The 141281-nt window shown below is 39.0% G+C and overlaps 11 protein-coding genes and 1 non-coding gene across 18 annotated transcripts in view; 5 read left to right on the top strand and 7 right to left on the bottom strand.

The window, feature by feature from the left end:
* LOC146473349 (papilin-like) overlaps positions 1-24651 on the bottom strand; it is a 27634-nt gene extending 2983 nt beyond the window's left edge. Inside the window, exons 1-18 of one of the 2 annotated variants that reach the window (XM_085118581.1) lie at positions 24375-24651; positions 23684-23764; positions 14723-14829; positions 13976-14033; positions 13187-13289; positions 12411-12541; positions 11479-11596; positions 10520-10600; positions 10265-10428; positions 9554-9692; positions 9023-9149; positions 8209-8413; positions 6115-6288; positions 4654-4833; positions 3195-3377; positions 2049-2190; positions 723-1102; positions 1-161 (exon numbers count right to left, since the gene is read on the bottom strand). The exon at positions 1-161 is cut by the window's left edge and continues 452 nt beyond it. In XM_085118581.1, coding sequence (XP_084974707.1) covers positions 1-161; positions 723-1102; positions 2049-2190; positions 3195-3377; positions 4654-4833; positions 6115-6288; positions 8209-8413; positions 9023-9149; positions 9554-9692; positions 10265-10428; positions 10520-10600; positions 11479-11596; positions 12411-12541; positions 13187-13289; positions 13976-14033; positions 14723-14829; positions 23684-23764; positions 24375-24401 — 2561 coding nt within the window. In that variant the 5' untranslated portion in view covers positions 24402-24651. Of the gene's footprint in view, positions 1103-2048; positions 2191-3194; positions 3378-4653; positions 4834-6114; positions 6289-8208; positions 8414-9022; positions 9150-9553; positions 9693-10264; positions 10429-10519; positions 10601-11478; positions 11597-12410; positions 12542-13186; positions 13290-13975; positions 14034-14722; positions 14830-23683; positions 23765-24374 lie in introns of both variants that reach the window. The other variant, XM_085118580.1, reaches the window with a different exon arrangement.
* A 2680-nt stretch (positions 24652-27331) lies between these two features.
* On the top strand, positions 27332-30237 carry LOC146473348 (carbohydrate sulfotransferase 6-like). Its single transcript, XM_085118672.1, has one exon. It carries the CDS (start codon positions 28186-28188, stop codon positions 29437-29439), a length of 1254 nt encoding a protein of 417 aa, XP_084974798.1. The 5' UTR covers positions 27332-28185; the 3' UTR covers positions 29440-30237.
* A 2609-nt stretch (positions 30238-32846) lies between these two features.
* LOC146473346 (carbohydrate sulfotransferase 6-like) lies at positions 32847-37043 on the top strand. Its single transcript, XM_085118576.1, has one exon. It carries the CDS (start codon positions 34274-34276, stop codon positions 35501-35503), a length of 1230 nt encoding a protein of 409 aa, XP_084974702.1. The 5' UTR covers positions 32847-34273; the 3' UTR covers positions 35504-37043.
* On the top strand, positions 36168-36240 carry Trnag-gcc (transfer RNA glycine (anticodon GCC)). The gene has a single exon. It is a non-coding gene; the product is annotated as a tRNA-Gly (tRNA).
* Positions 36768-45313, bottom strand: LOC146473345 (DNA-directed RNA polymerase II subunit RPB9-like). The gene is made up of 6 exons (XM_085118579.1): positions 45174-45313; positions 44990-45044; positions 43762-43835; positions 41987-42061; positions 40143-40194; positions 36768-38053 (listed from the first exon to the last, which is right to left on the bottom strand). The coding sequence occupies exons 1-6, from the start codon at positions 45236-45238 to the stop codon at positions 37994-37996; spliced, it is 381 nt and encodes a 126-aa protein (XP_084974705.1). The 5' UTR covers positions 45239-45313; the 3' UTR covers positions 36768-37993.
* A 1210-nt stretch (positions 45314-46523) lies between these two features.
* On the bottom strand, positions 46524-48959 carry LOC146473344 (uncharacterized). The gene has a single exon (XM_085118671.1). It carries the CDS (start codon positions 48768-48770, stop codon positions 47790-47792), a length of 981 nt encoding a protein of 326 aa, XP_084974797.1. The 5' UTR covers positions 48771-48959; the 3' UTR covers positions 46524-47789.
* Positions 48960-50468: 1509 nt separating this feature from the next.
* LOC146473343 (uncharacterized) lies at positions 50469-56020 on the bottom strand. Its single transcript, XM_085118670.1, has 4 exons — positions 55688-56020; positions 53910-54002; positions 52971-53087; positions 50469-52045 (listed from the first exon to the last, which is right to left on the bottom strand). The coding sequence occupies exons 1-4, from the start codon at positions 55754-55756 to the stop codon at positions 51935-51937; spliced, it is 390 nt and encodes a 129-aa protein (XP_084974796.1). The 5' UTR covers positions 55757-56020; the 3' UTR covers positions 50469-51934.
* A 2540-nt stretch (positions 56021-58560) lies between these two features.
* LOC146473342 (uncharacterized) lies at positions 58561-100061 on the top strand. 3 transcript variants are annotated; one of them, XM_085118528.1, is made up of 68 exons: positions 58561-58695; positions 60025-60123; positions 60551-60677; positions 65220-65300; positions 65506-65624; positions 66641-66701; positions 66822-66875; positions 67034-67126; positions 67845-67880; positions 68214-68379; positions 68581-68678; positions 69152-69262; positions 69333-69389; positions 69487-69520; positions 69895-69974; positions 70317-70385; positions 70510-70611; positions 70745-70820; positions 71342-71448; positions 72089-72212; positions 72304-72332; positions 72973-73135; positions 73717-73817; positions 74323-74436; positions 74561-74617; positions 74734-74767; positions 74884-74963; positions 75610-75678; positions 75874-75975; positions 76152-76227; positions 76925-77031; positions 77290-77410; positions 77871-77905; positions 78171-78345; positions 78898-78998; positions 79240-79356; positions 79621-79677; positions 79852-79885; positions 80943-81022; positions 81314-81382; positions 81703-81798; positions 82348-82423; positions 82500-82606; positions 82994-83114; positions 83413-83441; positions 83835-84009; positions 84158-84258; positions 84848-84961; positions 85546-85602; positions 85732-85765; positions 86038-86117; positions 86887-86955; positions 87460-87561; positions 87862-88038; positions 88920-89037; positions 91473-91501; positions 92773-92934; positions 93066-93153; positions 93427-93521; positions 94250-94363; positions 94839-94895; positions 95178-95211; positions 95544-95623; positions 95730-95798; positions 96515-96619; positions 97224-97299; positions 97955-98067; positions 98607-100061. In XM_085118528.1, exons 3-68 carry the CDS (start codon positions 60576-60578, stop codon positions 98727-98729), a joined length of 5892 nt encoding a protein of 1963 aa, XP_084974654.1. In that variant the 5' UTR covers positions 58561-58695; positions 60025-60123; positions 60551-60575; the 3' UTR covers positions 98730-100061. The 3 variants fall into 3 exon arrangements, with proteins under 3 accessions (XP_084974654.1, XP_084974655.1, XP_084974656.1); XM_085118529.1 differs by lacking the exons at positions 58561-58695; positions 60025-60123; positions 60551-60677 and adding an exon at positions 62015-62370; XM_085118530.1 differs by lacking the exons at positions 58561-58695; positions 60025-60123; positions 60551-60677 and adding an exon at positions 64159-64527.
* Positions 100062-101679: 1618 nt separating this feature from the next.
* On the bottom strand, positions 101680-117148 carry LOC146473341 (cytosolic phospholipase A2-like). The gene is made up of 16 exons (XM_085118542.1): positions 116672-117148; positions 115052-115152; positions 114443-114524; positions 113336-113482; positions 112609-112727; positions 112495-112532; positions 111710-111845; positions 109578-109714; positions 108023-108248; positions 107169-107286; positions 106099-106236; positions 105835-105948; positions 104730-105029; positions 103881-104068; positions 102989-103178; positions 101680-102446 (listed from the first exon to the last, which is right to left on the bottom strand). Exons 1-16 carry the CDS (start codon positions 116883-116885, stop codon positions 102145-102147), a joined length of 2550 nt encoding a protein of 849 aa, XP_084974668.1. The 5' UTR covers positions 116886-117148; the 3' UTR covers positions 101680-102144.
* Positions 117149-119789: 2641 nt separating this feature from the next.
* Positions 119790-121489, bottom strand: LOC146473340 (XK-related protein 6-like). The gene has a single exon (XM_085118524.1). The coding sequence runs from the start codon at positions 121194-121196 to the stop codon at positions 120000-120002; it is 1197 nt and encodes a 398-aa protein (XP_084974650.1). The 5' UTR covers positions 121197-121489; the 3' UTR covers positions 119790-119999.
* A 627-nt stretch (positions 121490-122116) lies between these two features.
* LOC146473339 (DDB1- and CUL4-associated factor 4-like) lies at positions 122117-138100 on the top strand. Its single transcript, XM_085118545.1, has 13 exons — positions 122117-122408; positions 123221-123380; positions 124053-124126; positions 125477-125594; positions 126624-126685; positions 126961-127039; positions 127133-127185; positions 128983-129053; positions 129591-129680; positions 130652-130752; positions 132830-133003; positions 133492-133609; positions 135284-138100. The coding sequence occupies exons 1-13, from the start codon at positions 122119-122121 to the stop codon at positions 135478-135480; spliced, it is 1587 nt and encodes a 528-aa protein (XP_084974671.1). The 5' UTR covers positions 122117-122118; the 3' UTR covers positions 135481-138100.
* The window catches only part of LOC146473337 (uncharacterized), a 16669-nt gene continuing 10966 nt past the window's right edge, over positions 135579-141281 (bottom strand). For 2 of the 4 annotated variants that reach the window (XM_085118557.1, XM_085118558.1), the window contains 4 exons: positions 141121-141234; positions 140265-140351; positions 139672-139730; positions 135579-138506 (listed from right to left, as the gene is read on the bottom strand). In XM_085118557.1, coding sequence (XP_084974683.1) covers positions 138475-138506; positions 139672-139730; positions 140265-140351; positions 141121-141234 — 292 coding nt within the window. In that variant the 3' untranslated portion in view covers positions 135579-138474. The remainder of the gene's footprint in view (positions 138507-139671; positions 139731-140264; positions 140352-141120; positions 141235-141281) is intronic. The other 2 variants (XM_085118559.1, XM_085118560.1) reach the window with 1 other exon arrangement.

Below are 141281 nucleotides of genomic sequence, written 5' to 3'. Positions count from 1 at the left end.
TCTTCTGTTGTCGTCTCTTGCTCTGCTCTTGTTGTCGTTTCTTGGGTAACACTTGTTGCTGTGGACGTTTCTTTTTCTTCTGGTTCTGTTGTTACTTCTGTGTCCATTTCTGTTGTTGCTGATTCTGTTGTTGTTTGTTGGACTGTTTCTGTTGTTGTCGCCTCTTGGTCTGCTGTTGTTACTTTTGTTTCTTGGGTTGTAGTTGTTGCTGTCGATGTCTCTTCTCCTTCTGGTGCCGTTGTTACCAGTTCCGTTGTTGATTCTGTTGTTGTTTGTTGGACTGTTTCTGATGTCGCCTCTTGGTCTGTTGTTGTTGCTGTTGTTTCTTGGGTTATCGTTGTTGCTGTCGATGTTTCTTCTCCTTCTGGTGCCGTTGTTACTAGTTCCGTCTTTGATTCTGTTGTTGTTAGTTCAACTGCTTCTGTTGTCACCTCTTGGTCTGCTGTTGTTACTTTTTTTTCTTGGGTTACACTTGTTGCTGTCGACGTTTCTTCTTCTTCTGGTGCCGTTGTTAACAGTTCCGCTGCTGATTCTGTTGTTGTTTGTTGGACTGTTTCTGTTGTCACCTCTTGGTCTGCTGTTGTTGCTTTTGTTTCTTGGGTTATACTTGTTGCTGTCGACGTTTCTTGTCCTTCTGGTGCTGTTGTTACCAGTTCCGTCGTTGATTCTGTTGTTGTTTGTTCGACTGCTTCTGTTGTTGTCTCTTGGTCTGCTGTTGTTACTTTTTCTGCGACTTTTGTTGTTGTTTCTTGTGTTATACTTGTTGCAGTAGACGTTTCTTCTTCTTCTGTGACTTTTGTTGTTATTTTTTGTGTTATAGTTGTCATTGTAGACGTTTCTGTTTCTTCTGGTACCGTTGTTATTTCTGCTGATTCTGTTGTTGTTGATTCTTTCGTTATGGCTGGTACTGCTGTTGTCATTGTCGTTATACTTTCTTCTTCCGTTGCTGTAGTTGTTGTTGGTTTTGTTGTCCTTTCCTGTGCAGCCGCCGTTGTTACTTGTGCAGCTGTTGTTGTTGAGGGTTTGGCAGTAGACGGCGTAGTCTGCTTTGTTGTCACTGCGGCTGTGGTTTGTGTTGGTGTGGTCGCCGCAGTTGTTGGAACTGAAGAGGGAATATGAAAATTATGGACCTGACACCATGAAAAACCTTTTCCAAAAAAACCCAATTAGGCTTCAAACCAACCTTTGGTGATAAAGAAAGACGGTTAATTTAAGTTTTAAGTTCAGTCAAGAAATAAAAAAGATGAACAGCCTTAAACGTTTCGACCTTTGAGGCAATTTTTGACATTGTTTATCTGATCAGTATGCACGACACGTGTCATATATTTAAATCTGGAATAGTGTGTGCTTAGTGACCTGGCCTTCGATTGGAAGTGAGGCTGTGGTTGACTTTGTTTTGTACAAACCTCATTGCTTTTCATTTGTAGATCATACTGTTCTTATGCTAACTAGTTTGCATTTACATCTGAAAAGCAGTTAGGTTTGTATCAAAACAAGGTCACCCCAGCCTCATTTCCAATCAAAGGCCAGGTCACTAAGCACCCAACTGTAAAATGAGCTGTTTGATCAAGCTCGTGACCAGTTTCTCTGCGGTGCAGTGGTTAATTTAGGCCCAGTCCACACAAATGCGTTTCCATTTGAAAACGCATACATTTCAATGCGTTCTGACCTTGCGCCTACATTATAACAATGGACAAAGATGCTCTTCAAAGTGGAAACATTTGAAAACGGAGCTAGACAGCGAAAATGGAGGTTTCCGAAAACGCTGACGTCATTCAAATGACAAACATCGCGGGCGCGTTTATTTTTGGCATGCGCAGATGACTGCTTTAAACTTAACGTTTCCTCGTGGTTTATTAGCGTTTAATCCAAGCGCTTTTGAGTTTATGGCGAGAACGCTGCGAATGTGATGTTTTGGAGGAACTTAGGTTCCTCCAGAGTAGTTCCTCTAGAGCATCCAGGTGATACGCGGAATGTCATGGGTTTGACTCTGGGTGTATTACAATTTTCTTTGTCTCACGTTGAAAACTAATTTCTTTTTTACAAACCTTTGCATTCTTCCTTAATGCATTCCTCTTCCGTGACAGGTTTGTGTTCAGCTTTGCACCATTTTTCCTCTGGGTCTTCTTTAGAGTCAGCAAAGCATTTGACGCCTCTTCTCCTCACACCTTGACCGCAGGTCTTGGAACACTAGTTATCAAAAAAATGTCATTAATTAGATAATATCATAGGTGACAAATTACTCCTTAATTTTGGCGCGAAATTTCAGCGTTAATTTATAATTTCACATGTGAAATTACAAAATTGCTATGGCAACATTTCCTATATCTCAGTGCCAAGATGGCGTCCAAGTTTAAATATGTTACGGGTGAAAGAAGATACGCCATTAAAAAAAGCTGCAGAAAACCTAAATACGCGAAAGAGCACAGTTAACTGGGTGAGGGTTTTTGAGAACTGGTGTGATGAAAATGGCCTTGAAAAAAAAAAACCCTGAGACGATTCGTCTTGAGCAGTTGGATAAAGTACTCGAACGGTTTTTTCCCTGCGCAATTTGTCACCCATGATATTAAAAGGAAATCAAATGGTATACTTGTGAAATTAGGAAATAATTTCACTTGCGTTTTATCAAAATTCTAATAATTATTAGAATTTTGACAAAACGCGTGTGAAATTATTTCCTATTTTCACTCGTCACCATTTGAATACATATACGAGCTCAACGCTACTCTTGGTAATTGGATTATTAGTCACAGCACCAATAAATTTACTGCGGAGACTAAAGGAATGTTACGACAAAGAAGAAAAACACTGTTTAAAATGAAGGCACTTTTTAAAATGTGGAGATATAGAGGAGATATGGGACAGAGCTTGTAAATTAAAGATTAGATGTTGCCCCTTACGAAAAGCGTTGCTAAGACGTTAACATTAGAGATGGCTGTAACAAAACTGGATTCTGTGAAACGTGAGAAATACCTGACTTTGTCCATTCAAGTCGTTATTTCTGTTTTGAAACAGAACGAACGATCCGGCGGGTTACCCTTCAACCCAAAGTTTGATTATCACTATGACTACAGGCAACTCCTGCCATGAGGAAGGACAAATAAGTTTATTTTGGTTAGGTAGCTTTCGGAGATATTCGCATATCTATGCTACTCTGTAAATCTGAAGTCTATGTCGGTATGTATGAATCTCACCTGTTCCCAGGGATAAATGTACCAGCCCGCCTGACAAGGTTTGACAGAACATTTCTGCATTCCGTTCATCTTCTTTTGTTTGCTACATTGATCGCTGGACAGAATCCTGAGCATTTTCGGTCCCACTCTTTGGCCGCACATTACATTTCGCATTTGCATACCCACACCGCATGTCGCAGTACACTGAAGAATAAAGAACAGACGCGTCGAAATTCTTAGTAAAAACAGGACACAAAGGAATAACTGGATATTCCTTTGTGATATCGACTTAAACTTTGCAAATATAGCAGGGTTTTCATTTGAGGCCGGAGGCCGGACGTTTCGTCCGGTCGTTTGCCATTCCACGTCCGGTACTTTGAGATCAATATTGGAGATTTTTTTTACTACTGTATTATATATATTTCTTACTAAGGCATCTCGTGAACATCACTAGAGGATAACAGAATAATCAATTACATTCTTCAAAACGGCACAGACAGTGATTATTCAGCTTTTGGCTCGGACCTTGATGAATAGACTACACTCTTGATGAATGGACTACAACCCAAGTTACCAAACATTTTTGAAAATCAAATAAATTCGCAATGATAAGCTAATGAAAATTCTGTTGTTGCCATTCTCCCTCCCCCTCCCCCTACCAACTGACCATTTTCATTCAGTAATTTACTTTTTAAAGAGAATTTTAGTGAGCGCCAGCATTGCCTAGGAGACTGTTTCCTTGGTTCCAGAAACGCTGAAAATGGCGTTTCTGAGTATTCTATTTTAAAAATTTCCTGGGGGAGCATGCCCCCAGACCCCCCTAGGTGCTTGCGACTTCGGCGCTCGCGAAGCGCCTTACGGCGCCAAGAAAACATTCTCGTCCGGTGCTTTCAGAAGTGTGTCCGCTACTTTACAAAACAGTTGAAAACCCTGATAGAGCCGTTTGATGCAAGGTCTAGGGTCCCAAAGAGGGGGTAGAGGGTAGGGGGTAGGGAGGTTTTGGAGTTCTGGAGCCTGCATTTTCTGGCCCTAAACCCCTCTGGGATCCTGAAGGATTGTGAGAAATATAGTCTCTAACACGAACGTAAAAGTTGGCAATTCCACCTGGCAAGTCTCTTATGTTTTGATTGGAAACTTGAAAGGGAAGCCATTGGAAGGTTATCATTGAGAGCAAAAAATTTTCCAGGAGTTAAATGGTCCTTGCTCAGCGGCTGAATAAATTAACGTTTGCTCGGGGTTGGATCAAGAAAATTCCAAAGCAGGAGGTCGTAGGTCCCCCAACCAAGACAGAAAATTAAAAGATCTAGTTCCTCTAAGATCCTGTTTCGTGCATTAAAAATCCCCCCCCCCCCCCCCCCTCAACGCACAAACAGCCATGTTATTTAGGAGTTCAGTTACTTCTTTCCCAAATGAAGTTCAGTATTTACACCTATCTCTTCAATTGTCGGGGCGTCTTCCCGTCAATCAATCATCCTCTCACCTTACTCCACTGTGATGCATGCCACATCGGCGGACACAGCTCGTCACTTAAACAATTCTTCTCGTTGATTGGTCGAGAGGCTTCATCACACAGATCATCCGGGTACTTCTGGGTCTTGTCCGAGATGCTGACGCAATATACCATTCTAGTACTCATTCCTTTTCCACATTTAGGATAACACTGCAAAGTTGAAAGACAGTCGTTAAGGTGGCCGAACACAGTTTGCGCGCGCTTTACAGATTCTGTTAGTGATGCTATTAAGCGCGCGCTAGGGTTGTGGTACGCAAATACGGCGGTCGATAAAGTGATCCCTCAATTTCACATGAAATGAACAATAAAGTTAAGTTTTGATCCTAAATAACTAAGTTTTTCGTTTCTGGACTCTTTTTCTTTTCTTTCCGAGCAAAAAAATCATTCACCAAGACCTTTTGTTTGCTTTACATCTTTGCCGTGAAACCCAATTAAAGCCACGCATGCGAATTTGACCAAAAAATTGTGACTGGTTGTCTTCGTGGAAATTAACTGTTTTCTAAGGAACCGCTCAATAGAATTTCGTGACATTTGGCACGAAAATAGTTCCCTAAAAGCGTAACTCGCCTACAAAGAGAAATCCAAATCTAACAGAGGGTATCTTCACAAAACATTAAAATGCAAAATCAATATTTACAGGAGATCTCTCTGTTAAAATTACATGAAAGCAGTGCAACCGTGTCAGTGTTTTGTGAGTTTTTCTGGATACAAAAAATGGGAAAAATCTAATGAGTACATTTTCTAAAAATAAAGGAAACCTACTATTTATGGACGTTTAATAGTTTGCTGTGTTGCCATGGAAACGGTACTTAGCTCAACAAGACGTACGAAAATACATTCCTTCTTAGTTAGTCTTACACCATACCAATTTTGGGCGTCCAGAAGTACATAGTTTCCAAACTAACACTTCTAACACTTGTACACTAAAAAACTGTATTCGGCCACCTTAACTGTTTGGCTCATTTGACTTATTATTTTTTTCTGCGTGTCCTTCTTTATTTCTTTCGTATTTTTTTTTCTTTGGTTCTTTTCATTTTTCTTAATTTTGAAAACAGACTACACAAACAATTACAATACACAGCAATAGAGAAAGGAATGAAGGAAGAAAGAAATAATGAATGAATGAATGAATGAACGAACGAACGAAAGAACGAACGAACGAATGGATGGATGGGTGGCTGGATGGATGGATGGATGGATGGATGGATGGATGGATGGATGGATGGATGGATGAATGAATGAATGAATGAATGAATGAATGAATGAATGAATGAATGAATGAATGAATGAATGAATAAATGGATGGATGGATGGATGGATGGATGGATGGATGGATGGATGGATGAATGAATGAATGAATGAATGAATGAATGAATGAATGAATGAATGAATGAATGAATGAATGAATGAATCCAAGAACCCAAGTCGTACCTCGCTCCAGTTCGACGCCATCCATGTGACAGTGCAGGGGCCTGAGTTGCATTGCTCTTTGTCGTTTGGCCTGAAAGCGAGGTTACAGCGCTCTGGTTGTAACGTTTCCTTTGTATCGAGTGTTTGACACGTGACATTACGATGTTTGAATCCATGCCCACAGGAGACATTGCACTACAAGGAAAAATGAGAAACAGTTTCAACTGCTGGTGATAAGAGAAACTCTGCAAATGTGACTAAAGTGATGGTTGGTATGCTGTTACAATTAACCCATTCAGCTAGATCAATTCTCTACGAGTACAGTAAATAACTACGAATATAACTAGTCTGAAATGTCAGCCGTCTCCTCCCCCTAACCCACAGGGGGCGCGGGAGAGAGAGACGTCTGAATTCCGAGCGTTATAATGTCGTCCGTTGACGTCACGTACTTTTGCGAATATGGTAGGTAGTTTTTGATTGGTTCTTACCTAATTGAAATAGATAACCATTTCTTATTGGTCGAACTTGCGAAAACAGATATTTCATTTCGGCGGCGAATATAAAGTGTTGACAGGCCAGACACAACTCGTAAGTTCCTGGTGTAGCTTGGTGTGAAAAGTGACTTCTCGTTTAACGTAGTTTTGCTCTCACGAGTATATCTCTTAAAGATTTTCCTTTTTGGTAAGAGATAAGTGGGAGGCTCTTTCAATATTTCTCGAGCTGGGTGGTAAGTTGTAAAGAAGGGAAGAATTTTATTTCGCACTTTCTCGTTTTGTTGTAAAGCCGACTTCCGTTCAGTGAATTTAATCTCAGAGGTTATTTTTTCAATGAGATTGTGTTGATAGCCTCTTGCCTGAAGGCGCGTTTTGAAGTTGGTGGTATTGCAATAGAATGATTTCACTGAGTAGTTGGTTCTCAGAAGTCTCAGCGATTCTACAATCATGCGGGAATCCTTAAACCCGCAGAGACCTTCCAGTACACATTTTTCTTCCTGCTACCCACCGGGGTCAGAAAAGCCGGGACTAATAAAAGTGAAGCCCTGAGAACTTCTTCGAAACACCTCCTCTGCAAAATCATTCTATTACAACATCATCCACTTCAAAACGCACTTTTGGGCTAGAGGCTACCCTCACAATCTCATTGAAGAAATAAGCTCCGATTCTCACTGAACGGAAGTCGGCTTTACAGCAAAACGATAAAGTGCGAAACAAAATTCTTTCTTTTGTCACAACTTACCACCCGGCGTTGCACGGCGAGCCTAACCTCAAAAACATCTTGAGGAGCAAATGACTTTTAATTCAAAACCAACCATTGCTTCGAGGAATATTCTGAAGGACCTACTCTTATTTCATACAAAAAAAAAAAAACCGTCAAAAAAAGCAAAACCATAACGAGAAGTCACATTTCATACCACCATACCACGGCCACGTTAATATGAGTCGTGTCTGGCCTGTCAACACTTTATTTACTAATAGCATTTATCGGAAAATTTTTCGATTCATCTTCAGTGGAAAATGAAGTGCGATCCCGTACATACATTGTGATGCTTTGTCTTCAAATTTTACGGCTAACAAAACAGACACAACCTCCTACATTATGCATGCTGCAATGCACGCCGCGCGCTTCCATGACTCGTGGCCGCCATTTTGTTTCAAAGGTTTTATTTATGCAAATTGCATAAATTACTGTGTGACGTCAACGGACGACATTATAACGCTCGGAATTCAGACGTCTCTCTCTCCCGCGCCCCCTGTGGGTTAGGGGGAGGAGACGGCTGACATTTCAGACTACGAATATAACTAGAATGAGCTAGAACAAGTTTGAGACAAATTAACTTCAGTAACATCCCTTGCTTTGGAAAGCAAAGTTGGCGGAAAGGGTACTCAGTGAGCAGGATTCACGCCCTAGTCGCGCAGTAACGGCAAAGAAATGTACCAAAAAGTGGAAGGCACGTGCAGAGTTGTTGTTTTGGTTGTTAAGCCTATTGCTTTTTTGACATTCTCATTGCAGTCGCCGTCGTCGTTGCTAAAGCTCTCTAATGTAATTGTAAAACAATCCCGTTTGAGAGAGGGAATGGTATGTAACGGACAGATATCTTCATGTTTATATTTTTACCTTGGACCATTCACTCTCTGACCACTCAGGGCAGCTCTTCTGCATCTGACAGATGCGCATTGTAATAGGTTTGGGATCTGGACACTGTTCGTCCGGGATCATTTCAGCGTCTCCTCCTTCCACGATGTGCTGGCAATGAACACGTCTGACCATTTTGCCTCGACCGCATGTTAGCGAGCAGGTGCTCCATGCACCAATGAACCAGCTGAAAATGAACAAAAGTTGTCAACGTTGAGACGTTGTATTCCACACCTATTCTACCGAAACTTTCTAGTCTATTTAGCTACGCAGGTCAAATGCAGAAGGAGGAAAGAACTAGAGTCTACAATAGTTGATCAAAGCTCAGCACCTCATCAAAAAATACAAAATGAGCTTACATTCTAACAGTATGCAGGACGGGTGTCACATATGAACCTAGTTAATTGTACTGGCTCGTCACCAGTCTCCCAGTAACTTAGTGGTTAGTGGCTCCAAATGGTTATGGGTTCGATGCGTCGATCTTCGTTCGTTTGAATTCCAGTAGGGATTTTGTAAAGTCGGTTTAAATTTGGTGACATTTTTGCAAAAATTTAAACCCTTTGAGTCGCGATATCCGCGAAAATATGGCACTCTCATTTTCGCGAGATCACTGACATGCGCAAGAAAATGATAAGAGTAAATGACCTAACTTGCCCCAAGTCTCCCCGTAGCTCATTCTGGGAAAGAGGCTCGATGCACTGAAATCTTTCTTTCCTTTCCTTTTCTTTGAGTATTTTTCATACAAAGGAACTTGTGTTCCCCTCCCTCCCCACCCATGTATTTGTCGTTGACTGACCTGGCAGGACATGGCTGAGGATTGCATTTTTGTTTATGTGATGGCTTTTCGTTGTAATCACAATTTGACTTGGAAACTTCCTCTCCACTGTCGTCACGAACGCAGTACACTCTCCTCTTCTGCTCCCCTGGAATAAAAGTATATTACTAAATAAGTTAACACTAAGGGTATGATAAAAAAAAAAAAAAACGAACCCGAGATTCTGAGAGCTTCTTAGTGCTGGTTAATTTTCAAGTCGATAGTAACAAAAAGAAGGTTGTCATTCTTCCTGCATGTGTTTGTTGTTCATCACTACTAACAGAAATAAATTTCTTGCTCGACAATTAACGAGACGTCTAGACTCAAATGTTCAAAAATCAGTCGAGACTTCGAGATGGTCCAAATTCAAGGAAGCGCGAGATTCCGAGACCCTCACTTTAAATTGCGAGAATTCAAGAATCGGTTAATATACTTCGAGACTTACTGTTTTCGATAGACGAATTTATGCCCCTTTACTATTAATTACAATCGCAAACTCTGACACACTCTCACCTCCAGCACATGTTGCACTGCATTTGTCAAAGTCGCCGGTCCGCCATGAAAACTGAGCGCGCTCAGGGAGTTTGGTGACTGATTTTGGAACGGAAAACTCATATGAGATGCCGGGGTTTTTCTCACCTAGGAACAGAACCTAAAAGCAATGTTAACGTTAGTGATATTTGGCAAATAAAGAAAGCAATAATATGTATTATATTGACAAAAAACAAGACGAAAATTTGATAACACGAAAGAATTGCATAGACAGGCCGGTACTTTAGACATTTCTGGCGTATTCTTGAGTGTTTTATGACAATATTATACACAACCCTGAAATAAAAGTGAAAAATAGTTCTCAAAGATTTATTTAGTCATCCAATGTTTCTTCCTTTTTTTTAATCGCTTGTCTGTATTTAAACATATTATAAGGCCAAATTCTTGTGAATAATTATACATTAAAACTGTCGTTTCTTCAAAAACTTTTGTTTGGTGACATGCACCTCAAAACACAGGACACGCTTTTGTGAATTTGTACTCTTTAAAGCACGGTTTTTGGCCAATCACAGCACGCACAGTTTCCAATCAATATGATAACACCGATTAAAAGTACTAAGACTTAAAAAATGATGCGGGATGTTATCACAATCAATCAAAATTCGGGGAAAGCTTGCTCGCGTTCAAGCCTTCAGAGACGCGCGTGGAGCTCTGGAATGACTGATGCATTACCTCAACATGTACGGGGATTGAAGTTGGTCCTAAGGAGTAGATCCTCTCCTGGTCAAAGCGGGTCCGTTCGTAATTAAACACAGTTCCAGCAATAAGTAGCTTCTTCGGGTTTTCGATCACGTAGTCGCCGTTGAAAAAGTAACTTCTTGATGAATCGGAAAGAGCTGAAATTATAGATAACGGAAAATTATGACTGAATTTCGAGGCAACGAGAGCTTATGTGATGGTAAAGTTTTCGAATGCGATCTCAGGTACCTAGGAAATTCGAAGAGGGTGCAATCTCCTGTATGTCGATATTTGTGGCACTTGCTGGAATCACAACAATTTCTTTATAACCTGAAGTCACAATAACAAAGCAAGGTTAAGTAAAAGGTATGAGTAGATAATCGAAACAGGACCATTTTGATTCTCTAATTTTAGTTACGCAAGTTATAGAGCGGTTATCAAATGAGTGCCATAAAACTAAAAACCAAAGTAATTATTCTGGCCAATCCCAACAGACGCAAACTGCGCCAATCACAATTCGAAGCAAATACTTGTAAGCAGCGCCAAGCGCGGGAAAACGCGTGCGGAGAAGTCGCGATTGGTTTTGGTTTCATTCTCATTGGCTGAGAAAGTGGCGCGAGTTTTGCCAACCAATCACAGAGCACAGTAGACAACAACAATCGTTCAAGACAGTCAATCGAAAAACGCTCTAACTCTCCCTGCCGATACTATACACTTAATGTATGGTCCCTCGGGAACTATACATTAAGTGCTTTGTTATATATTTAGACTTTCCCTTCAACAATCACAGCAAAACCAACAAACAAACAAACAAACAAACAAACAACTGAGAGGGCAACAACCGCGGAATTGTATCCCGATCGGGATACATTTGTATTTGATCAGGGGAACGTGACCAAGAATTAACCAATCACAGTGCTCGTTTTGTTGAGTGAAAATCTAGGTATATACCAAGATAAATTATGCCGTCCTCTCATTTCCCCTCGTTCCGCAAGTCACCTTTACCTAGCTACTCGTAGAATGTGACTGGTTTGAAATTCGAACGTTGTCTCAGTTTTGTACTAGTTTATCGATCTAAAGAAAATTGGTAGCACGCCAAGAAAACATCATTGTTTTACGTAATGCTCTAATTCTAATTCTCTAATTCTTCTCATCGACATGCTGCGGTTGAGAAAAACAGTAAATTAATCAATTTAAGTAGAACTCACCATCGCCATCTTCTGTATTGACTCCTTTATGCGTTTTACAGGTTTCTCCGTTTCCGTTACACACGCGGCATTTATCCTCTTTTGCGTTGGAATTCAAAATAAGATCACAGCCAAGTTTCTGCAAAACAATGAAGGTATTCCTTATTGCTGCCTGTCACCTTTAATTTGTTGCTTGATTTTCCTTGGTATTTTGAGTTGGTCAGAAGGTGGCACACTCAAGCTTGATAAAACTGAGGGGGGGGGGGGGGGGACTGCTCAGAATTTGGTCGTTTGTTTCTTAGAGGGAGGATGGGAAAAGTAGCTCGGGTTGAAACCCTAACACGGCTGATTTCAATAGAAACAATTTTAGTATCAAGTCTGAAAAACGTTCTCGTTTTTCCAAGCTAAAACGACAGAAATCTATTCTCTAGTTTTAGACTGGCAAGCAAACATCTTTACGGCGTTCCGCCTGAAAAATATGACGGCGCCCACCAGGGTGGAGAGTAAATCGAATAGGAACGAAGGTAGTCTGCGCATGACAAGAATGCAGTACCGCTGATCAGGGCTGGCCCTGGAAAAACTTGCTTCCTTCTAGCGACGCTCTCTAAAACAAGAAAAAATCACGCCCACAAAGAAATGCTGGTACCTTTTTGACGTTCCTTTTAAAGCTTTTGATGAGTGCTATAAGAATCCTTCACCAGGGTCCAGACATACCCGACATACACTGACTTGTATTTTAGAAGAATGGTCCAAACAGAATAGCCAATTTCTAAATTTTTGCTTGTAAGAATTCCTCCTGATGTAATCTCAGCTCCTCGCACCCAAATGATCTTCCCCTGGTTCTTGTGCAGATAAAAAGCATTTGCATTTTGCTTGAAAAAGGCGTGAAAGCTTACGTGCGCACGCAGCAGAAAAACTTATATAGTTTTGTTGCTAGGGATACATTTTTATACCTCGCATTTGCCATCCACGCAAATGTCGTAGGAGTCCACACTGCATCTTGTTCCATCCACGACTTTATCCGCCCATTGAAAATAGAAGAATTTTCCTTTAGGCATGCAATTTAAAGCGCATCTTTCGTGACCTGTAAGGAAAACAGAATTCAATTCAATTCAATTCAATTTTTATTCACACTTATCCAAATGAAATACAATATATTTTTATGGTAAGAAAAAAAAAACATGCAGAGCAATTTATTTTAGTGATTTTACATTCTAGGGAAGAAGTGCGTAGTGGCCAAAAGAGCAAGGCTTTCGTGTTGGCCACTACCTTTGTGTAAATACAAATAAAATGGGGGGAAGTAGAATTTATAACACTGGTTGTAGAGCTCTGCTAGTTAAATTAGGCTTGGGAGAGGAAAATACACCAGTAAGGGAAAAAGTGCTTACAGAAAATACATAAGTATATAGTATACGTTAAATTTATATATATATTATTCATGTTTGGCTATCAAGTAGCAAAAGTTTGTATTTCTTCTTAAAAACATTGTAAGGCAGACACTTAACTACCATTGGAATTGTTTCCCAGGTGGAATTGTTCCCATCGGAATTGTTCCCAGAAATGTAATGACGGTTGAGGTACAAGCTCAACGTCTCTCTTGGATGATAGCTGGGTAGGGACGAAGCAGGGATGGACAGACTGTGAGTGAAATCAGTATTTGGTTTCATAATCTGAGTTGATAAGGTAATTTGTCACCATCAAGAGATTCAAGAAATAACCTTAGTCTTACTTGGTATATAGGGCATCCACTTGTATTTTTGTCCGTCGACTGTTTGGTTGTTGTACGCCTCGCACTGCTCAAGACGGAAATCTCTCGAACCTTCTGGACAATCCTAAAATCAGAAATTACATTTTTTTTTTGTCTGGGTTCAGTCCACGGCAAAAAGATTGGAGCTCCAAGGTTCCAAAGAATGCCCCTAAGGACCCCAGAGATATGTCCAGAAATGCACGCTAATGAGATTCATGAAATGTATGATAGACATCACTAGGTGTCTCCTAACCTTAATTCTCACGAAAACACACATAATTCTGTGAAATACGAAGTCGTATGAAAACGACAAAAAGGCCTGTTTAATATGAAGTACCCAAATTCAGGGTTAGGTATATTTCTGGACATAAGTGCCTGATTTAGGACAAAAAGAGTCCAAAAAGGACAAAACGTGGTTTGCTCCATTTCCTGTTTCCCGTTCATTAATTAGCTTAATGTTAAATAGTTCTGTTTTGTTTTGTTAGAGATGTTATGTTTTGGAGCGGGAAAACTACATGAACACGGGCAAGATGGCGGCACGAGAAAGACTGTTCATTGAGCATGCGTACGCGGATAACCGCTGTACATAATGACTATATATCAAGTTCAGAGACCGAAAACTTTCAAAACAACTGCGCTGGCCGTGGGAAGGGATCCTAAGGTTGAGTTTGCATTTGAAAGTGAAAGGTGTTAAGCGTGTTTTGGTTGTTGGATCAAAAAATATTCTACTGGCACACACGTTATCAGCAAAATAACGTAAAGAAAACTAACCTGGATATTGCATGTTCTACGACGGATGCGATCATTTCCTTTGCAGTAATCTTCTGGTCTGAGTAACGAAAATAAGAAAGAAAGGAGCACGGCAATCAAACCATAAATTAAACCACAAATTAAATACAATTCTTTGGAAACAAAAAAATGGGGTGAGTACGTTGTAGGTTTGTGTCATTCGAGTGACAAGCATTAGCAAAAAAATAAAAATAAAAATTCTTAAATAAATTAAGTTTGGTTTACATTACACACATGTTAGAGCTATGTTGGTACAGTTCCAAAACTGCATGCAGAATGTAAAGATGCATGGACAGATTGGTAAAAGCCAGGTCTCCGCGCTTGCCAGCTTAATTTTCTCCGGGTTTTAGCTCGATGTTTGCCAAATCATTTTGACTAGTAATGAAGAATCTGAGAGAAAATTGCGCACTGACGTATAGGAAAGCAGTTAAAGTAGTAAGAGTGTAAAAGTCACGTTCATTAAAACTAAGAGACTATGAGGTAAGAGAGCGAATCCCTGTGCCCCATGATAATTATTTTCAATCTTTTTTTAGTTCGCGCCATGCTATTTTGGGAAATTATAATCTGCCATAAAGTTTAAAATTAAATGACGTCACTCTAACTGACAAATAAGAAGTCGACATTAAAATAGCAACGCAAACAAAAATAGGTTGAAAAAAAATTTCATAGAAAGAGGGGCATGTATGGGGCATTCGCTCTCTTACCTCATAGTCTCTTGTTAAAACTTACTTTTCCTTCTCCAAACATTCTCGCTCTTGATAAGACACTCCTACACCACACGTTCGAGAGCATGGAGTCCACTCGCCCCAGGGCGCCCATTTATCGTTTTCTTGAGCCTGCAAGAAAAAAGGTCAGTTTTAAAAAGGCAATGAGTGGTAGGACTTCATATATGGTAATTATTATGTCCCCGATTTTTATTTTTGGTTATAATTATATGAGGTACCTTCCCAGCTCATGCCTCATACTATATTAGTACCACTAGACAAATGCTAGACAGAGCTGAATAACCTCTACGCATGTGTGATGAAACATGCATTTTAGCTGTCCGATCAGCCTTGCATTTAATTTTTAATGCATGTAAACATCGTTTCCAGAGAGAACAGTCACGAGAGACAACTTCACGTACGGGCGAGATCGAGGTAGTTTTTATTCAAGGAAACAAGTTTTGAAAACTTTCTACTGACCCTATATCTTTTAGAAAATAGAAACTAGGCTTGTGTTTCAAGAACCGCGATTTTCACCGCGAGGGTGCAGCGTGCGTATGAGCCCACGTTCCTGGTCACATGTCAGTGGCGTTATTCAGCCCTATCGCATCACGAGTATTTTCCACCTGAGAGTAAATTATCCATAAGTCTTAACGCTTTAGCGTCTGAGACACTTAATGAATTAAGACCCCACCGAAACACTGGATTTGTACTGAAAGAAGAGCCGAGCGAGACAATCTGTTTATAAATAAATTATATTATCTTTCACCAATCTATGGCTGCTGAACATAGCGCTTATTCTTATACGTTTATAAAATCACTTTATTGAAGTGTCAATGTATTTAGCGCAGAGCACTAATTAAGGACACTTTCCAGATCGAATTGGAATTTGGAAATGTTGATTTTTCAGGAGAGGGGAAAACCGAAGTACCCAGGGAAAAACCTCTCGAAGTAAGGACAAGAACCAGCAACAAACTCAACGAACATATGACGCCCAGTCCGGGAATCGAACCCGGGCCACATTGGTGGGAGGCGAGTGCTCTCACCTCTGCGCCATCCCTTCACATCCCACCCGTCAACTCTAATTCATCAAAATGAAAACGCGACCACGGAACGCAGTCAACTCAAGTAGGTTGTCAAGTTACGCAAAATGGCGGCAAAAAAAGAAACGAAGAATCACGTTTAACGCACCCTTCATTATGTATCATAATGACTACTTATTAGGGGGCAGGGGATGGGGTTCATTTCATTGAGGACGGTGCTTCCTAATTCAGAAGTATTTTTGCGCCGTTTTTACCCTTAATTTCTTTTTGGATTGCAGTAACACTTGCCAAGAGCTGCTTTTCCCGCATACAGCTGTAGCCACAAACCGCGCAAAAAAACCTTTGTACCACAAGGCACTGCCCTTAAGAAACTCGTATTTCTCGGGCCATCACGAGTTGGACAGAACGTGTGCGCATTAACAAAAGAAGGCACTACCCTTAAGATTCCACGAAAACACAGGTGGGGGGCTCCCAGGGGAGGGAATTATCAAAGGATTGGTTTACGAAAGAGCGGTGCCATGGAGAAATACTATGATAATGACTTACTTACAGAGCCACAAGGCGATATAAAACGTCCGCATCCAGACGAGATCTGCGCTATTACGTAGCAAATTCTCGGTAAATCTTCAATCAGACAGATTAAAATTCAAACCTTTGATATAGAGCACAATCTCTTTAACGTCAGCTACTGAGCCATTTTATTTTTCAACCTAATTGCTTTTAAGAGAAAATCGTAAGCTTACAAATGACCCGCGACTTAAGAACTTCACACGTGAAATGTCTTTGATCAATTATAATTTTCCAAGTACCCGCGAACTGAATTTGCCAACATCACAACAATAAAACTGGACATCGCGAACGCAAAACATGGAGACAACTCTTGACATCGTGTTCACGTCCATGTTCGTGTCTTGAGCATACGCTTGAACAATCTTAACCTTTCAAGTTGTGAAAGAATTAACCGGAAGATCTATTGTTGACCGTCTCGCTCCGAACGCGTGCCCATATAATGGTTTGGCAACAAACAAACAAAAATGCATGCAATAAAAACTGAATGCCTTTCTAAAAGTGCTTCCTTTCAATTATTTATACTGTTTACAAGAAACGAATTACACCACTCAAGGTAAAAGGATAGAAATTCATGCATACTTCACCATTAATCTTATGAGGACCGTTCTATTGGATTAGCCATAACCACGTGCGAAATAAGGAAAACGAGATTGTCTTGAAGTTAATGGCCTGTGAATTTGAAGATTTTCGAGTGATCTTAACATTCTGCAGTTTCATTTTCTGGAAACAGGGTGTAAAAGGACCACATTCTTTAGGAAACACGTTTTGCGTCCCTTTTTTAGGCGAGGAGGGGGGAGGAGGTTGTCGATTAGTGGATTTGTTCCCGGAACTCGCTCGGATAACGGATTCAATCAATGCACTTTTCCACGGACTCGCTAGCCCGATACTTAGGTTACGGGCTCGCCGATCCTGCGAATGCAGTGGATTACGGATTTAACAGTTTTTTGGAACGGATTTCGGATTTTGCTTATCATTGGACTTCATCCTTCCTTGTTCTTGCGGATCGACGGATTTGACCCAATGTTTTTGTGGATTGGCACACACCCTGTTTACCCTCCCCTACGGGTTTGACCTGATCTGGTACGACAGCTGATGAATAGATTTTTTGAAGTTTTGCACCCACTAATTTTTTCAATTTGTTATAAATATAGCTACCAAAGGGTGCAGACGACGCAATCAGCATACGCCAGGTCAAACAATGCGCTGAGCTAGCTTACAATCAGCTTGGAGAACTCTTTGGTTATGGACCCTGGAGCAAGTTTCATCAACGTCACCATGCAATAAATAAACAAACAGACAAACAAACTCCATGCCAGTTTACGTACTTCTTCTAAATTTCCGGAAAAAAAATATCAGGCGCGTTTCGAATAATTCATTGACAGGCTTTCCCGAAATCTCAGACAGATCAATGCTAATTCCCTTATTTTAAACCACAATCCCCAAACAGGGTAAGTGTTCTGACCTAATCGGTAACCTTGTACAAACAAGGTAATTTACAGCCAGAGTTAAGGAGCATTGGAATGAGAACACCAGAATGTCTTAAAAAGATCCGAACGCACGCCATCATTGTCACGCGCGGGGAGACACGACGCACAGGGGAAGAGTTTCATTTCCTCGCGCGTCACGTCTGCTCGCGAGAGGCTTCGGGATCTGAAAGATTAGAGGCTGAAGATTTTATCAGCACTCTAGGTCGTTTAGAGGGCAACTTGAAAACATTCTTCGGTATACCGGTGACAAATCAAAAACAAACTGTCCGAAATGATATTTTGTCTAATCAATATGCGTGCCATGATAATCTGAGAAAACATGATCAAGACTTGTAAGGATTACCTTATCAAAACATAAATAGGGAATCATAACAGGAAACTGACAACACGCGAGAGTGCATCAGAAAATAAAAGTTATAGGAGTCTCATATTCTTTGTGCTAAGCCTTTTGAACAGCTACTAGCAATGAATTTAATTGTGCAATTAGTTCAGTGGTAAATCAATTTGCTTTCGCCGGAGTCTTGGCACACGACAGTTTCGCAGTAAATTTGAATGGGTCATTTACAATTATGCCCCTCTCCTATAACCCGGAATGTCGGAAAGGTTGCAACTGATCGAAATCGGTTTTGTCAAGACACCATAACCTATTTTGATTGAAACCCATACAATATGAGGAGAAATGAAGAGTTAGTGACTCTAAACAAGCTTAGCGCCTAGACAAGCTCCCCCCTCCCCCCCCCCCCCTTTTTTTTTTTTTCAAAATCACGCGGACCCATCATAGAGAGCTTTCCTTCTTTTAACACCAACTTTTGCTCACACTAACACTTAATGTAAATCTCAGCTGGCTCCTAAAACAAATTGAGTTTATCGTGTTTGATTAGTTTTAAATCTAAAATACCCGATGGGCCCTAGATAAGGTTTTCTTGTTATAGGTCCTCAGTGTCATGCCTTATCTTTTTATGAGCAATCAGTGTCGATCAATCACTAAATATGTAGTACGTGTGAACATCAGAAACGCATGATTTTTCCCGCCGATTGGAAGTGATCCAGGCGAGCATTCATCGAAAGTTGGAGGGTACAGATCTTTTGATAAGAGCATATTTGAGCAAAATGTTGACCATGGGCTGACACCTGTGCCAGCTTTCCCTTCCCGTATTTTTTTTACTTTTTAGTTGTGCGTTGTTTCAACCGCTTAGATTGAACAGACGGATGATTCAAAAATTAAGCGTTTCTGTTCATTTCTGAATACATGTGCAACCAGGTGTAAAATTACGGAGCCGCCGGTTAAACTCCTGTGTAGCTGATCTTAAGCGAAGTGCCGGGTTATCGCTTTGCAGCTAGGTTATCTCCAAATTAAACTTATAAAAACACAGACTAAATACGTTGTTTATTTTAATGATATCCAATGTATGGCCAACACAAAGCGATTAACCTGTCTGCCGTCAGTCGCTTAATTAACGGGTGAACTGCGTTAATCCGTGGTACGAAACTAACAGACGTTTAGCAAATGTGACGGTTTTTAATATACCTTAAAAGCGTGGGTGCGCGCGTGACCGACTCGAATTAGAACTGAAATCGGGCAGCCAAAAATCAAATTGAAGGTTAAAAAACAAAACAAAGGCTTTCGAGTTATCGTTTTGGTAAAAAATGCAAAAAAAAAAAAAAAAAAAAGAAAAGAAAGAAAGAAAAAAGAAGAGAATAAAAATTTTACTTTTAACTCAGTTTTCATGATGTCGATTTTTCCTTTCGTCTTATGAAGATTAACATCGCCCGCAATAGGTCATAAAGAAAACTGATAAGAGAAAAAACATTTGCATCGCGCTTACATATAAAATCATGATATCTCTGATATCAAATGAAAGAAATTTTTGGGCGTTCTTTAGAAAGGGCATCCACCGTTGTAGGTCAAAATACTGGTGACATGTGGAGAGGAGTTGTTTGCAAGTTGAATTCGAAGGAATTTTACAATTTTGTTGATGGATGCCAAAACATCTCCGCTAGAAATGCCATTTGGTAGCCTGTGTAGAAGTCGTTTCCTTTTCAGGCGAGCACGAAAAGCGAACGAAAACGGCTGTACCCTGCTAGCAGAGGTTTTTTTCTGGCAAGTCTTTTAGTATGTACGAAGTCGTTCGCGTCTCCAGTATTTCACATAGTCGGCTTGTTTACACGAAATACTAGAGACGCGCGCGAACGAATTCGTATATGCTTAAAGAGTTACCAGAAAGAAAGTTCTGCTAGCAGGGTAAAACAGCTGGGGAAACGGAACAACACACTGAAGCAGAATTTATTTTGCTCGTTTTACGGTGCTGAGCTCCATGCCTTCGTAAGCCTCCGCGCCCTCGGAAAGAATTGACTGTGCACAGCGCCGTCTAGTGTATGTTATAATTTACTGATTTGGGCCCAAAATCCGGCGACAATGAAGACAAATTTCCATTTTCATTCTGGAAATGAATACACAATTATTTTCTATAAGCACATTTTTTATAAGAACGTTGAGGCTGAAATTGACCCAGATTTTAAGAACACACTAAGAACGCCTGCTAAGAACGTAACCAAGTTGAGAATAAGAAATAAGCATTTGGTGAATGTTTTGTTGCCGCACTACATTCAACTCCTTCTCCATGTTCTCTACAAACTCGGGTTGATGTTTCTTTGCCAAACTGGCCGAGTTTTTGAGGTTTCCTGGTAACGTTCATATCTGTTTTCTGAAATTCTATACGACGTGACTTAAGAACATGCTAAGTACGTTTCAGGCTCAAAACATGAAAAAAAAAAAAACAAAAACAAAACAAAAACAAAAACATTCAACTTAGTGGTTTCATATCGGAGAATTCCTTCTACAGATGTGAAAATTAAAATCACCTTGTACAGCATAATAAACAGTACCACAGGAAAGTACTGCTCAGTAGCTTTCATTTCATCCACAGACTTGAAAGTTAGAACCACAACATACGACTCAGCCCAGAAAGATACCGAGGGCATGTTTTCTAGATTCATCGCTAATCGTTGTCGGTGTTTTGCAATGTGTTACATTGAATCTTTCTTCAACGTATCCGGTGGGATCGTTGAAAAACAAATTGGGTTTAATTGTGAAAAAAAAGATCGCCACTTTGAAAGGAGGAATTAAAAAGGAATACAACACTAATTGGTTTCCTGTTGCCTTACCCTTGGCGAGAATTTTCTGAGCGGCGGACGATCGGGCCGGGGGCGAATATTTTCACTATAAGTGTCTGCCACGGAGGTGGAAAAAAATGCTGTTTGTCTCAAAAAAGGTTTTTGTTACGTCTGGTTTCGTGCGGTTGAGCCGAATGTGAAAAGAAATAATTCCAGAAATAATTTTTGACACCTGTAAATAACTGTGGTATTTCGATGGAACTAAAAAGAACCTCGCTTAAAAAGGTATTTCCGTTTTATATCCAGTGCATTACGTCTCGTAGATCGATTTTTATAGCTTCCACTCTAACTTTTTGGGAAAAAAAAAGAAAAAACAAGAGAGCCTGAAAGCTGACCCTAATTTAAAGTGAGGAATTGCTTCAAATACCACATGTTAATCCATTACTAAAACTTCCGATCCCCGTCAAGAATTTAAGGGGGTGAAATATTTGAAGTCCGCCATTGAGGTGTAGTCAGACTTTATGTAGCCTTAAAAAGTTTAAATGGTCTAGCAGGTACTGGTTCACTGCGTCTATTAAAGCATGTAAGGATTCCTAAAACATTTCAAACGATGTAACCAATAGAAACTCATCAAAGCCGACATATGCCAAAGCTGTTTTCGTAAATTACTTCTCTCGGCGGGAAGGCGGAAGGGTCACCACGATCGAAGAAACACTGTCCCTGAAGCAACAGGAATTCTATTTATAAAAAACATCGGCTAAAAATAACTCTTTGGACGTGGGCTACGCTGGAATGCGAAATTGGGAAACGTGCGATGAAATATATAATACGTTTCGTTAGACATTTACCGAGGCCTCGTCGTAATTATTACAATTACGCGAATTAATTGATCCCATTGCTTTCATTGGCCCCATCGTCCTGCGTCTTTTTAACAACTGGAGATCTTATCAGATAAATCGTCGATGATGGCGCAGCTGGAATAAAACCGTCACGCATAGAGACTGAAAGAGTCAAATCTCATGGATTGCTTTAGTGTAAATCTTCATTAATTTTATTTTCCATTAAAATGAAACTTTTTGCCTCGCTACATTGCTGCTTTGAAGTTTCAACTGCGCGAATCGAACACCCTTTCTGCTATTGAAAATTCCTTTTGTTTCAAAAAATGGATTCCAAGCTATAAGAGAAGCGTAGCGAACAAGATTACAGCATTCGCAACAGAATCTCCTTCATACTCAACTACCTTTTGTCTTTTATCATTATCATTATCATTTTTAATTTTGATAAAAGTTCTCGGGGGAATACTCCCCTATATAAACTAAATAGGGTATAGAATTGAACCATTTTAGTCTGAAAGGACTGCCGAAAATTACGGGTATGGATTGGGAATGGATTCTTGAAACCAGGTCCGAAAATAGGATTGGAAAAGGTACCGGAAAATTACATGTTCGGTCTGGAATAGGGTCAGGGTTTTGGAGGACCAAGTCCCACACCCCCTCCAAAAATTTAATTCCGCGGAATGCTTACCTCCCCCCCCCCCCCCCCCTCCCCCCGATGATATTCTCAGTGGATCTGAAATATACAAGGGCAAATTTTATTTTACGTATTAAGGGAAGTGGTCAAAACTACTATACTCGAGCAGGACCCACCAAACCCCAAAGTAGATGGTGGTCTCTGCCTGTACCCCCCTTCCTCAACCTCAAAAGATGGTGTCTTTATTGTATAGCCACCCCTCTATCCAGCGCGCAGTAAAAAATTGTTTATCTAGCAATGCTGACTCTTGCTAGCTGAATATTTCAGTGTGAACTCAAATTTAAAGTCAATAAAATTTTGTCGGTAATGTTCACGAGATAGGTGGTGTCTTTGTTTAATAACCCCCCTACCCCAGACAAGGTGGGTCCTCTTCGAATAAACGTGTTATGACCAGTTCCCTAATTAGCTTACTTTTGTAAAAGAAATAACCCGAGGCAAACACTCGCGAGAGTAAGCCCAGCTTGCCCGTGGTGCGGATTTACATTCTCCTAAAATCCCTCTTGTTGCATCGTGTTATTAGGTTATGAATCAAGGTCAACACGTGCAGCGGGCCGTATCATCGACCACAACACCGAAATCCCCTTACACTTTTTCACACAAATTCATGTCGAGACACTCGCCACGCCAAATAATTTCATTCCACATTTTTACTGTAACATAGATCAATTAGATAAAGTAACAATTGCTGGAATTGCCGGACGTGGATGGTGTTGAAATCACCCCGGAAACAAATGAAACTTTGTTACTTCCTACGCGGCTAGTTCGCTTTACGTGATGTTACCCTTAGGTTCTAAAAAAAGCTTTTGATTCGAAAAGCTACACACCTGAAATTTCCTTTCTCCTCGCTTATTTCCTTAAAGATTTTTAAGTTTTTGTTCTGTTTCGTCCTTCATTTGTGCCAAAGATCACAAAACTCTCCTCGCCCCCCAAGGCTTAAGCGGCCACGTCGCGTGAAGTAATCGGTTATCGAAATACACCATAGGTCGCACATGAACACCCCCTTAGATCCGGTTTTTAGTTTATGTAAGTTCTGAGAACACCAAAAGACCGGCTCTAACTGTGTAACACTCAGTCTTTTCTGGGATTGAATGAACTGAACGGAATGTTTGTGTTTGCCTTTCTTGACTGCCGAGATGAAAGCCAATTATTGACTCATTAAATACCGGATCAGTCACAGCGCTGACGAAGGGTTTTTAATTAAAATTAATTTACTGAGATAAGAGATTGTGTCTTCGGACTCACCTCTGAACTCAATGGCGCCAGAAGGAAACAGAGGAGGCCAACCAACATGAAACGCACACTAGCTTGCATTGTTTCGTCTTGCTGAAGAAGAAGTCAATAGAATAATGCGTGCGTGAGTTCCGAGAAGTTAAGATTGTCATTATTCACACGTGCTTATAAAAACATACATTAACAAATAATTATCGAAACGCACTTTAAGAGGCCAGTTTTTAAGACGGTAGACTCTGTGAACTCGAAGTTTGGAAATGTTTGACCTCGTGGCGTTATTGCATTATAGTGTACGTTTACAAAAGTGTTGAGCAATTCTAAAATAAGATATAGCACTTAAACTCGCGTTGATTTTTATACTGTTCAACAACTCAACGGCCTTCGGGCGGCATGTTCCACACATTCGGCTTCTGAACTTCAGCGCCTTCAGGCATTTGAGGGAGTATTTAGCCTTGAATAGCAACTATTGCTACACCAGTGTAGCTTTTGAAGATAACACATTTTGAAAATAAACTTGTAACTTCCGATTGCGAAATGTGCGATGGATCATAATGAGGTAGAGAGGTTGAAAGCTTTTGAGGGAATAAACTGATGTAATCAAGAGAGAAAATAAACCGTGTGCGATAAACGAGAATATAATAAGATAGCACACTTTCAATGAGGCAATTCTCTTTAAGTGCGAGACGCTCACAGAGATACGTACCTTTGTAATCCGCGATTTGCTTTTCATAAACAACGGAACAACAATTCCCGGACAAAACAAACCTCGCGCGCGTACAGCACTTTTGAGTATCAAACTGCTGGCCAAGGCCGGTCCTTTAAATAATCCCGTAAGTTTTAACACTCACGAGAATTGTAGACATGTGGGAAAATACAAAACAGGGCGGGTTTGTAACAGAATTCTTTCACACCTTTTCCGGTCTGTTGAACTTCTTCAAGAGCTAAGTATAACAGACTCACCCCCAAACAAATATAAAGGCAGTTGATAAATGTCTTGTATAAAAACGTTTTGAAATCGAAGAAGGGTGTTACGAAGCTAGACATCCAAAGTATGCCAGCAAAAATTTGACTGGGTCATTGAAAAGTTCTTTCATGTCTCAATTACCTTTACTTAATGTGTAATGTCAACATGTTGACACCTTTGAAGATCTGTTTCTTCTCTCTGTGTTTTGATAAAGCCACAGGCTTCTGAGAGTTTCCTTTGCGTGGGATTTCGATTGGAAAGCTCCCGAATGATTAAAAAAAGAAACCTCACGATTGACACTTGGTCATTTGTAGTGGGTTAACACGAAAATTGCGTACGCTTAGATTTTAAACTGATTCCTTTCACCAAAGGAAACATTTTAGATCAGTAGGTAAGAAAAACATGGTAATGTCAATTCTAAGCGCAATCATTCCCCCACATCCCCCTCCCACCCACACACACAAAAAAGACCCCTTCCTCGTCCGGAGCAACATCCAGACCCCGGGCATTTGACTGCTGCCCTGTCATGTTGGGTATTTCAAGATCGGTTAAATTTTGGGCAGCGGTCACGCGCGAAAAGAATTTCTAATCCATGTCATGTAAACATACCACACTCGTGTTGCGTAAGTTTGCGCACAGTTGAGAGTGTTTCACAATTACCTCTTGGTGAGAAACGACCTCGATTCACACAATAGACCTTTATACATCTGCATTTGGTCTACGGTTTTCATTTCCCAGAACCGCGGGGGCAAAAAACAAAGAAAACATAACATGCAAATGGCAGCCATCTTTCGCATGTGAACAGAGACAACAACCGAGTTTCAACCAAAAAATGGAAGGAAAAGTTTTCCATTGCGGCCTTGAACCAAATCAACTGATATATGACCAAAATCCAGAGCCATCTGACAAGTTAGAATAGAAAAGTAATAAAACGAAACAGAAGATGCTTATCATTGTTTTAAGACCAAGTTTTGGTTCATTACAATGAGAAAAAATTTACAATATTTCGCTTTCTATGACAGATCCATAGTCATTAAGTTGAACAAATGGACAGCTTACATATCAAGGCTAGTTGGGCGTATTAACAAGGAAATAAAGTGATATATTTGACCGGCCCTATAAAAAGACATGGAAGATGCAATTGAGCACGCAAGGATCAACCTCATTCACCCAGGGCTTTTATACTGAAGGGAAAAGTCCTGGAAACCTGAGGAGTCTGGGAACGAGGTTGCGCTGGGATGGTTGAGCATCTGTATAAAACCGCGGCCTAGCGTACAAAGATAAGAAAAGTTCCTCAAAGAGAAGGTTTTTTCTTTCAGAGCTCAAAGATGATAACTTTTTTTGTAAGCCTTTGAGGTTACCTAATCATTTAATGATCATGACTTAATAAATTTCAAGCCTTAGTCTTTAAAAAACTTGAAACTTTTTTAGTAAACCATTAATGATTGGGGTAACTCAAAGAAAATCATCAGCTTTAAGCTCTCAAAGTAAATCCTTTTCTTGAACGGACATTTCTAATTTTTTTTTTTTTGTTTGACCGCGATTGAGCCGTGAAGATCAATCCAAGTGATGCGGCTTAAGAGGCAACATTTTTCTGAACTATTGTACGTATACGGAGCAGAGAAACAAAACTGGGCTCGGCAACTGAGTGCAACCCCTGAGTTTTGATTGGCTTAACGTCCATGGTAGATGGACCATTATACTATGCCCCACAAATATGGTGAGTGTACGCGGCAGCGAGACGAATTAGCAAAGATTTAGTGATATATCTCGGTTATTATTTTACTAAAACAAATTATTCCACTAGCGCCTATCGTATATGTTGAAGTTCGATTTTATTCTTGGTTCAATTTTTCTTTGTCTTTGCTTTGCATGGGTGTTTTATGTTCACTAGGGAATTAAAAGCAAGCCGAACAAACAACTTTCGGAACTTACAAGCAAAGAAACATTCTCAACTGATTGCCTCAGTTGTTCAATTATTATTCATATCGGTTTCTCACATGTACAAACATTTCTAAGCAGGTCTAAATATTAGTTGTTTTCGACTGCGTGTGTTTTCGCCTTTTCAAAGACCGCGTTTCTTCCGTCTTTAGTTTTCAAAGTTTGTTGTAACTGTAGTTTTCGCTATTCGCTTTTTCTGGTTAAGTTTCGTAAAATATATATTTAAAGAAGTTTTGATATATTCGCTTTTTTCACTTTCACTGTTTCGTAGCGTCGAAACATTTAATACTTATTGTCATACATTACCATATACAAAATACGGGAAGAAAATAAAAATTGAACCACAACTGTCCATGAGATCAACCTCGCTGATATGTTGATCCCACGCGCGCTCGTGGAATAATTGTCTTAAATACAATAACCACCACTTGAAAAAACTTAAAACTCGATTATTGTCGATCGCCGACAACAATCAATAATAAGCGCCAAGTTTTTTACTCTGTCAGAAAACATAAGATTAATCAAGAAATGAAGCCTTTTGATCAACATCTTTAAGAAAATGTTCGTAGCCAGCGTCACTGTTTACTCATTTTAATTATCATGATATTCCTGTTTTCTATATGCTATTGTAATCAAGAGTTCTTCTGACAGTTAAAACTACATAACAAGAGTGATACAGTGTACCAGCTCAGTAGAGCCGGCCAATAAAAGTCGTGTTTTCTTCGTGAAAATTTTAAACACGAAGTTGAAGATCACATGACACACAGCCGGTCCCTCTTTTAAGTTTATGTTTGCCTCCTAATTCAGTCACATTCGGGTGCTATATGTAACTGTACATGTACCCATGCAGACTTAAGCTTTCATTTATTTGTAATTTTACTCGATCGATCATAAAAAATATATCAGTATGTGCAATTGAATGGTTACTGAAATTTAAAATTCAGTTTTGATCCATCCATATTAAATTCACCTTCACTGACAGTCAGTGAAATGTCTTTAATGTTATTAAAATGCATTTGCATAAGAAAATTATCGTTAAACAATTCTACTGTTTCCACATAATTCATGAATACAATGTAAACCAATTTAAACTCCAATTGCTATCAGGGTTTTAAATAATATCTGCGCCTTAGTCAGCCAATATTTTTTTTTTTATTTTAGTTCGGCCTTGCCGTGCTGAGTATAATGTCTCATGTAGCCTGGCTGTTACTCTAAAAGAAAAAAAAAACGCAAAATACAAATCAAAACCGGAACTGTACCGTGTTGTTCTAGACAACATGAATATGAAGCAGTTTAAAAAGGTGGGCTAAAACTCATTGATTTCTGTTTTTACGAAAATTATAGAACCTTTAAATAAACTTATAATTCAAAGCACAGAAAAAAGCACAAGCAAAAGACAACTTTTAATTTACAAGAAATAAATGAAGATTTTTGCCTTCAATTTAGCTGACAATTTGACCAAATGACAGTAAAAGAAAAAGGCGTCATGCTTGTACTAATAAAACTTTTTCCGTGGAAACCTACAACGCGGCCCGCGCGCGTTAAATCAATTGTACTGTGCTCGACCTTTTTCTATTTCCATTCATTTTAATGCTCACTAAAAGCTGATATGGCCATACGGCGAATCAGGATAACAAGGCTTCTAAAACTGTTGCCTCTTTTTCTGAGCTTTATAGCTTTGTCTTGGGTCGGTATTTATCTTCTGGGACCAAAATATCCAACACACGAAAGTGTAATTTCGCAACCAATACCGGAATTGAATGGCTTCGAGGAACTTCTGGCAGTTACAGCAGAGGATATTGAAAAACATTCAGACACAGCCAAAAAGACCCTAATTGTGGTGTCTCATGGTCGTTCTGGTTCTTCGATCATGGGTGATATTTTCAACCACCATCCGTCTGTGTTTTATATGTACGAGCCATTGCAAACCGTCTGGCGAGTTCACGAACGATTCACACGCAAAGGTATCAACATCAGCTACACAGGCCTCGCAAAAGAGCTTCTTGGCGGGCTTTTACGCTGCAAATTCGAGAATCAACACTTCTTAGACGACATGGAGATATATTACCGAAAACAAAAGCATCCCCGCGTGAGTAGGGCCATTGCATCGCCTCCCTTGTGTCCATACGAACCGACAGACCCAGAATGGAACCCGAGCCTTTGCCCTCCGATGACCAGCGAGTCTTTAGGAAGTGCTTGTAGAGACAATTACGATTTAACTGTCTTGAAAGTTCTGATTTCTCGTATCCCTGAGAACACCATCAAAATAATCTTAACTGCTTGCAACCCAGTAGACGTCGACTGCAAAATTCTCTTCCTTGTGAGGGACCCTCGAGCAGTGATCCCATCGTCAAAGAGTTTTGGCTTCTTCAAAGAAAGTGCCGACTTGGCGAGGCGAGGCACTCGCCTCTTCAGTTATTGGCGGTGTAAAGAAACGGAGGAGAACTTGGAAATAATCCGAAAACTGCCTGCTTCGCTGCGCCGCAGGATAAAAATTCAACGCTACGAGGATCTGGCGTTTGACCCAATGAAAGCGCTATCGGGCCTATACAAGTTTGCTGGACTATCTGAGCTGGATAGCATAAGGATATGGTTGAACAAAACCACGAAGCAAGACAGAGCGGCCTGTAATGAAATAGACGGAGAACAAGCAACATGCACTAAGGATGACGCATGGGCCGCCGCTAACCGCTGGAGATGGATGGTTCATCCGCAAGAAATTGATGTTATTGAACACTACTGTAGTGGCGTTATGCGCACAATGGGCTACAGACCTGTGGATGGGTCTTACGAACTTCTAGCAAACAAGTCCATTCCACTCTTTAGCGATAACTATGAAGCAAAAAGCTGGTTCTTCCAATAAACACAGAGGATATTTATGAATGCTAAATATTAATTTTTAAAAAATGTATCACGTATAATGCCTTTTCGCACGGCAAAGTACACGTTGTCAAATTTGTGTGGGCAAGTAGTCCTTGTGACACAAGGCAGTTTTCAACCACGATGAGACATCTAGAAACATATAGCATAATTTACAGATGGACTCCAAAACTTAAAAATTTTATATCGGTGTCCCAATTTGATGTATTTAGAGTAATTCGCTCGCGATTTGGTGAAACAAAAGACAGTGAAAAGGAAATTCAGCCGCAGGGCCAATTCCAGTGTCAACACAAAGTAAAATTCAAAAGCAAGCATTGTACTGACTGCAGTGACTGAGAAGTTCGAGAGGAAGATTCACTTTAAGGTGGAATGGTACATTTCCCGAGCTCTGACAGAAAAGTTTGGCCGATTGTAAATATTTAACTTCATGAATACAGTGTTAAATTTAAATATATTCACTCGGAAAACTTCATAGTCTCAGTGCATGTACTCTATGATAATTGCTCGGTGAACGCCGGCTAGAGTAGTTGGAAGGGTTTGGAGGGAACTAGATGGGGAAGCTTTTAATATGAGTAAAGAGAGCCCACAAGTCATTGTAGTAAGATATCATAATTCAGAAGCTTGTTTGTTATGAATTAGATAAACGTCTGGAAATTTAGACCAGAAAGACCTGAATTTTCGATCATCCAATGAAACAACTGAATTTTCGATAACCCAATAGAACTGATCTTCTGAAAGAAAGCGTAAAAGGCAGACAATAAAATAATTTTAATCATTTGAACATAGTGCTGGCGTTTTGCTGTTCTATTTGATTATTTAGCTCCATCGAATTTAAATTGATTTGCATTGGAAACTGACAATTACATGTAAACTTCTACGATTACGGTTTACTATGTCACTGTATCACTAGGAAACTTCGCAACGACGCCAGCAATGTAAACGAAAATAAATTCATGATCACATGCACGATATGACCGAAGGCCACTTACTAAATTCGTTGAAAATGCGTTTGAGTTAAGAAAACAGTCGTGTGCTCTCATTCTCCACAAAACCTTGAAATTTGTCACTTTACAATGTTCAGTTTTGCAGAGGACGAAAACAAAAAATGAACCAAAAATGACGTCTGATTGCTCACGTGCAGAGCGATCTCTTTTGCTAATTATATTACACTTATTGCGTTGTGGCGTTCTCGTTGCCTTCGCTGTTGCTCAGTTCCGTATTGTCATAAAAAAAGTTATAGTTTAGCCAAGGCCCTGTTGAGGTATCACTATTTTTTGAAGTTAGGTGACAAATGCGCCGATCAAATCGAAACTTCAACATCCCCTCCCCCCCCCCCCCCGGGCAAACCCCGGGCATTTGACTATTTTCTGTGCCCGGGAGTGGGGAATTTGACGGGTAAGGCCTTCCCGGGGGTGGGGAATTTGACCTTGCCTGGGTGGGGTGGGAAAAATTGAACCGGAAGTGTCGGGTTTCAAATCGCTTTTTTGGGGGGGCGCCGAAGTCGCTAACAGCTATAAACACGTGTTTGGACGAGATGGAAGAGATTAAAGGAAGAGATACAGCATTACAAAAAAAGCTTACAAAAAAAAGGTCTTCAAAAGTGAGAGTGCTTAAATATTAATTATTTTTATAGATTGTATATAAACGATGTAGATTTTTTATACAATGAGTCAAGCTGCGGCTTTGTCCCACAGTGAATAGTGAAAGAAATGAACACTGTCGAATGAAAAACCGCTAGAATATCCTGCCACTCGAACAACATTCTACGTAGCCGGCTAACTAATTAATATGTATTTCTAGTTCTTTAAACGATTTAGTTTTTTTATGCAATGAGTCAAGCTGCGCCTTTCTCCCGCATTTGTGTCTGCAGAGGTTTTTAGAATAGCCATAAAACAGCAGTGAACCGTTAAAGAAAAAAAAAAAACATTGTCGAATGAAAAACCGCCGCTTTGGCTTAAACTGCAGAATACCCTGCCACTTGAACACTCTACGTAGCCGGCTAACTCATTTTAAATATGTTATTATGTATTTCTCGTTAAACAACCTTTGCCGTGTTTCGGAGTTAGAACAGCTTACACTCGCTGATTGACATTGTCCGACTTAATAAATTCAATTTCCAATCATTAGTTTCAATGTTAAAGTTGTGGTTTTTGTAGTAGCTCATGACAGGAGCCGACAACGATTGTACTTTAGGAGGGGCATTTGACAGACAAATCCGACGATAAGGTAGGGGCATTTGAACCCATTTTGGCCCAAGGGGGCGGGAATTGAACGATCCAATCTTCAAAAGTTCAAATGTCCGGGGTTTGCCCGGGGGGGATGTTGAAGTTTCGAGTTGATCGGCGCAAAAGTTTCTCTACTTTGAGCACTTATCGCGACATACAATTTGGCCCAAGTTCAGAGGAATATATTGCAAAAGTGGCTCGTACTCACACGCTCTTCTACATATCCATCCATCATCTGTGAAAATCTCTAAAAACACTTATTTGGCCGCAATCCAGTTTCTGTTCCGCAATGAGAGGTGAAAGTTTGGAAATTCGACTAAGGGGCTGTTTACATGGAGGGGGGAAGATCCTAGAAGGCGGATCATCCTAGCGCCATATGTTTTCTGCATTCAGTTTACATTCAAGAGGTTGTACTTGGCCTTAGAACTAGGATCTTCCTAGCTGAAAGATAGGAAGGTCCTAGCGCTTGGAAGATCATGTAAACTATCTTTGCTCGGAAGGTCCTATAGTACTAGAGATCGACAAACAACAACAAACATGGCAGTGGCAGGACGTTCAGCTGCATGTAACGATAAAAGTCCATCAAATTGAAACGAATTCACTGTCCACTATGTTTTTTCTCGTTCGATGACATAGCGGACGTTGGCGAAGAAGAAGATTGGTTGCATCAAGTGAATGACTGTCAGTCCAGCATCCAATATTTAAGCCACCGTTACACATTGAAACTTTTAGCTGAAACTTGTGTGCAACGGCGGACGAGACCAGTTTCACGAAGTGGTGTTACACGTTGAAACTCTTGTTTTTTCACCACTGCGACCGTTGCGAGCCGTTGCAGAAGTTGAAAGCGGTTCTACTTTTCGTGAAACTTGTCTCGCAACGGAAGTTCGAAAAAGTTTCACGAAAACGACCATGTTACACGGCCGGCAACGCCTGCTGAAACTTGTTTCGCAGCGCCGTTGCACGCAAGTTTCAGATAAAAGTTTCAACGTGTACATGTAACGGCGGCTTTACTTTGTGATTTGTCAGGAACTGATGCTCAGTTCAATAAATTAATGTTGAAATTTTTAAATCAATTTGTAAGCTAAGGGGCAGAAAGCTCCTACTGGTCAAAAAACAGTCAGCACAAGAGTGTTCCTGTCGGGAAATTTAAAGTGCTTGAGCCAATGAACAAATAGGTCAGCGGCTTATAGAGAAAAAACATGGTGGACAGTGAATTCGTTTCAATGTGATGGAGTTACCTCGATTCAGATTTAATTCACGATCTCGCCACTGGGTTTCGGGCATATCCCGGAACGCGAAAAGTTCAGTCGAACCAAAAAAATTCAAGAAAGCTAAATTTCTCCGTTCGTATTTGATATTTGTTACCTACTTGCCACGAGAAGTTGGTGATGCACGTTAACGTGTTTATAATTATTTGCTCAGTAAAATAATGAGTATGCAGGTATCGCGGTCCAACAGAGAAAGGAGACGATTTTTTGTTTGTTTGTTTTATGTTGAAACCAAGAGAGGATCCAAGTTCGCTCTCAACTTAAAAAAATTACATAACGTTTATCGGGTGTCAGTGCATGAACTGTATTTACTCTTATCTGCTTTTCTACAATAGGCCATTTTACAGATGTGTGTTTAGTGACCTGGCCTTGGATTGGAAGCGAGGCTGGGGTGACCTTGTTTTGATACAAACCTCACTGTTTTTCATGTGTAAATGCAAACCAGTTAGCATAAGAACAGCATGATCTACATATGAATAGCAGTGAGGTTTGTATCAAAACAAGGTCACCTCCAGCCTCGCTTCCAATCCAAGGCCAAGTCACTAAGCACACAACTGTAAAATGGCCTATTATAACCTTTAGGACTATTCTTGTCACATTCAATTGTTATATATTCTTAATTCTTGTACAATTATAGATTTAAACGTTTGGGACTATTCTTCTTACGTTCAATTCTTATCAATTCCCAATGATAGGTAGATGGTTTTTAAAATGCATTTTAGGACTATTTTGGAATTATTTAAATGCAATTGTGGTGTAGATCTAAACTGTTAGTTCTTAGTCGAGCGTGAGCCTCCGGCTCGGGAAACTGGGCGACCACTCCCTATGTTTTCCGGCTTTACAAGCATTATTTAAAAACTCTCTTGGTTGAAACCAAATACCGTCGCAACAAATCCAACAGTCAACGGAGAATTATACTTGACGAAACGAAACCGGTAGCAAAACTCATTTGTTTCAGCCGTGTTTTATAACTAAGAGAATTTCCGTGGACACCGTATCTACGGAAGCCTGATTAGCGGATGGCGTGAACACATCAAACAGTCACTCGAAACAATCTTTCGTCCGATTTCCAATAACCTGTTTCTGGCGTTCCATGCAAAGAAAATTGCGACACGGGCGTACAATAAAAGCGAGGAAATATCTTATGAGCGGGAAAGAAACGGGAAGAGTGCCTTCTCTGTCCAGCCCCCTCGCCTTTGTTATTTTTCATGAATCATCATTTTAATGGGCGCGAGAAACTGAATTCGATCAGTTATTGACATTGAATACGCATTATTTAAAAGACGTGGCCGAACTCATGCAGTGATCTTTGAAGTGAACTAAAATGTCTATCAGGCGTTTAAGACTTAAAAGTTTGGCAAAAAAGGTCATTTTTCTGTTAAGCCTCAGTGCAGGAATATATTGGATTGGTTCGTGCCTTGTTGCAATAGTGGGCCCGTCCGGTCTTGAGCAATACACTCGCAAAATACTGCGGTTTGAATTAGGATACGAGTCACTCTACACGGATTGGAAGTTTGAGCAACGTTCAGATGTCTCAAGGAAGAATCTTATCATTGTATCGCATGGGCGCTCCGGCTCCACACTTATGGGTGATATTTTCAACCACCACCCTTCTGTGTTTTACATGTACGAGCCATTACAAACCGTGGCTCGGGTTCTGAAAAAGTTGAACACCAAGTTTACCTATGAGGACCTCGCAAAAAATTTCCTGACCAGCGTATTTCGCTGCAAGTTTGATCAACCGCAGATCCTAGAGGACATTGAGAAGTTTTACCGTAAACCCGGCCACCCCCGCGTGAGTCAAGCCATTGCATCGCCTCCTTTATGCCCGTACTCAACGACGGATTCACGATGGGATCCTCTGCTTTGCCCTCGCATGACAAGCGAGTCTTTAGGGGGTGCGTGTACAAACAATTACGATTTAACGGTCATCAAGGTACTCCTCCCACGGGTTCCGGAAAACAGCTTAAAGACTATTTTAACTGTCTGCAAACCACTGGACGTCGATTGCAAAGTCATCTTTCTCGTAAGAGACCCTCGCGCCGTTATCGCGTCCTCGCGAAGCGTTGGTTTTTTCAGAGAAGGCGGCGACTTTGCAAGAATGAGCACGAGACAATACAGCTACTGGCGGTGCAAGGAGACCGAAGATAACTTGGAATTTATCAGAAAATTACCGGATCCTATACGTCAAAGAATCAAACTTCAACGATACGAAGACCTGGCGATTAATCCATTAGGTGAACTATCAGGTCTTTACAAATTTGTAGGGTTATCTTTGCTGGAAAGCGTGCGCGCTTGGTTGAACGAAACAACTCAGCAAAATAGAGGGGCGTGTGAAGAAGAACAAGCGACTTGTACCAAGGATGACGCATGGGTCGCCGCTAATCGCTGGAGATGGAAAGTTCATCCACACGAAATTGATGTTATTGAGCACTACTGCCGCGGCGTTATGCGCACATTGGGCTACAGACCTGTAGATGGGTCTTACGATCTTCTTGCTGATGTTAAGATTCCACTCTTCATCAATAACTACGAAGCGAAAACTTGGTTTTAAAAACATTAGAACGATAACGAAAGTGACACAATGATCGTAAAGGGAACTGGTGTTCTTGTTCTTCACAACGGTTTAAAAGCGAAGCTGAACATTCATCGCACGAAAATGATGCTAAAGAAAGTGGCAGCTGGAACTGAGAATAACTAACTCATTGGCGAATAACTTGAAGTTTGAAATTTTTGCAGATAGGCGGCTTCGCAGTTTGTGGGATCTAGAAAGGCTAACATATTTTGGAGGGTTTTAAAATTTGGCGATTTCAGTAAGTCATAACTGAATCCCGGTTTACACAGAAAACGCTGGCATGAGCACAAGCACATTAAATAGAGCGATTTCTACTTCCTCTTGCTGGCGTCATTGCGTCGCACGGCACCTGTAGCTTTCAACGAGGAAAATTAACAAACAAAAAAAATGCCTTTGTGTTTTCGTCGTTTCGTCACACATGTAGCTTGTCAGGTCAGTTTGGCTACTGCTGAACAGTATAAAGTATTATTTTTTTCAAGCTTTGTTTTCGTAACTATTTAAGTCGCGTACTAACTGCGAGGATCTTTCTTCTACATATTTGATCTTTCATCCGCAGTTCCAAATATATGTTTCATATATTTACATTTATTTATTCACCCTTCACGGCTATATCACGAACTCACAATATGACCAGCTCCCAGTTGGCTTGATAGCTCAGTTGGTAGAGCACTGCACCGCCATCGCAGAGGTCATAGGTTCGAATCCCGTTCAAGCCTGAAGTTTTTCAGGCTTTCTTTTCGCAACTACTAAGTTGCGTGCTAACTGCGGGGATCTTTCTTTTATTTGATCTTTTATCCGCAGTTCAAATACATTTACAATCATTTAGTATAAAATATTCGCGTGATATTTGCATTTGACGTTTCTTCACACTTGCTGAATGGAAATCCAGACGACGAACAAGCAAACGTTTTTCGAACTTTTCCTGTCTTACGTGACAAGTTGTGTAAATTTTATTAAACTTACTGAAGGATCCAATGAGAATTAAGAAAATGGTCTTGGGCTGAACAGATCGCAATAACTCGGTTGCTTGAATAAAATGATTTCTATTCGATCCTTGAGTGGCACTGTCATGGAAATTTTTAGAGTCATTGGAAATAACGTTTTCATGAAAGTTTTATTTTTGTCATTTTTCTCTCGTGGGCCATAGGGAAAAAATCCGCAAACTTAAAAAGTAATCACAAGAAAATGAAAGCGAACAAGTTTTCACGTCGAACCGTATGTGAGGTGACCGATGAGGCAGCTCGAATTTTTAAAACATTTATATAACAGTTAAAATTATATCTTAAATAATGTTGAATATTTTACATGTAAACATAATGGACAAAGACTGCATAAGATAATTGATTTCAATGTGATCTATGATTATTGCTACAGCTTGATAAGTCATTATATAGCGCGAAGATATGAATTCTATTTTCGAGTGTTAAAAACAATACTTTACGAACGAGCGCAGCGAGTAAGTAAAGTATTGTTTTTAACACGAGAAAATAAAATTCATATCTTTAAGCCACCGTGTAATTTTCTTTTTATTACATAGACAAATCTATCGCTCGCCATTTTTCACGGACAGTTTGCATAAACAACCGTGAAAAAAGCGGGAAATGACGTCGTCCCGAATGTAGTTTCGTATGAATTTTATGAGTTGTGTATTTTCCAGTAAAACACTCGTGTCTATATAACAAAAAAAAAAAAATACAAAACAAAAACGAGTGAAATAACTCTAACTACCTTCTTCTTGCTCACTATAAATCACTTGATTTAGCGAAACGACGAGTTCGTATTTGACGAGGATTTCAGTGCGCAGTTTTTTCCTGCATGATCCGAGAGAGTAAGTGCCGTGACGATGAGAAATGTGAACCGAAAAGTTGAGTTCACGCCGGCCCGGTTGTTCGAAAGTCGATTAACGCTAATCCATTATTAAAATATGACCGAGGTTTTCTTCTCGCTGGTTGTACATGTAAATGTTTTTAAAAGCTAATTGTAAGCTACAAGCAATCACTTTTTTGTTCTGTAGCGAGCGTGATGGATGTAGCGATCGTCAAAGCCGCGAGAAATGCGGGCGCGAAGGGAAGGAAGAAAAAAGTACATTTTCCTCCCTCTCCCCAATCCCTCCTCGTTCACTTTTCTAACTTGCATAATTGTACCGTAACTTTGTGCGCGCTATTATGAAAAATGTACGACTCCTCGCAGTCCAACTGCAAGCTAATTGTAAAGAAAAATATAGTTCAAAACTGAAGGACAAAAATCTTTTGGAAATATTTTCAGCGATTAGTAATTAAACTGGAAGCAAAGTTGACACACTAAACGTGTTTTGAACAACTGGGGCCGGTGTAAAATGAATTTGAATGGCAGAAATACGGTAACACTTATGACGTTTATATGTCTCTCTCTTTACGGGAACTCGTCGCAGGAAGTTGAATCAGCTCCATGGTGTCCGCTGAGATAACTTTAAGTCGTGTCTTTCAAGATTCACTCAGTCCATCGGTTGCCACAGTTTACTGCCGTACACACATAGTACAGTCTCATTTGCTGCCAAAACACAACAAAACAACATTTGCATTAGATTTGTATGCAGTTCAGGCTGTGTCCTGAAACCAAAACCATAGTAATCACTCTGACCAATCACAACAGATGTAAACAATACAGCGAACCAATCAGAGGAAAATCCTGGGAACGAGGATGGAAGCAAATAGAAGTCAATGAAGTCAAGCGCGGGAAAACGCGTGCGAGCCAATCACAATTGATTTAGGTTTTACTTCTGATTGGGATTGGTTGAGAATGTGATGTGAGTTGCCGTTGTTATTCAGCATTATTAATGCTGTTGTTACCAATGATCACTGATGAAAAACACGCGAAATAACTCATGATTCAAAATTCATAATTCAATTGAAAACCGCTTACAACAATTCTTGGCGTTTAATGATTACATGACTCTTAAGCAGTCTCTTTTGTCAATCAGGGACAGTTGAGTGAGAAGAACATGCAAAGTGTTATTGAAATTCACTCATCTTCTATAAATAAAAGTTAAGGTACAGTACGGTATTGTACATGTTTGGTAAGGTATGGTGTGGTATGAGGGTCCAGGCACTGCCTTAGCACATTTTGGAGTGTCTGTTTATCAGTCAGGAGATCTTGCTTCGAAGTTGACAGAAATCAGGTGTACAACATACTTTTTTACAATAACTGTCCAAATTCCCGCGCGCTGATTGGCTCATAGCTATTGTCTATAAGAGTACAGACAATAAAAATGACGTCAGATGTAATGCGCGCGCTTTCTCAACAAAAAAAAAATTGTCAATTCCACTCGTACTTTTTCCATGTTATTGTAAAAAACAAATCGACGGCAGTTTTCTATGGTCTATACTCTTATAGACCATAAAATGACGCCAAAAAATGTCCAAAACTTGGCAGTGAAACCACTCGCCTGCGGCTCGTGGTTCCACTTGAGTTTTGAACATTTTTTGACGTTATTTTATGGTCTATGAGAGTATAGACCATAGAAAACTGCCGTCGATTTGTTAAATATTACAAACACATCTGGATGCTCGCTCTTCATGAAACATCTGGGCCAGGTGTCTCCTTATTTGGAGGGGTTGGGGGATCCCTGGGGTAATTGCTTATTTGGAGGAGTGGGGGATCCCATGGGTAATTGCTAATTTTGATTATGGGGGGTCAAAAGGGTCTTAATGTAAGAGCTGGATGCATTTATAAATAAACTGTTCACAGTCCCCCTATTTTTCCGTGGGATTCTCGAGACTGGTACGCTTCGATGGAACTGCCGCCATCTTGGTTTATAAAAGCGAGTGTGATCTGGGGAGAGTGTCTAAACTACCGAGGGGAGCGGGAGTGGGTGTTAGTTTCACTTCCCCTCCCCACTATACTAACACCCACTCCCGCTCCCCTCGGTAGTTTAGACACTCTCCCCAGAGCGCGCTCGCTTTTACAAACCAAGATGACAGCGGTTCCATCGAAGCGTACCAGTCTCGAGAATCCCACGGAATAATAGGGGGACTGTGAACAGTCTGATTTATAGATAGTGGAGGTATTTAGTTGTATTAAGAGGGAATAAGGGGATATTGCCTAGATGTAAGGTTTTCACAAGTTAAGTACTTGTTATTACGAGAAATTAGATGCTGGTCGCTACAATTTGGTGGAACATCAAAACAATATAATTTCCCTTGTTGATGATAATCTAAATTCTCATCCCTTGTATGTTTGAAAATGTGTTGATACTGTTACATGTCAGAGAAAGTTGGAGAAGATAGTCTGCATAGCTGGTGGGATTGCTGGCCTGTGCCAAGTCTTTGCTGTCACATTACAATTAAATACCCGTTAAGTTTCACACAGGCTAGGAACGAGATCACTCAGTCATGTGCCACCATTTAATATATTAAACTACATGAAGTAACCATAGTACAATCTTAATTTTGTCGGACTCTGACTTGAAAAACATTAAAACACAACGTAAGTTCTTGATAAACGTTGTGTTTTAACATTAATTTTTTTAATTCAAGTCAGAGTTCAACACGCTTAAGATTGTATTATGTCCATTCCTGACTGCAATAATTATTTTAGTATTCTTCATGAAGTAACAGTAACCAGGTTTGGATAAACTTACATCTGCCTTGCTGGACTGTGACTGAAAAAACACTGCTTCTCTGTGGCCACATCTGAAATAAAATCATGCATACACTGTTTTAAGGAGTGGTGTATAATGAAGAGAACTTTAGGAAAAAGAAATTGCTGGGTGGATGCGAAATTGGGGCTATTTCTCAATAGTAGTAGTTTTAAAAATAGTGGTGCTATTATCTGGAACAATTTTACAGTCAGTCTACATCACAGGTGACCATATATTCTAAGAATGAAATGAACATTGGAATTCCTTTTTTTGTAATGTCCACAATTTGAGTGGAATCTTGAGAAATCTTTCCAAAAAAGATGCATAAACTGAACAAAAGCATTCAAAATACTTGGGGAAATGATTGTTATTTTTGAAATGCTTAATGCTGTAATGTAACTTCAGAAAAATCCATAGCTTAAGGTAGCTTACTACAGTTTTCTGGGGTGAAAGAAGGCTTTGAATCAAACTTTAAAAAAAAACGCTAACAGGAGTTGCCTTGGAGAGTTTTTAGCACAATAAATACAATAGAGATAATGTTGAGTCAGAAATAAAATCTGAAATGCTCAAAAAGTGTGCAATACACTAGAATGAGTCTGAAGTAGGGGCCTGGGAACTACACCTTTTAGAGTTGTCTGACTCTAAATCTAGCCGTACGACCCCACTTCAAAATTTCAGGATTTGGAAAGTGGGCATATTTACGGGGAAGAACGCGAAATTCTGTCAGATAGAAATTTGGCAAATGACAAAATTGGGAAGTTTGGCCTTTTTTGAAAATTCCTAAAAGTCTTTCTGACAGATTTTCTTAAAAAAATGTTCACTTTTCCATTTTAGTGTTTTCTGTCAACAGCAAAAATTTGAATGTAAGTTGTACGGCTAGATTTGGCAAAATTAAGCAAGAAAAAATGGTTTTCGCAACCTAGGGTGAAAGAGCCATAATATTTGTGCATGCTTGTGTCAGGGAAAACCCAGGTTGCAGCGCGCGCACGTGGGCTCCAAATGGTGAGCGCATACTGCCTTCGTGTTCAGGCATTTTCCGCAAAATCACAGCTCTGCAAAGGCATCAAGGCTGTTAAGGACCAAAAACCATTAGAAAACACGTTTTTTCAGTTTTCAAACCCAAACACAATTTAGCTACTTTTAGCACACTTCTGGAACCTACCCAAAATATGGGGAAACTTTTTTTGGAGAGCTGCCATTTTGTTTTAAGTTTGTGCTTGCGTGCTTGTGGGATTTCCTGAGCTGGCTCACATTACTTTCAGTGTACGCGTGTGATGCTTTCATTTTGGGAGAGCGCGCGTATCAAGCTTGCGTCGTACAAAATGTGTAGTAAGCTACCTTAATACATGTACCATCAACAAGCTAGGGTAATTTCTACAGGAACTCTGAAATCTCTACGGCGATGTTCAAAAGTGACATGTAAATTTCAAAACTCCGTTCAAATTTCAAAAATACTGGTCACGCATGACATAGATTGACTGTAAAAAGGAGGCCAAGCTTGCCGAATGGTTCAGTGAATTCCACAGGGAGACAGCCTTAATCTGATGCAGGGTTATGCTCAGTATTCTCAAAACTAGTCCATGAAACTTAATGTGATTTAGTGTATTGCAGCAGTCTCCATTATTTTGTGGTGTAATTTAATGCCATCGTATTCTTTAATTTGCAGTAGCGGTATCTGTTTGTTTTGTGCATTATTTTATAAATCCCCCACATGGAAACCAGCTTGTACAAATTCATGCAGTTGTTTGTGGCCAGCATTAATTTTTAAACTAAAGTTGTATGCTATATGTGTTATGTTATGTTATGTTGATAAATAAGCCATTACAGAAACCTATCAAACTTACTTGGGACATTCATGATCTTCTGTTCTTGGTAATGTTGGGTCGGCTATGACATCTGTGACAATCTGTGTCAGTTCACTGTCAATAGAAGTATTTAGATCTGTCATTCAACTCATCAACAATAGATGAGCTGGGGGCTGGGAGATATGTCCAGAAATGCACGCTAATGAGATTCATGAACTATATGATAGACATCACTAGGTGTCCCCTCACCTTAATTCTCACTGAAACACACATAATTCTGTCAAACGTGAAGTCATATAAAAACGACAAAAAGGCATGCTTTATATGAAGTACCCAAATTCAGGGTTAGGTGCATTTCTGGACATAAGTCTAAAGTGGGGGCTGGTGCCTAAAAGGTTGGTAGAGCAGCAATCAGACAGGGGAAGGAGGTATCCTGATAGCAACCCTGCAAGTGACCGCCACCAAAGATACCGACACATTGAACCCAATCAGTGAAATACTCACTACACCTGATACTTACCAAAGGGAGGGTGGAGAGGGAAAAAGGCTTGAAAATAAAGCAAGCAAAATGACCTTTCTCACAGGCCAGCACGCAAGCAAATGCAAAGCAAACGATGAAGCACCCCCAGCAGAGAGCTCAAAGGTCGCCCCTGAGCCACGGCAATAGGCCATTGCTGCCTGGCATTGTGATGACTTTAACCTTGCCTAAATTACATTTAAAGGCTGTTGGTAAGCCGTAGCATCTGTTCCGTCTGAATGTCCTTGAAATAACCTTGATCTTACAGGTGATCTTGATGTTTGTAGGTTCATAAATACTCACAAAGCAGCAAGAGTGTGAAGATCAATGGAAATGTGGCTAAAGACATAATCCACTGTATGGAAAAAGATAGCGGCTGTACATTTTACCCCAATACCTTTCGATCCTAACACAGCCAATAGGCACATAGAAAGCCAAATGTTTTGTGACATTCATCCCAGCCTGTACTAACCACATTGCATATGCTAGGTGTGAAGTTTTTAGAACTTTTCTGTGCATTTTTATAATTGTTTTTAGGGTTTTTGTACGCTAAGCATTATGGCTTAATGTACGAGTCGCCATCTTTATCGGCACCGTGGACGACAACCCCATGTATTAATAATGATAAAAAAAAAAAACATTAGAATTCATGACTTCTTTTTTCAGGGCTGCAACTTTTTTTCTTCTTGAAAAGGACATAATCCATCAAAAAAATTTGCTCACCTACAACTGATCAATTGGGGTATTTCAGATGATAATATATTGTATTCCTCAAATAAGTGACATTCCCAAGTTTTCAAAACTTGAATCACTCCACTACCATAAAATACATTACTTTGACCAGGCAATCCTTAGAGATGTTTTATCAAATCATTTTAAGTGCATATTGTTTTTGTTTTTGGTTCTCATCCTTGCTCCAAGAGGTTTTTGTCTGTGTACTCCAGTTTTCCCTCTCTTCACAAACCAACATTATCCAAATTCCAATTCAGTCTGGGAAGGGGGGGGGGTGTTCCCAATTACATGTACATCTAGTGCTTTGTGCTAAATACAGTGGAACCTTGATTTAACAAAGCCCCATATAACAAAGCCCATGGTATAACTAACGATACTCTCCAGCCCAGCCTTTTAAAATGAATGGAACGGAACCTCGATATAACAAGCCCTCAATATAACAAACCAATTTCCTTAATCCCTAGACACTTCGTTAAATCAAGGTTCCATTGTACATTGACACTTAAAAGGTGACTTTTTTTCCATTTCTGTTAGACATTAACCTAACAGTTATTAAAGCACTTACTTGACTTCATGAGTGATCTTGTTGACATAGATGCAGCTGTTATCTGCTTCTTGCTGATAGTCACAGTTTCTGCACTAAATAATACAAGGTAGATGTGAGTTTAAATGTAAGAGAATTCATTGATCATGACACAATGAATTATGCTGCAGTCACCATCCCTAATAATATTATTACACCAAGTCCTGTTTGACAGGAGTACCATTTCTGTACAGTTATTAGTTAACACCACATGAAGGTCCAATAATCTATTATCATTATCATTATCCTTGTCACTGTCATCATCATCACCATTCTTTGATGAGTTCAAAGAAATACAGCTTATGTCAAGACTTCTGCAGAATCCCATCTATGAATTATGTATACATTTTCTGACCCAAACTCCAGTCTAAAGAGCAATTGGCAGGTGCACAGCTGAGTTTCAGGAAAGGCTTCTTATTATTTCTATCAAAAAATGCCTCCACACATGCAAGATCTCATTGGTCTCTACCATACTCTGAACACTGGCTAAACTCTTTCCCTGTTCACTCTCACTATTTGTGGAAAAGGGTTAGTTTGACAGTGTTGCATATACAATTCAATTCAATTTAATTCAATTTTATTCACACTTATTACAACGAAATACAATATACCCGTAATATTATGTATGGGGCTGTGCGTATATCTTTATTTTATTCCATAATAAGTAATTTTAACTATCTCAGACCAAATGGGTGTTGTTGGGTTTTTTTTTGGCCCTGTAAGTTATGTATTTTTACTGCACATGGGGTAGGAAATAACCGTTTGCCAGTTTTGCTGAAGTTTTGGAAAACCTCTGGAAACGGCTGGTGTATAATGGGTTAAAGAACCAGTCTCCTTGTCAGCCCACAACTTAAAAAGTTGACCTGTTCTCTGAACTAATTACCAGTAATATATAACCAGGCATAGTAAGGGCAGTATGGAAGGTGTGATTCTGACACTGATTTAAAACTAGAAGTGAACTTCCTCATATACACCATTTATATGACTACTACAGTATTCTAGCTATCTAGTAATACAATGATCTGAACATTCATATTACCACAATAAGTTCTGAAGTTTAGGTGGATATGATTGTTTTTCAGTATAGTTGCCAGATTAATCTGGTCTAATAATGTGTGCACGTGCACGAACTGCAAGCTTATAAATTACTGAATACTGGAACCACTATTATTTTGTTAATAAAATTACAACTTTAACTGATTTAACTTACTGCATATAGTAAAATCTTGTTGTCTTTGTCTTCTTTAGGGTACAACATATTGTTACTGCAGTAGAAAGGGTAAACAGGTTACAATTCAGCGACAAAGTCAACAACGATCGCGATTGACAAAATGTATAGTAATATAACCATGATGTCTTCACACATAAACTTCAGTTTTACAACACGAACTTACCACTCCTGGCAAAATTTGATGCCAACAAAGCCCGGACCATCGTCTGAACGACCTCTGGTGTTCATGTTCCAAAAGATTTAAGAGTGGGTGATTTTTTGCTGATCGTAAACGCTTTTTTTTACCAAATCAAAATGGCGACGACTCAAAGGAGACTGGAAACTAGCCATAATAAGACCGCTGGTAAATGATTTTGCGAGTTCATGGCGAGTCGGGAAAAATATTCGTTTCATTTATATTTATTTATTTATTTATTTATTTATTTATTTATTTATTTATTTATTTATTTATTTATTTAGTTTAGGAGGAAGTTTTAAATGAAAGGACAAATCCAAAGGCTGTATCGGGAAAATCCCAGGTGATCGGCAATTTCGTTGGGCGTTTTCGACCAAACAGATTCCAGAAATTCCGGGTGAGGAATCGATTACAAAAAGAAATTTGGTTATATAAAAACAGAACGTTTGGCCGAATGGAAAGCGTCGATCCCGGCTAGTTTTCGATCGTCCGGCACAAAAAAATTGTTACCCTTATTGAATGACAAAACTTACCCTGCCATTTTGATTTTGAGAGTTCAACAACTGACGTTAGTTCATATAATTAAGCCTGGTTTACACATACGACGCAAGCACAAGCATAAGCACAAATTAAGCAGAAGCACAAGAAACCTACGTTTAAACCTGGACGACGCAAGCATAAGCGCCTTGTGCTTGCGCTTGTGCTTATGCTTGCGTCGTCCCGGTTTACACGTACGACGCCACGACGCAAGCACAAGCACAAGCAGAAGAGAATGGAACGATTTCCATTCTCTTGTGCTCAAGTGCTTGTGCTTGCGTCGTTGCGTCGTACGTGTAAACCGGGACGACACAAGCACAAGAAAAGGAAACTGAAAAACAGTGACAAGGAGTGTCAGCGTACATTCTAGTCCGCCATGTTGGAATCAAATCTCGCGCCAAAAGGCAGTCCAGCGCGATTCTGCCACATCTTGTCCCACATCTTTATATGCTTCTGCGCTTGCGTATGTCACCTTATGCTTATGCTTATCGCATATGCTTATGCTTGCGTCGTACATGTAAACCAGACCGACGTCCCAGACTATCGCTCGTAAATTATGTTTTGATATTTTGGAAATAGTTGCCGACAAGAGTCCGTCTTGTTGCCAACAGTCCTTCTGTAAATAGTGCAAAGATTAGACTTCTTACAAGTTCTCTTTCAATTTTAGGGATAGTAAAAATCCAAATGCAAGGATAGTATGCAGGGATATTTTATTTTATTTCTTTCATTTTTAGTTATAATAATAATAATAGTTCATCTGTATGCAGGGAATTACTTTGCAGAGTTTTTTCAGCTGTTAAAGACTAAAACGTTTCATTATCGTTGAATGAATAAATATGAATAGAACAGTTTATGAGCTTGCCGAATGGGTTAATGTGTAGACAGCGACAGCTGGTTTTCAAACCAACTACTCAGCGATCGGCTCATTAAAGCTGAGCTCCGTTTCTCTAAGTTGTGGCATGGTGGGGTTCCGTTTTTCGTGAACTTCATAGTAATCTTCAGCTATAAGGTATTTTACAGTGGCTTTATTCGAATCCGGGATGCATTTTTTTGGCAGGGTGCAGTTTGCGTGTACTGAGTGTTGAGACGAAAGCGATAGCTTTAATGTACAGAGTTAAAAAAAAGTGTTGATATTTGTAAATATAAATGTTTCTCAGCGACCAAGTCATTTTTATTTTATACTTAACATGGTGATAATTTTACTTCCAATGAGAATTATTTAACTATGTAAAAATATCAATCCCTTTTTCGTTTTTACGGGCTGGCATTATCGAGTGAAGACTAAATAAAATGTTTTTTGTGCACATGACTATTTCAAAAATTAATTCATTGCCTTCCAGCGAATTTATGCGGCGCCTTTTGACGTTCAAGCCGAACTAATTATTTTATATTTTCACGTACGAGTATTTGCTTTAATGAATTAGGCAATTACTAAGAATTACCACGGATAAGATCTATGGGAAGAAGCCACATGCCAAACAAATTAGACAGAATTTTTTACTTAGTTTAGCTGATTTATGAGACAACATTTTTTATCAGCGAATACACAGGAAATTAAAAAAATGCTGTTGAAATTAAATTTTACAAACTTGTTTCATTTCTCTCATCTAAGAGAAGGAACGTTTTTTCCAAGTGACCGAGTTAATAGCCTTTCTCAGGAGCACTAGTTAAATTGTCCCGGCACCTGTCACAATGTAGGATGCTAGTATATTCATATTTGTGAGTAGCGCTTGAAAAGTCCTTTAAAAGTAGCTTAGTTGGGGGCTGCGGCATACGCTATGGTCAGCCGAACACGCCCAAGCTAACAATTATCACATCATCTTAGCGATCACACTGGACTGCACGAAAGCTTTTGCGGGAAATTGTTAAATAGTATAGTTTCCGACTTAAAATTATCTGTCTTAGTTATATTAAAGTTAATGGCTGTAGTTAATTTTCCTTTAATTTAGTCCAACCCTTTCATGAAGTTGATCAGTTTAGGGTGTTATATATACGTGCTGTCTTCTACGCGCAACACTTTATTCGCCTTAGGTAGCTTTCAGTTGTTCCCGCGCTGGAAACGAGTAACTAATTTGATACCATTACAGCTCCAGGAAGAGAAATTCTTGGAGTAGAATCATTGTCAGTTGCATTAACACTCTTCAGATTTTTAAAGGCAATAAGGAAAATAAAAATACAAATAAGTGTTTCTAAAATCCTTAACAACGATTGAACTACAAACCAAGGCCAGCCTTTGACGTAACCGATGTCCGCAAAAACACCATATTCTCCAACAGCAGCATACAGCGACAGAGAAAACTTGGCAATTCCAAAGCAGGATGCTGAGCACATCAGAACAAATAAACGCTTCCGGCGTTTAGAGTCTCTCTTTAATGTTCGGCTAAAGAAGGTTTCGCCAAGTGAAGATTTCAAATTGCGCCACATTCTCATCCCTGCAATAAAGTAACCGATCGAGATAGCTAGTCCCCACGTTGCGAATGTGAACTGACATACAAAGATCATCACTTTGGCTTCAGGGTGAAACCATACGACTAAATCTGACACCAACAAGTAGATGACATTTGTTAAAGTCATTGACAGCAAGAATGGCAGGTTTTTAAGGCGCGCAGGACCCAGGGAGGTTTTTGTCGTCTCTAGGAAAATTAGAAGCATGATGCTGAAGCTTGCAGTGATACAGGCTGTGGCTATTCCCCAGGAAATGATGCAGAAGAGAAGCTGGGAATCAGAGGTGTCTGCACTGGACGCATATGGATCCCAAAACAGGATTAGCGCTCGGATAAATCCTGTTGTGATTAAGGAATTGTTCATAAATGCAATGTGAACTCTTTGTCTGGTGAAGATGGTTTTACGACCAACGAGGAGGCATACCAACCCGAAGAATGCGATTAAGGTGAAGATCGTTCCAAAACCATAAGTATGAACTTGCCACAACCATTTCCATTCTTTGATTGCCTCAAGCCAGTTTGGCGAAGGCTCGACCCAGCTTCTAGGAGGCGAATCACTTGTTTTATTCGAAGGCAAAAGATGTTTTGTAGAGTTCGAATCCATCCGGCTTTGGTTGGTTTTAAGGTTGTTCGAAAAGGATTTTGTTCTGACTCACTGTTTCGAATTGAAGGATTGTGTATGACAGCTTCGTTTTCTGCTCTTAATTCTGAAATGCAGCAAACGATCTCTTTTTCAAAATATAACTGAACGAAAAACCTTATATAAACCTCTAGAAAAGTCGCTGATTGTTTACATATTCACATGTGTGTACTAAGGCTGACACTTGTAAGTCTGTTCATTAGTCCAACATCAACATTAATACATTGTATTAATATTCATGCTTTATGGTGATTGGTTTCTACAAATTTAGGAAATTAAATGTGGCCGGTGAAATTAAAAACCAATCGAAAATATTTCCTAGAATGGAAATTATAGTTTTAATTTACGTAAAGCTTTTTTCTTAAAACTGCTAGATGTTGTATGCATGCTATGATACAGTTAAGGCCAGCACTTCATTTGTCGATGACAGAAGCCCAAGCTAGCGGTGACAGGAAAAATATATAGTTGTTGAGTAGAAAGATAGGATTGGTATGACAGAAGTTTCAAGATAAGTCTGTCATGCAATCTAATTTTCAGTAGATACCTTGGTGAGTCTTTGCGTGGTATAATCCTAAAGTTGAGCCACTTAATTGAAAGCCATTAGACAGTATTTTAAATTGAGGCTTTGTTTCTTACCCTAATCAACGTCCACTGTCGTAGTATTCAGCTTTCTAAAAGCTATTTGTTATCCTTGCACCTGCAGCTCGATAATAACTTTAAAGGATGCAGTGAACTGAAAATTTTTAACCCACGTCTTTATCTGGCCGAAGAACTCAAAAAACGAATGTTCACTATATGAACAGTTACAAACATCAGTCTCTCAATTAAGAACCGAAGTTTAAAAATTTCAAGGTTTAAACATGCCAAGCCACGAAGAAACAGTCACTTTTGCCTTGATAATGATGTCGTTAAAATTAAAAATTCTAAATCTCTAACTTGCGAAATTTATCACATACAGTTTCGTTTCAAGTTTCAGTTTGGCCAATTTCATAATTTGATCATGTTTGATAGAACTGATACTGTCCCTAGAGATAAAGTGAGCGCTGTTTTTTTTTTTAGATCGATTAAGAATTCACCGGAAATATTTCAGCTCAGTGGGTGTACATGAATGCATGTTTATTTCTGTTCAATTGTGAACCGAAATAAAAAAATAAAAACATAAAGATCGTCATGAAAAAGTCAGTGGTCTCCCAGCAGTAACTGGAAAACGACCAACAGAGAGCTCAAAACAGATGACTAAATTGGAGCTCATAGGGACACGCTTGAATCATTAGAACGTAGGCCCACGAATCTACATTTCAGGATATTGTAGAGTATGAATCTCACCCATGGAGCTTTTCATTTAGAAGGCCATTGACCACAAATACCAACGGAGATCAAAAGCAAACTGTAAAACCCTTTCCTATTTCGCAAAGCAAAAGACAAGAGCAGCAACGCTTGCCTCTCGTAAAACTCATTGTATTTTTTAATAGTTAAGATGATTTAAATAAAGTTATTATTATTAGAAAACGTGAGCCGAAAACGGGATGCTTCATGCATTTATTGAGTGTTCCTCAAATTCGCAAAGGACCGAAGTCAAATTTATGAGGATAAGTACATAGGATTGGCTGTTTTCTGCTTTATGATTTAGGTTTAGAGCCAAGGCGAAAACTGAAATGAGGATCAGCTGAAATATGTTACGTTCTTTATTCTACTTTTTTTTTTTTTTTTTTTTTTGGTTTCCAGATCACTTGTCGAAATTCTAAGTTACACTGCAGAAACTTTCTTCACCGAATCATACATCAAACCTGCACTCTTTTTTAATTAATACTGATATAATTTGTGTCAAAAAATTTGTCTTGCGGAGCGTACTCACCCGAAATCTTTAGCGTGCATTGAAGTGCTTCCGCTAGGGTTTTGTGCGCAGTTTTTGCTGTTTGACCGCGCGTGTGTTAACTAAAGACGTTTTTTTCGCTCTTGTCACTTTCAACAGACAGCGAAAAACGCACAAGCCCTACGGAACTGCTTGCCACGCAGGCTAGAACATGTAGAAAACAGTAAAACACTTTTATCAATGTTTTATACTCCGTTAAAACTTGATTTTTAGTCAACAGACTTCCTATCGATATCATCTATATTACAATATCTTTAACATTATATTGACCAGCCTCGTTCCCAGGTTCTTTCCTCTTTTCCTCCCTAGGAGACCCTGGGAATGAGATTATACCTTATTATAGGAAATTAACGCGAATTTTAAAAAATTCGCGATAATGTAAGTCGCGTTGATTTTTGTTAAAGTAAATTTCTGCGTCATTAATTAAGTGGCGACATAATTTTCCATTATTTTCACCGCAAATTTTCAATATACTCCTGAAAGAAAAAAGCCTTGTTTAACAGAGTGGAGATCCGACGCTAGCATGCATGGACACTGTGAAGAACGCTCGAAGTGGCCAGATTCCTTTGCTGAACCCCCACGTTTAGGGAAAATTCCACAAACATTGTTTCTATTTCGGATCTTTACACTTAGGAGTTAAAATAGAGTTGTTCCTGTTGTCTCAGCAAATTCTGTTTCTTTCGGTAAGTCGCGTTAATTTCCGTCATTATATTATGAAATTTTAGGACCTCTTTCGCGTTAATTGCTTTTATTGGGAAGTAATTTTTCCTTGAATTCGCGTTAATTTCCAATAACTTAATTAACACAAGCGTTCTGATTTCCTATAATAAGGTATATTGGCTTTTATAATCGAACTATCATTTATTTTCGTATGTCTGTGATTGGCCAAAATGCATCACGTAACGTAATATGCCCAAACATGAATATGAGACATAGCCGATGCCGATTCCCCAAATAATATTCTCCAGTTTTCAAACTTATATAGTTTCACTTGAAAGACTTGGTTTAAAAACTTGAAGGCCGAAAACATTATCTGTTCCTCCTTCCCTCGGCCAAGCAATGTTGCTAAAAAATTAAGATGCAAACGTTGATTCGTCTCTCGGTTCCCCTACCTAAGCGATATTGTTTTTATTTTTTTATTAAATAAAAAAAATGAAGACGCGCACGTTGATTTGGCCAAGCAACAATGGAGAAGGAGGAAGGATGAGTCGTTGCATTGATCAGTTGTAGCAAGCGCGTTGCTGGGATTGTCGGTTTACTTTGATGATCGTCTATCTTCCGTGGTATTCGAAGCTATTGCTGGTAGCTTCACGGAACTCTTTCTCGAGTTTGTTGTTGATTTGTCTGCTGCTTCTGACTTGCTGACCTAGTGACAAAACATGCAGAATCATGTTCAACACAGAATCAAATATATCATTTTCCAAAATTCGTCCTGTGAATGTTTATCCCATCCCAGTCAGGCGATTCTCAGTTGAATCCACACGTACTGATGAGCTGTAACATTGGCAAAATGGCTTCTAGGAGTAGGAAGTTTCTTTCAAGTGAAGTTTGTTGATTTTTTTAGGAACATTAGCCTGCGAGCAAACTCTTTTAGGGGTGGGGGAAGTGGTGTCGCGGAGGGGAGGGTGAGAAAGAGAGCTCTCTCTCTCTCTCTTCCACCCTCTCCAACTATCCAACTCCAAGAGAGCTTGTACATTATATTCGTTGCTTAATTTTTTGTACAGTTCAGATTGCCTGTTGGACAGGGCTCACCCTTTTCTCACATGTATTCCTGTCTTGAACACACCCGTTTTTCGAAGGCGTAGTTCCTTGCTGGGGATATTTAAACATTAAAGCGCAGGTTCGGTGGATTCCCCGCCAGCGCACGCGGAAAATTGGGAGAACACTTGAAGGGCTAGTCGTGTAGGAGCCACAAGCGTAGGGAGACTACTAGTTCACACAGTAACGATAGAAGCCATAAAGATATCCTTCACCCTCCTTTCCCTTCCTTTCCCCCTCCCTAACCCTACTTAGTTCTAAATCTCACAATGAGACTCGTTTCTAACAAAACAATAGAATCCGTTTTATACAATGCTTTTGGAGACCATGGACAACAAGGGGACAGGAATAGGTGTCCGGATTATAGAGGTGTCCGTTTTAGAGAGGTAGGCTTTATATGGATTTCGGTCTCTCAGGGACTAAATGAACTGTCCATAATAGAGAGGTGTCCGTATTATAGAGGTGTCCGTAAGGAGAGGTTCCACTGTATTTATCAGTTGCATATTAATCAGAACAGATTGTCCAACCATTACCTTTCTCCTTGTCTCTGTCACTGGAAAGCTTTTCTTCCTTGAAGTCATGATGTCCACAATTCTTTGCAGTAACTTGGTATTTTGTTTGTCGATTAGAGCCTGTCGCTTTTCCTCAGCCTGGATATGTGGAGACAAATGCAGTTTCAGGTGGCGTAAATTGGCATCAAGCTGCCCGTCATGCCTTTCAGTCGGAGTCGCAAAAAAGGGTGGCAACATGTGCACACACAATCTCAATGGGCGTGGCCCCTTGGGCGGAGCCGAACGGATCAAACTGTCTCACCTGAGGTAGGCAATCGATAACAATTGATACCAATCGATATCGATCTTCAATTGATATCGATTGCCGATAGCATTCGATGAAGATCATTGAATCAAAAAAATGAGTTCGATTATTCATAGCGATACCAATCGATAGCAATCGGCGATAGAATTCGATTGATATCCGGATTGAATCGATTGATTTCCGGTAACAGTTTCTATCGATTGACTACCCCTGGTGTGTTAGCGTACGCAATTATCCCTTTTAAAGGCCAGAAAACAATCTTGAAGGACAGCAGGAAAACGCAATTCCCCACTCAAGAAACTGTGAAAAGACTGGTACGATTAAGGTATTGTAAGATCGTTGGGCTAGAAAGGCCTACAAATAAGTGCATTGTTCGGCATCTTCTCCGGGTAGCATAGTTCTTGTTAAATAGTTTTCACCTAACAGAGAATTTTCGATACAACTGACGGCCGAAAAACGCACGTATTCATCAGCGTAATTTCCAGTCGACCTACACAAATGATCCCATAATCCCCCACTCGTACCAGTCTCTCAGTGGTTTCTGGAGTGGGGAATCAGTTTGAAGTACTTTTGAGTGTAACCGCTGCACATGTCACTGCCGCTCCGTGTAACTAGTCGGCTTGTACCGACACTGCGCATAACTGCTGCGCCCTTACCATAATTCTCCTGAACCTCATTTGTGTCTGAACCTCTTCGTCATTGTACTGTAATTTGGTATCTCCTTTTAACGTGGATTTGGTTTCCTTGAGCTGAAAATTAATCGCATATATTTAAGTCGGGCGGAGGAAATTAAACACACATTCTGCCAAGAGTTGTGTTGCTATAATTTTCCTGCGCAAGTGACTTAAGATTCCATGCTTTGATCAAGTGCCCTGTTGCTTGTGATCCGATTGCAACTCAAAGGCAGGCCTCTTAAAGCGATGGGGAGAGGGAATGGGAAGGGTGGGAGCTGATTAGAAATATGAGCTTTAAACGGCGGGCTTATTAGAGAGACAGGGGAAGGGAGGGTGTGTCAATAGATAGCGGAGTTTTTACGGTGGTTAGAAATATCTGACTTATTTCTCACACACGACCCGTATCTCCGAAACAAGCGTCACTGAATTTTTTAACTAAAGATATTACGCGAGACAATTTTTTCCGACGCAACGTTTGTTCCAGCTGTTGGCACTTTGCGTGGTTTTGACAATGCATTTTGCATGGTTTAGCAATGCATTTTTGCCACAACACAAATTGCTTACGAAACACGGTAATTAGGGAGCTTAAGCACAAACGTTCGTGAGCCACGGACGGCAACCGGAAGTCGAATGTTCCCTTTTTTGGCGTGGTTTTTCTCCTTACCACGAACAGGAAAAGCTCTTGTTGATGACTGTGGTTTAAATGTTATAAAGGCGATGGCGTAAAAACGCTCCAAAAAGGGAAAAATTCAATTTCAGGTTGCCGTCCGTGGCTCGACCTTTAAGCAACAACGTTAACGTTCCGTTAAAAATCGTTCCGCGTGTAACATCAACTTTACGGTTGCGCGAGATCAAAATCAACGCCGCGGCATTCCACTGCTCGCTTTGTGAGTTGGTTTCAGCCGCTTTCAGCTCTACCTGTCTCTCTTACGTCATCCTGCTCAGTAATCGTGGCCAAAATGCTTTACTTAGTGTTTATCCAACAGGCTGATTTACATCTTTGTCAATGGCATTTTTTACTAATGGGTATACTGTTTATGCACAACTTCTTATCGTGGTTAATTAAATAAGATAAACCAGAATTGCGAAACTTAAAAGTAGATATTATAATTCAAAGAAAGCAAAAGATGAGCGCAAAAGCTAAGATATTTAGGGTGGATTCACGCCTGATACATCTGCAAATTGCAGTCTCGCGCGATATTTTTCCAAGGGCCAGTTTTGACCTTCCTGAGTGAAAGCTAAAGAAACTAACACAAACTGCATTAATAAGGTAAACAGGGAAAAGAAAGAGCAATTTGGTTGAAAGACAAAAGACGGCTTTGTGTTGCGCAGCCGTCCGGACTGTGTTCACAATTAACAAGTCAGTGTAATTAAGCTGTGGTTATTTTCTTAGTTCCGTTTATTCCCATTTTAACGAACTACTTTCTGGCTTCTTGAGCGCTACATAGTAGGTCTTAGGCGATAAAAGGCGAAGATGAAAACGTCTGAATTAAATGTTGGCAAAACCATGTGTGAGTCATCTCAGTAGAACATAACAGATCTCTTAATCCATAATTGTCTAAAATTCGCTCTAAAAGCAGGAACGACAGTGCCACACAAAAGCGTTGGTCAACAGATTTTTTTGTGGGTTTCACTCAGTGGGTCAGGGTATATATGGTCAATACTAGCTATGTTCAAGGTCGCTTTGGCTGGATCTCGTCTGACCAAAGTGTAATCCTAATTATACCTCAAAAGCTCTCAGACAAAGACTTTTCACTTACCCTTTTCAGGTGTTTTTCGTAGGCTATCTGCTGCCATTTCTTCTCCAGTCTGTTATCTGATTGCGACATTGCTCAGCTTCAGCGCCGCGGAATACGAGTCCTTCACAAAGTGCACAATTACAAATGGCTTCAGCTAAGAGCTAGAGGTCTTGTGCCACAACATTAAAGATTCACTTGTACGCGTTGTCTCGCGACGAACCAAATCCAAAGACCAGTGTCAAATTCAACCTTCTCAGACAATGTCTTCAAACCACGTTAAAAATCCTCCGAATACTTGAAAATTGTACGTAAAGTGCGAGTACTCTTTTTAGACAGGACGTGCTAGGCGTTAAGTCGCCCCGCTTAAAGTATTTCTTTAGTAACCAGAGTATTTCATAACATACAGCTGACGGCTTCTTTGTTATGCAAATTGTTCAGCTTAGTTTGTCCAAAAACAACGTACACTTTAGGATTTCTGATACTTTAAGCTTCTTAAATTTAAATAGTTTATAACTGTTTTTGCTTGTTTCCTTCGCTATGTAGATCTATGTAATAAGCTCAACTGTTCAAGTTAATTGTTATCAGTAGAGAATATTTATAAGCTATGAAACGCTGAAATTTTCTCTCCTCGATTTTACGCTCGGCTTCAAGTACCACTTTCCAAATTATAGGATAACTTCTTATAATTTAATGTAATTATCTCTAAGTTATTGTTCTATTATGCACATGTTAGCACTTAAACAATACGTATATACAGAAGAATTAATTAACTTTTCAAAAATGAGAGATCAAGACCCTATTTCTCCTTAGAAAATCAATACGTTTTAACGGAAGAGAAGAAAGATAATCACCTCACTTCATCAGTGATGGTTCAGAAAATTGTAATGATCAATATATAGTTTCTTCATACAAAATCCATATGTTGTCAACAAACAGGTAGGGGTAATAAAAAATGTCCTCAGTTTGAAGATTTTGCCTTGATGTCGTGCGAAACAGTTCCCTTTACAAACTATTATACAACGGCACAAGAAACTGTGATCATGGCAGCGCAACAAGGGCTTCATTATTAGATGTAGCAAGTATAATGGCTGATTTGGCCTTTGTTCTTTCGGTTAGTGACGAAAAGGGGAGCGGATCCAGAAATTTTTTATTGGTGGGGTCCAAGTACTTTGTGAGGATTAAATTATTTTCTCTGTGCAGCACTTACAATAACGTAGCCTGTGAACAGGCTCCCAAGTGGGGTATAGAGCCAACCTCGTTACAGAGTTTTTCCCTTGAAGATTGGGAGGATTCCCACGGTCTCCCACCACCCCTCCCAATCTTCAAGGCAAACGCCCTGGGAACGAGGTTGGTCTGATCTACTTGGGAACCTGTTCACAGGCTTACAATTTTTTCGAACCTCCGAGGGAGACTGAATTTAGTTGCGGGAGTTGCAAAAATCGGACAGAAACAATTCCAAGGAAAATAACTTTTGATTTGAAGAAGCGGGAGTTTCGAAAAATCGAGGGTTCGAATAATGGAGATTCCACTGTAGATTTTTTGGTCGTGATCGAGAGCAATGGCAGACCAAGGAGTAGTCCAAGCACTTTGTGAGAAATCTATACTTTCTGTACACTATTACATTGACTTTACGTGCGAGATCACTGTTGAGATTTGTTTCCAAGAAATCTTTAAAACACTCTTCTCTCGGATCTGCTGCCGGATAAGCCCACTCTGGGACTCACTTTAGTCGTCAGGTGACTTTCATCCCTTGAGATTAGGTAATTTTGGCCCTAATTTAGGAGACCCAAAATAGCACTGTATTTTACTAACCGAATCGGCCCTAATTTGGGGACTAAAACTGATTTATTGTCACATTTTATTCCCAGGGCCCCTCTGAATAACAGCCATATAGCTTAAAGCTTACTTTACTTACTTTATTTACTTTTTTGAATTCAAATGAACACGTTTGAGTTATACGAAGACAAAGAGATTATGTTCACGTTTCAAATAGGAGTTCCGATCACACGGAATTAGAAAATTAATGTAAAAAGTAAAGGTGCGGGAATCCCGCGGGTTTAATTTTCGCGTTCGCTTTCTGATGTAGCGTTTCGACGGTCTTACTATCTGAAGTGCATGCAATTGTAAAAATTCACCACATGATAAGAAACCTGTTAAACAAGTCAGTCCAAGTATCTTTCTTTTTATCTTCTTACACGCCTTCTAAATGGATTTAGGCAAACATTTAACGGCTAAAGCATTCGTGTTGAGTTTTGTTTAAAAAATGCCTGCTTTGAGCAATTTGCACTGGACTTTCAAGGCCGGTGATTCAATGTCAGTGCATGGAAATGAGTTAGAAGCCGAACAACTAAAATATTTTAATTTAGGCGTTGCTTAACTTAAAAAAAAAGACATTGAAACAATATTTTTAATTATAAACTTTGTAATTGATTGGTTTTAGGAGGGAAAAAATTGCCCACGCCGGAAAATCGTTATCTCACTTGTCATGACCAGTTGTTCGCCATTTCATAATGAGTACAATACCCAGGCAATTCACCAGCCAATCAAAATTAAGCGAGTTAATGATGTAAACTTCGGGACACCTGGTGACGATATTAATTATAATCTCCTGTTTTGGTTATATCTGTAAGCAAAATAATCAACAGGAGAAAAAGCCTGGAAATCTGATTAAGAAAATTAAACTGCGGGAATAAAAAGAAGTATTGTGTTGTTGTATAGATGCTTCACCCCACAAAGCGGATGGTTATATATTTTAGATACAAAAAAACAGGAAAGAGATGTAAATCCTTATTTTAAACAGTGAGTTTCTTTATTTTGTTATTCAGATTGTATTTACTTAGGTTTTATCTACGTCAAGTTAATAAAAATGTGTCAGAATCAATAGCATTTCCATGGCGATGACGAGACGTGAAGCCCAACTCAGTGATTATCAATTCGAATTGCTTGAGCTCTAAAAAACGATTCAAAAGTTTTGCTTCCCTGACAGTTAACGTTATGCATGGACTCAATCCCACCGTTTTTCATCGAAGGTAAGAAATTACGGTTTTATGCTTATACCGCCATCAGCCAGGCTTATCGGAAGTGTACACACATCGCAAACGTTTAGATTCTTCTTCGCGGACTAAGCGACGCATCAACTCCTGTTCAATTTCCATAACATGCTGTGATGCAGGCTTTCAAAATGTACACATGTGAACATTTGTACAAAATTTCACGTTTCGAAAAACGTCTTTTCTTCAGCTGTTTCTTGCCACAGTGCCAATGATAAAAGTGATTACACAGTGTAGGGATGAATAACTCATACGTTGTGAGACGAATCCCAGTAGTGAAGGTAGTAACAATTAGCGAACACAGCAAAAGACTGCACTGACGGCCGGTCGAAACAACTGCTAAGCTGTTGTTGGATGCATATTCTGTACTAAACGGATTATCGGCCGAATTGAATATCTTCGGGAAGCGGCGTAACATTCGGTAGATTGCGATCGATCACGACAGCGTTCTTGAGTATACTTCAAGCTGCCAATGTGTGAAAACGTGAATTGGTAAGCTCGGCAGTAGTTCTTAGAGTTTAACCTTACGAAATTCTGTTAATTTGCTTCTGGAACATTCAATTCGACCAATTCGCCTTTAAAGTCTACTACTACTTATTTTACAATCGGGATGAAGGTTGTTAAATTATGAAATGTTCCAATAAATTTGTTATGACAGCTATATCTCTCTGTCATGATCAGTTATGCTCATATGCTGACAAATCCACCCGCATGCATACATTTGGCGATTGAGTCAGGGATTATTCTGTAAGAACGAGGAAACGTGAGCTCATTGATGTTCAGCGTTGCTATACGTTTACATTAATTTTCAGTCTCCTCGTAAACCAGACAGTAAGAAATTATTCTCGATCCCCAACAGCAGACTCGTCTGTCTGATATTCCGTTTACTTACATGAGATGTCTCGAGGACGCCAAACAAGAAAATTTAGCGATCTATTGATTGTCACTTACTAATGGCTAAGTGCCTTTCATTGACTTATTTCACTGGTTAGACCTCACTCACTTGCCCTCGCTCTGTTAGTGTCGAGTACTCGTGAGCGCGATTTCTCAGCTGCTTTCCAGTTCACTCGATGGCGTCCGCCGGGATGAGAATCACAACTTGTTCATGCGTGAATTTTTGAGTTCAAATCCTAAACTTAAACAGCGGCTACACAATCGTATTCCAGCCCTTTACAGTGCCTTACGGCACTTTACAGTGCGCATTCTTAAGCCGGTTTACCTGTTAGTCATGCTTGTACCGCATCTCCGGTTTAATACAGTATCTACTAATATCAGCTTTAATATTAATTTACAGATCGTTTGTTGTAGGTTTTCAAATGGATGCCACTAATACTAAGGCAGCACTTGGGCCAGACCATACCACAGATCAAATGGAAGCTGATTAACAAACTCATGATTTAAAACAAGGTAAGCTTCAATTTCAGAGCAATAGTAGTGAGTTGCCTGTAGGAAGAGAACAGGTGTATAATTTTTGAGCTTATCCCGTCTGGAAACCAACATCCCATTTACTTCAGAAAGAGCGGCTGCTACGCTTTACTAAAACTAGGTGCTTCATGTACACTAGTTAGCATATAAGCCCTGGTCGTGTGGTAAAGTTGATCGGGTAAAAGGCAAAAAGGCGAAGTACTTCCGTTACTTGTAGGCGGGTGTCAACTTCAGCTAGAAAAATTCCCGTTTTTTTACGTTTTTTATACTGAAGAAAATCGGGTTAGACAGTTTGACTTCAAAACCGCGCCATTTCGGTCTAGCATGTCCACCTTTTAATTGACAAGACTACTAACGCTGGCCGAAACTGACAAACTGGTATTCATAGCTGTCTATAATTGCTTTTCAGCTTCTGAGCCTGAAGGCGACAAGCAATGACGTCACTACAGCAATACAAAAATGGCGGATTTCCACCGCCCAGTAAATTATTGAACAAGATGTGGCATTATGAGAATTACAAGAGGCACCGAAAAAAGGTAAACTGCAGATTGATAAAAAATAAAAATAAAAAAATAGCTGGCACTAGTCTGCCGCGCGGGGCCTGGACTGTATTGATGGCTTGACTGGGTTGCATGTGCTGGTAAATTAAGGATACTTTTTTTGGTTAATTAAGGAGATGATGACCGTTAAAATTCGATAAGAATTGTTCGCATCAGGATAAAGAGAAAACATAATTGGCCGCACCAGCTAGAGGTAGAAAAATTCTTCTCACTTCTGTTCCCGCTTATAGCGGCCAAGCGCGGGTCGCAGGATAGTCGAAGGGAAAAAATTGTTTCGGCGCCCTAAAAACAATATTTTCAGTTTTCCTTTGGCTGAAAATTCTTTAAATTCCTTGACATATGAGCGAGGTATGACAGCGCTTCGGCCCATTCGTCATGGTAACCCACTGACCGTCGGTACTTCCGGTCATTTCAGTCCGACCTTTGATCGTGTGCATGGTCTGCTCTCGGCTCCACTTTTCCGTTTCTCGAAAGTCCTGGTAACTTACCGGGCCCGTTAAGTATATTTTCAAATGTTTTTTCGCCGATTACACAACGATTACAGACATGGTACCTCGCCAATCTTTTTACAGAATAATAAGATTTTAAAATTTAGTATTAAAAAATAACAAAAATTGACTTCTGTTAAGAAACATTTGTCACCAAAATTACTTATCGGGCCCGGTAAGTTACCGACACTTTCGAGAAACGGGCCCCTGGTCCCCAGGTCCCCAGGTAGAACTTCCGCAAGGGATATATATATTGTGTTTCAACAAGAGAGAATGAAGTAGTCACAAATCTCTTTACATTATAAGGATAACCACTAAATATGTACGTAGGCATTTCCAATTAATAATCTTACGATAGTAAAATTTAAAACCTCTCCATCAGCCAATCGCGATTGCCAGAAAATTAAAACTGATTATGGAACCTGAAATCCGTTTTCTCCGAGATTTTTTCCCCCCAAAAAAAATGATACTATGAGATGAAGGAAAAGGACTCAAGTTGAAATGGTAGAGCTCATTAAAAATATATAGAATTTAAAGCTGAAAGGACCATAACATCAAATCTTCAGTGATCAAATCTTGTCAGGCCGCCAAATCGAGTAGTTTAGTTTAGAAAATCGCATATTCTTTTTCTTGCATTTGAATTTTTTACGAGAACAACTTTCAATAACCAGGTTCAGACGAAATTTGAGTGGAAAATGCTTTTCCTACTTTATCATCCGAACATGTAGCGTTTTGATTTCCACTTGAACACCCTCAGAGAAAGACTTTACCTTTTTGAGGCATGCACTTTAAATGCAAATGCGTCGCCATGACAAAACAACATCTACTGCTCACGCGATCATTTCAGATTTGACAACAAAACTGTTTCAAGTTGTACAGGTTAAATATTTCAATACGGGGTCGACAGCTAAGGATATTTTAAGTGATCTCGAAGGAGTATAGGCCAGTGGGACCTTGCCAAAAACAGTTTCACGGAGCTCACATCGGCTTTTATCCGTGCGTGTTTCATGCACGTTCGTATGAGTTATTCTGGAAACCATTGTTAACAACTGATTCTGTCGTACACTGGGCTCAGCAAAATCACCATGCATAGCTGTGTGCCTGGGAAAAAGATGCCATCGTGCAACAAAACGGTGGAAAAGAGATTTGAAAAGGAAAAAGAGGAGGATTTCTATGAAAGGGTACGTTTACTTTGCGAAATTTATAACCTTTGTTAAAACCGTGATAAACACATGTGTTCGCGTGATTCCTGATTCTAACTTATTCACCGAACGAAATTTTAAAACTTGGGATTTTATTTATACCAGGTGACAAATTTGTTACCACTTATCGATCTCTAACAACGAGTACAAACAATCAAGATATTTACTTATAAGTTCTTAACGCTGTCTACGCGAAAATATAGTGTAAACATTACGTTTAATCAGCGTAAAATATATAATCCGGGTTCGATTAAACCGTGATGTGTGCAATCAATGTCGCCTACTGGGGGGCTATGTCTTATGGCGGCTAACAGATTGGCTATTTAGAAGATCTAATGCCTATTAATCGACTGTTTCAACAAAAGGTAATTCATTGTGTACTGTTGATCATCTTATGTTGTCCTCAGTAATGGTTAAGTGACCACAGAGAGCTGAGGGGAGATCAGTTTTATCTGGAACATGTCGATGTTTAGAACTGATCAACATGTGCCAGCGTGGATCGGCCCGGCACGCTGTATGGAACAGAAACCTACACCGTACTAGAAGCATTAGGAAGCGAGTATAATCAGCACTCCACTGACATTCTTTCAAACTGATTGCTGGGAAATCTCGAAAACTTTTTATCAAGGCATGTTCTCGGACCGATAAAAACCGGCGTAGTTGCCTGTTTAACTTTTTACGGGAAAACTAGCACGTTTAATTTCCCTAAGTCAAAATACTTTTCCAGACGTGTTATAATTATTCCCTTTACCAGTGAGGCAAACCAAACGTTGTCAGAAGACAAGGAATTGGCTGAGATTAAACAGGAAGCTTTGACTAGGCATGCTAATCTGAGACGGAAATAAGCATTACTCAGTTCAAATAAATGAGTTTCTTGTTTTACTAATTCTATTAATACTAATTCTATTAAAAGCCTTCCGTGATCATCAGATCAGACAGACGACATGGAAAATTAATGTAGCCGCGCAAAGTTCTAAGAAATTTGTTTTATCTTTAGTTTTCAATTGTTGTTTTTCCATGATTTAATTACTCTGTTAGGCGTGTTCTTATTCTCGTCTGAAAAACTGCATCAGTGGGATTCTGGGTCCAGAAAATCGCAACATTACATTATACTTGGTGACATAGTATACAGCTATTTCAAGTGATTAACGTTGTTGGATCAAAGTATAAAGCTATAAGACAAAAATTAAAGATTCTGTGGTTTTTTTTATGAATAAGTTCATCAAAATCAGCTATGCCTCGTCCGTCCAGTGAAGATGGGTGAGCCATTTGAATGAAAGAAATGTTAGGATATCAAATGGATGAGGTGGCAGCCTCTTTAATAAGCTTTGATCCGACAACGTTAATTGAAATTATAATAGCTGTATGCAATGCAGCATCAGATCGACAGGCTGAAGGATGCGCCTGACGGGCATGAGAATTGAATGAAAACTGAATGAGGTAGTTACATTCTTTCATTTACTAATCGTACGTAAACCCAATTTCAAATCAAATCATTTTATTTCACACTAATTGGTTAGAAACACAATACAGTAAATATATAATAGAGATACAGGCCTATATAAACATTGAAATCAGCCGGTATGCAATGCCATCGATCGGTTTAATTTAGAGGGACAGCTGCTGCATTTATAGCTATACCCCCACCCCCGGCCGCCACTCCACTGTCTCCCTACAGTAACACACAGATTTAACACGAAACATAACGTGACTCAGAATAAAACGATTACGTGACTGAACTGAAGTTCCCAGTCCTAACCGAGTTTCGTTTCCCTCGAGACCAAACTGAACATCAGTGTTTGTAATCCTCAAATTTGAATAACAAAGCAAATTTTTACCTCGTCGCCAAAACAATCGTGAAGGCAGACCAAAAGACAGTGTTCTTGTCATTTGCTGTATATGTTTGTGTGGTTGATCATAAGCCGAGTGATTGCTGTAATACTTCTTCGGCACTAAGCCAAGTTCGGGTGCCCAGATCTTCTGTCACAACCGGTGGAACGAAGGTTGCGGTAAATATTTGACAAGCGAGGGAATATAAACACCAATGAGTAAATAGTTGGTATGAGTGCGGGTTTTCGAAGCAATCCTGTCGATCGACGATTGAAAAGGCGACAAACCGAAGATTACCATCAAAGGGTAAGGTCGGCATTCATCGTTATAAAATCTTCCTTCGTGTTCATTTAAATATGTTTCCAGTTAACTATTTATCAGACTTATCAGTAATTTGCCGTGCCACTTCATAATTACGTGCGGAATTGAGATCATCAGCTGTTAGTTTACTTTGAACAACGTGATTTCATATCTCGACAATTTTCTGTGATACAGTCTGTAAAAGTCTTCAATCAATATTAGAATGTAATATTCGAATCGAACGAAAAAAAAAACTAACTGTTTTAGTAAACTTAATTTACATTCGTTACTTCGTTGATCTGGTCGTTCTTACAGCTCAACGTTATGATGTTTGACAATTTGAATAATGTGCCGTCCTTCTCGTACCTTCTTGAATTTTGATTTCATTTCCGTTTCTTCGGTGCTGAGCGTTGGCTGAAGCATTAATTTGGTTCACGTCCGTGTTGAATTAGCTAAAAGTATGTATACTATATTTATATGTAAACAGTTATTAATTCCCAAGGGAAATCAGACACGCAATAACTTCTCTAAAATCGAATAAGTAAAAGATTTAACATATCTCGCTCGCTGGCGTTATTTTTTCGCCTAATCCGTCAAATATTTACATAATTTAAGTTCGTGACATGCAATACATAGCAACACAATCTGTTAATAACATTATCTTTCTAAAATTATGTTTGTTTTTTATTTCTTTCTAGCTGCAAAATGTCAAACCTTTCCTCGATATAACTCCTCCAAAGGAACATCAACACCTTCAGTTATCTGTCAAGAAAATCCAGGTAAGTAGCTTGGCAAGCGCCCGATCGTGAGGAGCGAACGATAGCCGAGGAGCCCCGGAAGCTGTCGTTTGCTCCTCGAGCTCGCGAAAACTTGGTCCGGAATTTTATTTAAAACAGTTCGTTCCTCATCCTAACCGCAGTCAGTATGTATAATGATCATCTCATTTGATCTCATCTGATGTTTGATGCATTATTTCTGGCACAGATGCAGCAAGAGAGACAAGCTGCTATTGATCGACAGAATCAAGTGATTCTTTCAGCACTGATGAAAATTAAGCAGTCACCAGCCAGAGTGGACAACTGGAACAAGGATTGGAAGCCAAGGTTTCAAAAACTAAATTGATTGATTAAACTTGAGATAATTTCCTGATTGTGAGAAGTCTGTGAGTCAGACTAATTATTCGTTTGATTCACAATGACCTACTGACGGACTGACTGACCAACTGACTGACTGACTGACTGACTGACTGACTGTATGATAGAGTAAGTGACTGACTGGATGAATGAATGAATGACATGCTTATTGACTGAATGGATGACTAACTGATTGATTGGTTGACAGACTGACTGACTGGATGACTTACTGCTGGACAGACAGACTGGCTTGCTGACTGAACGAATGAATGACTGAGGGACTCATTTGTTGACTGAATGACTGACTAACTGACTGACTGGTTGACAGACAGACAGACAGACAGACAGACTGACTGGCTGACTGATTGACTGACTGACGGACTGAATGAATGACTTACTGCTGGACAGACTGGCTGGCTCAATGGCTGAGCGACTGACGACTGGATGACTGACTGCTGGACAGACTGGGTGGGTGACAGACTGGCTCACTGACTGACGGGATGATGGACTGCTGGACAGACTGGCCGGGTGCCAGACTGAATGAGTGACTGAGTGACTCACTTGTTGACTGGATGAATGACTAATTGTATGACTAATTGAAAGACAGATAGACTGCCAGGCTGACTGACTATGACTGGTTGACTGTCTGACTGTCTGACTGTCTGTCTGAGCTGGACTGACTGATGGACAGAGGGACTAACTAACTGTCTGGCTGACTAACTAAGTAATTGATGGTGCAGTATTATAGAAGGAGAGTTCCGATAAATTTAGGTCTTACTTGCGGCAAGTGAACTGTCTGAAATATACCGATTAGCTGCATTAAAACTAGAATCATTACATACTAAACATGCTGCTCTGCTGAATGTCTATTGGTAATATTATTCTTTTCCTGTTTCTAGGAATTACTGGTAATAAAAGCCACGTGACTATTTTTTAATTGTATTTTTTGATGTTCTGAATACTTTTCTTTGGTGTTGATTTTTTAGCGATGATAGGTTGAAAAGCTTCAGAGATAGAAAACAGAGAAGAATAAAACAGGAAAATGAGGTATGCTCTCAAAATCTAAAATAATAAACCATTGTTATTACACAGTTCCGCGGTATCCAGTACCCCACGTATGCATTATTAGATTCTTACTCTCTGTTATGGCTGATTTTCTTCCTTCAGAAACAACGTGAAAGACTAAAGAACATTCAACCATATTATGACACAGATGAATGGGTAGGAGTTTTTCAGTTGAATTTGCGAAACTCGGTATCCACATGTGTGTTTCTGGTACATGTATCGTAAAAAAAACCCGAGAGATGTTGGTTTTATTCCATTGTTATACCCCAACTCTTGAAGAAAAATAAAACGTTTCCTTCCTTTTGTTTTATCAGGAAAAAGATTTCAAAAAGCACAAGTACTACCTGTGGATGTTAGACGGAGGAACAAAAGATTATGACGAATTTGAAGACGAGGACGACGAGAAGGTATGACCAAAACAAAAATTGTTGTCGGCCAGAGTTCTCTGTCTGCCGTGAGTTATCCAGCTTTCTTTCCTCCAATGGATGTGGCTACGTGCAGTGTATGGATACCTCATCAGCTCCACGCGGAGTTCATCAAATTTCAACCTCGTTCTCAGGACCGTTGAAACGAGCTTGGGTTTCACTCAGGGGTGCGCTCGAGAGGGAGTGGGTTTAGTTTATTTTGTGGGGACTGGACTAGCTTTTGAACATGTTGTTTGATTGTTTGTCTGTTTGCTTGTTTGTTTGTTTTTTGGTTATTGTATGGATTGCAAATGCTCTCTGTTTTATCGTTACTGAGGGTATACCAAGCTATTTTTAGTAACCTGAAAGATATATTATATTGGAATGGAAGGAATCCCAAAATTAATGGTTCATTTCAAGAGGGCTTAGTTTAGTTTAAAATTACACAACTACTTTTCTGAAACGATAAGTAAGTGTCTTTGAAGATGATTTGTTCTGCCTTTGACGAAAATTCTTAATATCTTGTTCTTGGTGTTCCAGTGGGGTTTCTGTACGAGACAAGGCTTTTATTTTAATTCTGGCAGAGTTTTGACGCATGAACGCCGATTTCTTTGTAGCGCGCAGCCCCTAAAAGATAGTGTGACCGCAAGGGGTCGCTATTTTTAACTAGAAAAACACTTATACTTGACACTTGACATAAAATGCGCTTCTAATTTCATAGGAAGAAGAAAGTGACGAGGAAAAACTTCCTTCTGTGGTATGTGTTATCTTGATGGCTCTTGATTTTATACAACACTCCTGAACCCCATCACTCTAAGCTCGTCGTAATAAACCATCACACAGCTCTACGGCTTATTTTTTTTAAAAAAAGTACTTTAGGATTTTGATCACACGCCTACACAAGATCATAAATTGCACCATAGTATTACATGTCAACGCAGTGCTAAATAACTTTCAGTTGATCGGGCAAACTTTAGAATTTCATCCACAGTCTCAAATAATTCTCTGGGCTTCAATCATTCAAGGATGACTGCTACTCTGTCGCTCACTTTATGCATCCCAAGAACTCGTATTTTCTTCTTGATCCTAGGAAAGCCCGGATCCCGAAAAAAATGGCGCGAAAAAGAAAAAGGAAGAGGCCGTGAAACTGCCGCCAATTGACGGCAAGAAGAAGAAGGATGGGAATAGGAAGAAAGATGACTACCCAGAACGTGTGGTTATTATGGATGCCGAGGATATGAACAAAGCCATTGAAGGTAACAAGAAACTAGACTCATGAATCAGTGTCTTAAGTTCAATTACCTCAAATTCATCTGTTACAATTGGCACCTGCACGCAAATCTCACGGCTTGCTCTGATTTCGGTCGGCCAAGCAACTGATTAAAAACTGGATCGATTTTGTTTTCTTCCCTTCCGTTTTTGGTTATTTGTTATGTTCGGTTTTGCAATCTCCGTAGAAAACGACAAAGGAAAGATCCTTGAAATCCTGGGAAGAGTTTCTGAAAAGAAGAAATTGGATAAATTAAAAGCGAAGTACAAAGAACTTTACGGCAAGGTAAGAATCTGTATTTTTTTTCTCTTGGTTTGTCGGTTTTTTTGTTTGTTTGTCAACACCCTTCGGTCAACAAGTCGGTCATAAGTCGAACTTTTTATCTATCCATTCACCCCCTCCTTCCTCCCTCCCTCCCTCCCTCCCTCCCTCCCTTCGTTCCTTCCTTCCTGCTCCCTCCCCCGTCCCTCCATTCCTTCCTCCTTCTCTCCTTCCTTCCTCCCTCCCTTCCATCCTCCCTCCCTCCCTTCCTCCCCCATCCCCTCCTCTCTCCTTCAATTCCCTCCCTTCCTTCCTTTTTCCTTCCTCCCTTCCCTCCCTCTTCCCTCCCTCCCTTCCTCCCTCCCTCCCTCCCTCCCTTCCTTCCTCCATCCCTCCCTTCCTTCCTTCCTTCCTTCCTTCCTTCCTTCCTTCCTTCCTTCCTTCCTTCCTTCCTTCCTTCCTTCCTTCCTTCATTTTTTTCTTATTCTTTAAATCAGGATTTAATGGAAGAGGTCAAACCCAAACTTGATGAAGAGATGCAAGGAGCTTTAGATTCTATCGGCTCCGGAGCAGAAGAGGACGCAAAAAATCTTTACGAAGCGATGAAGGTAAGGCTGTCTTTCATCTCTGAAAAGTTGCGTTGTCCAATAGCACTGTTAATGTATTTACCTTTGACAGGGACTCGGCACCGATGAAGACATCTTGATAGAAATTTTATGTACAAGAACAAACGCGGTGAGTTTTCTTCTATCTAATCAACCTTCGAACCTGTTGCCAAAAGATCGTCAGGTAATACAGTTCATTGAAAATGTTTACTTTTTTCTCTTTTCAGGAGATCAAAGATATTCGTGCAGCGTACAACAAAAGTAAGAGTTTCTATTATATAATCTTAAAACCGTATTCACGCTATTTTCGAAGTAATAAGCGAGCTTGAGCGGTCGATGGATTCGTTTATGCCTCACACGGGAACGAGGACAATAGCACTTGCGTTACTTACATGCTCGGTTGCCAAATAAGGTAATTTTGCCCCAGAAAAACAGGATACGGAAGTATTAACGGAAAACAGTACCCGCGGAGCCGAGGCTAAAATATGGTGAATCACCAAAGGGATATTAAACTTTGTTTTCATTCATGATCCTCGCTTCGTTGTGCTTGGGCAGTGAGTGCTAGAGAAAAAACGCTTTCTCTATGGGTTAAAAGTTTGTCAATGATGACCTTTCATACTTTCTGTTTGTGGCAGAGTACGACAACACTCTAGAGTCGGACCTCAAAGGAGACACAAGCGGTGACTTGGAGACTTTGCTAGTGGAGCTTAGCAAGGTATGAAATAAATTCAACGAAACTTCAGACCAAAATAGGCCATTTTCATGATGGTGTTTTTTGACTACAATTAACAGAACTCATTTCGTTTTCCTTTTTGAATTCAAATTTTGTAATTCCAGTGCAGAGTAGAAAATAACAGTTCTAATTACCCCGAGAAAACAAACAAACTGAAGGATTCTGGTAGTTTTAGTGGAATGACGCCATAGTGCATGAAAATGTCCTATTAGTCATAAAATCCCGTGGATGCGTGTTTCAATCCATTTAGTGATATGTTGATGTGACGTGGTTATCGACTAGATTTTAACCGTGAACTCCGTCTTTACCGAATGTTATATCAAGGGCCAAAGAGATGGATCTACAGAAGTGGACAAGGAACTTGCCAAGGCGGACGCGAAGGAAATCATGGAGGTGATTTTCTTTTATTTCTTGTTAGGTTACAGTTTACAAATGAACTTACGTTTTTGTAGGTTTTCATCACTGCCAAAGTTAATTTCTAGTAGATTAACTACTTTCTTTTTCTTTAAAATTTTAGGCGGGTGTGGCCAGTTGGGGGACTGATGAAGGCAAATTCATTCGTGTCTTCACTCAGAGAAGCCGACCACAGCTTGGTGCAACGTTCCCAGAATACAAGAAAGTGAGTGACGTACACGTGCGGCCCTAATGTTACAGTATTTAATAACGACGATTATTTTTACCAGAATCTTAAAATGCAGAGGTTGGTTACAGATGATCTAAGGAGTGCTTTCTCGTCTGCTTAAATTTTGCAGTTGACCAAAAAAGATATCGCAGATTCAATTGACAGTGAGATGGATGGAGATCTACAAAAGGCGTTTTTAACTTTAGGTGAGTGCCATACTAGATGTGGAGGCGCTACAACAGAGACCAAAAGTTAGCATGGGTCTCCCAGACTTGAATTTTTATGTTTACACAGACCTAGTAGCAAAGCTGCGACGTTATGCAAAAAGTTCTTGATCGCCACATCGTTTTTTATTCAAATCGTCCTCCGTTTATTAGGGACGTTTAGCAACGCCGACGGCGACGGCGGCGAAGAAGTCACTATTAAAACTAATGAATTCACGTTTTTACAAACGTCGTCGCGATTATTCCAACTCGCTTTAAAGGTCATATGTAGTTCGCACCCAAGTTTAGAAAGAGAAAGAAAAATTCGTCGTTCATGTCCTAGTCGTGCAGTGACGGCAAAGAAATGTACCAAAAAGTGTAACGCCCGTGCAGAGGTGATGTTTTGGTTTTTAAGCCTTTTGCTTTTTTTACGATCTCGTTGTTACGTTGCAACGTCGTCGTTGCTAAAAATCCTTATCGTCGTTGATTAAAGCCGTAACATTATAACATCGTTATCTCAACAGTAAAATGTGTGCGTGATCCAACCGGCTTCCACGCTGACAAACTTCACAAAGCTCTACAAGATGGTGACACGAAAACTGTGGCACGAATTATTCTTAACAAGAATAAGGTGAATGATATGAATTAATACTTACTTATCTAATGATCTTGAATTTTCTGTTTAAAATGTGACGCGTTTCTCGCGCGCGTTGGCTTACGCTCTCGTTGTACTACATTTGACGGTTCAACAACGCGGAGACGTTCAACACCCCATGTTGGTTGATGTTTGCCCAACATTTTTTGTTAAATGAATTGTGTTTTTTTTTTTTCGACCAAGCATTTTGGCTAAGGTCTGACAGTGATGAAGAGTTTAACCGGCTATCCAACGGTAAAATGTCAGCAAGAAATTTTTAAGTACCGAGTCAAATCAGTTTTATTCAGCGGACCGGCGAAACTAAAAGTTCATTGGCTAATAAATTTTTCTAAATTGAATACAATTTTATATTACATATTTTCCTTTCGTGATACAGCTAAATGGATGTTACCTTACTGGTGTTATGAAAAAGATACTCTAAATCTAAATCTAAATATCATCATGTCGGCCAATTCGTATGGGACATCACGCCAACTCTAGAATAATAAGGTTTTTTTTTAACTGTGAGGTTATTTAAAAAGTCCAAAACAGCATTACATTGATGCAATGGCCCGCTATGATATTCTAAAAACAGTCAAGAAGATTGCTCCGCTGACTGCTTGATCTGTTTTTGCAGGCGCAGCTAGATGAGCTGGTTGCAGCGTTTAAAAAAGCTCATAAAGCAGACCTCGCGGATGAAATTGACAAGAAATGCACCGGGGACTTAAAAACAGTCATGCTTTCAAAGTTAGGCAAGAAAGGTAAGAACTACTGACAGCCAGGTTTAATGGACTATATTGTGCAATACTTCAGTTTAACCTCTTAATCGGTTTTCGTTTCAACTTTTTTCAGGCAAAGAAAAGCCAAAGAAACAGCAAAAGGTATTTAAAATTAGCTGCTAACTAATTTTACTTATTTATTTATTTATTATTTATTTGTTTATTTATTTATTTATTTACTTACTTACTTATTAGTTATTATTTAATAGACAATTTTTGAGTTGCTTTGAATCTCGTTATGAAAGCGAGGCTAAGTGCAAAGTTTTTGTTAAGAAAATTAGTTTTTATTCATATGCAAACGAAACTAATTTTCACATGAATAGTTTAGCACTTAGCCTCGCTTTCATAGTGAGGTTCACAGCAACTCGGAAATGGCCTATTATCAAGTCGTTATTAATACTAAAATCAGCGTAACAACATTAGACGCAAAAAAGAATTATCAGAATTATTTATAAGGGATCTGTTATGATAACATTTTTAAAGTTGGCCAGTGGTCAAATATAATTTTTTAAGAAAGCGTGTAAGCGAGGCGAAACGTACAATACAATGCAGAATGACCGAGTTACCTCGTTTGTATGCCAAACCACTGATGACTGTAATGTCAGCTACTGTAGCAACACTCAACGCGTACAATTTCTACATTACATCGTATCTATAAACTCCGGATCTTCTAGCTGAAAAGCTGGCTCGCCCTTGATTGCAAATTAAGTTAACTCCTATGTGCTCTTACTTTTACTCCAAGCCGGCCGAGAAACCCGCTGATAAACCGAAGAAAGAGGCGCCGAAAGATAAACCCAAACCTAAAGCAGCAGCGCCAGCTCAGGATAAAAATGCCGAAAAGAGAAAAAAAGAAGAAGAAGCTGCGCTGGAGAAAGACGCTGATGAAATGCATAAAGCGATAGAAGGTAAGGGATGTTAAACGCTAGGGACAAGCATCTAATAACACGTTATTAATTTCGTCAAACATTCAGGTCAAGGGAAGAAAGGAAATGATCACAAAGTTGAGTTGTCTTGATGTTTGAAAAAAATCTGATTTCTTAACTGGTGCCATAAGAAATAGAGAGAGAACAACGAGAAAATATTAAAAATATTAATGTTTAATAATAATAGAAATAATAATAATAATAATTAAAATTTCCTTGACATAGCGCAAATTACATGAACATGATCAAATGCGCTTTACAAAGATAAAAAAGGATAAAAAAATAAATAAAAATGGTACTTAAATATACATAAAATTTACAAGCATAGTAACATTAACTAAGATAATGAGATTACAAATTAAAAGAGCGTTTAAAAAGGTATGTCTTAGGATTTGCGCTTAAAACTAGATAGAGAATGTGGATAATCGGGTTTGAAGTGTGAAAACGGCTTTGTCCTTGGTTCTGACTTATGAGGTGGATTGTTTTAAAATAGTTTACACTGATCATGGCACGTTACTGTGTACTGTTACCTTTTAGTGAGTAAAAGTTTTTGTTTTTCTAAGCTGAAAACAAGCCGCGAATAGTGGATATACTGGCGAAGAACTGTGCTGATAAATCCAAGCTACAGAAGCTACAAGACAAGTACAAGAAGAAACATGATAAGGTATATCACTCTTAAACTATTTTTCTCCCTTCCCGCGCCCTCCCCCCTGAAGTACGTACACAGGATTTTGTGGGTTAGATAAGTGTCCCCAATTAGCAAACTGCGGTATTACAGCAAGCTTGAATGACTGACACAGCTGTAAAAGTTATTATTATTATTATTGTTTTCAATTCACCAGTGTCTTTCTTGCAAGTTAGTCTCTTGGGGGTCTCAGTCTCTCGCGGGCAATCGTGAAGGGCGCGCAAGAGCCTGGGAAGAGATGGCTGTCGATGACGTCATATATAATTTCATCTATAAGTGAGCAGCGTGTAGGCAACCTAAGGAAGGGTGTTAGGCTGCCGTTCTTCCTTTCTTGCATGAGAGTTCCTTGTGTAGGAAGCTATCAGTAACAATCGATGTAATATCAAGTAGTACCTGACTGATAATAGTATTTTCTGTTAAACATTGTTTTCGCGGTTCAGTGACGGAAGCTTTTATTTTAACAAGTTTAGTTGTCTCTTAACAGCACTTGCTTGAGGCCATGAGACCAATTCTCGATGACGATTTACAGGAGGCAGTGGAATCTTTGTTAATGGAAAGCGCTGCATATGATGCGAGGAGTCTCCATAGTGCTATGAAGGCAAGATAAACCTGAGCTTTAAAGTTGTGATGTGTATGTCATTTTCAATACTAATGAGAAAGAAACTAATGTCTGTGAAGAAAATTGCTTTTCGTCCAACAGCTAGTATTTTTGTCCTCTTCAGGGCCTGGGTACTGATGAAGACGTGTTGATTGAGGTCCTTTGTACGAGAAGCAACTCTGTAAGTTAATTTACCAAGGCAGTGAGGCAGTGAGAAATGTCAATAGCTCCTTAAATCGTTTTATTGTCCAAATATCTTGCTAAACCCTTCCTTTTTATTTTTCTTTCTCTTCGCAGCAACTGAAAGGAATCAGTTCAGCTTATAGCAAAAGTAGGAATAGCGTTCATTACATTTTTTTTTGCCCTCTTAACTCTACAACATTTTGCTCTCATGTGAGTTTTCATGATTGCTGTATGACACTATATACCTGTTTTTCTTTCTCTTAGTGTATGAGAATTCATTGGAGACGGACCTAAAAGGAGACACGAGCGGTGATCTTGAGGTTTTACTTGTGGGGCTTAGTAAGGTATGTCCGTCCTAGGTCGAGCTTACGCAACAGGACCGTTCAAATTGTCCTTTTGTGACAAGCGTGACAGCTAAGCATGCACACGCGATTCCTGGCTCTAACTTGCCAGACTCATGGAAACGATCGGAATGAAAACAGTGAAGTCGAAAATCGTGTCAAAACACGAGAGTACTAAGGAACCGTTTTGGTCACACGGCAATATTTTGCCGTCCTCATTGCTCAGCCATCCTACTGCGTAAACTTATTAATAGGCCATTTCCGAGTTGCTGTGAACCTCATTATGAAAGCGAGGCTAAGTGCAAAACTTTTCATATGAAAATTAGTTTTGTTTGCCTATGAATGAAAACTATTTTTCATAACAAATACTTTGCACTTGGTCTATTAAATAACAGGCAAAACGCGTGCTTGAAAAAGAGGAAGCTTATCGGGAAAATAGCTGAGAAAAGAGGAAAACTGGTTAGTGTTTTACAGGGCACACGTTGATTTTGGCGAAATCTCGCAATCGTCATGCTCATTTCTCTCTTTTCTTCTAAAGAAATGATTAACACGATAATTTGCACCTTTACTTCTGAAATTCTACAGGTCATTCAGTATACACTAATCATAAGTTTCAGTGCTAAAAACAGTCATTATCGTTCCTCTTTAGGGTCAGAGAGACGAGTCCACAAAAGTCGACAAGGAAATGGCCAAAAATGATGCTAAAGAACTACATGAGGTACGTGATTATTAAATTAATGCAATGAAGTTTATGAGAAAAAAAAGGCGAATGGTACTTGAACGAGACAAGTTCCTGTGTGTGATGTCTTCCTCCACGGTTTTTAAATACATGTATACAAAAATCAATTAATAATTTGTTCCGAACCAGAGTCTGAAATGAAGGGAAATCTGATCAACACATTTTTTTCCTCAGGCGGGTGTGGCCAGTTGGGGGACTGATGAAGGCAAATTCATTCGTGTCTTCACTCAGAGAAGCCGACCACAGCTTGGTGCAACATTCCCAGAATACAAAAAGGTAATTAAATTAATTAACCGATGGACGTTTTGCATCTAATCAAGCCCTTGTTATTATTAAATCCCACTGGCAAGCTGATAGAGCTGATCCGCGTAATGAAATTTTAAATCAATAGCCTTTTGTGAAATATTTTTTATTTTTTATCGACTAAATTAACATCTTTTATCGATTTTTAGTTGACCAGCAAAGACATCACAGACTCAATTGATGCTGAGATGGATGGTGATCTGCAGAGAGCGTTTATGACCTTAGGTAAGACAAAACTGCGGCAGTTTTGCTATCGAGTACTTAAAAATTTTTCCACGAGCGCGCGTTAGATATGAGATGATAGATAGCCAACGAGGCGCGTAGCAACGAGTTGGCTATAATCATCCCATATTCAACAAGTGTGAGTGGAGTGATTGTTTTATTGAATACAATCGAGAAATGTTGCTAGATGTTACTGATTTTGCTTTGCAAGAACAACCAGAAGACAATTTAGTGGTCGCTTTTTCTTGGGCATGGTATAATGGCTCATATACCATGGCCGCTAAGCCAATCAAATCCCTGGAATTGCATTATACAGTGATCCGGTTTTCAATAATAGTCATTAACCATATATTTGTGCAGTGAAAATTTTCCTTCCGTCTACTAGAACGTGGTAACGTAGCGGGGAGTACGTAAATGCGCGTACTTTGTGCCTTCAGGCTCGCCGCGAATAACCCCTAAAATCAAAGAACAAATTCTCCTATCTTGTCGCCATACTTTTCTTATAAAAACACTGAGAAGAAGTTATTAAAATATCAAGAAAAATTACCTTGTGTGATGATATCCTTAATTCTCAAGACCTCAGGGGGTTGAATAAGCATTGATATTACAAGGAGAAATTTGATGGTGATCAGGGCTGTTAGGGCTTAAAGGGTTAAAGGCTCCATACGCTGAACTTGGTAACCATGTCACTTTGTTTCAGTTAAATGTAGCCGCGATCCAACAAGCTTCCGCCTGAATAAACTTCAAAAAGCATTGAAAGAAGGAGACACGAAGGCTGTAGCAACAATTATCCTCACCAAGAATAAGGTAACTTATCAATTAAGTTGTGTCTCAGTCACAGAAAATTGAACTATCCACCTATCACCATTCCGGTTTGCGAAAGCCCTTGTTGGTACAAATGTGCGTTAAAAACTGTATTACGCTCGGCACTTTGAGACACTCAATGGTCAATAACAATTTTTTACGCGCCCGCTACGCGCGAATGTTCCAGTCGCTAATTAAAAAAAAAAAAACAATACAGAACAAAAACTAACAACGATTAAAAATATGAAAACTTCTTTCCAGGCGCAAATCGATGAACTTTCAGCAGCTTACAAGAAAGCTAGTAAAGTGGAACTTGCAGATGATGTTGAAAAGAAATGTGAAGGCAATATGAAGACGCTAATATTGGGGAAACTCGGACGAGGTTAGTTCACAATCTGCCAGCCGCTCTGTTTATTCGTGTATTAGATGTCTTCTTATTAGTAGAATGCAGTCAACTCCCTTTATAGCGTACACCCACGGGACCGCGAGTTAGTGTTCTTAATAGCGAGAGTCCGTAATTGCCGGAATTTATTTCAGTCAGATTTCTGTAATTTATTTTTGCCGGGGATTTAGGCGCTGTTCTGTTATCGGGGTGTCCGTAATAGCGAGGTGTCCGCAAGGCGAGAGTTGACTGTAGTGGGTAGATCTCTTGGGTCAGCATCTTTTTCTCGCATTGTAAAAGATAGGGTAAGTATTGAATCGTACGGGCACGGATCGCCCTAAATTATTCTGGATTTGAGGTGGGCGGGGGGGGGGGGGGGGGGGGGGCTGCGGTCGATTTTTCTCTTCCTTAAAAAATGAACGATCTCTAATATTTTTCAAAATGTTTTTATCTTTTTCAGTTAAAAAGGAAAAAGAAACAAAAAAGCAACAGAAGGTAAATATTGTTGTCTTTTTACATAAATAATTTCTGTTAAATTCAAAGAAACATTGGTTCTTGTATTCTTATAACTCAATTATATTGGTAAGTCATTAATAAATTGAGTCGTGTAAGTAGCTCTAAATCCTTAACTGTGATCATTCAATTGAAAACTATGGAGCATTTTCTCTCTCCTGTATCTACTTATTCGAACTTCGCATTTAACTTAGATTCTAAAGATTCAGCGATCAGATTGTTAACTTACATTCTAAACCCTCAACAGCCTGGAGATAAACAAGCTGGAAAGCAAGATGGAGCCAAACAAAAACCCAAAGCTAACGCTGCCGCGGGCCAGGAGAACAAGGCAACAAACAAAAATGCGGCGGAGAAAAATAAAGAAGAGGATCCTCAAGCAGCCTTGGAGAAAGATATGGATGAACTGCGCAAGGCTATTGATGGTGAGTTTAAATTAAATTCATCTTGGATGTGTTTTGGGTTCTCGCTTTTCATACTCTCCCGATTTTCGCTCCCTTCATTGTAGACTTCACCTGTTGTGGTGATAGCCATGCTTTGCTATTTCTTGCGCTTTTCGGTCGTCTCACAAATTGCATGTTGCTCTCCGTTCTCGCTATCTCTACCCTGCCCTCTCTTTCCCAACGCCCATCCCCTCCTCCTGATTGCCTCTTTCCCAAGCGTCACTCTTTCGTAGATCGCAGTGCTGAGCGATTTCGTGGATTCGTTTGCTTTACATTAAACCTCATGCCATTCCCATCAAACCCCGCCCCTCTGTTTTCCTGCTCTTTCAGCTGCATGCAATGGTTGCCTGTGGAACGGTAGCGCCTTCAGCTTGTCTAGATACACGAATGATAAACCATTTACTATAAATCAGTTGATGTTCTCTTTGGCCATCCATGGCTGTTGTCTTGGTCGATTCGTTTCACATGAACGATACGCTTTGGAATATAAAATGATTCGTTAAAACTATGTCTTCGTTTTTTCTTGTTTGGCAGATAGAGATAAAAACAAGGTTGTGGACATTTTAGCGAAACATTGCGATGAGAAACCTAAACTTCAGCAGCTGAAAGACAAATACAAAGAAAAACACGACCAGGTATTGAAAACAGAAGAAATGTTTTTTTAAACAAAAGACGGAAAACTCTTTTTGTTTCTACAAGACATTACGATAGAAACTTGTGCAAGGTTGTTTTACATTGTTTTACGTATGTTATTTTATGTATTTTATGTGCCTGTACGTAGTTTAGTATTTTATGTTAGGATACAGTTTTAAATCCTTTCATTTCTCTCTTTTCTAACTTGAACTACGCTGTTGTTATACATTTTCTTATTTAAAGGTCTTACTTGAAGCTGTGAAGCCGGTTTTGGATGAAGAACAACTACAGGACGCTGTAGAATCTCTTCTAATGGAGGGTTCTGCTTATGACGCGAAACTTCTGTACAATGCAATGAAGGTAAAGAGGTTTTAAAATTTCCTAATTTTTTTCTAATTCAGTGATAATATAATTCGTGTAAAGTAAGGCTGTTTTATGAATGATTTGTTTACATAAGAATGAATTTACTATTTTTTTCTGGGGCAAGCGGAAGAGACAGAAACGATAACAACAGTTGATCATCGGGTATAAAGTATCACGTTGGTGGACGTCGAAGCAATTTTGAAATGAAAGGAAAAATATCTTGCAAGGAACTTACATGATTCATGTTTCACAACTCTGTAGGGCCTTGGCACGGATGAAGACATCTTGATTGAAATTCTCTGTGCAAGAAACAACGCGGTGAGTCACTGTACTAAATGGATGCCTTAGTTTGGTGTTGATGCAAAAATTAAAATAAGAGCATGTATATTGGCACAAACATGTTTTCCTTTTTAGCATTGTACAGAAAGAAAATAAACCCCTTATTCGCTTAAGATCGTCATAGTAAAATGACTTTTTTCTCTCTTTCTTCAGGAATTGGCCGATATTAAAAAGGCTTATACAGATCGTAAGTAAAAAAATAACGAACTAGTGTATTGAGGTCACGTTGAAAATGCATCGATTCTTACTATAACAACTACAACAACAACTTTATTATATTAAGAAGCAAATAAATATAATTGATACAAAAATACTTCCACCCACATGTAGTTAACTAATCGTGGCGGGGGAAGGAAAAAAAAAGAAATTACAAATATCATACTAGATAGAATAGTCTCCTTTCGAAACATTGTCAAGGGCTACAGGACGCAAACAAGAGAAATGAATTAACATTATTATTCAATTTCCTTTGTTCGTGTCCTCCTCGCTGCACCGTCAAGCTGAATTTCAATGTATCGAAAGAAGCCTATAGGCTGGTTCCCATATAATCGCTACGATCGTTACGATCGCTATGATCGCTGCAAAATGCGACCAGCGATCCCATCGATGATAACGATCGTAACGATTGCTTTGATTCTCATATGATCGCTACGATCGCTAACAGGTTCCTGAGCAGTACGCTCGCGCGCTCCTGTAGCAGCGTGTGTTGAATTATGGGATACAAAGTCCAATGTTGTAATGACTAATGGGATATTTCCAGTCGCTACGATTGCTACGATCGCGGGAAACCAATTCTCATATGGTCGTTTTGATCGCTATGATCGCTACGATCGCGCAACACCGATCGCTAAGATCGTTGAGATAGAAATTTTTCTATGTCAGCGATCGTGATCGCTATGATCGTCGAACAGAGCGATTCTCATATGATCGCTGGTCGCATTTTGCAGCGATCAAAGTGATCGTAACGATCGTAGCGATTTTATGAGAACCAGCCTTATAGGTGATTTGCAACCAATCCCTAGAGATCCAAAAGACAATGGTGTGGCAGCCATGTTGGATGACAGAGGCTTTTGTTTTGTAATCCAATATGGCCGCCATACCATTGTCTTTTTGGATCTCCAGGGATTGGTTGCAAACCACCTATTGAAACTTAATTTCAACACTTATTGTAATAAGTAAGGTAACTCTAATCTTAAGGATGATCGTCTGATGTTGTGTGTTGTTATCTTTGATGATATCTTCAGAGTATGGCAGATCCCTGGAAAAAGACATCAAAGGAGACACCAGCGGTGACTTTGAATGTTTCTTGGTTGAATTGACCAAGGTGAATATTTTAATGCTATGTTATTTGATTGTCAAATAATTAACACGATTAGTTTATTTAGTATTTATGTTTATTTTTTGTTCGTTTGTTTGTTTATTTATTACTTATTGGTTTATAATAAATAATTAATAATGACCGTTTATTAAACTCATTTGCGGCTGACAAATAGCTAAATTACAGAGTTCAAATACAATAACAATACTGTACGAAGAATTTATTATTTTTCTTCATCTATTTAGTCATATCATTTAGTTTATTAGTAACACGATTAGCGATGTTTACTCTACCTAGGGCAACCGAGACGAATCAAGCAAAGTGGATAAAAGTCTAGCTAAGAAGGACGCAGAGGCTCTTATGCAGGTACTTATCAGCTTAACAATACTATACAGTAAAACACAACATAGTACAATGTAATGCAATGCAATGCAATGCAATGCAATGCAATACAATACAATGCAATGCAACACAATATAATACAACGCAATTCAATGCAATATTAATAATACTTTTATTGATACTCCCCAAACGGGACTTACCAGTGACAACTTGTACTTTATGTGGCGTGGGTGCAGCTGGGTGCAACTTTTCTGTGATCGTCCTAATATAGATCAGTTTAGAGTAAGGTTTTCAGAGTCCTAATGAATGAATAAATCGATTTGCTCTTTTGTTTGTGATCGCAGGCCGGGTATCTTGGAACAGACGAGAACAAATTTACAGAAGTGTTTACAACGCGGAGCTTTGCTCAACTGAAAGTTATGTTCCAGGAATACAAAAAGGTACTTATTGATAGAGAATCTTCCGTTTTTAGTGATGGCTAAGTTTTTGTTATGTTGGATGGCGGTGTAGCGGACTGACTGACTTGCCAACGGACTTACTGAATAACTGGGTGCTTGACTGACTGACTGACTGACTGACTGACTGACTGACTGACTGACTGACTGACTGACTGACTGACTGACTGACTGACTGACTGGCTGGCTGGCTGGCTGGCTGGCTGGCTGGCTGGCTGGCTGGCTGGCTGGCTGGCTGGCTGGCTGGCTGGCTGGCTGGCTGGCTGGCTGGCTGGCTGGCTGACTGACTGACTGACTGACTGACTGGCTGGCTGGCTGGCTGGCTGGCTGGCTGGCTGACTGGTTGACTGACTGACTGACTGACTGGCTGGCTGGCCGGCTGACTGACTGGCTGACTGGCTGGATGGCTGGCTTGCTTGCTGACTGGCTGACTGACTGACTGACTGACGGTCTGACGAAGGAATCGGGTTGCATTGTTCGATTGATCGATTGGCTGTTAGTTATTGACAATATTTGCGATCTTTAACTCTGCAGATTTCTAATCAAGAAATGGACGAAGCCATCGAGGAAGAAATGAGTCAAGAAATGGAAAAAGGATTTTGCACACTCGGTAAAACTTATGAATTTTAAATCGCCGAGACAGTTATTTAACATTTTCTCATTTCTCAATTGCGTTTCTTTTGTAGTGAAATACGCTCGTGATCCTGGCAACTTTTACGCTGCTAAACTACACAGTTGTTTAGAAAGTGGTGATACCGATACAGCTGGCCGGATTATTCTCACCAGTACAACGGTATGACATTAACTTAATACAACAACAATAATAACTTTATTTGTGTCAAAAGTACTTTAGCATACCTGCTAATTGGAGACACAGTAAATACCATAATCATAAAAATAGCCTTTATTTACCCTGGTAGCGTTAATAACAATGGTGCTGCATTGGCCGCGACCGTGTACAATCCTTTGTTTTAACGTTCACGCTAAAGTTGAATATCTTAACAAAAACGTTTCTATTGGTCAGTTGCTCCAACATATTTCAAAATCTATTGCGGTTTGTGCACGATAAAGGCCAAAATGCTAACAAAAACATATAACAAAGAAGTTTACCAGGCTTCATAACCAACACTTTTTGTTAGCTATGATAAAATGAAGGGGTTTTTTTTTTTGTTTTTGGCAGGATGAGCTAGCGGATATCATAGGTGGATACAAAACGCTGTACAAGAAAGATCTCAGCAAAGATGCTGAAGCGAAGTTCAGTGAAAATATGAAGAAGCTGGTTCTCCCCAGACTAAAGAAAGGTATGTATTTTTTTTCACATGGCAATAGTTTTTGTAGAATTTTTCGCGAAGCAAAAACATTCAACTTTGCAAAGCGTTTGAAGACATGTAATTGCAATTCGGATTGCGAGACAAGCACAACCTCCAGTTCAGTGAATAGTTATTCACAGGAGTGGAAGTTTTTGGTGGTGGATATTGAATATAATAAAAATAAATGTAAAAAATAATAATGATTAGCTTTTTAGACATGATTGCTGGACACTGGATTGTACGAGTAAGCTAGAGATTAATGTACTGTTTGTTTTTTGTTTAATCACAGGGACAGGAGCTCTGCAACAGAAAGAAAAGGTTGGTATCGTTCGCAACGGAAACATTAAATATATTTTAAAACATGAAAGAGTACCTATTATATGCTTAAAATGGGTACAAAACGGAGATCAGCTGTATCATAAGTATACAATTTGTCGCGTATTGCATTTTTCGTTCTTTGCAATTTCTTTAGCTTTCCTTGATCAAATCACCTTGATGAAATCATTTTTTAGCTGTGTTAACAAGGAAAACACACACCAATTCGACGTTTTACCACGTACATAGTTGATAAAGTTGGCTAAATGTTTGAAGCCTGAGGGCAAGCCTGAGGGCTTGTGGAACTGTTCAGATATAACCCATCATTGATGAGCTTACAAAACACTAGTAGAGTGGGTTTTATAAAGCTGACTTTTTAAATCTACTTTCTTTAAGGAGAAAACAAGTAACAGCATTAAGAAGGGCGCGGCCGATGGAAAGCAAGATGGCGCTGGTGCTAAGAAAGCGGACGCTAAACCCACTGCTAACAAGAAGCCATCGAAAACAGCCAAGAAAAGCCAGCCTCAAGACGACAAACAGGAATATTCCGAGCTGAGAGAGGCCATTGATGGTAAGTTTGGTGTCTTTATAAAGTGCTAAGAAGATTTGTTTAGTGCTCAGTTTAAAAACTGTATCTATCGCTAATGAGTCTTTTGAAAATACTTGATAGTTTTGTTTGTTCACTTGTGGTTTGTTCTACTTTCTTTTTAATTTCACAGCTAACAACGAAAAGAAAATAAAGGAGATTGTATGTAGGAACCTCGAGAACAAGGAGACAGCTAAGAAACTAGTGGACGATTATAATTCCAGATATGGCAAGGTGACTAATTTAAATATCAAGACCCTCGCAGTCATATGCGCTCTTTGAGCGGCTGCGTAAAGAAAGCCTGAAAACAGTCAGTCTTGAAAGAAATCAAACCCATTCATGACCTGTGCGATACCGCTTTTCGCATTTGTTCAAGTTCCGTACGTAATTGCGATGGCCTTCAATGTGTACATGATAAATCTTTCATCCGCAGTTCAAATATATCGTATATAATATACTCACTTTAAAGGTGAATATTATTGCGTACTATCATCTTATTCTTTTTACACAGGGCCTCACTGAATAACACCATGGTGACCTGAGCTCCCTGGTTAAATAACATCATTCCCTTACGAAGTGTACGTAACAGTGAACAAATGAAAGTGCTCAAGACTACGAGCACCAAACCCCACGGGCCGTGTCTCCTCGCGCGAAGCAATTTTCGCGTGTGCTCGCGTGCTTTGCGCGCCCTGCTATCCCTAACAAAAATAAGGAACTCCTCGTAATCTAAATGAACTGACAGTTGCCGTAGTTGCGCCAACCTGACTTTAGAAGCAGATTGCATCGTGACCATTAATTTTTCAATCTTCTATTTTCCGTTAAGGAATTATTTGAATCCTTGGACGACAAACTGGACGAAGATCTTATCGAAGCGTTAGCTGCCTTGTCCTTGACCAACGCTCAGTACGAGGCAAGAACGTTGTACTTAGCTATGAAGGTGAGTCGGTCTTTATGTCTGTATGTTATATTGTGGACTATCCTTGCACTGCTGTTAAAAGTATGGATGTTTTATTAACATTCTCTTATGTAAAATGACTTGTTTTCTCACTTGCTTGTTGTAGTCTAAACTGACTGCTTCGTCTCGAGATGTTAGGGAACTTAAGCAACGGCAATGACGACTGAAAAGAAAACGTCACTTTAGAATTAGATATAACTTCATTTTATTTGTGCTACTTCGCGATTATTTCAACTTATTCAACTTGTACAAAAATGGCGAACTATCCAGGAACCAAATTGATAGGCGTGGCGTTCGAGTTAAGAAAGAGAATGAAAAATTCACCGTCTTGTGCTCACATTCTCCACAAAATCTTAAATTTGGTAATTTTACGTTGTTGTTTTGCAGAGGACGACAAAGAAATGTAGCAAAATTTAAAACGCACCTGCAGAGCGATTGTTTTTCCTCAATAAAGCTATTATTTTGCTGCGTTGTCGTTGCCGTCGCCGTCGTCGTTATGTATGTTGATGCGAACGTGGTTGTAGTAGTACGACAAGTAATAACTACAATGTTTTATTTCATTGTAGGGTCTCTTCACCAAAGAGCTGGTATTGATTGAAACATTTTCAACGAGAACCAACGCAGTAAGTGAACAAAACAGCCTACACACTCTCAACCGGGACTTACATTTAACGATTTCTTACGTTTTTTACAGGATTGTTAGCGCATTTGACAATTTATAATCTATTACTGTTTGACTTTCATTTCATCAGGAAATTGCAGCCATCAGACAAGCTTACAAGAAAAGTAAGCCAAATAAGATATTGTTTTCTTTGTTTTTATGGATAAAGGTGTCATGACATTGGAGATAATATGCTAAATATCATTTTTCTCTTCGCGAACATTATTCATCCACCGAGCGCAAGGAAACTCGAGGTGTGTTCCTCCCGCGAGTCTCTCGGTTTCGCGCAAACTGAAGAACATATTTCGCGCGTGTACTAATCATGGGTTAAAGGACGATAAGAAAAGTATGGGGAAGAAGGCAAAAAAATCCTAATATTTGTCGCTTCTTTATTCAGAATACAGAAAAGAGCTGATAGAGATTATCAAAGATGAGACCAGCGGCGATTTTGAGACATTACTGGTTGAACTATGCAAGGTTTGTGTTTGAGATCTAAATCTAGGTCCGTAGAGCGTGCACACAACTTTTCTCGCTGCCCCTTGTTCTCTTTTGAATATTTTTTGTCCTCCTTCTCTTTCTTTGAAAACTATTCAGAGCAGAGAAAGCGTGTATACAAACTTTAGGCAAAATCAACGAGTCAACACTGTGGTTCCAGTTTTGTTACAACTAAAGCTCATTCAAGCTATTACCCAAAATGCTGTTTCTTGAGAACTAAGCTTTCCCAAATCGGTCTCTCTCTCTTTTGGCTCAAATTTCTCCAAGGCTGATCGGACTGCGTATAGAAAACTTAACACGACATTGACATGATAGAGACCAAACCGAGAATCAACAGAATGCGGCAACCGTGGACAGCTGTTTCGAGCTGGTTGGCTCTCGTCAGCACGGTGTAGCACAGCAAAAAGGAAGATCAACCAACGCGAATCGAGTGGTCTACCAAATGCACGTGGTAGTGATTTCGGATGGGCCTAAATTCAGACATCCGTCCACTTCATAGCGCGTGACTACGGACAGGTACATGGCCAACCATGTTAATAAAACTACAGCCTCGCAGCTCAGTCTGGAGAGCAACTGTGATCAATCCGGAGGTCGTGGGTTCGATTTCAAACCTTGTGCGCAAAAATGAAATATTCCCTTACTCATCAGCAACAAATCTAGCAAGGCCCACTTTTTTATTACGGCTTTAAATAAATCAAAGTGTCTCCCCTTTGTTTTGAACAGTACGTAATTGTAGTTCTTGGTTTGTTAGGGCCAGCGTGACGAAAGTGAAGAGGTTAACAGCGACTTAGCTCATAAGGACGCCGAGTCTTTGTTGGAGGTAAGAGAAAAAATCACGCAAGATCAGAAATTTTAGATATTGATCACCATTTGTCTATTTTAGCTTGTTAGCTGGATTGCAGATAGAAGAGTTTACCAATAAAGGAGAAAGAAATTTATCTAAATCTCATAAATTGATAGAGGTACATTGTTGCCGGGGAAGATAGCTGTTTACGTAAGCTGATGTATTGGATAGTTGTATCTTAAATGTAAAAATGCTGCACGCTAAAATTCTGGCCCCAGTTGTTCAAAGTTAATATAACTTCATCCACCGTAAGTCGGTATCCAGCGCTTAAAATGTATTGGTTGGAGTACATTTTATCCGCTAGGATAGAGTTATCTGCCCTTTGAATAACTCGGGCCTGATTATAAAATTTTTAGGTGAAATTCTTGTTATAAAATATTTAACGTGGAAATAATTGGTTAAAGACACCGTATTTAATTTTAGTAATTTCTATATTTCATACAAGTCAATGAAAATCCGTTGGCTGTTTTCTCTTCGCAGGCTGGCATAAAGAAGTGGGGAACAGACGAAGAAACGTTCATTGAGATTTTCACGACGCGCAGCTTTGCTCAATTGAGGGCAATGCTACCTGAGTACAAAAAGGTAAACACTTGTCTTGTTCGCGTGCGCATCCGTTATTTGGGCCGTCAAGCAACGCTCATCCGTTGAGTGATCCAAATAACGAATGCGCATGCGTAGGTGACTAGGTAAACACGAGTCGTGGATGCTTGCAACCGAGGTCCCCGACTTGTACTTGTCTACTGCACTCCTGTCTTGATGTTCCGCGGCAGCACAATCGTTTAATTAAGTTGTATGTCCATCTCCGTTTCACTGCCGGTAGTACACATCACTCTGATTTAATTTAATAACCATTTTCATTATCTTTTTTTTTTTTTATCTTAGTGGGCCAAGTGTGAGATCGAGGACACAATAGATTCCGAGATGTCAGGTGACCTGCGGCAAGGATTGCAGACTCTTGTCAAGTGCATCAGAAACCAGAACCAGTTCTTCGCGGACAAACTGCAAGTAACACTTCATGGAAAAGACACGAAAACTGCCACAAGGATTATTCTTGGAGAGGTGAATTCTAAACTGTCGAAATATAATTATGTATTCATTCTTTTCCTTTTTTTTTTTTTTTTTTCATGAGCGTGGCATCGATTTAAACAAAGGAGTGAAATGGAACGACGCCTGGGCCGGGTTGTTCGAAAGCCGATTAAAGCTAATCCACGATTAAAAGTTAATCGAGGTTTTCATCTCGCTCGTTGAAAATAGTTAAAAAGGCTAATTTCAAGCAAAAGGTTAAGAAAAGTCTAGGGCAAAACTGACGGACAAAATCTTTTGGGAGAATCTTTATTAACTATTAATTAAACTCGCATCAACGTTCACGTTAATCCGGGATTAGCTTAATCGGGCTTTGAACAACTGTGCTCTGTAGTTTTATTTAGTCTGAAACAACTATAGTTCTAAGGTTGCTAATTTTCTTTTCATTAGCGCAATTTTGTCAGTTCCTCAACATGGATAGATGAGGAAAACGTCTGATTTGTCACGTGTGATTTAACCTAATGACGTCAAAACGTTCCAACAGGAATAGTAAGGTTTTGATCCAGTTGTCGCCTGTGATGTTCACGACGTCACAGTTCTCGTTTCTTGAGGTCCCGATTAATTCAAAGGGGATGTGAGAAAACCCATGATGGTGTTAGATAAAATTAGCGCGCACAGAGTTGCCGGTCTCGTGGTCCGATCGTTCTGTGCGTAGTGTTGTGTCAGTTGTGGGTAGATTATTTGGTAGGGATAACCCCAATATCCCCAATAAGGTATCAAATATACTCTTTAAATTTCAAAGATGAGGATGAAGACATGTTTTACTATTATCAATTTGTGCCTAGTGTCATAGAGTTATCTACAAAATTTTCCCTTTTGGGAATTGTTTGAGTGATCTTTTTTCCTTCTTATTTTAGAGTAAAATAGCAGAGATTGAGAAGATCTACAACGCGATGTACAAGCCCAAACTTGCGGCAGAAGTTGACAAGAAATCTAGCCCTGAGTTGAAGAAACTTCTTTTACCAAAATTGAAAGGTATAAAGTAAAACACATTCACTTTTACGTCGAAGCAAACAATGATTGTGAGGGACGAGATTATGTTTCTTTTGTCAAAAACCGAGCATTTTTGCCAGAAATCGCGTACTTTTAGTTTTTTTTTTTTTCAATTTAAAGTAATACGTTTGTTAAATTTAATTTTTTTGTCAAATCTCCATTGCTTCATTTTGAAGTTGTTTTTCAAACTAATGTTTTATTGTATTCCAAAGTGTCTTAAGGTATGGCTCTTTTTTTGTGGAGCCAAAATTTCTAATGACTCAAATACATTTCATATTTTATGTTTGTCAACACAAACTATATATTGGATACACTCAGCCAATGTTTGTACGCGCCTCAAATTTTTAATCATGTCTCATTTATGTACAGCAAACTAGGTTTCTGTGTATATTTGCGTTTGTTCAACTTTTGTTATAAAAAGTGTATATGAATGTACAAGAACATGCAGGGTCACTGTGAGGTATGTAGGGTCCTGCACACGCACTTTGTAAAGTAAATGGTACATCTAAGTTATTCTCTGTAAGTACCTTGTAAAAATGCACCTTGTAACAACCACATTCGGTGGCTTGTGTTGTACTTTATTAATTGTCTCTTATAATTAATGAATAATAATTGTAGATATAAATGCACTTGAATATGCGCCTTGTAAAGTAGATGGCACATCTAAGTTATTCGTTGTAAGCACCTAGTAAAATATAATATCACTTGTCCGTGTTAGTCGTTGCACTTATGATAATTAGCTGTCTGTTTTATTTAACCTACAATTGTAGGTTCACTGCTGCGATAAAAGCGCGTATCAATTTATTAAGGGGTGGTAGCTCGGCGCGTCAGCAATGACCACTTTTAATCGATTGGCCATTTCCGAGTTGCTCATTCTGAAAGCCTCATTCTGAAAGCGAGGCCTAGTACAAAGTTTTTATTATGAAAATTGGTTTTCATTCATATGCTAATTCAGCTAATTTTCATATGGAAACCTTTTGGACGTAACCTCGCTTTCATAATGAGGTTCACAGCAACTTGGCAGTGGCCTATTCGTTTACTTTCCTGGAGATTGATAATCCAAGCAGAGTTCATAGCAGCTAGTGAACCAACTCAAGGTAATACTACTGAGGCTTCAGTTGGTTCACTGGCAGCAATCGTCAATTCTAATTGGATCGATGGGCAAATAATTTTCATTTTAAACAAAATCACTTCAAAGTGGTCTTGGCTATTTGACTGACTATATGCAACCAAGTCCGAAACAAGGATAGGTGGATGATATGGGAATGAAGACAATGCCAGGCAAAAATCACGTCCAGACTGAAAATAGCCTCCTAAGCAGACGTTGTTTGGCTCGTCACGTCACGCACTCCTCTTAAGCAGACGGCGAGTGCGTGACCGGACGCCGGAGCCAGAGAACGTCTGCGTGGAGGCTAGATTGGAAATGGCGAGAACCGGGGTCTAGACCATCTAGCGAATAAGAGAGAGGCGAGAGTGAAAGGAAAAGGAACGAGCAGAAGAAAGGGAAGTCTCCGTACGCAGCCGTTGTTAGAGTGCTTGCTTCTTTGTTTGTTGATACACCATTTTAAAGGAATTTGAAGAAAGGGCGTTAAATTGGCACATTCCCTTTGCGAACGGACCCGCGGTCTAGTCAGCAGATTCTGATAATAAGATAATAATTGCTGACGTAATCCTTTCCTTTTTTGTTCCATTAGCGTATTGTATAAATAAATGAACACCATAAACTAAAAGAGCATATCACTCTTTGTAATCAGTATCAATATTAAAGCGATATGTTGATTATTCCCGGAGAAATTAGCTACCAAAGACTGTGAAATTTCCATAGAATATATTGCTTTACAATTTTATGGTTCATTTATTAAACAAATCATACTCAAGTTTTCAGCAAGCACTAAGTTTGCCGTGATCTTTCAATTAATGGAGTGCATTTATTTGAAACTAGTTTTTCCGTTTATAAATGCTAATGTCTGGCAATAAGGCTAAACGCATGCAAAAAATCCACTTGTTGGAAGCGCTATTCAGAAAGCTCCCATGTCTATAGAACCCGACCGGTTCGGTTCCTTCGGCGTTACGCTAAATCAATATTCCCATTTTTTTTTTCTGTTAGCCGTACCCTTTAGTTCCCTGCCAGGTTCCGTCCCCGGCAGAGGCCCACATATTTGATATTTAATAACGTAAATTTGCGCCTTTATGGTTCTTCATTCTGCTTACCGCCTTTTAACAAATTATGTTTTACTTCCGGTCACCGCTCTCCCCGTTCCCTCCCTTTTTCCCCCTGGTTACCATCCCTTCTAACCCAACCCCCCCCCCCCCCGTCCCCAGCTCCCCCTCATTCCCCTTCCACCCAGCTTCACAAATTATAAAGGAGAAATCTATTTTCTGCAATGACAGGCTAACGTATAAATGTTTATCTACAGACACAGGAGAAGCCAAAGAACCACAGAAGGTAAAAAGCAGTTATCATTCGTTGAACTGTATGTTAGTATGTTACTATTAACGTTTGAGCGCCGGGCTTCGTAAATTTCAACCTATTTTAGTGAAGGACAGTGATGCTTGACTGAAACAGTCCATTTTCCGAGTTGCTTTGAATCTCATTATGAAAGCGAGGCTTAAAAAGCTTTGCACTTAGCCTCGAATTCGTTATGAGGTTCAAAGCAACTCGGAAATGAGCTATTGAATACCCTCGGCGGACTTTTCCAGAATACTTTTCCTTTTTTAAAAATCATTGTATGAGCCGATCTTTTCCTGTAGACCGGGTTGGCGGCGCAAATTTGTCGTTATATATACACCCAGTTACTAGTTTTCTAAAAGAAGTTTAGCTTTTCTATAACACTTTCATTAGAGCTTTGGCCCACTATAGCACTTGGCATTCATACACTTAAATAAAATTTCACAACTTTTTATAGACAGCCACCTAGGGTGCTGCCGCATGGAAAATCGGGGCGAGAGGGGGAGGGAGTGGGGGGCAAAACAAGCCAGAACTTGAGGTCGGTTTCTTTAAGTACCTTTTTTTCTTGACTTTAACCGCTTGTTTCTAGTTCTCCTTCCAACCTTCCAACCGATAGAAACCTCAAACTTGAAGTTTAGTTGCTACATAGTAGCAGTGATTACAAATAAATCAATGTAGCTGAGATGATAAGGAAGGTCCTGAGGGAGGGGGTGTAGGGGATGTACTTCCATATTTGACCGAAATGATGTACGGCCCAATACCTTACGGCTTTCAGGACTTTTTGTTTTGAACAGCCGGTATAAATTTCATTACTTTTTCACCTAAAAGAATTATCAATTTTGGAATTGGTCCAAGTTCTTCATAGACGAATGTTTCGATACTTTATCTGTCGACAACAGAGTGACATGGTATCATCGGCGCAGGGAAAATCACATTAAAAATGTTTTAGTTACAGTGCAATGCAACCCTCCAACGGCTTTCAACAGGGCCACAAAACGAAGCATTTTGAATGAGGGCTCATGAAAAAGACAGATTTTTTACCTTAACAGAGTCAGGGTTGACGGAGCCAATTTAAAGCCTCACCTCCCTTCCCAAGCTGTCACTGAATCCCTCCCCTGGGAGTATTCACTTCCCTGAACCTTATCGGAAACAATTTATATTCTCAACGAGGTTGAAAAGGACATAATTGCAATGTTATTGGCTGAACATAGAAAACTTGTAATTTGCAACTTTTGTATGAATAGTCACAATACTGTTTTTTCTCGCAGGATGAAAAGCCAGTGGCGGCAAAACCTCCTAAAAGCAAACCGGAAGAGAAACCTGCTCAAAGTTCAGGAGACGCTGAAAAGCCAAGAGAAAATGATGAAGGGTCTGGAGACCAGGTGGAAGAAAAAAAGAAGGAAGACAGACCACAATTGAACATTGAAAAGGTTAGTAAAGTTGAAAAATTCTTGACTAGAATGTGAGACACATCTCAATAAATTTTAGTGCATTCGTCTAACCTAAGGCTATCAAAGAAAGGAAGACGTTACTCAAGTTTCTATCTCTCTCTCTTCTTCAGGTTGAATACCACGGTACTTTAAGGCCAGCGGAGAACTTCAATCCGGCTGAAGATGCCGAGACATTAAAGAACGCAATGAAGGGTTTCGGTAAGAAATAGTCTGGTTTCACCAACAGTGCCAATTGGGCGCAATTTTTCTCTCGTCACCGTGCAACACTTGCATCAAAGTTTCTTCAAAATGTGTTGTATGCACGCGTTATGACATTTTTTTTCTTCAAAACAAAACACGCTTCGTTCTTTAAGTAAACAAAATTTGATACCTGTAACAGCCATCCACCTTATAAAAAAAATAAACGACGTTGCAAAAAGTAAGCCAATTCCTCGATTAATTCATTTCCACACCCTTTTCATTCAACCACAGGCAGTGACGAGGATGCTATTATGGCGGTGCTGGGATCACGTACAAATAAACAACGACAAGAGATCGCCGCCAAGTTTGAACAGGAGTATAGCAAGGTGAGCTGACCACCTAACCCGACCACCACCCCTCTAACCTTCTCCCTGTCCTTCTTAACCATTTTAGTCCCCCCCCCCCCCCCCCCTCCTCTCGTAAGCCATCTTGGGTAGAAACTCACTACCCGTCTTCTTGGCTTTTTAGCCATCTCGGCAAAAACGATCGTAAGCAGGAATTAAGAGTGAAGCGAAAATCAACTAGGCTGGCAAATTCTTCAGAATTATCATTATACAGTTTGTAGAACTCATCAATAAGCAAGTATTTAAGGACGGTGCCTACTAATACTGAAGTATTTTTGTGCGGCTTATGACTATGCGGGAAAAACAGATCTTAGCAAGGCCTCTTGGAATCCAAAAAGAAAAATTTGGGGTAACCACGCATTTTTCAGAGATAATTAAGCAATAATATCTCTAAAAAGCGCCAAAATATAAAGCAATGTATGGGATTTTTTCCTAAATTCAAGCTTAATTATCTCTGAAAAATGCATGGTTACCCCTAATTTTCTTTTGAGATACCAAAAGCATTTGCTAAGTTCTGCTTTCTCCGTATAGTTTTAAACCGCGCAAAATTATCCCTGTATTAGTAGGCAGCACCCATAGGAAACCCGAGTATCTCGAGATGCGTAGAACGTATGCGCAGTAACAATAGTAGGCACCGTCCTTAAGATAATCTGCATGTTGCCGGCTGTAACTATAAAACAGCATCTCATTTCCTTGCGTTTCCTTTTCAGAATCTTGTTGAAGAGTTAAAGTCGGAGCTTGGTGGCAAGTTTGAAGACGCCATAGTGGCTATGATGTCCGCACCTGAGTTGTACGACGCTAATTCGCTACATGACGCCATGTCGGTGAGTTCAACATGCATAGAAGTTCCAAAATACAGTAGTCAGATAAAATGTGCAGGCTACCTACTCACCACGATAGATGAGCCCCCAGAAAGCATTCACGCCCTCTGTCGCATGTCTTATGTACCCAGGGGTGTCTCTTTAGTCAGACGCAGCGCTCAAGGTTTTGTGGGACTGTCGCGCCACTGGTTTCCCGCTCTTTTCGCGAAATGCATTGGCGCCTGGCGCCTGGGTACGAGCAGGGATTTCGGATTCATATTCTCCAATCCCATTCATGAGGCTTGCATGACGTCGTATGACGGCGTAACAAACGTCATCCTGTTTCTAAGCAACTCACGTGCTGGAAACCAGCAAGACGGGTTTTCGAGGGAAAACGAAATTTCATTCTGTGACAGATATGCAGGATGGATTATATTTTCACTTTGTGCTTTTTTATTTCTAATATTTCTAACTCGTTTACTGGCCGCCTCATCCATAGGGTCTAGGAACTAATGAAGCAGTGCTGATAGAGATTCTGTGCTCACGAAGCTCAGAGGTAAGAGTTATTCAGCCTTATTCAGCCTGCTTATTACCTTCTCAGATGTATGTGTTCCTTAAGCCATATTACGCCATAGCGTGAAAAAATAAGTAACAACCACCGTTCTCGTGTTTCGTTATCTTTGGCCAAGGCGGAAACAAAGGACATTGGTACACGCTTTGTCTTAATTTCTTGTGACAACTTGTTTCTGTTACCGTTGTTATTGTGTTGTTGTTGTTGTTGTTGTTGTTTTTGTTCCAAATGCCTTTCAGCTCAGTAACAGTACTTTTTTTTCGTCAGGAAATTGAAGCGATTAAATCCGTTTTCAAACAAGGTAAGCGCCTTCCGTGTGCCATTAATTACCCATTTTTAGGACATTGCTCTAAAATAACTTAAAATGCAAAGCATGTGGTCCTGATGGTATAAGTAACAGAATGATTTAAATTTGTGCTGACGGCATAACAAAAGTTTTTACTGACTTAGTTAATCTCTCGCTCCGGTCTGGAGTTTTTCCTGATGATTGGAAACAAGCTAATGTTACTCCAATGTTAAAAAAAAATTAACTTTAAATGCCTTAAGCATGTTCTGAACTTGGTTCTAGTTAAAATAAATTGAGACATTTTGACGCATAATTGTTGATATAGAATTTTGTTTCCCTTTTCATAGTTCATGGAAAGGATCTTGTGGATGAAATAAGGAGTGAGACCAGTGGAGACCTTCAAACTACTCTGATTAAACTGACAGAGGTAAGAAGCGACAAAGACAGACCGAGTTTTAAAGTGCTTTAGCGATATATTTGTCCCTAGTCTTCATCACGACAGACACTCAGATTCTGTGCATTTTATTCCACAGGGAAAACGAAGTACCACGGAAAAAGTCGACGACAATCTTGCCTACGAAGATGCTACCAAACTTTTTGAGGTCAGAAATTTATAACATTGTGAATCTATGTGAATGATGTATTAGGGACCTTAAGCAGAGACGACGACGCCGCCGACGAAAACAAAACTTATAAAATTACCTTCGCGTCTTCTGAATAAATTCGCGATGATTTATAATCTCTCAGTTTGTGCAATGTAGCCGAACTATCGAGGAGCTAACGTCGTAGGGGCGCCTTTAAGGTTCAGAAAGAGAAAGGAGAATTAATCATCATGCGTTCACGTTCTCCATAAAACCTTAAAATTGATCATTTCACGTTGTTGTTTTGCAGAGGACGACAAAGAAATGTACCAAAGTGTATAATGCACGTGCAGAGCCAGTGTTTTCCTAATTAAAACTATTGTTTTCTAACGTTCTCGTTGACGTCGTCGTCGTCGCTGTTTAAGGTCCCTATTATTCAGTGAGTGACACAGGCATACTCGGAAAAAGGAAATCGAGTGCTCCTATCGTGAATGAACCTAGCTAGTTTAATGGCCTTAGCGCCCACGAGTCTCCTGTAGCTCAGTGGTAGAGCATCCAAACTAGCTTGATCGGAAGGTCAAAGATTCTACTCCTGTTGTGAGAACTCGGATTTTCTCAGTTTTGCTGGTATGCCTGAGTCACTGACTGATAAAATTCATCTGACATTTATAAACCAGAGTTCCGAAAGTTGAAACTTGCTTTTGACCATTAACATTTTGTGTACTTTCTTGTTTCAGGCCGGCGAAAAGGAAAAATGGGGAACAGACGAGTCGGTATTTGTCAATATTCTCACAAAAAGAAGCATCACGCAGCTGCAAGCAACATTTGAAGCGTACAAACATGTAAGAACTTAACAATAATGAGCCAGACAAGTTTGTTTTGCTGTTCAATGAGTTCTTGTTTGCTGCAAGCGTAATCTTGGAAATACTCATTGATCCCTTCTACGCCGACGTTGACGCATTTGCAAAGGCTTACTGGGCAATTTTACCCCACCCTTCAATACGGATTCCTACGCTGTGCAGGGTAGGGTAGGGGACTACGGAACAAGACTACAGCCAGATATAGTCTGTGTTACCAATTTTACAATGCAGGGTACTTCATACTCTGCACTTTTTTTTTTTTTGGACACTTGGCTCAGAAAACATGCATCCTCGGAAATCAAGGGACAGATTGCCGGAACGGGGCGAAAATTTCATGGACAAGATCGGGACCTAGCAAAAGCCCGTCTTGTAAACTTTCGGTAGTCCCGATTTCGCCCGTAAAATCTTCGCCCCTTCCTGATGCTCAGGATTCTCAGAAATCTGTTCTATCTCCAGGTCTTGGAAACAGGAAAAAAAAAAAAAAAAAAAAAGTTCTTGGAAACAGTATCAAAGTATAGTTGGATCGGAAGCGTAGCATGTCTGAAAATGAAGAATTTAATCCTAATGTTTGTCATTATCGTGTCAGGTTGCTAAGAAAGACATAATGGATTCAGTGAATGATGAGCTTACTGGAGATTTCCACGATTCCATTGAAGCAATAGGTAACTGAAAAAAAAAATAGGTGCTAACAAATTTTATTTCCCTTAATAGCTGTTTGAGCGAAAGGAAAGGATTCCTGCCCTTCTTCTCTTGTTCGGCACTGCAGTGCCAATTGGAGACACTATAATTACATACGTTATTAACACTTCCCCAGTGAAGGATTTTTAGAGGAAATAAGCTAAAAATTAATCATTAAGCTTAAAAAAATGCTATAATAATCATAATTATTATAATAGTCTAGTTGACTTAAATAGAGCAAATAACATAGCATATTCAAGTGGAATTCAGTTAAATAAATATACCAACTGAAGATAACAATCATTAAAAATCACAAGGCCAAGCTATTTACATACTCGTGGACTTGGTTTTGAAAACGGAGCCACTGCGAAACACATTCAAGTGGTCAGAGCGGGACTGAACCCGGGACCTCTCCTGATTACAACTGGTCCGGCAGGAGATTGTAGGAGAGAGCGAGTCTATTGTGCAATTTTAGTCTGAGAAAGCTACTAAAAGGCAGTCCAGTGAAGTAATGTTTCGTCGATTCATTTAATTTATATATTGTTTATTACTATTATTATTATTATTATCATCATCATCATCATCATCATCATCATTATTATTATTTAATTTTTTTATTATTTCTTTTTTTATTTGTAGTTCGATGCACGCGGAATCCTCCTCTGTACTTTGCAGAAGTGCTCGAGGGTGCGCTAAGTGGAATATCCGCTGATAGCAAAGACATAGCTCGTGTTGTCATTTCAAGATCAGAGGTAAGTTGAAATTTTAGCATAAAATTCATGGGAAATTTTACTCATGAATATCATATAACGTGGCTTGGATATGATGGTCCCGTCTCCAATTTGGGGAAGTAAAATAACCACGGAGGACATAATAAAGCCTGGCTGTGACCATCCTTAGTGCCAGCATGTCGTCGACCTGGTGTGATTCTCTGAGAGGCTTCTGAGTGAATGAGACCACAACTCTGTATAACAGAAAGAAGTAAATGAGATTTACATAGTGCTGGGAAACACGTAGACGTAGAGTTATAACACCTATGGCTGTTCTCCCTACCCCGCGAGACCTGAAACGGGGAATCGTTTTCCGCGCAAAGCCTGGGACGGGAGTGTGCCAAATATGAGGGGTTACAGTGACGTCACCATACAAAGGTAGAATCACGCCAGGAATGCATAGGAACGAGGCTGGGGTTGTAGCTATTGATCCCAAGTCGTGCGTTGTTGGTGTCGGATCAAAGTTTATATCATCTCTTTTTATAATTTTTATTAATTTTTTATTAATTTTTTTCTATTAGGTTGATCTCACCGAGATAAAAAGCGAATACCAAAAGAAGACAGGCGTTTCCCTAAAGCAAGCGATAGAGGACAACATGAAGGGAGACCTTGAAAAGTTACTACTGCAGATTGTTGGGGACTAAAAACTGGAAAACCAATATTAATTAAGCAATCCACACCGTGAAATAATTCAGAGTTCATTTTAGACGATTCTTAGCGGTAACACTTAATTAACTTCATTTTTAACTACTGGATTTTATATATGTAGGACAATGTAGTATTTCCCACTTGGTTTTAAGGAAGTTTAGTTGCATTGTCTTAATTAGCAGATATTTAAATATCTGCTAATTAAGTGCTAACGTAAAAGTCGTCAGTAAGCCATTTTCGTATTTTCGATATTGAACTTGAATCTAGCTTGCAATGGAGGCTCTTGTGGGGGACATATTAAAAAATATATTTGCAATTCCCCTGCAATTCTCGCGTGATGGCTAGGTAATGTTTAAAACACGAGCAGCAGTGTTTTATCGGGATTTTAGACCCGATAAAACACGTGCTGCGAGTTTTTTGAACGGCTTCAAAAACATTCCTGGAAAAGCGTGTGTCAAGAGAGTTCATAACAATGATGCTTTTGTGAACGTTGGAAATTAGCATACGAGAAAAACATTAAACACCGCATACTAATAGGGAGGAGGTTTTATCGGGTTTTAAACCATTGCACGTGATGTTTAATCGACCATTTTATAGGTCAATGGGCTTATGAATTATTAATGAGTTTGTTTAATTCCAGTTCAATACTGAGAATACATAAATGGTCTATTGTAGTCTAGACCCTCTTTATAACAAAGAAAAGGAAAGAATGTGAGTTCTTACTATAATTATGTTACATTCATTCACTTTCACACATGCATGATCGTTTAAGAGTTCAACAAGTTCCAACTTTTATTTGTTAATAAAGAGTATTTATGATATGGATGGATAAAATCCACATCACAGGACTTGAATCGATTTATACAAAAGTTTTAATGTTTGCCGTTCGTACTGGTACAAAGATTTTATTATTTTAAACGAGCGAAAGTGTATCGTCACAAAATTCACTAAAATTCGTTCAATTCCGAAACAGAACAGGTTGTTCTTTAATTTAAATTGTTTCGCTCCCAGAAGTTTCTGAAATAAGGAGAGATTTGCATCTTTTGTAAAATTTGAGGACCGGACACCATTTAGAGAAGTTTTGCTTGACATGACGGCCGTTTTCTTGGGATGTTCACACTTGATAGATCGATATCCACAGACTCGGAAGTTAGAACATCTTTCAGTGGTTTTTCACTCTGGGAGTGAAATAGTTTAGATTGAGTGTGAACACTCCTGTTTTACATGTGTACATTTGTTCAATGTAAATGTATTTTGAAATTAAGGTAGATGTATTCAGTTGTTTAATATTCTTTATAACATAGGCAATAAACTCGACGTAGAGAGCACGTGAAGGTTTAATTTTTTTGTCTGTTTATTATTATTTTTTTTTTTTTTGAATGATTATTGGCCTTCTTTGATTACTTCTATGGTCACGGTGGTAGGAAAAGTGTAAATACTAAACACATGTAAGGAGCCCAAAACGCTTTCTCCAGTGCTCCTTTCTTTGGGGTCGAAAAAGGAAAGACAAATAACTGGAGTTGAATAAAAACCTTATATATCATTTCTCAAGAAGGGGAGTAATCGGGTTTGTCGTCAAGATGTAGTTAAGCATGTTCCTGCATGAGTTTACAGGACATTTTGTTGTCGTTAGCTTATTGCATCTGATATACCGCTTTAGTTTTAACAAACTTCTTTGTTTCCAATTTTTTTATCTTTCGTAAGTTAAAATTCCGGGAATTATGAAAAAAACGTCGGCACAATTACAGACGCTTGTTTTCATAAAATTGAAATTGCAGGGCGGTTTCCCTGAGCGAAGAAAAAGCAAAACAAAAACGCTTTTCAGAGTAAGTTTAGGGCTGGCACTGAGATGAGCTTAAGTATAAGGACGGACCTTTGCAGCTTAAGACTGTGTGAAAAGTAGACCTTAGCAAGGGCTATTGAATCAGGTTAGCTCTGAAATAACTCATAAAATACTTAATTGTCTCTGAAAAATGTGTGGTTACTCCAAATTTTCTTTTTGGATGCTAAGATCTTTCTTTGCACAGTTATAAACCGCACAAAAAATACCTCTGTATAAGGATGCACCGTACTTAAGAAACCCAGACAATTCCGAGATGAGCGAAAAACGCCAACGAAAACGTCACCTGAAAAAAAAACTTTATTTTATTTGTGCTACCTCGCAATTTTTTTCATCTCGTTCAACGTCTACGGAAACGGGGAACTACCCAGGAAGCAAATTGGTAGGAGTGGCGTTCAAGTTAAGAAAGAAAATGAAAAATTCACCGTCGTGTGTTCACGGCTCCACAAAACCTTGAATTTGGTTATTTCAACAACAACAACAACACTTTATTAAAACCCTCAGTTAAAGCTGGTCATATACCAGTGGACGGCAAAGAAGTGTACCAAACTGTAAAACGCACGTGCAGAGCGATTGTTTTTCTCTCATTAAACCTACTGTTTTACGGCGTTGTCGTTGCCGTCGCTGTCATCGTCTTAAGCTCCTTATCGTTTGGGTGACGATGGCGACGACGGGTCAGTATATCTTTGCCCCAGACCTCTCGCGGTTCAAAGTCGTACTAGCAGTCGTACTTGTGCCGGTTCTGAAGGTCTCCAATGTTTGTCATACATGACGGTGTAGCTAACTTCAACTTACATGTGGTGAAAAAAAATCCCACTTCTCTTCTTCGAGGCTTTGTTTTTAATATAATAAACTAGTGTGTTGTTATTATATTATTACACTGATAAACGTAAAATAAATATATTGAATAAATAACCTTTATTTGGGGCGAAAATATGTATCGATAGTTTTCTGCGTATGTTTATTAATACAACGAAAAGTGTTCCAAGAGGTTAAATTATCTAGGTATGATTATCTGTACAAAAAAGACCTCTCCACCCCCTCTCAAGATCAAAAAGCGAAATAGAGAACTTCCCCCAACCCCACCCCCCCCCCCCCCTCACACGCACTCACACCAGATTCAACCGGCCTACCCTATCTTATAAAAAGGAATGGTCCCTTTAATTTGCAATACCGTATGCTTGTACCGTATTAGGGACGTGGTCAAAACTATTATACTCAAACAGGACCCACCAAACTATGGCCACAGATAGATGGTGATCTCTGCCTGCACCCCCATCCTTCCTCGACCTAAAAAGATGGTGTCTTTATTCCAAAGACAACCCTCTATCCAGCAGTAAAAAATGACAGTGAGATTCAAACCTCACTTTTCTTGTTCATCTAGCAATGCTGACTCTTTCTGGCAGAATATATCTGTGTCAACTCAAATTTTAAAGCCAATAAATTTTTGTCAGTAATTAATGTTCATTAGATAATAGGTGGTGTCTTCGATACACCCCCCCCCCCCCCTTCATACCCCAGACTAGGTCGGTCCTCTTCAAAAAAAATTTGTTATGACCAGTTCCTTAAGTCTATATAAAATCAGTGTGTCTTTGTTTCTCCTTCTCTTCTCCGTCTACCACTGAAGTAAACGTATCTAACTCATCATCAATTTCTGAACCCTGAATTCTACTCCGCCGTTTCTTGATGCAGTGGGCAATGACGTCCTTAATCGTCTTTTCACCGAGAAGCGTGTTGAATTCATTTAGATCCGCCAACCGATTAAACTGTTCGTCGTGATAATGAAAGTTGAAAGTGCTGTACCAGTTATGGCGATCCTCGAAGATGGAAAAGTTGGCGAAGTCCTTCTCTTCTTTTGTCTGGCGGTAAACGCCTGATGGATTGAAATATATCACATTAAGATTATATATATATATCACATTAAGATTTTAAAAAGTACCTCTTCAATTGATGCAAAATATTTAACAATGATTCACAGAAAGAGAAGGAAATATTCAGTATAATATTAGAAATGAAAGTCAAAAGAACTACTGCAAGGACTTATCATACAACGTGAAAAGGCTTGAGTGTGCGATAGTTCGACAGGCCAATACCAGTCTTCACCGTTCATTTTGTGTGATTATATGGTTGGTACTGCTTGGTATAAAATGCCAGGACTCTACTAGCTTCAAGCTGCTAAAACTAAACTAGAAATCTGAGCCAGAACTGAATTCTCTCCATCAATTCAACAATAAACAAAAAACAATTTAAACATAGCGAGTAATAGATCGTTTTAAAAATTTGTTGTACGGCTCTAAATGGATGATAAAAATCATTTCTCTGTAGCCAAATTTCTCCTGACTAACCTAGTTGTCGAGTTGATAATTCAAGATGAATTTCGGAGCTGTTAGCAAGCATTCAGCAGATATAAAATACCTGGTTTTATTTGCTGCTTGAATGTTTTGTTTACCAGCACAAAGTGGATTACGATTGGGCAAGTTGGATCCTTCGGATGACGAAACACGTAAAATTCCCTCATTCCGCACTTTTTGTATTGTAATTCTGCTTTAATCGGAGGAAATTTGAAGTTATTCTTCTTGGCCCATTCTTCTGCCAATAAGAGTTCCTGAAAAAAAAAAAGAAACAAACAGAAAATGATTGAAACCAAATGTCTAGATATCTATAGTCAAGGCCTAGTTTGTTTTATACGTCAAATCATTTCAGTAAAGACCGTATTGGTATTTTCAGTATTGAATTGGATCTAGTTTACAATGGAGGCCCTTGCAGGGGAATATCAATAAATATTTACACGTGAAAGGATTTCCCCGCTTAAGCTACATTATATTAATCTTGTTTGTTGCTTATTCGATGACCCCTGGCAAGGGCTTAATCATTCCTCCTTTTAACGATGTCCACATTTTAACAGTAACGGTCAATTAAAAAATAAAAAGGTCACGTGACATGATAAATTTCCAAATATCTTAAAAGGTAAATATGGGGTACCACATTAAAAGGTGGAGCTACGTAGGCAGAGTTGCACTTAACATTTTAATGCCAAACATCAAAATTTTGGAGTATAAATGCCAGTTTCCCGTTGTCAAAAACAAGTTAGTGACGTAATCAACCGAGAATGTCACGAGACACTTACGAAGGCTTCGATCTGTTTGATCAAGGGAGTCAGATAGTTTATTCAATGAATTTCCTTTGATCGTGTAAGCTATTTTATCAACAGAAAACAGAGGATCCTTAAAATCTCTGCTGGGGGTCTGAAGTAACTGGAGCCGACTCAGCTTTACTCGCTAGAGAGTAAAAATGAATTTTTTTTTACCTCAAAAGGACATTCAACATCTCTGTTTCTTGCACTGAAGTCAAAAGACAAAAAGATGTCCACGTCTCGCTCATGCCTCAGCATGGGTGGGTAGGGGGAATTAAACACGAGCCCACTATCCACTAAGTAGATGTGTTTGGCCGTCAAAGCTAGCTGGTCAGCAGTTTCAGTAACATCAGTCATTTCCTCTGCGTAACAAAGAAAAACATCTTAACTTTAGTAAGGTGACTTCAAAGGATTTTTTCTCTTTGGTTTCTTTTCATTGATTCTCGGCAGCCAATTTTCCTTTCCAGGACTTTATGTTTGGAAGAATTTCAAAGGGTCTCTTATCCCTCACAGTACCCATAACATTGTACTTTAGAATAAGAAATAAATCGACCTACATTCAGTCAAATTTGCTGGGACGGATATCATCACCCTGCCCTCTCAATGTTGGTTTGCAAGATATCGATTGGCTAACAGAATAGCCCATTTTACAGTTGTGCTCTACGTGACCTGGCCTTGGATTGGGAGCGAGGCTGGGGGTGACCGTGTTTTGATACAAACCTCACTGCTTTTCATATGTAGATCATGCTGTTCTTATGCTAACTAGTTTACATTTACATATAGAAACAGCGAGGTTTGTGTCAAAACAAGGTCACCCCTAGCCTCGCTTCCAATCCAACGCCAGGTCACTAAGCACACAACATGTTTGGGGGGGGGGAGAGAGCACGGGAAGGACAGTATTAGCATGGCTGTGACGTGTCCAAACAAAATTTAGCGAGGACTGTAGATCATGTTAGTTTACAAAATCACCTATCATTCGACGTTCATTTAAAGAAAGAAAAACAAAAAACGTTGGTTACAAACCTGAGAGAACTGGCCCCGATAGTACCTCAAGGCCTCGAAGGAAGTTGTGTATCAGGCCCGCTCGGCCGACGCGTGTGTTCAGCAATTTTATTTTGTCCAAGAGAGTTTCAAACACACGTCCAAGGAAACCCTTTTCTTCATCATCTTGTTCCTTGGTTTTATCGCCATCGTTGTTGTTGTTGTTGCTGTTGTTGTTGTTGTTCTTGTTGTTGTCGTCTTTTGTATCTTCATCGCTTTCTTCATTATCGCTGTCACTGTCAGCATCGCCATCTTCGTCATCTATCCCGTTAATTATTTCCTCTACAATAAATACAAAAGCAAAACTGTATCTGCATTCAGTTATTTATTCGCACAAAGGACGCGACGCCTGCTTATTAAAGATTAAGTATATAACGACAAAGACATAAGAGCCAAAATATCCAGTTGGTCAGTCCGTCTAAACTCTTAATAAATAAAATCAAATGGTGAAAACCCGCAGAAATTATGTCACTTGTTTGCTTGGACCACTGAATTATAAACCTACTGTATGCAGGAGATTCAGGCTATGTTTAGGCCTACTTGATCAACGTATAAATGTAACTTGGTGAGAAAGCACAGCATGTACTCGAGGTTTCGTCGTTCCAAACATTTTGTCACCCGGGGTGATTGTGAAGGACGAGCAGTGACCAATAACGGAGGATCGGTGGTTCGAAGCACGGTCATGTTGTTTCCTGGCCTTAGGGAGGAAACACTACACCTCATCGTCTCTCCTTTGTGAGCTAAATGGGTAATGGTAAAAAAGAAAATGCAGGGCGTATGCACCATCTGCCTTTGTCTACCATTGCTCTTCTATAGACCTTGATTATTCATTAGATATTGATATATACCTATTTTAAAATATAAAAATTCTGTACTCAGAGCGCAATTAAAATTTCTTCAAAGCGGGATATTTCGTTCGGATCCACCGAACTTCGTCAGATGGCTGACGAAGTTCGGTGGATCCGAACGAAATATCCCACTTTGAAGAAATTTTAATTGCGCTCTGAGTAGAGAATTTTTATAATTTTTTTATATTTTAAAATCATGATTCCAGAGCAGGAAACCAATATTTTTATTCGATATATACCTAGTTCTTCTCGCAGATCTCCAGCGTTACTCATTTCCTCTATCGTATCGTCAGGAAGTTTCCCTTCACGCAGCACACGATAAAGAAGTATTGTAAAGGCGCTGCCCCATATTCCTATTTATTGGAAAAAAAGACATTTAATCTATAGAAACCCTGACGAAAAACATAAACGGTCCAAGGCTCGGACGCTTGAAAAATGTGTTCAACAAAGCTACAGAATGTGTGTGATGATGTATTGATAACCAAGCATCGATTATAGTTTACCTTGCAAGTAGTAAAGTGGAGGTTCTGGATATGGTTTGACAAGTTTGCCACAGAAGAATTTGCTTCCAAAGTATTCTGTCCGCATGAAGGTGCCGTATTTCGGCATGCCTACTTCGTACGGTGTAAATTCCATCCATTCTGCAAAATAAAGATGGCAAAAAGTAACAGGGAAAATGTATTTTATCATGTTAACCTTGTTAATTTAGCTAGCGGTCGAAAGAATGACGACTAATTGATCAAAAACCAACTGGCGCTCACAACCAATGAACCAATCAGAAATCGAATAACAAACAACATGTAATCCGGTTACTTAGACTGGAAAAACAAGCAACATGGTTTTTAAATGAGGAGACTTGTAAATAGTTGCAAGAAAAGGAAACGTGCTATCAGAGTCAAGCACAGGAAAATGAACAACCGATAATAAGAGCGAAAGAAGTAACAAGTAACCAAGTGCACAATTATGGCACCAGAACAGCCAACCACTATTCTTGTCGCACAAATCTTAAGCAATTTACAGTCCTTTACCAACGTCCCAAAATCTGGAACTCTCTCCCAATATCAATTACATCTGCATCTAGTTTTTTCACTTTTAAAGAAAAAAGGTTGCAGTTTTTATCTGTAAAATCATGAATTGACCAAGCCGAACTTACGCAGTACCATATTTTCTATTTATTAATGACAGCCGAGATGGCCTCTCTTATATAAGCCTGGTGGTTCTTGAGGTCTCCTCGCCATTACCTTGAGTTCTACATTGAATGCTTTCTAATTTTTTTTAAGTAAGGCAAATAAATGATGATGATGATGATGATGATGATGATGACGACGACGATGATGATGATGATGATGATGATAACGATGATGATGATGACGATGACGATGACGATGACGATGACGATGATGATGATGATGATGATGATGATGATGATGATGATGATGATGATGACGATGATGATGAAAGATGATAAAGGCTGCTATAGATAAGGCATGGCCAGAAAAGCCGGCGAAACTAAAGCGAAGAAAAAATGTAATTTTTGACCATTTTAATATGTTCTCGCAGAGGTTTAGCTTACCGCAATACTCCTTTGCAGACACGTCCCTTTTCACGTGAACACAAGAGTAGAGAGGGAAGGGAACCAGACCATCTTGAACTTTTTGCTGTTGTTCACTAAGTATGGGATTATCGTCACGCTGACAAATAAAACAAAACCAAAATTAAGAACGTTTTTCGGCTTTGGTCAGTCAAAAATTGTTATCGAAAACATATTCCGTCTAGCGAACCAACAAACCAAGCTTATTTCATTCACAATTAACGGGGAAAATAGAAACTCACAAAATGACCAGCTCCTAGCTAGCTGAGTGAGCTACAGCTGTAGCTTGTGACATAGTAGGAGTAAAAAAACAATTCTTGTGATTAAAAGTAAGTTAAAGATATTAGTAATCAGCTAGAGTCCCAAATCGGGGATTATTTATTCGCTCAGTTGTGATTTAAATTTGTCAAACTCATTAAACTTTAAAGTCATAAAGACAAAACGAAGGAAATCACTACTGTGAAAGAAGTTTGGAAATGTGACATCCTTAATTATAGTAAAATTTGGTTAGAGAAGCTATATCAAACACTCGAAAGCGTTTTTCATTTTATTCAAAACACCTCAAAGTTGATTTAAAAAACGCTCAACTGCGCATGCGCCTTGTCTTTTCACCCTCTTCTCGGTGTTTGGAAATAGGATGAAACACTTTTCCTCGTGGTTGAAATATTACTACCATCTTGCACGGTATCCCTCTGAAAGTGAAACAAACTGGGGCTCTGAAGAAACGTCCTTGTCCTTGTTGTATTCTTTTCGCTTTCTTGTTGACTTTTTATCTCCTTACTGTTCTTTTTTCCTGTTGTTGATTCACATACTTACGTCTTTAAAAAATTACTTACGTCTTTCAAAATCGTTTCTCCGACCAAGTAACCAAAGAAGTCTGTAAAACTAACAGGCTGGCCTCGTCGTTTTTTCTCCATAATAATCTTCAGATGTCTGATCGTCCAGGAAGGTGTTAACATCATCCATACCCAGTTATCGTTGATGTTTTCCCTCAGTTGGTCCCTTACCTCTCGAGGATGAACATTCGGCCAACCGGGATGCGAGTACAATGTGGAGAGATACCTGACAAATTTTACAAAAACGAACTAAGCAAAAGTGAGTTTCTTACTGTCATGGGAATTTTGCTGTATTTTGGTCAAAACAGCGCAAATATTTGACAAAGAACCTTTTTTATAACATGAAATTGTTCTTAGAGCATTGGGAAGAAAATATTCAGGGGATCGTCTGAGAAAGAACAACTTATAATCAGGTTTTAGCAACTTCTCTACAATACACAGGAAGAACTTAAAAAAAATTGGCCAATTTTTTTATGTTGCAATCCATTTCCATCCTAGCCATCCGCAGCCAAAGATAATTTTTAAATACTAGTTTCTGTGCACTAGTAGGGTCATTGCTAACACATCTGAATCATTATTTTGACCATTCCACCAACGCAAATCAGTATGATTTTTGGATATTCAGTGACAAAAAAATTGGCGACACTGACTCGTTAACCAATCATATCCGGCGTAGCGAAGTAATGCAGAACCAAGGCAAACATGACGTCGCTTATTCATAGTCCCTGCACTATAACGTTGGCAAACATTTCAATTTAGGCCCACCCGGAATAATCACCACGAGCATTTAGTACACAACGGAACTCGCGTTGGTTGACCATTTTACTTCCTGTCGCTACACCGTGCTCACGAGAGCCAACCAGCTCGAAACAGCTGTCCACGGTTGCATTTTTGACTTTCGGGTTTGGTCTCCATCATGTCGCTGTCGTGTTCACGTTTTCTACGCAGTCAGGTCAGCCTTGCTTACTTTACTTGTATATTCAAATAAAAACCACTCAAGTTTGATCCAGAGTATCCAGAGTGTGGGCTCTTTCTCGATATATCAATAACTGCCGTTTAGCATTCTACGAATATTCCATAACAGGACTGTACATGTAAAATCAAAAGATTTATCCCACGTCATAGAGAATACAGCCAATCAGAAAACTAGAAACGAAAAGCTCCAGGCGTTCCTTGAGGCCTACAAATTTTTCCCGCCGAAAGATCGATTGAAGAGCCTGCGACAGGTCAACATTTTCATTCAGAAAAAATTCTGTCAACAACTAAAATATGGAAGAAGAATACCCCAGTTTTGACCTTCATTTTGAATTGCTGGAACCAGACGTCGAACAGGAAAGTTAATTTAATGAGTGGCATGGGATAAATTAGTTATGCAGTGCTCTCTCGTGGCATACCGTGAATATCCACTCGAAAGCATTGCATGCATAACTAGTATCATGACGGTATGTGTTTAGCCCATAAAACGCTGGGTAAACCTTTCCTGTGAGTTGATTCGAGCTCATTTCAGGATAACAGTCTTTGGGTTATAAAGCAACCGAATGGATAAAATGCTTACCAAGCTGACCCTGATAGTCCTGCGGCATACATGGCGCAATCCAACACACCCGTGTCCTTCAGAGCACAGTACACCCCACTTAGACTGACCATGGCACGGAATCCACCTCCAGAACCAAGAATAGCTACTGTGGGCACCTGTCAGTAAAACTCGATCTGTTCAACGGCGATTCGGCAAATTTAATTCATGTAGATACATACATTAAAGCTAGCAACTTTTGTTAGAGCAAAGATTGACCAGTTTATGATATGTTATGTAGTGTTTAAAACACGAGCAGCAGTGTTTTATGGGGATTTAAAACCACGAGGCGCAGCCGAGTAGTTTTAGACCCAATAAAACACTTGCTGCGAGTTTTTTGAACGGCTTCAAAAACATTCCTGGAAAAGCGTGTGTCAAGAGAGTTCATAACAATAGGGACCTTAAGCAGCGACGACGACGACGTCAACGAGAACGTCAGAAAACAATAGTTTTAATTAGCAAAACACTGGCTCTGCACGTGCATTATACACTTTGGTACATTTCTTTGCCGTCCTCTGCAAAACAACAACGTGAAATGACCAATTTTAAGGTTTTGTGGAGAACGTGAACGCATGATGGTTAATTTACCTTTCCCTTTCTGAACCTTAAAGGCGCCCCTACGACGTTAGCTCCTCGATAGTTCGGCTACATTGCACAAACTGAGAGATTATAAATCATCGCGAATTTATTCAGAAGACGCGAAGGTAATTTTTTAAGTTTCGTTTTCGTCGGCGGCGTCGTCGTCTCTGCTTAAGGTCCCTAATGATGCCCTTGTGAACGTTGGAAATTAGCATACGAGAAAAACATTAAACAACACCGCATACTAAAAAGGAGGAGGTTTTATCGGGTTTTTAAAACCACTGCACGTGATGTTTTACGCAGTATCGACCATTTGATTGATCTATGGGCTTATGAACTATTAATGAGTTTTTGAATGGCATATATAAAATATTTATTTACCACTACTGTGTAAAAGCGTCATGAAAATCTCAGTTTTTTTCCGCTAACATTTTAGCTGTTACTTTGTATGTTTGTTTTGTTGTTGTTGTTGTTGTTGTTGTTCTTCTTCTTCTTCTTCCTCGGTACGATATAGGATTTGACGGACGTAAGACTGTGTGGGTAACGTACGTAAATTTAACGAGATTTATTCGCTCGTTGCGGATCGGACCCGAAAAGCTATTTCACTTGCACGGTCCTCGCTACCAGAAAGTCGACTTTTAATCTTTTTGAAAGGTAAAACGTTGAAATCTTTACAAGGTTATGAAACGTGCATTGTGAGGGCTAGCTTCCACGAAGAACTATCACTGATTGTCGATAGAAAAATACTTTTCGGGCTCCAAAACCCATTGGGTGTTTTGTGAAACGGATCCCTAGAACCAGAATTGATTTAATTTATAATCAAATGTACACGGCATGGTAACATTCCGATTTACTTCAGCTTCAGCCTACGTGAGAAAATTCTGGATCCTCCAAAGACCGCCTTTCAACTCGGGTGAGTTCGATTCCCGCAGCGGTCAAAGATTTTGTTCTTTGCAACAACAACAACAATTTATTTGAAAAACAACAGGAATGGTTTGTCCCGCAAATAGTTACAAAACTAATCGAGGCGTTACAAGACAAATAAATGAACACTTTAGAAAACTAACGAGAACTTACAAATACAGACATGCCAAAACTTTACGTAGTAACAGATTTAAAGTATTTTACACTAGTTTACAAAACAAAAGTAATTAAATACTAAATGGAACAATTATTTAGTTAGTCCTACATTTTTAATTATCATAGGGATTTCAATATAGTCATCGTCTTTTTCCAGGACATCAAAAAGCAATTGGCGAAGTACCATTTTGAATGTTTTCTTCAGCAGGTCTGTTATATGAGATGGTATCGCATTCAACAGCTTTACACCAAGTCGAGAAAAAGAATGCTTTTGTATTTCTAATCTGGAACTTTTAACGTAAGACTTTCCGGAGTTGGATGCCTCGTACGTTCTCCCATTTCCTTACGTGGGCTAAGGCTCAGTGGGAATTTCATGGGTTCACTCTAACACTCAGTAACATACTCTACAGAGTTAATTCTCTGATCAATCATCAGTGCGAAAAAGTTTCACTCACCTCCTCAACTGTTTGGGGTCCGCGTTCACCAAGGACGGATTTCATGGCCTCAAAAACAAACTCCTTTCTTTTCCCAATAAATCCAGTTTCTTCGCGACAAAGTTCCGTACTGTAACGCATGTCTGTGGGGGCAGTGCTAAAAGAACATGATAACACCTGATTTAAATAATTTCAGGATCCGTGTGTTGAATTCAGTTGGAAATACAGACTTTCGTTGCTAAAAGGGTATGAATTTCTTCAGATATATTTTACGCGATTAAAATGTCTAATTTTTTTAGGGTCATTAGGTGTGAACTAGCTATTTAGTTTCGGTAAGGAAGTTAGCGCAAACACAATCCTGGCATATAAACTGGTGTTAAGGTTTGTCAAACAAATCAGTACTGGAAGCAGTACCCTAGGCAATAAATTCTGAGAACAAATTTCTTGTAGCACAGTAACGAACCATTCATTTGTATGAGGTCGATTGAGCCGGTGGAATTGATGGGGGTAAAGGGGATGGGGCATGTGGTAGCTTCAAAGATAGGCATCTTAACCCTGGTATTACTAAATGATAACACACCGATCATTCGGATTAATTTTCAGCACTTAAAACAACAGCTTGATGTAAAGTGTAACCTTTTCATTCTTTTCCTTTTCTCTTTAGGGCTCATACAAGAAAAAAGAAAATTCCAAGGGTGTCTGTGGAGGAGGGGCGGGGAGGGGTGGGTGTGTTGAGTTAAAATTACTGTTGAAAAACTCCCCTTCCCCTGTAGAAATAAACCATCCCTGATGCGCTGAATCCTTACCAAGTCTCCACCAGCATTTCTACGTCAACTTTCGATTCCTAAAACGTGATTGAATAAGAAGATTACCGAGGAAACGACTGGATCAACGTGAAAAAGACCAAAAAAAGCTCATACCTCGCAGAAAGTAAACGTCTCCGCGTGACTCTTATTTAGTTCCAAATTTCCGAGATCAAATGTTTTATGTTGCACTAGATCATCCGGACCTACTGTATCAAAATCCATCAGCGTTATCTCTAGAAGGAAAATAAAAAATACGAACATAAGTCTCAACAACTGACTTCTCATAGTACTGGAGGTTAGGAGTTATTGTTTGTGTTTGGTAGAGTTAGGGATCAGTTCCGGGGGAGGGGGTATTCAGTCGGAATTTTTGGTGGGATGCGTGGTTCGGTTTTCCAAACCCTGTCCCTTTTCAGACCTGGCCTCTAAAAGTCATACTCGTTTTTCCTATTTTCGAAAGCCGATTAACGCTAATCCATCTCTAAAAGTTAATCGAGGTTTTCATCGTCGCTCGTTAAAATGGGCTTGAAGGCTAATTTCAAGCTAAATGTAAAGAAAAGTCTAAGTCAAAACTAAGGGCCAAAATTTTTTTGGAAGAATCTTTGTTGATTAGCAATAGTTTGCGTTAATCCCGGATTAGCTTTAATCGGGCTATGCAACTGGGCCCTGGTTTCTAGAATCTATACCCGTTTCCAGGCTTAAACGGCTTACTTAGGGAATTACCTCTTCCTCCCCGCCCGGAGGATCAGTGCACGGTGATCTTCCCTAGCCACAAGGCCACAGGTATATCACTAGCTCGGTGATCAATACATGTCACAATTTTCTGTTTTTATTTTAAACTTACGTAACATATTCGACAATCCAGGATCGAGATAAAAGTAAAATACTTCATTCCAAATCGGATTGGCTGTGTTGCGTTGGACTTTTGTTTTGCGAAAGCCATGTGGGGATGAAGGAATGTACAACCTGACATAAGGATCCGGGGTATCCACTGCAAATAAAGTAAGTGTTAATTACAAGACGGGGATAGTTCACTTCATGTAAGCCTGCATATAACAGGCGTTTATTTAGCTAAGAGCGATATTGGCGCTCGATCTCGCGCGCTTCGTGCTTGGCTAAACTAACGCCAGCGCTCACACAGACTAATTTCATGTGAGACATACCTACAGCAACTTAGGCTTGTTCCAAACATCGCGCTACTGCCGTGCCGAACTAAATTCAAGAATTTAATTCGACTTAAACACGGCTGCAGTAGCAAGAGGCTGAATTAAGTTCGGCACGACTATTTAGCACGGCAGGCCCTGTCGTGCTGCACGGCAGTAGCGCAACTTGGTTTCAAACGGCGTGCTATTGCCGTGCCGAACTAAATTCATAAATTATTTTTATGTATCAAACAGAAAGATCGAAAATTTATGTTGAAATACAAGCCTTGTTTCTCTAATATTTTAATTTATTTTGGGTTAATTTGCTCGTTCTACGCATATCTATATTTTAGAATTTGGCGCGACTGAATTAAATCAGTTCGACGTTTAAAACCACTGCCGTGCCACTGCTGGGTCAAATTGATTTAAGTTCGGCACGGCAGTAGCACGACGTTTCGAACAGGCCTTACAAGACCCAGTGTTGTCGGCTTAGAAAACGTCAGTAGAATTATAATCCGGAAAACGAATTCCCAAACTCAAAGAGTGATGTCATATATTTCAGTGCTGTGCCAAAACACTTAGTTGTGTCAATGGAAAAGTTGAAATAATGGTTCAGATTTGTTAAGAATTACACATGTAGTACACAGAAACTAGCATAAGTTATCTTTGACAGCGGATGGCCAGGATGAAAACGGATAAACGTGCTGGATCCTCGAAGGCGTCAGCCTTTCTTCTGATCCTGGCTACTTCTGGGTGAACAGCTCAGTAATCATTGTCAATCACAACCTAATTAGGATAAGGATACTTACAGAAATCATTGAACTCGCCTAGCGTGACTTTATAACCACGTAGAACCTTAACTTGCAACAATAAACAAGGACGATAGGAGGCCTGCAATGAAATCAAACAGGGTCAGTGTTTTCAATAAAAAGGCGGGTAAAACATTTATTTGAGTCTAAAAACAATATTGGTCAGGTACTTAGGTATTGCACCTAATTGGGGAGGCCGAATCACGAATAAACTTTATAGTTTCTTTTCGGTCTACCCCACCACTTTATTATTATTATTATCATCATCATTATCATCATCATCATCATCATCATCATCATCATCATCATCATCATCATCATCATCATCATCATCATCATTATTATTATTATTATTATTATTATTATTGATAATAATAAACGATGATAACTCCTGAAGCCTGAACTTCTGCGAAGAGTTATAATATTATTAATATTTATTTATGTATATATATATATTTTTTTTTTCTTTCTTCATTGTAACTTAATTTGTATTACCCTAGTGTCTGTTGTTGTTATTTTTGTTTTCTTTATGTGTGGCAAATAAAATTAAATTGAAAAAAATTGAAAAAGTCCATACTTTAGGAAAGAAAGAAAGAAACTAGCACGTACCTGTAATATGGGAGGCGGTTTCTTTGGAATATCTTTGGGAGATTTCGGAATATTTGTTGCTTCCTTCGCCACCGGAGATGAAGAATTTGATTTTCTTTCGTCTGTTGGAACATAAAACATGGTGGAAATAAACGATTTAAAACTGAAGGGACAAAGTATACCAATAAAGAACTCCTGATTCTCTAAAATACTAGTAAGAATAAATGATTATTTCTGAAAGAGCTTGCTTCAAGGATCTGAAAAACTACCAGAATCCTTCAGTTTTGTTTTTTCGTGCTAATTAGAACTGTTATTTTCTACTCGCCACTGGGATAGCAAAATTTGAATTTGAAAATGAAAACGGTAGTCAAATGACACCATTATGAAAATGTGATGTAGTATCAAGTTGGAAGTATCACATGGTTGTGCAGCTTGCTTTGATGCCGAGACTACAAACAGTTCTTCCGTGTATCATGCAATAAGAAAACCACGTTGTTAAAGGTCTTAATGTCAAAAAACGTCCCTAAGTATTTGAGTTAATTCTCATGTTGGACTACAGTTTTACATTTCTTTTACGTTTATTTATACTACTCACTAAAAAAATAAGCAAAATAAAGATTGTTCACTGACTGGGGTATGTTCTTAGTATGTTCTTAAAAGTTTGGTTAATCTCAGCCTGAGCGTTCTTATAAAAAAAAAGCGTGTAATCAACATTTCTGTCCCATCTCCCAGCAGAGAAAGGCATCAGGTTCCAGCCTCCAGGCCTCCAAACACCCCTCTTGAGGGTACGTCCTGAATTGAGGTCCGATTATAGCAAAACTCTTTCAAGCGTGGCGAATCCCTCATTAGCGTAAGCATTTTAACATTGTTTACTTCAGTGTTCATTCACGTTTTAAGTTTATAATAAAGGCGATTTTATTAACTTTTACTGATCTGACTCAAACGTAACGGATATGAAGACTCTTGTTGTCCTATACTCAGGCCTGCGACCACCAAATCTTATTTTAAAAAATGCTCTCCAGCAACTTTCGAGCAATCTTTATCATGGATTGAGTCTGAAAATATGCAAAACAACACGACCCTTGGGATCACGAATTACTGAACTCGCGTACGCTATCAACTGGTAAGCTCAGTCGTAGTTGGATATCTGTTTTCGATCAAATTTTAACGAGAATTGATAAAAGTTAGACGTGACGCTCACAAAAAACCGTTTCAATCGCCAACTCGCATTCTTGTGTTAAGTGAAACTTAATTATGCGCTTTGAAAAAGTTTGCTTAAACTTTTGGCACCTAATTCCATTCTCATTTGCTGTTTTGTGTGACTTACGTGGCGGCATACAGAAAGAGGAACTAAAAATATTAAAAAAAACATGCCTAGTACATGCCCTGACGTTAACCAGCATATGAACATCCAGATGATCATTTATCCTGTCACAACACTACGTGTACTGCAATTAAACAACACTTATTATAATGCTGACATTCCTTTTGAATTTTTTATAGTTTCAAATTATTGCGCGCAAGTCATTTGATTCAACCCTAGTACTGTATAGCTCATATTGAATCAGTTTCGATTTTCAGATTAATCGAAATCGATCGCTTGCATTCTCGATGCTCCAAAGTTTGTTGACTTCAACTTACCGTTATGAGCTTGGAAACTTTGTTTTTCTTCAGCTTCTTTGATCCGTACAGTTCCTTCATCCGTGGAGTCCGAATCTACAGGCTCGTGACCCGATTTGTTGTTACTTCTTTTGATTTTTATTCCATTTTGATCCGAGATTTGGTCAACAGGTTTGTGCCAAGGCAGAGGTAGTACCTTTTTGATCGTAGTTTTCTTTGATGGACTAGAGCCCATGTTGTTTGGCACTGAAATGCTTCATTAACTGGAGTGCTTAACGAAGAATTGTTTGCTGTCTTGTGGAAATTTTTTCAATTAGCACTTCATTGTCCCTTATCATTCCAATTTGCTGATACTGTCATCAGCCCCATCGTATTTTAAAATCCTTAATTCGCGTCTGCGTGATGTTTGAGTGTGAAAATTATAAGGATATCAGCTTTTACAACTGACACGAAGATTCGGGTTTAACGCGATGAGCTTACCTCATTAAAACTGATGACGTCAGTAACATTGTATAAAGACTGAAGAGGAGTAACTCTCTTTGTAAAATGGTCGTCAAGTGAACGTGTTTGTGACCAAGGGTTTATTTTGGTTCTGATTTGTGTCACTTCGTTGCTGATTGAACAATTCTGACGTAAATGCGAATCGCATTTGTCACAATAAAACTGATTACAATATGTCCAATATTACCAGTCCTGCTTTGTATTCACTTAGCTAGCAATTCATTTCTACAGTGGATTCTATAGCACTTGCCTTTCTGGAAAATAGACTAACTAACTCAATTCAGTTGTGATAATGTTTTAAAATGGTTTAATCAGACATGTACAAGCTGAATCTCTCAACTCGGACAGATCCTTTTTTTTTTAATCAAACCAGTAAATGATCAGCCTGCCCACTCCTCCATAAACCCAGACATAACTAATCGATGACATCAATAGTATCGACAGCATCAATGGATAATCAATGGATAATCGATGAGGCGCAAACGCGAGCCTTCGCGAATCGTCAGGAACAGTGACGAATTTCTTGACGCAAATAAGGAAAAAGCGATGAATAACAGCACATTAGTTTAAAGTAAATGGGAGAAGGGTCTTGATAGTGGCAGGCAAGTCAAAAGTTTAAAGAAAACGACTAAAATTTTAAGTTTACAAAACATGTTCCGACAGAGACTTCTGTCATCTTCAGTTAATTAATGTACAAAGCGTTGGAAGTTGAATTTATAATAAGTAGACAGAAATGCTAATTATGATAAACGGTGACAACAAAATGAACATGAAACGTGACAATGTGAGAACTTCTAAGGATAGTTTTAGATTTACATGGTGTAATTGTTGATTCAAGGAAGGCTGATCTCTTTGAATATCAAAAGCCTCTTTTATCTTGAGTTGGAAAATGGTGGAGGCGTGATCAGAAATGCTAATTATGATAAACGGTGACAACAAAATGAACATGAAACGTGACAATGTGAGAATTTCTAAGGATAATTTTAGATTTACATGGTGTAATTGTTGATTCAAGAAAGGCCGTTCTCTTTGAATATCAAAAGCCTCTTTTATCTTGAGTTGGAAAATGGCAGAGGCGTGATCTAAAATATGGAAAGTGGTAGAAGGTATTATTAAATGGGAGAAGGTATTAAAGGATGGCATAGGTTTAAGTTACACGCAGCTACAATTTATTTTGGACGGAAGATCAATTCGTTAAATAACATATATAATTTATTGCAAGTACTACTGCAAATACTAGTAATAATCAAAGATGCGTTCCATGATCTCGATCCCAGGCTCTTTGTCAAGTTGGTGATGAATTGTCATCCGCCCCTGCAAAATCTGCGGGGGATGCCAGATACGTGACCCAAGATCTCGACAAGATCCATTGATCGATCGACTGTCCCATACAATCTCGACTCCAATCTGTATTAGGAGTGCGTTCTTTCTACGCTGAACGCAATTACAATAGCTCAACAGTCACACGACAAACCTGTCAGATTTTGAATGAAAAAAAAAATGCTCCACCTTCTTTTGTTTTTGTTTGGTTGGTTTTTGTTTTGTTTGGTGTGTTTTCTTTTTCTCTGTTGTTAATACGTTTTTTTGTTTGTTTGTTTGTTTGTTTTTTTGTACAGGGCTTAAAGCACGATACTTATATTTTGATACTGAAGGTGTGAGGTGTCATGGCGGTCGGACGGGTCCACTAGCGCTCCGCCAAAATGTCGATAAACATCGCCGACTTCACTTAAAAGGGAAGAAAGTTGAATAGTATACTCGCTTAAAATGAGCTTAACCTTAGTGATATAAATTCTACTTCCCCCTATTTTATGTAACTGCACAGCGGGTAGTGGCCAACACGAAAGCCTTGCTCCTTTGGCCACTACGCACTTCTTCCGTAGAGGGTAAAATCATTCAATAAATTGCTCTGCGTGTTTAATTTTTTCTTACTATAAAATATATTGTATTTCGTTTGAATTGATACGGGAGACATAGGGGATTTTTTGTTTTTTTTTTTGTTTTTTTGAGCCTTGAAAAACTAATAAAAAACTCTTACGGATTTCTAAGTAGCAACCCGGACTGTGTATGCTGTAATTACCAAGTATGATGGTGAAGTGTTTCACGACTATTAATTTTGTATGTACAGATGGACTGTTGGTATAAATTTGACGGATTGAACCTGCTACAAAAAACAATTGACGGTTTAGTGAACAATAATCGTGAACTTGGGAAAAAAATATCTGTGGAATCAAAATAATCTGGAGATCAGCAATATTTTGTCATTGGGCAATTCAAATAACTGGGTTATTACCTTCACGTCGACACGATTAGAGAAAAAAGTTAGGAAACGTTATGCGGTTGTATAGAATTGCGATAGCCTACTTTAAAAACAACATCATTTTGGGCACAAATCTGTAGCCACCTGACAGCGCAAGAAGGATTATTTTTCTTCATTTCAACACAGAGGTGGAAATCTTGCAGTCAAAGGTTTTGGCTGCCATGTTTCTTCAATCTTCTTTCCTCAGAGAGGAAGAGAGACCGAATATGAATTCCTTGATAGTTAAAGGTGTACAATCAAACTTATTACTAAGAATGGTTTATTTTTTTTTTTCATCCAATGACACAGGCATACAAGTTAACTGAGGAAAATCCGAGTTGACTCCCACAAGCCTCCGGTAGAATCGATGACCTTCCGATTACTGGTCATTACTAGCGACACTAGTTCGAATGCTCTACCACTGAGCTACAGGAGACTCGTAGGAGCTAGGCCACTAAACTAACATGCAGGCTAGGAAAGATTTTCACCTCCAACATGTGCGTGGACGGAATATTCAATTAATTGTTATTTAATGCCTATATCGACCTGTAATTATTTGGGTTCTAGCAGTGAAAAGGTTTTTACAAAGCCACGTGTCCTGAAGTCTGACTGTGAGTGGACAGTGCCGTCACGATCTTGCTGTGCCTCCGTATTTTGACTTTCCTGGGCATAAGTTGGTGCAACTTGGTGTGGTTTGCGAAAGTACACGTGAGTAAAGAATAGATGTATCAGTGTACCTACAAGCGATAAGACTACGACTAAAATCGCAATCACATTGGAAATCCACTGACTCCATCGTCTGTTGCTGGTGTTTGTCCAAGCTAAAAACAGCGAAACCATCAAAATGTTTTCAGCTATAAAACAGACGTAGAAAAAACAAGAAGAAATCATGGACCTGCCAAGTTTGATGTCAAACAGTTTGGAATTCAGTTCTTTTACTTTGAATCCCAAATAAACGAAAATATAACAGGGCATGAGGAGAGAGGCTATCCACCAAACCTTCTTCTCGGTGAAGTATTCATGATTTCTGTACAAATATATTGAAATGCAAACGAATCCGTGGAAAGCCAGTATTACTGAAGTAACCCATTTAAAAGCCACGAGGAATACCACGATTGACAGCCCACGTGCCGCTATGAGGCATGCGTTGTACAGCACAATGGCGATAAAAGGGTTTATCGTTGCTGTGTTAATGACGCTACCATATTCAAAAACTGTGAGAACCCAAACAAGGTTTACAAATGTCACTGAAATTGAAAACATTTGTACAGCTGAGATCTTTTCGTCCTGGATTATCGTGGCGTAGATCTGAAGTATTATTTGAGGCATGTTTTCTAACAGGCCCTCTATATAATGGTACACTTTCTCCGCTCTGTAGTCCTGTCGCAACTGCTCGTCATTGACAAGAAACCCGTCGAGGCTGCAAACTTCATCATAATTTCGTAAACAAACAAGCAGAAGCTTGAACTTTAGAATTCCTGATCCGCATGGATTGGCAAAGAACAGAAATCGCTTCAGTAAAGTAAAAATTGTCTCCTGTCCACAACTTTGTAACATAAATGCCAGTGTAAGCAAGAACGATGGCAATAGCGCGAAAAAGAGGCAAAATCCAAACCATACAAAATGTTTCTGTTGATAGTAAATGATCGCCGTCAATATGTCCGTTGCTACGTCGGTGGAACTTAAAAAAGATCCGAATGAATATTTGAGTAATTCATATTTCCCGAGTCGTACAATGTTTGCTGACATGCCAATCCCCGGGTGCCAATCATCAAATGCAACCTTGAGAAGACTGAAGGATGAAATTTTTTTGTATCGTGCTGACTAAAGCACGCTTTCAGGAACGGCCGAACCACATATTGCCAGATTGCGTGACGTTTCAATGAACACTACACCCATCAAATTTTCTCACAACAGTGATATGTCACGGCAAACTCTTCCGCCAGATACTTTAATCCTTTGTCTAACACAGTACTATGCCAAGCTGATACTTTTACCCTGTAATCGAATCAACAGTCGTGTTTTCTGTATAATTCACTTAAATCAAAATTACTTCTTGAGAACTTAATGAAGGAAACACGCAAGTGTCCCAAACATAATGTGTTGTCAAGTAAACATTGCCTGCGGGGAGCTTTAATGTTTCAAGTCGGCAGGGCCGAGATTGATAAACAGAATTTTCACGTTTTTGCACGAAAACACATGCAAGAGCCAGGTTTTTTCTTCACTGAACACAGAACGAAGACTACATAGTCTTTGGCTGTGGCCACATTAGAGAGTGATAGTCACGTTTTAGGGTTTATTACGTCAAAATTGTTGTAGCTTTAGCATAACAATAAATTTGACGTAAACACCACTGCCATTGTGTAGGTGTTGGTACTTCGTTGCGTGACCTTATCATATCACGTCACGCAATAAAGTAGATGGTGACCATCTACAAAAGACCCTGGGGACGAATTTCAATTACAATTTCAAAATGGCGGAACTGTCTCCAGGATGATGCAAAAGGATTGGCATGAATGCTACCTTTTTCGGAACTTGATGTTTTCGTGTTAGCGGAGGGTCACTTCAGATCTACCATTGCTGCAGTAAATCGGCTAATATTCAGTTTCGAATGCAATTGAAAATATTTTCATTAATTTAAGAAAGACTTGCACAATATTGCGATGCAGAAATGAGCCAAAAAGCGTTCTCCACAAAAGATGATGACACATTTACCGAACAGCAGACGCGTTGCTGGAGAAGAAATGAAGCTGGTCGAAGTAGGAGATATGGACGCCAGACGCAAGAAAGACCTGTGACATTTCAGCTGAACAATAAAATGTTGAAATCAAGAGGCTTGAAATCGTCACGTACACTCCAGTCTGAAGGAGCCGGCTCTTCACATTCAGGGAGCCAGAGAAATTGTGCTGCTCATGGAAACAAGACAGGGCAAAATGGCGGCCAAAGCTCTGCAGTACGAGATATCCTTTTATGCATTCAAAAAATTTGGAACTTCTTGCATTTGGAGTAACTAGGGAATACCCTGCCACGTACTCCATTATTGTGTGGTCTCACACAGAGAACGAAGCATAGTCATACAGTCATGTGTGATTTTTCTATGAGATGAAGTTGTTTAGCAGATACTGTACATACTGTATGCACCACAAGATGCGGGAGATGGGAGGGGGGGGGGGGTTGGGTCGTTCCTCTTCTTTAAATGAACTAGAGAGGTAAAGAGTCTCAAGGGGTATGTTTTTTAGCTGTTTTAGTCTGAAAATGGGTATAGATTTTACATCATTTTAGTGGCCAGCCAGGGTGCATTCTGTGTACGTCCCACACCAAAGATAATCACCAAGAGTTTTGAGATTCTAGGCAAAATGTCCACCAAAGCATCTTTGCCAGGGAAACATGCCGACTGCCACACCAACCTCATCCCCCAGACTCCTTGCTCCCCTACCTGTAGTCCGAGTGTTTGATGTTAAACCTTGGTCTTCTCCTTATTGGAAGGTGACGTAAAAGAAAACCAGTGATACTGGCGTGGAGTCCCCGGTGTCACATTGGTCTTTCTGACTTGTTTCATCATTGGTCTGGGTGGGTGGGGTGAGATCATACATGGACTGAGGTGGCAGCTAGCGGCGCCTTCTATATTCCAATGTCCAATCTCACCTCTCCGGTTTCTCCACAATTCAGCTACTAACTGTAAAGAAAAGTGGCACCAGATCTCTACACTTTTCTAGCTGTGATATTTTTTCTTAAACTGTTTTTGTGCTTTACATTCCTTGACTTTAACTACAAATTCCAGGATTTTACTATGATCCAGAGAAAAAGAGATACTTTAAAATCACCAAAGACCATCCCGGCAAAAAGTTTGCGCTATGCCAGTGTGATGGCTGGAAAAATGTGTCAGGAGACAATCCTCCAAGAATAATTCCAAGCAATATTGAAGTCATTAAAGTAAAGCTATAGATAATTATACATTTTTTGGTTATAGTCATTTTATTTTAATCATTCATGGCAAGGACTAGATGCCTTGTTGGAGTCTCAGAAGACATCCCTGACATTTACACTCCCCTTTATTAATTTGCTGTTTTCTCATACGTCCAGCACATTTGTATAATTTAAGTCGACTTTTACAATTCATTACTATGCTTTTTCACTCCATCATAATCGATGAACACCTAAAGCCACCGTTACACGTTGAAACTTTCAGCTGAAACTTGTGTGCAACGGCACTGCAAAACAAGTTTCAGCAGGCGTTGCACCGTGTAACATGGTCGGTTTATGTGAAACTTTTTCAAACTTCTGTTGTGAGACAAGTTTCATGAAAAGTAGAACCGGTTTCTTCCTCTGCAACATCTTGCAACAGCCGCAGTGGTGAGAAAACAAGAGTTTCAACAAGTAACACCACTTCGTGAAACTGGTCCCGTTCGCCGTTGTACATGAGTTTCAGCTAAAAGTTTCAAAGTGTAACAGCGGCTTAAGCTCTTTGGTCGAAACATGTTTAGGTTTTTTTTTTCCAAAATATGTGCTTTAAAGCATTTTTTAAGCCAGGGTTACCTATTTTACATATTTTGGCCTAGAAGCTTTATTTACCAGTAATAATTATTTGTTTGGTTTTCTTTTCAGAAACCAACAGAAAAATCCATAGTTAAACACCTTCAACAAAGGGAGTATGTGCGCCAGTCTCAGATCCCAGGAAGGTGAGCAGAAGCATGCAAACATACAGTGTATTGACCAATAAACAGAGCTTCTGATATTTCACGAGGGCGTGATTTTGTGAAATTGACTTAAAATCCCATAGGATAGCGTAATTTGCTCATTCCACATAATTCCGTGAAATTTGTGGGAAAAGCACCAACATGACAAAACATAAACTCTTTTGTGACTCATTTGAAAACTCGACAGATGTTTATTCTTACAGTACCTGCACCTCTGAAAAACCTTTGAAAACTGTTCAAAACATGCCGTTGTCATCGGGTTCATTTTCGATCACCATGACTCTAAAAATGAGCGACCAGGCCTTCGGCGTGCAGGGAGTCTGGTACTGCTTTTGGTTCAGAGATTTTTAATTTTTGTCTTGCATTTTTCCAATTTTATACTTACTACTTGAACAACTACATTGAATTTTTGCATTAAAATTCAGATTAGACTTTTTAGGCGCTCAATACACTGTATAAAATTTCATATAATTTATATTATTATGTGTGACAAGGGAAATAAGATCAAAGAAAAATTGTGTAATTTGCCGTGCAAAAGACCTCCCTTGCCGCGCAATGCCACGCCGTTTCCCCAATCTTTTTTTGTGAAATGTCAGAAGCCCTGAATAAAGCAGGTGTGGCTCAATAAATCAGGGCTGTCATTAAGAGGCAGGGGCCGGGGATTTCCCCCGGTCACTAAGAACGTGGCCCCCGGCTATTTTCATAGGAAAATCGAAGAAAAATAGAACCAAAAGAAATTCCTAGCTGTTTGATTCCCCGCCTACTTGTTGTATTTATCCAGCAACTTGAAATCTTAGTGACAACCCTTTTCAGTGTTGTTTTTAATAAGTACTGTAATCTTTGCCTCCGATGGACTTAATCCCCGGTAATAAAAATGTTGAAAATATTGTGGAACCTTTGACTTTTTTTACAAACTTTTTGTGCGCAACTGAGAACATTACTGAGTGAGACTGGTGATAGCCAATCAGATTGAAGAGGATTTCAAAACCCACTTCCAGTATTTCATTTACACCGGTGAGGGTCTAGAACAAGGATTTCCATGCTAATTCGCAGACAGTTATTACCAGAGGTAATTACCGGAGGTCCTTCTACAGTGCAGGCTAATAATAAGCAGCCTTTTTTTTGTTGTAATTGTTACTCTTTGGAAAAGCAAAAAATATTTGACTGTTTATTTATTGAATGTTCAAATGAAATGAAACATGGGTCCTTTTTTGAGGAAGAATGAAATCTGATGGATAAAATTCCAGGTACAGGAGAGCTATAGATATATTTTGGTGACATCAGTGAGAGGGTAATTTATGACAGTTTCATATTATCTTTAACTGTCAACAGAAATATGTTGGAAAAGCTTTCTCGCTTGCTTAAAATCAAGCAGAGGTTGAGGTTGGATCCTGTTTCTGATAACTATGTCTTTGTTGAAGTAGATAAATTTTCAGTCTCAAGAATAGAGGTAAGTGTAGTTTTTACTGGTCGTATTTTCTCAAATCTGACTGTCCAAAATTAGGTTTAGCCTCTTTACTTCATCATTTAATAAATTGTGAATGTTAAATTAATATGTACTTTCTTGGTTTAACCCTTCAACTCCTAATATCAAAGAACAAATTCTCCTATCTTGTCCCCCTACTTTTCTTATAAAAGTACTGGGCAGAAGTCATTAAAATATCAAAAAGATTCACCTTGGGTGATCATATCCTTAATTCTCATCACCTAAGGTGTTGAATAAGCATTGATATTACAAGAAGAAATTTGATGCTGATCACTGTTAGGGTTTTAAGTTCATTTGAGGTGTGCAAAACAACACTGAGAAACAACAACAGTTTAACATCATATTCATTTGTTTGAGCATTTTTATTCCATTTTAATCCATTTATAAAAAGCCCTAAATAAGGCATTTGACAAGTGAAGGCTAATTTTATAACCCAATTCGCTCTGATGAAGGGCTAACGCTTGAAAAGTCAGCACTCGAATCACTTTACGGTGGCCAATTTACCTTTAGTTATCAACTCTGCCAATAAACCAAACATTCGTTTCCACTCCCTACCGACACAGCACCACAGTTTCTTTAGAAACTAAACCCCTTAACTAATTTTATAACTGTCACAAATGTTTAAAAAGCACAATCTATCACAGAGGATGGTACAGCTGTAAGCCTGTGGACACAGTTGTATTTATACCCATTGAAGTGCTCCACTTGTATATCACTGGCTTTAAATGGCCCACAAAGGAACACCACAATAAGTTAAAAATTATTTTTAACTTGACAATTTGTTTTATGTTATTTAATTTTGTTTTTCACAGACATTTTTATTTATTTTTTGACTTGTTATTTTTTGACATTTTTTGACATGATAATGATGTTAAACTAGCATCGAAACGTCTTGACTTTTTCTTGTTACAGCTTTTTGATGACCTGTTGTTCTTTTTAGTAAATAGATTTCAACATTTATTTATTTTGTTTATTTAATTATTTTTTTGACAGCCTGATGCAAACTACGAGAGGATTTTGACTCTATATGAGACCCAACCATCAGGCAAGCAAATGTATGTTTTGACTGCTCCTAACCCCCCTCCCCTCACTCCTCCAGAAATTCCAGTTTAGCTCCATACTTTTCTTTAAAATTTGGCTTCCGATACATGTACCTCCCCCCCCCCACCCCTCTCAGGATTTCCAATGACCTTCCATGGGGTGTGTATGGATATTTTCTGGAACTGCACAACATTATGATTATATAATTTAATTAAGAGTCATCTCACTTTTAACATTTCCTCATGTCTGTAGGGTAATTTGTACGGGTTTGTCCCTTTTTGTCTTGAAGGGTCCAGTTCCATAGTTTGTCAAATGATAAAAACAACAATCTTGAAATTGAACATCACTTTTCCATGACTAAAAATCAGGTAAGAATTCATTCAGTTTGTTTGTTTTTTGTTGGTTGGTTGATAGGTTTGCATTATTTCTCATTTTTTTTTTTTTCTTTTGTTGCCTTTTAGAAAATAACTGGTCTTCTGTGGAGTCCTCATGAATCAACAAGCAACCTTTACATGTATCCTTCTGTTTTTTCAATAATTTATTACAGTGCTTTTACGATGCCTTTCAATAAGATGTGGACTCAAGACTCAAGTTCAAGGTTCATAGTGTGCCGTCAATCAACGCAGTGGACCTCTAAAAAAACAAAAACGTTTGTCTTACCGTGGTCAGAAAGTCAAGTTTGTGCGCTGTGATTGTCAGATTTCAATCCACTTTGTCGGTGTCAGTTCTTTTTGTGGTCTGCCGGTTGTCGCTGTAATAATTATTATGATTGACAGTAGTAAAACATGCAAATCGTTAGTGGGGTTGAAGTTCACTTTAAGTAAGTTCAGAGTCCGAATGTTATTGAAGGGGCAGTAAAAAAAGCTTACAGTGCTACTATGATGAAATTCGCGTCTTTCTAATCTAAGCCATTTTAAAACATAAACAAATAGTTTGTACGAGAAGAAGAATGCTGAGAATGATGATTATTCAAGAAAGTGACGCAGGCATACTCGGAAAAAAGAAATCCGAGTGCTCCTATCAGGAGTCGAACCTAAGACCTTCCGATTACTAGTTCGGATGCTCTACCACTGAGCTACAGGAGACTCGTGGGTGCTAAGGTCATTAAACTAGGTTCATGGGACAAACATCCTGCATACTGCTAGGATTTGAATGTCGAACGTGTGGTATATGAGAGAAATGTGATGGTATATTTCCAGCCTGGTGAATGAATGAGAATGATGATTATTCAAGAAAGTGACGCAGGCATACTCGGAAAAAAGAAATCCGAGTGCTCCTATCAGGAGTCGAACCTAAGACCTTCCGATTACTAGTTCCATGAACCTAGTTTAATGACCTTAGCACCCACGAGTCTCCTGTAGCTCAGTGGTAGAGCATCCGAACTAGTAATCGGAAGGTCTTAGGTTCGACTCCTGATAGGAGCACTCGGATTTCTTTTTTCCGAGTATGCCTGCGTCACTTTCTTGAATAATCATCATTCTCATTCATTCACCAGGCTGGAAATATACCATCACATTTCTCTCATAAGAAGAATGCTGTTTACCATTTTCAATATCTCTTGTTGTTCCAGAGATATTCAAGTTTTTAAAATATGCAAATTAGTGATGACATCATAAACTCAACCGAAGTTTGATCAAATATTATGAAAAAAGATATCTCAGCCAATTTGTATCAGAAATACTTGATTCTTTGCAGTGACATTGTTCTAGGTGCGCTCCACAATGAGCTTATCAGTTTTGTTACCATAGCAACAAACTGGGTTCCAGTCCTCCCTGATACTTAACGCTTTGCTGGCCACCTTTGGCAATCCATTTTGATATTTGCCAATGGTGCCTCATCTGCATAATTCAGCAAGCGAATAAATATGTTAGGTTAAGTTTGTGGCCTTGTGTAATGTTTTCAAGCTGAAAATCACTAAAATATTGAAATCAGGTTGGAGGGGACTGGAAAAGAGTGAGTTGCCATAGGTGTATTGCCTTCAAGACTATAAGCCTGCTAGGTTTTAATGGTCAATGCTCTAAATTGACTGAGATAGCTCTATTTATATACTTGATGTTATATTGAGTTGAGAATATGACATCATCAGTCCTCTCATTTACATATTTTACACAGTTTTCAAACTTAAATATCTCCGGAACCAATGCAGATATTTAGAAACAGTAAACTGCGTTTTTAACCTTTCCTAGAATTCTATGTGATAAACCTTAAAATTTAAGAGGTAAAAATTTGATCATATTAAACTCAAGATTGATTCACTGTTTCAAGTACCAGTAGTTATTTTAATTTCTATTTCTTTAACAAATCATCTTAGAGCATCTTTGTCAGGCTATGGTAGTATGTCAGGAGAAACGATGATTTTTCAAGTTGATGGTGCTTCACAGCGTAAGGTTTCAACTTACAATGTATTTATTGTTTGAAATATTATTAATGAAATATTTGGTATTATTAATTTTACAATAATTGTCCAAATTCCCGCACACTGATTGGCTCGTAGCTTTCTCAACGAAAAAATAGCCAATTCCGCTCTTTTTTTTTTCATGTTATTGTTAAAAACAAATCAACGGCAGTTTTCTATGGTCTATACTCTTATAGATCATAAAATAACGCCATAAAATGTCCAAAACTTGGCAGTGAAACCACTCGCCTGCGGCTTCATAGTTCCACTTGAGTTTTGAACATTTTTGACATCATTTTATGGTCTATAAGAGTATAGACCATAGAAAACTGCCGTTGATATGTTAAATAGATATATCATTGGATACTGAGTTCCAGAGTTTTGATTGGCTCAGCAGCCATGAGATATCAGCCATTCAGTTCTTTTTTGGAATAACAGTCACATTATTGTTCATATCAACCGCTCAGCCTCCTCTCCATGTTACGCCACTGTAACTGACTTTTTTGTTGTCATGGTAACTGTAGGTATTATCGGAAGATACACTGTTCAAGGTAGTACAGTCTGGACCAACTCATGGAGCAGAAATCCACTGTTTAGTAACATCATTAGTATTGGTAAGAGTCTAGTGTATTGCTTGGTCATTTTTACCTCAGCTTGCCTTCCAAAAAGTGTTCCCTTTCTCGTAAGTACCCCCATTTGGGGGTGTTACAGTTGATAAGTGCCCTTATAGAGTTCTTAAGTGACGATATCACAAAAACTAAATTTATAAAATTATGGGATTTGCAGAGATATTCAGAAAGAGCATGATGCAAAAAGCCTACCTGCCAAAAATCAGCATCTTATTGCAGTTATTATTAAATAGAAGAAAGATCCTCGCAGTTATATACGCAACTTAAGCAGTTGCAAAAAGAAAGCATGCCAAAAAAAAATTCAGGCTTGAACGGGATTCAAACCCATGACCTCTGCAATGCCAGTGCACTGCTCTACCAACTGAGCTATCAAGCCAACTGGGAGCTGGTCATATTGTGAGTTCGTAATATACCCGTGAAAGATGAATAAAATATGAATATATGTAACGTATATTTGAACTGCAATCGAGTGAAAGAATCCTCGCAGTTATTCTGTTTACTCTTTTACCCGCAGTTCAATTGTATGTTCATATATTCATATTCATGCAATTATTATGTGGCACACACGAATCTGTTGAGAAATATGTTGTTCATTTAGTTAGTTCATGTAATTATAAAGTTCTCCTGGTTGAGGTATGTTAGTGCAACTTGTATGCACACGTTGAGAACAGACCACGAAAATATTGTTCTTTGCTTCTCAAATTCTCATCGCTGTTTCGTCTAACTCCTCTTCCCATACTTTTCTTATAAAAATACTGTGGAGAAGTTATTAAAATATCAAGAAAATTCACCTTGGGTGATCATATCCTTAATTCTCGGAGGTTGAATAAGCATTGATCTTACAAGGAGATATTTGATACTTATCCCTGTCAGGGCTTTGTAAAAGAGTTAAGGAGACAACTTGAAAAGGGAAAAAACGTATAAAAGGATTCGTTTAATAAAATTGCATTTTTCAGGAGCCAGCAAGGTAGCTCTTACGTGGGATATGAACACAAAACGTCGTCTTATTCACGTGAAATGTGACAGCGATGTGTTTGCACAAGAGTTTTCGAGGATAGTAAGTAGAGACGGAATGTAGATCTCTAACTCTTTCACAACAGAATATACTGTAGATGAGAATGGCGAAGAAAGTGTAAATTTTCGAACATTTTCCGCAATAGCATTCGAACGTCCGACACTTTCTTTCCTTTCCTTTATTTAATCTTAGCTAATTTTACTTTCAACTCGCATTTATTAAGTCGCTGAAATTTCAGATAGCTAAACAACCACGAGCAACAAATTTCTTTTGCAAGGAATACAGTCGAACCTGTATAGAACGGCCCTGTATTAAGCGGCCACCCTCTATTAAGCGGCCAGTTTTCAAAGTCCCGATTTTTCGCTCATACAAACGTTGTATTTGTTACCTGTATTAGGCGGCCACCTCTATTAAGCGGCCGCGGCCACCCTATAGCAGTCCTACGTTTGTCTTTCTTTGTTATTTTTACCTGTATTAAGCGGCCACCCTTGAATGGAAACTAAGCCATATATCATTTTATGCTGTATTTTATTGTGTTTAAAATGCGATCCATCATCACTATAAAGAAATAACATGTACAAAGCTACTGTAAGCCGATATTCGGCAGTTTAGTATTGTTCACGCTTTTCATTGTGAACTGTAAATCATAGAAATAGAGTAGTGTACACCGTAGTAGAGTAGAAGACAATTCATTGTCAACATACTGGCCTTTCCCAATTCATTTTAAAAATAATACTGTGTAACCTCCGCCATTCCATATCATGCGCTGTCTTGGTACGCTTTGATACTTGGCTACTTTCACGATTGTCCTTCAGGAATAAAATGATTTTTTTTTTTATTTTCTAAAATAACAGGATCGGGTAAACTCTCCGACGAACGAGGCCTGTTGCATTGAATTTATTGGGTATCGAACGCCTGGCAAGAACGAATTAGCTGCACAGCGTTATTAAAAAGACATTAATAATTGGTTATCGTGATATCCGAGTTCAAAGTTAGAGTAGCAAAAAAATTATGTAGACGTGTTGCTCAAGTGGTCGCCCTGCCAAAATTAGTTTGAATTTAAAAATTCCTACGCGAGATTTTAGCTCTTAAAATTTCGTAAACAACACATGCCTCCACAGGGGAATATATCACTCGATCGTACTAAATGCCACGAGCTAGTGAATCAGCAACACTCCATGGAATCAACAACACTAGCATATAATTCTCGTTAAATTCCAAAGTTGCGAAAATCCGGAAGTATGCAGGTCGGCAAGTCTTCACGGTTGTCCTCAGTAGCCAAGTAGCCTTAAAGCGTACTTAGCGGACAGCACATGATGTGGAATGGCGGAGATTACACAATATTATTTTCAAAATGAATTGGGAAAGGCCAGTATGTTGAGTCCATCAAGTCTGCAAGTCTGTAAGTCTGCAGGTCTGCAAGTCTGCAGTCTGCATTTGTTGCACACCGATTCATTGTACAGTATTTTTACACAATGTTACGTTAAGTTACAAGTTGGCAGTTAATTTTGTTTAAAGTATGGATCGCTTGAAAGAGTGTTAATTGTTCTATTGTTTTCTTGCATGAAATGTTTTTGTATGATACGCCGTTAGAATTGACATTAGACCACGACGAGTGAGTATTTTTGGTGATCCTGTATTAAGCGGCCACCTGCATTAAGCGGCCAGTTCCTCAAGTCCCGAGGGTGGCCGTTATATACAGGTTCGACTGTAGTTAATAATTATTCTGCGAAATCGCGCGGAATATAGTCCGATAGCTACTTTGTCTTTGTAGTCAGGCAGTGAGTCAAGAGATGTGCACAGTGAAAGCGTCGATCGTATCAGATGATAAGGAAACAAGCTAACCCTTGTTTAGATCAGTTGTTAACAAGCCTTATTATTGTTTTATTGTTTCATTGTTTTATGTCCTTTTTAACTTTATAAATACCCATCATTGACATGTTTTATCACATTTTAACGTTCATGACATTCTTACCGATTTTAACTGTTTGTAAATAATATATTTATGCTAAGTTTTGTATTTTACTCGCCCTTGAAAATGACCTCGGAGAGGTCGAAACATCGTGGTCTTTTAGCGTTAACTTTTATCACAAAACCTTCTTCATTTCCTTGTTTTTAGAATCCCATTCTGTACAATGGATCACGTGATGGTCTCATACGCACGTGTGATATACGTTTGACAGGTTCTCATTGGCCCGTCATGTGTCTGCGGCAAGGCAAGCTGGCTTCTGTCACGTGCATACGCGTCCTGCATGACGAAAACTATCTGCTGTCCAGTGGGCTGGATGGATCGGTAAGGGGTTGAGAATAGGCCACTTCCGAGTTGCTCTGAACCTCATTATGAAATCGAGGCTAAGTGCAGAGCTTTTCAAATGAAAATTACTTTTCTTTGCAAACAAATAGAAACTAATTTTCGTAATAAAGACTTTGCATTTAGCCTCGCTTTCATAATGAGGTTCAAAACAACTCAGAAATGGCATATTCATAAATGCACAGGGTACAGAGGAATGTTGCCATCGTTGCCCTGCAAGGTGCAGGTAAATTTGCCTGTTTCAAAGCGAGATAAGTAACGAATATTCCCCATCTCATTCGAGAAGTTTTCAGTTGTAAAAAGGTTTCGCCAACTTTTGAAGCCAATATCATTAAATACCAAAACGTGCACCCTAGAGAACTCGTTTATTTTGCTTTTGAAAACTCTTTGCACGCTTTTAATTTAGGCCAAATTGTACGCGAAATGAAAAACGGCCTTGAGCTCACAGTTGTGTGTATTTTTCTTCTTAGCTAAAAAGGTGGGACCTAAGAGTAAGAGCCTGCGTCCAAAATTACAGAGGGCACATTAACGAGATCACGCATGGACTCCCCTTCTACGTGGACCCTAGCGACTCCCTGATCTTTGCAGGTGAGCGACAGGTGGAAAAAATTTAAGTCCTTCATTCCTCGCGAAGGGAGGCCGAAGGTCCGAGTGTAGCGAGGTTAATAAATTTGTCGGGCCGAGCCGGCCCGAGCAGAGCTAAGCCGCGCGAATTCGAGCGAAAAATATATTTATATATATGTTTATATCTTTGAAGGTGTCCGCACTGTTGCCTAGCAACAGTGAAAAACAAAGTATGAATGACGTCAGACTGTCTGGCGTCGTCTGGAGCAAAATTTGCATACATCGGAAAAGAAGCGTGCATGATCAAATTTCAACTGCAATGTTCATCAATATTCACTGGATACAGAACTATCTCTCCAGAATCTTTTCCCTTTCTTTTAGAATTCTTTTTTGTGAAAGATTGTATTGAAGAAATTACACATTTTGTGGCCGCGGTAAAATAATTTTCCGTGGGAAATAAATTCATCCAACACGACAGCTCTGCATGCCCGTGGTACATTACGTCGCGTCAGAAATAGATTTTCAACCGCAAACTAGCCGTTGGAACTACTAAAAGACCATGCTCATCAAAAAAAAATCCTATGCCCCTTTTAATCTCCTCATTTGATGCTACAATACGAGTCAAGAGGGCCTGTTTCCACCCAGCCCCAGCTTCGCGAGGTTTTGCGAGTGACGTACTTTTCTAGTTAACACTTGTTTCCATATCTCAAATTGACCTTGGACACCTTATGAGGTTTACACGATACCGTATTGTTTATCGTCAAAGTACTGATGTCCACGGGAGCAGAAACCCGTTTATTAGTCAGAGAACTGAGTGAAGACATTTGTAGAGCTCCAATTAGGCAAGGAAAATCATTTGGGGGGTTAAAACCGATCTAACTAGAACAATGCTCCAAACCCCAAAAAGCAATGGAGCTGCAGGTTATCAGGGTCCAGTGAGAATAGAGCTTTAGAAATGTGAAGGGCTACTGCAAAAGATTACATGTATATACTTCACATGTAAAGTGCAAATAAAAGCAAGAATCCTCCCTCGCAAAAAAAAAAGATCAAGATCAAGATTTTATTGAAATTAATACATGGCAGCCAAGGGCTGAATCGCGTATCGTTAAAATGTAAGTAATACAAATTACCTAAATATATAATAATGCGATATAAGTGCTATTAAGTTCGATTTAGTTCGAAAAGCTATTTTTATTCATACAGTATTTATATTAAAACATGACTCAATAATAAAACTATTTCCTGTACGTTTCGTGTTTATTTTTGGAAACGCCAAAATTGCGAGTTCGTCGGAGCGAATATTTGCAGGCCTGATGTGAAGGCGGCAATAATGCCCGTAGCCGATGATCTGAATCAGTTAGGATCTCGTTGAGGCTGGGGCGTATGATTTTTAAAGCCCTCTTCTGGACGCGCTCTAGTCTGTTAAGGCAAGCAATTTTGGATGGGACATAAACGGCAGACTTCTTTCGATTTGTCAAGACTTTAACTTGGTATCGAAGCTTAGAGAAACAAAGCATAAGAAATGAATAGTTCATCTCTGATCTTCGATGTAATTTCTGTTGTTTTATACCCGTTAGCCTCATACCCAAGTAGAATTTTCGATATATCGCCCTAAATGGGGCTATTAGCTATTCTTGTAGTTCATATATGTGATCGCCTTTTACGTATTTTAAATACTTTTTTTCTTATCATCTGCAGCCGGTCAAGATTCAGTGACTCGTATATGGAGCGTTGCAAGCGGTGAACTTCTCCACTCGATTCTATTCCCCGACAGTGTCGACAAATCGCTGTGTTCTATCCCCGCGCTCTATTACTCGGAAGCCTGGGGCGGGAAAAGAGGCATGCCGGGACTGCTGTATGGCGCCGGAGATTCCATTTACTCCTACACATTTTGAAACGATCGTCAATAGAATGGATACTCCCAAATCAGGTTTCCCCGGCGCCCGGCGCATTTGTGAATGTATAAGGCTTTCTTTGTAAGCGATCAGAACGTGCTGTGAAGAAAACTACGTAGTAATAGCTAGCGTTATAGGTTTCTGTGCACTCAAAACTACAGATGTCCAGGGGAAATCTAGTTTCGTGGTATCTATCTCGAGTGATGGCCGTTTTGAAATCGGGTAACAAAGAGTTTCTGGACCTTGTGGAGTGCTGAAAATGGATCGATGACGGAAAATACTTCTCGTCTAGTCGTCGTGTGTTTACAGACGAAACTGAAGAGGGAGAATATTTCGCAAGAGTTTCCATCACGATATTGACAGTCTGTCCTATTTTTAGAATTCTCAAGTGTGGTCAGTGAATGAGTCGCTATAGCAACCAATCCCTTTTCTTTTTCAAGATCAGAGAAGCACAAGCGAGAAAAACACGCAAGTGAACGCCGAGTTTCTGAGCTGAGGGGATTTCACCCTTACGCTCGAACAAATGATTTGCGTTTAAAATTTGTTCATCGTGTAAGAAACAGCGAGTTGTTGTCTCCTTGTTCAGTTTCCCAAACTTGCTGTCTTGTTCAGAAAAAGCCATGGAGACAACAGCAGTGATCAGTGATCAAAACGACAGTGTTCACGTTGCGAGGACATGTTATAAGAAAGTGAATTGAATTTACTGTTTTTTTAATTAATGAAAAGCCAAATAAAAAGAAAATATTTATATGTATTTTCATAGTCTATAGACCTGACATTCTTTTGTCTGCACTTAATTAGCCATACCAGCCTCGTTCAAGGTGAAATATTCTTTTGACTTTTAAACTCAAGAACGAGGTTAGTAAGGCTAATTTGAATGCAAAGAAAAGAATATTAAAATTCCACTATTTTTGCACAGGGTCCATAAAACAGACTTCATTACCAACAGCGGAAGAGATACCATACCAGAGAGAGAGAGTGGCGGGAAACGATGAAAGAAACGCAATCACAATGGATATAAACATTTTATTTAAGGTTCACGGAAAGTTACAACCTGAAGTTTACAAAAAAGAAAAAAATCCTCAATTATAATGGGAAATTATAAGAGGACTACAGTACATTAGCAAAGCATTGTTAAATAGCTTTTATTTGAAGGGTCACAATTGAAGAAATCTTGAGGATTTCAATCACAGCTCTGTAACTTAGATTGGCGTTGACATGTTTTCAAATTTGATTCTTTTCACAAAAGGAATTTTAAAAATGATGTCTTACTGTCTCGTTACGATGACGAAATTAACCGAACCTGTCGTTCAGCACTCTGCCTCACAAATGATATAATTCATCCTCTTGGAACACCTGACACTTCCACAAAATTTGTAACAAACAAATCCGCCTATGACCTGATCACACGCACCGTAGACTCAACACTTCATTCATTCATTGCTGCCCGCCTTTTTTGGTTTACTTTCCCCCTTCTTTTCTTTCCCCTTCTTTTCCTTTTCACTTTTTTTTTTCTTTTCTTGCTTTTCTATTTTCCTCTTTTTACCTTTTTCTTTTTCTTCTTTTTTTTTTGACTTTTTGTGTGGTTTTTTTGGTTGTTTTTTCCTTTTTTCTTACTTTTCTTTTTTTATTGTTTCTTCTTTTTTTTTTTTAATTTTGAGTTTTTTCTGTTTTTTTTTCTCTTTTTCTGTTTTTTTTTTTTTTTTCTTTGCTTTTGGTATTTTCTGTCTTTTTTTCTTTTTCTTTTTTCTGTTTTTTCTTTTTTTTTTTTCGTTTTCTGTTTTTTTTTTTTGGCGTTTTTTTTTTCTTTTTTTGTTGGGTTTCGGTTTTTTCTGTTTTTTTTTTTCTTTTTCTTTTTTCTGTTTTTCTTTTTATTTTAGTTTTGTGGTTTTTTTTTCTTTTTTTTTTTCTTTTCTTTTTTTTTCCTTTGGTTTCAGTTTTTTTTAGGTCTTTTTCTTTTTTTCTTCTACTTTTTTCTTTTTTCTTTCATTTTTTTTTCTTTTCTCATTCTTTTCTCTTTTTTCTGACTTTTTCTCTGATTTTTCTCTGTTCCATTTTCCTCATTACGTTATTTCACTGTCATTTCACTTATTACAATAATTACACATCCTTCAACCTCAAGTCCAACTGATTCTTTTCAACTATCAATCCAGGTTCCCTTTTCAAAATTTAACCTTTCAAAACTCCTGCTCCGTTCCTCAACTAGTTCTTCAAGAGAAAAGCCCGTGATTTTAAAAACACGCTCCGGCAGAATGCTGAACGGGACCTCTTCACACGCATGCGTCAGGTACATCATTGAATGAACTAAAAATGGTGAAAATGTCAAAATACAAACACAACAGCCTAAAAGTGAAACAACTTCTGAACTCGGTTACACCGAGAATCGTTAAAGAACAAAATTGAATGCGATTAAAAATTTTGGGTCTGTCATTGCAATCCTCAAGTGTGACCATTTGATATGAAACTGCTGCAAAGTACTTTGCTAATGTACTGATATTTTCTCAATATTCTACTTATAATTTCAAGAGATCAGTCAAACGTCGTAGAATTTACCCTTTGATCTCCGTAGCTCACAAAGTAATATGCCTTTCGGCACTGAACCAAGCCGCCTTAAATTTAAGGTGGCTAAAGTTATAAAAAAAAATAGCGCTTTGGTCTAACGAATTCCCTAGTTGGACTTATAGTAACAATAACTTGCTTATCAAATGATAAAGACAGCAAAAAATACAAACACTAGTTGAACACGTTTTGAGTTTTCAGTGTAACGGTTCAAAAATAATTGTCTTGAAGCCAAATAAACTAGCTTCGAATAAACGTAACTGTTAATATGTGCTCTAAAGTGACAAACGGATTTGTAAGAGACATTCAAAATTCATTCGATAATCTCGTCACGTTATCTATCGTACAAATCAAAATTAATATAATGAAAACATAGAACGATTAACAACACGGGACAAATACAAACGATACAACATATAACAAGTACGATGTGATTCACAGCCAGCGAAGGATCGTGTCTGGAATACCTGGAAAAAAGAAAAAGATAGTTATCCTGATGGTTGTGATTGTAAACTTAACCATTCAAAGCAGCCATGCTATGGGAATTTCTATGTTCTGGGGTCAAAACTCACTAGAGAACTTCCTAGAACAAAAACAGTCATTGTAAAATTATTAAAGGTTGTTGCTCGTTCCCATGGGAATGTTTGACCCATAACCTCCCCCAACCATTCCGATATGGTCACTGGAATCATAGATGCAAGAAATCAGCATTGCGTAGGGGGAAGGGGAGAGATTTTTAGACCAAGATTGTAGCAGAGTAATTTTAAGCAAAGCTAGTAATGATCGTTGAGCTTCTTTGAATCCAAAATGTCTGTTATCTTTTGAAAGTAATTGAGCTTAAACTGAATGACATGGCCCCCTTTTAAAGATATCAAAAGAACTACATAGAAATATTAGTCACGGAATATCAAACAACTATAGAGAACTGAAAATTAGAGAAACTAAGCCATTACTAATTAATTAATTTCTTACCACGATCCTCCACTGCGTTTGTAGAGTTACGAAAAATGAAAAAAAAGATCTTCGTTACAAACTCTACAAATTGTAGAGTTGGTAACGAAGATCTTCTTTTTCATTTTTGGACTACGAAAACTAAAAAACAAGATCTTCGTTACAAACTAAGCCATTACTATCTAATTATTTTCTTACCACGATCCTCCACTGCGTTTGTAGGAATACGAAAAATGAAAAAAAAGATCTTCGTTACAAACTCTACAAATTGTAGAGTTGGTAACGAAGATCTTCTTTTTCATTTTTGGACTACGAAAACTAAAAAACAAGATCTTCGTTACAAACTAAGCCATTACTATCTAATTATTTTCTTACCACGATCCTCCACTGCGTTTGTAGAGTTACGAAAAATGAAAAAAAAGATCATCGTTACAAACTCCACAAATTGTAGAGTTTGTAACGAAGATCTTCTTTTTCACTTTTCGACTACGAAAACTAAAAAAAAAACAAGATCGTCGTTACAAACTAAGCCACTACTAACTAATTATTTTCTTACCACCATCCTCTACTTCGTTTGTAGAGTTTGTAACGAATTTCTTCTTTTTTAATTTTCGACTACGAAAACTTAAAAAGAAGATCTTCGTTACAAACTAAGCCATTACTATCTAATTATTTTCTTACCACGATCCATCACTGCGTTTGTAGAGTCTGTAACGATGGTGTTGTTTCTAAGCTTTCGACTACGAAAAATATGACAGATAAATCGCAAATCAGTATAGCTTTCACAGAGGAGGAGAATCGGGATTGCAAAAAAATAGGTAGACCATTAATCTAGCACAAAAGAAAAGTGACGAAAAAATCCGTTTTCTGTTCGTTGGCCGTCAAATAACAAAAGCTGCTAATTTTACTTTCAAGGATCCAATAATAAATTTAATCATCAACGTCAAGCTTTTCACCACAGAGGACCTTCTACACAGTTTTGACAGTTAAGACAATCTCACCGAACTAGAATAGCCTTATTAAACATGAATGAGCTGAGAGTAGCATTACTTAGAGGGGGAGAGAGGGGAACAGCAAAGTCTGTATCTGAATCTGCATCAGAGTTTGAATTTGAAAATGTCTTACATGGCGAGCTTGATCAAAAATGTCTCAACTCTTTCTGCAACATTATTTGGAAACTTTGGCACAATTTTTAGCAATTGAATTTTACAAAATTGTGAGTAGTGTTAGCAGTATAGTATGAGAGCACAATGGGCAAAGGCCTGGTTACTTACTTGAGGAAGGGCCGGGTGATATGAAAGATTGCCTTGAATTTGACATCCGGACGATGAATAATACACCTTGCGAGATTCTCTGCAAAGCTGAAATGAAACCTAAAACTAAATGTATAGAAGCTAACTATAAATTAGGGAATCAGTTCCCCCGGATCTCAAAGGTTTGCCGCTTCCAATGTTCAAAAAACAGAATAAACAAATCCTGCTAAATGCCCAAAATTAACCCAATAACTACCTGCTGGCAATGACGTGAAATAAGTAATCTTTTGAAAATGTAATCTTATATTTTAGATGTGTGATATATGTAACAACATACGTGTGTGTAATCTATGCCATGATGCAGGGTGCATACTTTTGTTCTAACCGTATTTACTCTAAACATAACAGTGACGAGCTCGAAACCAAATGACTACTCTGCGAACGTATTTTCAAGTTGTTTCCTTGCTGTATGTTATTACATTTATCTTCTCAAAAATCTTATTCACCCAAACTATGTGTATATATGTTGCAAACAGTACAAAAACAGTAAAAAATCTAATAAAAATCTTTAATCTAATAAATTCGGGTAGCAAGATGCAGCTCGTATTTATCCGAATTTCTGAGGTAATTTTAACTAATTCGTATATAAGGTCATCCGCACAAATATCCACCCATGTGAACCATCAGGTATCCTTTGTGCATTTTATCGTACAAAAACACACTGACATTTCATCAATTCTTACTTATCTCTCGTCATCCCTACTAAAGAACTCATACCGGGTGATGAAGGAAAAGTGAGACATTGATCTGTATCCGCTTGGTAGTCCTCTGGCTATTACGTTCGCTAAAACCACACTAACATTTTATGAATTCTTACCTATCCTTCAACGCGCGGTACGCACTTTTCAGGACCGAAAAAGGCATCTTTGAATTCACTATTATCACAAACTTCTTATTTGGGAAATTTTCCTCCATTTCATTAAGAGTCTTCCTACAAAGTTGCAAAAATGGAACAATATTGTAAACTCCATATCTACA

The sequence above is a fragment of the Pavona decussata genome, unplaced genomic scaffold, assembly GCF_977016875.1.
Source record: "Pavona decussata unplaced genomic scaffold, jaPavDecu1.1 SCAFFOLD_94, whole genome shotgun sequence".
Classification (NCBI taxonomy): Eukaryota; Metazoa; Cnidaria; class Anthozoa; order Scleractinia; family Agariciidae; genus Pavona; species Pavona decussata.
This window is presented reverse-complemented; position numbering and strand designations above follow the sequence as displayed.

Coding starts and splice junctions, on each gene's coding strand:
- LOC146473348 (XM_085118672.1), top strand. CDS start 28,186: ATGGCCATACGGCGAATCAGGATAACAAGGCTTCTAAAACTGTTGCCT.
- LOC146473346 (XM_085118576.1), top strand. CDS start 34,274: ATGTCTATCAGGCGTTTAAGACTTAAAAGTTTGGCAAAAAAGGTCATT.
- LOC146473345 (XM_085118579.1), bottom strand. CDS start 45,238: ATGAACACCAGAGGTCGTTCAGACGATGGTCCGGGCTTTGTTGGCATC. Junction 43,836..44,989: donor ACAAGATTTTACTATATGCA/GTAAGTTAAATC, acceptor TGTATTATTTAG/TGCAGAAACTGTGACTATCA. Junction 42,062..43,761: donor AAGATCACTCATGAAGTCAA/GTAAGTGCTTTA, acceptor TTCTATTGACAG/TGAACTGACACAGATTGTCA.
- LOC146473344 (XM_085118671.1), bottom strand. CDS start 48,770: ATGGATTCGAACTCTACAAAACATCTTTTGCCTTCGAATAAAACAAGT.
- LOC146473343 (XM_085118670.1), bottom strand. CDS start 55,756: ATGTCGCAATCAGATAACAGACTGGAGAAGAAATGGCAGCAGATAGCC. Junction 54,003..55,687: donor ACGAAAAACACCTGAAAAGG/GTAAGTGAAAAG, acceptor ATTAATTTTCAG/CTCAAGGAAACCAAATCCAC. Junction 53,088..53,909: donor TGAGGTTCAGGAGAATTATG/GTAAGGGCGCAG, acceptor CCACATATCCAG/GCTGAGGAAAAGCGACAGGC.
- LOC146473342 (XM_085118528.1), top strand. CDS start 60,576: ATGACGTCACTACAGCAATACAAAAATGGCGGATTTCCACCGCCCAGT. Junction 65,625..66,640: donor AACAAGGATTGGAAGCCAAG/GTTTCAAAAACT, acceptor TTGATTTTTTAG/CGATGATAGGTTGAAAAGCT. Junction 83,442..83,834: donor CTCTGCAACAGAAAGAAAAG/GTTGGTATCGTT, acceptor ACTTTCTTTAAG/GAGAAAACAAGTAACAGCAT.
- LOC146473341 (XM_085118542.1), bottom strand. CDS start 116,885: ATGGGCTCTAGTCCATCAAAGAAAACTACGATCAAAAAGGTACTACCT. Junction 112,728..113,335: donor TGGATTGTCGAATATGTTAC/GTAAGTTTAAAA, acceptor TTTTCCTTCTAG/AGATAACGCTGATGGATTTT. Junction 109,715..111,709: donor GACCCCAAACAGTTGAGGAG/GTGAGTGAAACT, acceptor TTTTACTGACAG/GTGCCCACAGTAGCTATTCT.
- LOC146473340 (XM_085118524.1), bottom strand. CDS start 121,196: ATGTCAGCAAACATTGTACGACTCGGGAAATATGAATTACTCAAATAT.
- LOC146473339 (XM_085118545.1), top strand. CDS start 122,119: ATGAGCCAAAAAGCGTTCTCCACAAAAGATGATGACACATTTACCGAA. Junction 127,186..128,982: donor TCAACAAGCAACCTTTACAT/GTATCCTTCTGT, acceptor AAATCATCTTAG/AGCATCTTTGTCAGGCTATG. Junction 129,054..129,590: donor AGTTGATGGTGCTTCACAGC/GTAAGGTTTCAA, acceptor TGGTAACTGTAG/GTATTATCGGAAGATACACT.